This window comes from Dasypus novemcinctus, chromosome 11 (genome assembly GCF_030445035.2).
Source record: "Dasypus novemcinctus isolate mDasNov1 chromosome 11, mDasNov1.1.hap2, whole genome shotgun sequence".
NCBI classification, from domain to species: Eukaryota; Metazoa; Chordata; class Mammalia; order Cingulata; family Dasypodidae; genus Dasypus; species Dasypus novemcinctus.
The window spans coordinates 5,315,408-5,451,258 of NC_080683.1; the positions used below are offsets into that span (position 1 = coordinate 5,315,408).

The 135,851-nt window shown below is 63.2% G+C and overlaps 4 protein-coding genes and 2 long non-coding RNA genes across 12 annotated transcripts in view; 2 read left to right on the forward strand and 4 right to left on the reverse strand.

Moving 5' to 3' along the window:
• BAK1 (BCL2 antagonist/killer 1) overlaps window positions 1–2,670 on the reverse strand; it is a 4,966-nt gene extending 2,296 nt beyond the window's left edge. The window contains exons 1-4 of one of the 4 annotated variants that reach the window (XM_058306580.2): window positions 2,534–2,669; window positions 1,716–1,816; window positions 606–679; window positions 173–316 (exon numbers count right to left, since the gene is read on the reverse strand). In XM_058306580.2, the coding sequence (XP_058162563.1) occupies window positions 173–316; window positions 606–679; window positions 1,716–1,785 (288 nt within the window). In that variant the 5' untranslated portion in view covers window positions 1,786–1,816; window positions 2,534–2,669. Of the gene's footprint in view, window positions 1–172; window positions 317–605; window positions 742–1,715; window positions 1,817–2,307; window positions 2,395–2,533 lie in introns of those variants that run through there. The other 3 variants (XM_058306577.2, XM_058306579.2, XM_058306581.2) reach the window with 3 other exon arrangements.
• LOC111760979 (uncharacterized) lies at window positions 965–7,627 on the forward strand. Of its 4 annotated transcripts, XR_002794484.3 has the most exons (4): window positions 3,731–3,851; window positions 4,255–6,174; window positions 6,405–6,468; window positions 6,659–7,625. It is a non-coding gene; the product is annotated as an uncharacterized lncRNA (long non-coding RNA). The 4 variants fall into 4 exon arrangements; XR_009187855.2 differs by adding an exon at window positions 965–1,331 and having other exon boundaries at window positions 2,677–3,851; window positions 4,255–7,627; XR_011650036.1 differs by having other exon boundaries at window positions 4,255–6,805; window positions 6,900–7,625.
• Window positions 7,628–31,383: 23,756 nt separating this feature from the next.
• Window positions 31,384–96,568, forward strand: ITPR3 (inositol 1,4,5-trisphosphate receptor type 3). The gene is given in 59 exon segments (XM_058306576.2): window positions 31,384–31,534; window positions 44,102–44,172; window positions 54,939–55,060; window positions 59,481–59,567; window positions 60,770–60,928; window positions 61,026–61,124; window positions 61,453–61,536; window positions 63,951–64,097; window positions 64,308–64,403; window positions 64,913–64,963; window positions 65,087–65,229; window positions 66,099–66,198; window positions 66,279–66,439; window positions 67,004–67,145; window positions 67,990–68,151; window positions 68,924–69,096; window positions 69,502–69,621; window positions 69,902–70,084; window positions 70,991–71,242; window positions 71,331–71,475; window positions 72,430–72,571; window positions 73,160–73,353; window positions 74,298–74,427; window positions 75,647–75,705; window positions 76,478–76,513; window positions 76,515–76,643; window positions 78,224–78,388; window positions 78,459–78,533; window positions 78,859–78,984; window positions 79,672–79,794; window positions 79,871–80,071; window positions 80,994–81,245; window positions 81,335–81,460; window positions 81,545–81,670; window positions 82,807–82,927; window positions 83,424–83,611; window positions 84,068–84,216; window positions 84,380–84,488; window positions 84,582–84,672; window positions 84,759–84,928; window positions 85,771–85,945; window positions 86,138–86,316; window positions 86,392–86,592; window positions 86,680–86,790; window positions 87,121–87,216; window positions 87,317–87,418; window positions 87,499–87,585; window positions 88,083–88,193; window positions 88,287–88,479; window positions 88,675–88,800; window positions 89,618–89,790; window positions 90,372–90,536; window positions 91,148–91,340; window positions 91,785–91,889; window positions 91,966–92,093; window positions 92,805–92,970; window positions 93,480–93,640; window positions 95,002–95,163; window positions 95,794–96,568. Coding segments are annotated over 59 exon segments (8,001 nt in total). The 5' UTR covers window positions 31,384–31,445; the 3' UTR covers window positions 95,863–96,568.
• Window positions 80,307–83,429, reverse strand: LOC139439969 (uncharacterized). The gene is made up of 2 exons (XR_011650037.1): window positions 82,981–83,429; window positions 80,307–82,072 (listed from the first exon to the last, which is right to left on the reverse strand). It is a non-coding gene; the product is annotated as an uncharacterized lncRNA (long non-coding RNA).
• Window positions 96,569–97,462: 894 nt separating the features above from the next.
• UQCC2 (ubiquinol-cytochrome c reductase complex assembly factor 2) lies at window positions 97,463–111,343 on the reverse strand. The gene is made up of 4 exons (XM_004479783.4): window positions 111,155–111,343; window positions 101,029–101,103; window positions 100,180–100,249; window positions 97,463–97,644 (listed from the first exon to the last, which is right to left on the reverse strand). The coding sequence occupies exons 1-4, from the start codon at window positions 111,290–111,292 to the stop codon at window positions 97,517–97,519; spliced, it is 411 nt and encodes a 136-aa protein (XP_004479840.2). The 5' UTR covers window positions 111,293–111,343; the 3' UTR covers window positions 97,463–97,516.
• Window positions 111,344–118,709: 7,366 nt separating this feature from the next.
• Window positions 118,710–135,851, reverse strand: part of IP6K3 (inositol hexakisphosphate kinase 3) — a 20,246-nt gene continuing 3,104 nt past the window's right edge. Inside the window, exons 1-6 of the mRNA XM_058307686.2 lie at window positions 131,626–135,851; window positions 125,367–125,605; window positions 124,963–125,131; window positions 124,071–124,247; window positions 122,739–122,914; window positions 118,710–120,122 (exon numbers count right to left, since the gene is read on the reverse strand). The exon at window positions 131,626–135,851 is cut by the window's right edge and continues 3,104 nt beyond it. Of these exons, the coding sequence (XP_058163669.1) occupies window positions 119,673–120,122; window positions 122,739–122,914; window positions 124,071–124,247; window positions 124,963–125,131; window positions 125,367–125,605; window positions 131,626–132,175 (1,761 nt within the window). The 5' untranslated portion in view covers window positions 132,176–135,851 and the 3' untranslated portion in view covers window positions 118,710–119,672. The remainder of the gene's footprint in view (window positions 120,123–122,738; window positions 122,915–124,070; window positions 124,248–124,962; window positions 125,132–125,366; window positions 125,606–131,625) is intronic.

Sequence of the window (135,851 nt, forward strand, 5' to 3'; positions counted from 1 at the left end):
AGCTCATGCACAAAAGGTGGGGAGACCGCGCCCCAGAGAGAGGGGCCCCAGACCACCTGGACAGGAAGCAGAAGGCCGTGGGGCCCCGCGCCGGGGAGCCTGCCCCGGGGGGGGGCACGGAGGGCCGGTGCCAGCGCGCGGAGGCGGTGCCCGGGCGGGCAGGCGGCGGTACCTGCAGGCGATCTTGGTGAAGTACTCGTAGGCATTCCCCGGCGTGGGCTGCAGCGTCTGCAGCATGGCCTGGAACTCGGCGTCGAAGCGCTGGTTGATGTCGTCGCCGATGATGGCCAGCTGCCGCCCCACCTGCCCCATGGTGCTGCGGGAGCACGCGGCAGCGGTGAGCGGGCAGCCGCGCGGTGCCCTCAGGGCCCCCGGCCCCGAGCCCCTCTCCCTGCGGCCTCCCGTGCCGCGTTCTCAGCACGCGGGGGCTGGGCCCAGGGGCGAGGCGCCAGCACGGGCCAAAAGAGAACGCGGGTCCCCGATGGGAGTGGGGGTTCCCAAAGGAAAAAGGAAGCGCGGCGGGGGCGGGACGAGCTCCCCGGGGCCTCGCCAGCTCCCGGGACCTCCCTGCGGACGTCCCCGCCAGCCCCGGGGGCGCTGCTTACCTGCTGGGCTCGAGCGCCACAGCCGCCATCTCTGGGTCGGCGGGCGCAGCCGCCCCCTCGGCCTCCTGCTCCTGCTGATGGCGGTAAAAGGCGTAGCTGCAGAAAACCTCCTGTGTGTCCTGGGCCACCTGCTTCTCTGAGGAGCAGAGCTGGGGGTCAGGGGGCAGGGCTGGCCCCCAGGGACCTCAACCTTGGCGTGGCCCGCTCCTCCTCGGGGACACAGCCGTCCCCTCCCCCAGACAGAAGCAGCCCCCTCCCACCCCGCGCTAGCGCACCTCCCGCCTGCTCGGTGCCGTGTCCTGTGCCGGCACTTTTCATCTCATCCTCCCCAGGGCCTCGTGGCAGTGGGTGATCCCCATTGGACAGATGGGGCAACCGAGGCACAGAAAGTTTACGGAACTCGCCCAAAGTTCCACAGCTAAAATAAGAACAGGCACTTGGGTTCCCAAATCTATTACTATTTAGTCTGTATAAGGTACGCTTTCCTCGTGGCTTTGGGGAACGTGGGAAGCAGATTTGAAACCGTGGCTCCAGGCCTAGAAAAGTCACGTAGGGAAATAGCGACAGAACCGGGGCCTGAACCCAAAGTCCAGGACTTTGGACCGGGGCAGCGGGCCCTGGCGCCAGGCTTCCCCGGCCATCCCGTGGCAAGGGAAGGACAGACGAGGGACAGACAGACGAGGGAAGCGAGGGAAGGATGGACGGACGTCTTACTTCCTGCCCCAGGTACAACAATCGCTTTCCCAGTTTAGCTGACCCGACTTGGTGATAAGCCAGTTTACTTCCTTATTTCCCTGACTGCCGGGCTGCTTTCCTCCTGCCTTGACCCCCAGTCCCGCCCCTGGAGGGAGCTGAGTGCGGTCGAGGTGAGGCCCTGGGACGGCCCGTGCCCCCTTCCCAGGGCCCCCGCCCCCCGCCCCTCCGCCCCCTCCCCGGGCCCAGCCCCACGGCAGCCCAGCTCCCAAGCCCGACGGGCCGCCTGCTCCGGGCAGGGGGATACTTCTCTCCTTTATCTGAGTGGGGAAGCGGAGGCAGGACAGCCCGGCCGGCCCGCTGCTGCTCAGGCAGTCCCGGGAGCTGTGGGATGGTGAGGAGGCAGGAAGCCCTTACCAGAGGCGGAGGGCTCGGTGGGCTTTCCGCAGTCCTGCGGGGGCGGGCCCGGGCCTTGTTCCGACGCCATGTTTCAGGCCCCAGCGGAGGACAGCGTCAGCCTGCGGGGGTGGGTGAGAAGCAGCACAGGGGGTCACAGGCCCGGCGGCCCGCCACGGGGAGGGCTGCCCGAGGGGGAGACCCCAGGCCCCGCTCCGGCCGCCTCCTACGCCACCGGCGTGGGTCCCAGTGCGGTGTGCTGGCAGAATCGGAACTCAGCACTTCCCTGGCCACCCTGCAGGGGAGACTGCGGTGGGAAAGGCGAGGCCACAAGGGCGCGCGGAGGTCACAGCCAGGGTTCACGCCCAAGCCGCTGCACCCCACTCCCGGGCGGGGGGCCGGTCTCGGAGGCCCACGCGTGCCCCCTCCCAGCCCGCGACCCGAAAGGGCCGTTCAGACGGCCCCTCGGCCCGTCAGAGACACGTTTTCCCAGCTCAGGCACGTAAGCCAACAAGCATTTCCTGAGCACCGACGGTATACTCTACCACTTAGGCACTCCTGCTGGGTGTTGGGCCTTGAAAAACCCTGACCAGCCACGGAAGCACCATCATACCCATTTTATAGGTGGGACCGGCGAGGCTCGAGGCCACACAGCCGCTCAGGGAGACTCAGGCAGGGTCCCCGAATCTTCAGGAGTCCAGAAACTCAACACTCATTTAAGACGGGTTTTCCAGGGCGTGTGGCCTTCCGAGGACGTCCTTCCCGCAGCAACTTTCCTCCTCCCTTCACTTCCTGTCTGCCCCCCATCCTGCCGCGGGCTCGGGGCCCTCTCCACGTACCTGCTCTGCCCCCAGCCCCTGCTCTCCTGTCGGCCCAGGCCCGGCCGCTGCCCGCTCCAGCAGAGCTGCTCTGTGAACCCTCGAGAGAGGGAGTACTTCCTGGACAGGCGCTCTTTCGCTTTCTATTTGCACCCCCTTTATAGCAAAGCTACAAGCTCTTCCATCGCCAGAATAAGAAGAAATCTACTTTTCGGCCCCGAAGCTGCCTTAAGCACTCTGGCGAAAACCGGCCCCCCTCCTGTCCCTGGGGAGGGCGCAGCCCCACCCTGCCCCCAGCAGCCCCCTCCTCCTCTCCGGCCCCAGCCTGGTCTGGGAAGGAGGGGCGCCTGGACCACTCTGCGCTCCGCCCTTGTCCCCCCACCCCGGGCCTTGTTAAAACTGACCTTTGCCTGCACTCCGCCACCCCCGCCATCAGCCCCCCTGCCCTGGCACCCCTAGGACCCAGGGACGGAGGATGCGGAGTGTACCCCTGGCTCCCTCTGCGGCACCCCGGGGGCTGGCTCAGCCGGGGAGCAGGCAGGGCCTCAGGCGGCCCCGGCGGCCTGTCCCCACTTACCCCTGCCCCCCGTCCCAGGCAGCCCAGCTTCCTGGTAAGGGGGCTCCACGCCACCCACGCCCGCTCCCCTCGTTGGGCCAGCTGCCCCCGGCAGGACGTTCCCAGGGCAGCTGCCTGGTCTAGGGCGCCGGGGGCGGCAGGAAGCCCCTCCGGTCTCCCCCTTGCCCTTGGCCCCGGCCTGAGCCCATCCCCCCGACTGCCGCAGGACCGGGGGTCCCCACCGTGGCCGGCGCGGCCACAGGGAGCCCTGGCGCTGTCGGGCCCCGGCAGGGGTGCCCGGGCACGTCCTGCAGGCAGCGCCCCCCACCTGGCTCCCCCCGCCCTGCCTCGCCTGCGCTGGGTGGGGCAGCGCGGCAGGATGGGCAGGACCCCCTTACCTGCCCCCGTCCTGGCCTCGATGTGGAGCGGGGCTCCGCAGGGCCGAGGCCCCGGGTCCGGGGGGCTGCGCGGGTCCCGGGGACTGCGCGGGTCTGGGAGCTGCGCGGGTCCGGGAGCTGCGCGGGTCGGGGGCTGCGCGGGTCCCGGGAGCAGGGCGCCGAGCCGGCTTCCAGGACGGGCGCCCGTCACCGCCCTCCCGTAGCCACGACAGCCGGACCCGGTCCGGGCGCGAGCGGCGGGCAGATCATAGAGGCGCGGCTGCGCGGCCCCGCTCAGCTCCCTCTAGAGGAAGCTCTCTGCGGCCGCCGAGGCGGGGGCCGGGCTGGGCCAGGGAGCAGGAGGGATCCTGAGGTGAGGCCGCACCCCGAGGCCGAGGCCAGGCCGGTGAGCTGGAGGGACGCTGAGGCCAAGGCCCGACCTGGCTGGGGAGCGGGAGGGACCCCGAGGCGCGGGCCGCATCCCCAGGCTGAGGCCAGGCCGGGGAGCGGGAGGGACCCCGAGGCGGGGGCCGCACCCCCAGGCCGAGGCCTGGCCGGGAGCGGGAGGGACCCCGAGGTGGGGGCTGGCCCCCCAGGCTGAGGCCTGGCCGGGGAGCGGGAGGGACCCCGAGGCGGGGGCCGCACCCCCAGGCTGAGGCCGGGCCCGGGGAATGGGAGGGACCCCGAGGCGGGGGCCGCACCCCCAGGCCGAGGCCTGGCCGGGCCCCAGCGGAGCCCAGCAGGCGGCCCGCCTCCCATCCCGGGTCCCCAGGCCTCACCCTCGATCATTCCTCCTCTCCGTCCATCAGCATCATGGAGAGAGAGCCAAGGAGGCCAAGCTGCTCGGGCGGCCCCGCGAGCCCCGTCCTTTAACAGCCGCGTCCCGTGGAATCTCCTCCGCCGTCCCCGCGCAGTGCTGATGGCTGGGTCCACTCTACAGAGCACGCTGAGGCTCCGCTGGGCCGGGAGCGGGGCTTACCATCAGCCGGGTCCGTGGGTGCCGTGGGGAAGGAGAGGAAGTCGAGGTTCAGCCTGGGGTGGCATCTCAGGGGTCCTTGGAGCTAGGACACCCCGAAGGGGCTGGGAGGGGAAGGGCGACGGGGAGCTCGGCGACGGCTGACGGCAGAGCTGGGGGCCGGGGCGAGGCGGGGGGCACAGGCTGCCCGGCCACGGGGCACGGTCCTCGAGGCCAGGACACGCCGGCAAGGGCTGGCCAGGGGGTCGCAGCGCGTGCAGAGTCCTCAGGAGCCCCCTCCCCCATTCTGGGGGTCAGACCCCCGCCCGGCCTCCCCTGTCCATCCCCTGCCAGGCCTCCTGGGACCCTCACCAACTCCCCTTCCCCAAAGGCTTCACTCCCCGGCTGCCCGCCGACCACCCACTCCTGCCCTTGCCTCGTCACACCCCACCCTCCACGCCCTCCCCACTCCTTTCCACGCCCCCATGACCCCCTGCCCCCGCACCCCGACCTTTGCCTTCTTGAACTCCTGGAAGTTTCCGTCTGGAGGTTTTCATCTGAAAACTGTGCCTGTGCTCAATCAGTTGGTCCTGGGGAGGCCGCTATGGCCCCTCCCTCAGAGTCGGGGTCCCCCAGGATGGAGGCCCCAACTCCGACCCCCCAATCCCGAATTTTGGGCTGCTCCTCTGTGTTCTGCTTTTTCCGTAGCCTGGTGGGGAGCAAGAGAAGCCCGGGGAGCCCCTGCAAGGCCCCGGCAGGGGGCTGGGCCTGTCCCCCCCCAAAGCAGGTCGTCGTTCCCCGACGTGGACCGGCCGGCCCCGCTGCCCCCCGCCCTCTTGGGGGCCGTGCCCAGGGGCCCTCGGTGGCACGACCCCTCAGGGCTGGGGCTGGGGGGCAGGGGCCTCAGACCCCGCCTCCGAGGAGGTCCCTGGAGGCGCGAGGCACGGCGGGGAGGTGACATCAGTCTTGCGCAGAAGAGGCCGGAGGCACTGGGGCACCCGTCAGAGGAGGAGGGCGGGCAGCAGGGCAGGTGTGGGGCACAGGGGCCTCGGGGGGGGGGGGGTGGGCTGTGGGGGGGCCCTGGGGAGGAAGGGGCCTGGGCCAGAGGTGCTGGGAAGAAGCCGGGGCGTCTGGCAGGGAAGGCTCTGGCCTGAGATGGGGGCGGCTCCGGGAATGGGGGTCCTCGGACGGCTGGGGCGCGCCTGGCGGGGGGGAGGGCCAGGCATGGAAACACCAAGGGGAGGGAGGGGCCTGCAGATGGGGCTCCCCCCACAGAGGGTTGTGGATGGCCGCCAAAGAGCAAAGGGTGCGCCATCCTGCCCCCGCCCGCCTGCCGCTCCAGGCTGCTCTCCTCGGCCCCCACGTGGGCCACCGCTGCGAGGAAGGGGCCGCCCGCTCTGCCACCAGCGCCTCTTCACCTCAGCAGGCAGGCGCAGCTCCTCTACGGCCTGCGGGGGCCCGGGGCCACGCGGGGGGGCCCGCCCACCCCCCACCTGACTGTGCTTTGGGGTCGGGGAGCACTTTGCCAGGCCCTCGAGGTGGGGAGCGATGGGGGCGCTGGAGGTCACGCCCAAGGCCGTCACCGGGAGGTGGAGTGCCTGCTGGACGGTGAGGGTGGCGGCCCAGGCGTGGAAGGGATGCCAGAAGCGGGCCTCCTTCCCCTACAAGTCTTCAGGGCTGTGGGGCCTGGTGGGACTGCGGCCCAGTGTGAGGAGCCAGACGGCCCGGGTTCGAATCCCAGTTCACCCACGCCAAGCTGTGTGACAGTGGCAAGGTGCTCAACCTCTCTGTGTCTCCGAGTCCCGGTCTGTAAAATGGGATCTACTGCTTCCTTAGAGGGTGGTTGCAAGGATTAAATGAGGTGCTATTTTGTAAAGTCTAGAATGGTGCCGGACACATGGCAGGTGCTTGCTAAAGGAAGGAAACCCCGCCCCCAGCTCAGACTTCCGGGGAGGGCCTGGGTACCCCCACCAGCCCACAGTAGTGTCCCCCATTCCTGCTCAGACTCCGGACTGGCCTCCTCGAGGGCGCGGCAGCTCCCTGGAAGCGCCTCTTCAGCTTGGCCAAGGTCTGGGCAGCTGAGTGGGGGGCGGGGGAGCTCCCCATGGCTGGATCCCAGGGTGGGGGCTTCCACCAGGGCAGCAGGCCCCCTTCTTAGCCCTTTGGGGGCCGTTCCCTCCTGCTCCCTGTTCTGTCTGGGGACAAGGGGCGGCAGACGTGGGGCCCCCGGCCTCCTCACCTGCCGGGGCCTGCCTCAGTTTCCTTTCAAGTAAGGCTTGCCTGGCGAGGAGCAGAGAGCCGAGGGAGAGGAGAAGGAAGGCGAGGGCAACTCATTCAGCCTCCCTGCCCCAGGCACTGTCACCCTCCAGTCGCCACTGCACAAGACTTCTAGGTCCACAGGCACGGTGGGTAAAGCGGCGCCCTCTCCCCTGCGGCCCCCAGCCCCAGGGAGCCCCACTCCAGCTGCGCTCGGGGTGTGATACCAGTTCCCACCACCAGGTGGTACCAGAGGACCTAAGATGACCGCTGAGCTGAGGGCGGGGGGCCGGCGGCCAGGGGCGGCGCTGGAGTGGGGTGCTGCTGCTGAAACTGAGAGAGGGGCCGCCCCGCTTTGGGTTTGTGATTGGGGCTGGGGCTCGTCAAACACCAGCCTTTTCCCAGCCTCAGGCTTCTGACTCCTCGGTGGCCCCTTCCAGCCCTTGTTTTCCTATCACTCATTGCTGCGACAGCACCGAGGGGCCCCTCCCAGGGCAGCCCCCATGCCTTAGGGGCAATAACGTAATATGGGGAGGTGGGTTTGGCTCAACGGATAGAGCGTCCACCTACCACATGGAGGGTTCAGGGTTCAAACCCCGGGCCTCCTGACCCGTGTGGAGCTGGCCCATGCGCAGTGCTGATGTGCACAAGGAGTGCCCTGCCACGCAGGGGTGTCCCCCGTGTAGGGGAGCCCCACGCGCAAGGAGTGCGCCTGTAAGGAGAGCCGCCCAGCGCGAAAGAAAGTGCAGCCTGCCCAGGAATGGCACTGCACACACGGAGAGCTGACACAGCAAGATGACGCAACAAGAAACACAGATTCCCAGTGCTGCTGACAAGAATGCAAGTGGTCACAGAGGAACACACAGTGAATGGACACAGAGCAGACAACAGGGGGTCGGGGGGAAGGGGAGAGAAAAAAATTAAAAATTAAAAATTTTTTTAAAAACCATGATTTTTAAAAAAGTCATTGTTAACATTTACCTAGCTGTTACTAAGAATGCTTCGCTTAATGCCACATTACAATTCTAGACATTAGGTCCTGTTAGTAATCGCCACTTCCCTGTGAGGAACAGAAAGGTTAATCAACTTGTCCAAGGTCACACAGCTAGTAAGTGACAGAGCTGGGACTTGAGCCCAGCCAGTCTGGGTTCCAGCTCCATGCTCCTGAGCTGGTGGCAGGACGGGGCACAGACATGTGCCTTCCTCAAGAGACGCACAGATATTGCAGGTGGCAGCCCACGGCAAGTGGGCTTCCTGGGAGACAGGGTGGGGGGGAGACGCCTGCTGGTTCCAGGGCATGGAAGAACGGGTGATAGCTGGGAGCCAGCAGGGACGGTGCAGGGCGGAGTTTCCAAGAGCGGGAGCTGCCGCCTCTTCGGGCCCTGGCAGTTGGGCCACCCCACTCCCGCCTGTGCCGGGTCCTCTCCGGCTCTCGGGGTTCGTGGAGCCGGAGTTGAAGAAGCTTCTGGCAGTAGCCCGGGAGTCCCACCTCCGGAAGACATGCAGCCACGGCGTTCTGGAGCTGCTGACCCGGCCACAGAGCACGCCGGAGGAGGCGGGCGTGCTGCTCGGTCAGCGGCGCCGGACCACTGACCCCGGCTGCGGTGCTGGGCAAAGGGGGGCGCCTCCCGCCTCCACAGGGCCCTGAGCCCCGGCTGCAGCCCCGCTGCCTGGGTGCCCACGGTCCCTTCTTGGCGATCACGACCTCGGCCCCTGTGCTTGGACACACACATCTCCATCCAGCTGTCCACCTCTCATTTGACTCAGAGTCAGGCTGTCTTTTTTTATAATATAGCATCTCTCCCTACCTGAGATGGTGCCCTCATCTGTTTCCTCGTTGTCTTTGCTCCTTGTTTGTGCTCATTGTTTTTGCTTGATGTCTGCTCGTTGTTGGTTTTCTTTAGGAGGCACCAGGAACCGAACCCAGGACCTCCCATGTGGGAGGCGGGCACCCAACTGCTCAAGCCACACCCTTTCCCCAGGCTGTCCACTTTTTTTTTTAAGATTGAGCCATTTTAATAATTTAAAGACAAAACACAACGCATCACATTTCCTTTATCATCTATAATTCAGATATATCACAATAGTCTAAGATCAACAGATAACCCCTCGCCCATGAGCAAAGAATTTAACTGAGACACTGAAGGTGAATGCTGGAGACCGAAGTTCCCGCTGTAAGTCACAGGTCTCCCATTCAAACATTCTCCAGAGCTTTTGGTTTCAGTTTGTTAAAGTGTTTTACAGGAAGTTCTTTAAAATAGTTTCATGCCAGACACCAGGCTCCTATGATGATATATGGCTCCATGAAATGTGTGTTTCCTTCTGACTCATAGTACTAGAAAGTGAATTTTGTCTTTCTGTTGGCACAGAGAAGTAAAAGTATCAGTCAGATTCCTTTAGTAAGAAATGAGGGGAAAAAGAGGAAAAGAAAGATGTGGGCTGTGCTGGGCGCTAGTTTCTATTTGTCTTTTCAAGGATGTGGCTTCAGAAGAGTTCACATTCATGCCACTACAAGGATTAGAATTAGTAATCTCTTCTTTTCTTAGAAGATAAAAAGGAAAATACCCAATGGACATAAACATAGTCAAGTTCTTTTTGGTATGTATATATATTTTAACCGCAGGTCAATTATTTTCCCCAAATAAAAGATACAAAATGAACATATAATTGGGATGGTAACTCTGTTGGACATTCCAATTCATCCAGTCACTTGTCCCCCATAAAGGAAAGTGGGGGAAGCAGATTTGGCTCAACAGATAGAGCATCTGCCTACCACATGGGAGGTCCAGGGTTCAAACCCTGGGCCTCCTTGACCCGTGTGGAGCTGGCCCATGCGCAGTGCTGATGCACGCAAGGAGTGCCCTGCCACGCAGGGGTGTCCCCGCACAGGGGAGCCCCACACGCAAGGAGTGCGCCCTGTAAGGAGAGCCGCCCGGTGCAAAAGAAAGTGCAGCCTGCCCAGGAATGGCGCCGCACACATGGAGAAATGACACAACAAGATAATGCAGCAAAAAGAGACACAGATTCCCGTGCCGCTGACAACAACAGAAGCGGACAAAGACGATGCAGCAAATAGACACAGAGAACAGACAACCGGGGCAGGGGGGAGAAAGATAAATAAATAAATAAATCTTTAAAAAAAACAAAACTGGCCGTGCTCCATCGGAGTGGAAACCTCTCTCGCCGTGTTCTGTGTGCGGTGCTCTTTGTTGACATGCCATCTTTAGAAGACAGCCCTGCATCACGAACCTGGACGGGCAGGCCCCCAGATGTCCTTCCATCTGCCGCGAGTCCGGCACGCTTCGGTCTTCTTGAAATGCATGCGAGGCCAGGACGTGGGCGCAGCGCTGTGGGTGGCCTGGCGCAGACCTCGCCTTCCTTCCCACACTTGCCTTCGGTCGTGCGGATGTGTGGGTTTCCTCCCACATGCCCGGCACGGTGCGGGGAAGTCTGCGTCCTCCCCGTTCTGTCTGTTCCAGGTGTTGGGACCCGGACAGGTCGCCGTCCCGGGGGCGCCCGGAGGCCCGGGCTGTCCATTTTTAAGCCAAAACGTTGCCTCCGACGTGCTGCGCGGCCTTGGCAAGCCCCTTCTGCTCTCCGGGCCGGGGTCCTCGTCTGGACGATGAGAGGATTTGTCCGGACGGGCTGCGAGGCTCTCCTGGGCTTGGGAATTCACGGGATGTTGCCCTTTTTCCTTCTCCACGCACGCCCGCTCCCACTCCCGGGACACCCGCGGGCCCAGGGGAGCTTCCCCCGAGTCGGGCCGCCTCCCGCCTCTCCCAGCACCTGCGGGATCCACGGTGGGAAACGGTGCCCACGCGCCTTCTGAGGAGCGACCATGCCCCCCGCCGCGCGTTCTTTCCTTCCGTGAGCCTGCGCCCCGTGGGGGTCCGTGGCTCGGAAGGGAAAGAGCCCCCGGCGTGGAGCGCGTTTGGTCACTTTGGCCGACACGGCTGCGCCTCAGCCGCATCACGCGGGCTTGTCGGCTCCGGCAGGGCTTTCTGGGTTCGAGTCTCCTGTCCTCCCTCCTTCTCCCCTCCTTCCCTTCCAGAATGTTCCCTGTGCTCAGGGCCACAGCCCTGGGGGAGCCCTAGTGCCGTGGAGCCTAGTGAGCCTCTGGGAGGCGGCGAGCGAGGCCCGGCCTCGCCTCGGGCTCAGAGCTGCCTCCCGATGGCTGGTCGTGGGTGTGTCGAGGGGCTTGTCCTGTCCCCACCCCCACCTGCTCTCCTCTCTGCCCTCAGGGACCCCAGCTGAGGGGGAGGGAGCTGCCCCCCTCTCTTCAGGGAATGCTGGGCCTGGGGGAGGGGCGCCGAGGCAGCTGTCGCAGCAGCACCCGGGCGGGAGGGAAGGGCGCAAAGCCCCCGAGGCGGCGCGTCCAGCACACAGGGACGGAGGGGGCGGGGGTGGGGGGGGCCCGCCTGGCTCCTGGGGCTTCCAGGGACCCCTGCCCTCGGAGGGAGAAGGAGCCTTCCATAAAATGGCGGGGGAGAGGGCGGCTGGGGTGGGGGGGACTGAGCCAGCTGTGCGGATGTGGGAGGCGTGGGGACTTTTCAGGGTGCAGAGCAGGGAGGAGGGGAGCCCAAAGGCGCCGAGGCATCTTCCTCCACCCCCCCGTCTGCCCCCAGCACCTGTTCCTGGAGGAGACGCACGAGCTGGGAAACTGGCCTCCAGGAGGAAGCTGGGGCACCCTTGGGCCTGCCCTGCCTGTCTCTGGAATGGGGGTCTTCCCCTCTTCTCAGGGCACATCCGGGGAACCCCGAGACCCGGGCGGCTTGGGATGAACAGTGTCCTGTCTGCGGGGTGGGCCGTCCAGCAGGCTCGGCCCGCACTAATGGAAACGCGTTTCCCTTGGCCTGGCCTGCTGCCTGTCCCCCATCCCCTGCCCGGAGCAGGCCCGGTCTCCGCAGGGTCCCCGGTCTGGGCCACGCGGGGCTGCAGAGCCCTGGGCTCGGGCAGAGGCCCCGGGGCAGGGTCCGAGGGGGTGGACCGCAGCTTTGGGGGGCCTGACCTGGGCTGGGGCGGGGCCCACCGTGTGGGGTCCCGGGGAGCCCCCACACGCACAGGTCCTGCCCGCGAGGAGGCGCGCCCCCCGACTGCGCCCCCCGTCCCCGGGCCACGCTGGTGGCCTCACCGGGAGGATCCGGGAATTCTCCGGCAGGAAGTCCCTGCCCAGCCGGCCCAGGGACAAAGCCAGGAAAGCAGGCCTGGGGCCGGGGGGCCGCCTCCGCTCTTTAAGGCCCCCTGACTCAGCAGGGGGGCCGGGGCTGGGCCGGGAGGGCAGGGTCTCCGGGTCGGGGTGGGGCGGGGCCCTGCCTGCTGCGCTTTGGCGCCAGGCACCCCGGGGGGTCCTGGCAGAGGGCGGTCAGAGGGTGCTGCCTGGCCTCAGGCGGGCAGCTGGGGGGCTGGGGGTGTCAGGGGGGGCCGGCATCTGGAGGGCCCACCCCACTAATCCCAGAAGCAAGGGGGCCCGGGTGGGGGCGCCCGCGCAGGAGGGCTCACGCACGTGCCGGCTGTGGCCACCAGGAGGCGCTGTTTGCAGGAGGTCCTGCCGGCCTCCAGGGGCGCCCCCCTTCCTGCGCTCCAGCCAGGTCAGAAGAGCTCCGCCGCCCCCCACCCTGCCCCACCACTGCTGTTGATGGACGCTTACCCAGCACCCCCCGTGTCGCCCCTGGGGTCAGTCCCAGGCACGTCAGAACATGGTGGCCATCGTCTTCATCGCCAGATGGCCAATAACAGTTGTGTGTTGGGTGGCCCCAGGGCCCCTGCCCCAGCCGCTGGGGGCGGGGTGCGGTCAGACTCGGAGAGGCGGGTGGGTGGGGCGGGGGGATTGTCCCCGGCTTCCTGCTAGGGCTGGCGGAGCCCTTGACTCAGCTCTGCGCTGGGGGCCGGTGGAGGGCCATCTGGACTGCCCTGAGTCAGCCGGGGGTGGCCTCGTGGCCACATGACTCACCTGTGCTCCAGCTGCCCTGCTAGTCATTTCCTCCAGGGAGCGGGCAGGGGGTGGGCGGGGACGGCGGCCGTGGGCTCGCTGGCTGTCCCTGGGCCCTGACCTCCCCCCCCAGCTCCCTCTGCCCCACCCCATCACGGGCTCCGTGGGGAGGGGACCTCCCTCCTGGGGGGCCCCGGCGCCCCGTGCCGGCCGTGCCCAGGATCGGGGGCCAGGCCCAGGCTCGGAGCATTCAAGGACAGCCCTGGGAGCCCTCGCCATGCCCCGCTGCCCTCAGGGTGGGGCCGGCCCACCCTCCTGCGCTTGCCCCAGGGCAGGCCCGCACCGCAGGGCTGGGGCGTGGGGGCGAGGGCGGGATGGTGGGCTGGGCCACCAGCAGCTCCAGCTCCTCGGGGCCTCTGAGCCCAGTGGCCACCTCCGCTCCATCCCGGGGCCAGGAGCAGCTCATCCTCAGACCGCACGGGGTGGGGGCTGCTGGGGAGCAGGGGCAGGGGGACAGAGTCCTGCTCCAGTACCTGGGACCCTGGGCTGGCCCCAGGCCTCGGCCCCGTGTGGGGTCACTGGGGGACAAGCCTTGCCCATCCTGGGGCCAGGGAAGGCAAAACACACCTGTTCGTGTTTCCAGCTGGGAAGTGAGCTGGGGAGAGGGGAGTGGGGCGGACGTGGCTGGTGGACGCCAGCTCCAGCGCCCACGAGCTCAGGTGCCCCAGCAAGCCCCGAGCTCGCCTGAGCTCAGCTTCCGCATCTGGGAAACGGGCACCTCGCGGGCGGCAGAGGCGGGCGGCCTGGAGGGCTAGGCGGCTCCTAGAAGGTTCTCAGAGCCCCTGGGCACACACTGAGCACCTTCTACACCCCAGGCCTCCAGGCTTGGGCGAGGAGCGCAGTGAAAGCCCCGCTCGGCTGGAGCTTGTGTTATTACTGCTTGGTTATTATGTAACTGATACTCTATTACAAGCTCCTTCTATTATATGTATCGCATTATTACTACGCTCTTATTACTTACTACCTAGAGTGCAGGTAACAGCAGACGATAAGCGCGGGAGGGGCAAGTGCCCAGAAGACAAGTGGAGCGGGGCGGCGGGCGGGAGACCCGGGGCTGCTGCTTTGGGCAGAGGTGGGTCCCGGCTGGGAAGGGCTCCGGGGGCGGCTTGGGGGGGGAGGGGCTGGGGGAGGCGGGTTAGGGTGTGCTGGGGGGGAGGCGCTGGCGCCGCGCTGTTGTTACCGTGGAAGGGGCACTGGGGGCGTGAGGGCCCGGGCCATCAGGAGGCGCGCTCGGGCCACCCCGGTGTGGTGGTCAGCCAGACCCTCGCTGCCCCAGAGGGTGGACGGGGGCGACCCCCGGCGCGAGGGGGTGGGTGCCGCGGGCCATGCGTCCTGCCACCCCCGCCGCCCCCAGGCCCCGCACAGCTGGCAGGCGAGGGGCCGCTCCCTCCCGCCGCGCTCCGGGCTGCCTCTGCCGCTGCAGCTTGGCTTGCGGTCAGTAGACCCAAGAGGAGAGACAGCCCTGCCCTTACGAAGCTCGGGGTGGGAGCGGGGCTGGGGGTGGGGTGGGGGGCGGCGGGCGCAGCTGCATCCATGCCCCAGAAGATCAGAGGTCAAGAAGGGAGCGAGGACTAATTGCGGGAAGGAATCCGGAAGGCTTCCTGGAGGAGGCACCCTTTGTGATTAGGGCTTGTGACACAGGAGGGGAAAGGGCTGCTTGCGGGGGTGGGGGCTGGGAGTGGGGTGGGGAGGCACAGGAGCGAAGATGAAGTGCAGGATCTTGGGGACCGGTCTGAATGTGACCGGCTTTGCACCTGCCAGCCGGGCCAGAATGCCCTGCACGCCCCCTCGCCCTCTCCACCCCCCACACCCCACTCGCCCTCTCCCCCTCCCGACCTCCCCCCCCTGCACACCCCCTCGTCCTCTCCCCCCCTGCACGCCCCCCTCACCCTCTCCTCCCCTCCACCCCCCTCGCCCTCTCCCTCCCCGCACGCCCCCTCACCCTCTCCTCCCCTGCACACCCCGTCCTCTCCCCCCTGGACCCCCCTCGCCCCCTCCCCACACGCCCCCTCACCCCCTCGCCCCCTCCACCCTGCCTGTCTGCCTTTTGGCGGAGCTTCCTCGCTCCCTCCTCGCTCTCCGCGCCTTTGCTCAGGCTGCGATGCAGCCCCACTGCCCCAGCGCTCCCAGCCCTCTGCCCTCAGCCCCGGGCTGCCCCGGTCATCCTTGCTCACAGTTCAGCCGGGGCACCTCCTCCAGCTCCGCGACCTCACGGCGCCCCAGCCCCGGGCTAACGGGACCCCAAGGCATGTGCTTCCTTGCATTTTCCCACCCTGGTCGGAAACCCCATGAAAGCAGGCCCTGGGTGGACAGGAGGTGGGGGGCCGGGGGGCTCAAGGACAGAAGCCGATGAGCACTGGGAGGTGGCCAGGGGGCCAGGTTGTGTACGGCCCCTGTATCAACCCAAGCAGCTTGGCGTTTATCCTCAGGGCAGTGGGAGCCATAGAGGGTTGTAGAGCTGGGAGAGCGGCGGCTGTGATGGACAGGAAAGGACGGTGTGCAGGGGGCCAGGGACCGAGGAAAGCTGTCACAGCTTTTGCCCTTACGGGACATTTGGCAGTATCTGGAGGTGTTTTTGATGTCATGATGCTTCATCTGCAGTTCACAGGACAATAGGAAATTAGCCAAACCAAAACAACGCTAGTGCCTGCCTCGGGGGAGTCCTGCCCTGGGGGAAAAGGAAAAGGGCAGCCGCTGGTGGAGGGAGAGGGAGTGGCCCTCAGCCCAGGCTAGAGCCTGGAGCAGGGCTCGTCTGGACGGTAGCGGGTGTGTCTTGGGCTCATGCCTCAGCCTCTGGGGCATCACCTTCCTCGTCTTTAACGAAGGTTACTGGGGGATTAAAAGTGCCAGTACGCATCACACGCGGGGTCTAGAGGAGGGCCTGAGCCGCACAGGAGCACAAGCTGCTGCCATTTGAAAACACCGGTCGGGTCAGGGGCCCCTCGTCCAGCCCTGCACTGCCCTCTGCGGCTCGAGCGGGAGCCGCGTCCTCCCCAGGCCCCTTCTCCTGGAGCCTGTCTCCGGCCGCCCTCCTTGTCCCTGTGCTCCTAGGCCCGTCTGCTGCCCCCCAGCCCCCGCCCACCTCTGCCTCGGGCCTTTGCGGGGCTGGGCCGTGGCCTTGGGGTCCGCTGCTAGTGCCCGGGCCTCCCTCCCACCCTCCCTGAGGTCCTCTCTCGGCCTCGCTTCTCAGAGGGGTCTTCCCGGCCACTCCGTTTACAACAGAAGCGTGTTTCCCCCACACTGGCGCTCTCTGCGCCCACCCGGCTTCACGTTTCTCCAGAGCGCATTTCATCCGCCTCCGTATCACGTATTTATCTACACACGTGTTCGTTGTCTGGCTCTCTCAGCCGAGCACCAGCCTCAGGAGGGCAGGCGCTGGGGCTGCTCGCCGCTGCATGCCCTCCGCGCGGGGCTCACCTGGTGCCTGCTGGGTGTTCCTGAAATATTGCTTAAATGGGAGGGTTATTCACAGAGTGGGAGAAGAATTCCACCAGGAGAGGAGAGGTATGAAGGGACCAGAAGCAGGTGGAACTGTGGCAGGAAGGGCCTGAGAGGACGGGGGGCGCCGGGTCTGGCAGGGCTGGGGGCACACGGCCAGGTGCCCCCTGCTCTGCGCACCTGGCCCTGGCTGTGACGTTTGCCAGCGCTGGCAGGCGGCCAGCGGGCACGAGGTGCCCCTTCCCCTCCGATACGCTGCCGGCCTTCGGGACCCGCAGGCAGGTGTGCTCTGCGCCCGGGCAGGGCCGGGCGGGCCTCTGGGGCAGGCGCGCGGCCGCCGCTGGCCGTCTTGGCAGCCACCTCACCCTGATGCCAGGCAGAGGGGATGAGATCGAACCCAGGACCTTGCACCTGGGAAGCAGGCGCTCAACCACTGAGCCACACCCATTCCCTAGCCTGTGGCAGTTTTAAAAACAGGGCCCCTCCGGGAAGCGGTCGTGGCTCAAGCAATTGGGCTCCCGTCTACCGTATGTGGGGTCCCGGGTTCCGTTCCCGGGGCCTCCTGGTGAAGGCGAGCTGGCCCGCGCCGCGAGCTGACGCAGTAGGATGATGTAGCAACAACAACAAAAAGAGACACAGAGGAAAGACAGGGAGAGACACGACAACCCAGGGCGCTGAGGCGGCTCGGGCGACTGAGCGCCTCTCTCCCCGGTCAGAGCTCCCGGGAGCCTCCCAAAGGGAAGACAGAAGAGAAGCAGACACAGAAGAGCAGGCAGGGAAAGGACCCGGGGAGCGGACGGCGAGCGCAGGCGGCGGGGGAGGGAGGGAGTAAATAAACAACACATAAAAACGCATCTTTAAAAACCAAGACAACACGTGGCCCGCGCAGTCTCGACACTCCCTCCCTGGAGAGGTGGGGGGGCCTGTGGCTGCTCCCGTCAGCCAAGGCCGGGGGCGGGGAGCCGCGTGGCCTCAGGCTCGGCCCTGCGGTCTCCGCGTGCCTCTCCCGGGAGGCTCGCGCCTAGAAGAGCCCGTCCAGCCGGGTCGAGCCCCCCCGCTGGGGACAGCTGCCGTGATCACGTGACGGCCCCCAGCTGGAGCGGCCTGGCCAGCCTGCCCGGATTCCTGACCACAGGCTGTGCGCGGGGTACGGGGGTGGCTGTCTCACACCGCTAACTTGCGGGTAGTTTAGAGAGGAGACACTGGGGCTTCGCTTCGCGCCCTCCCGGGGGCTCCTTGCTGTCCTGACGCCCCCACACCTGTCCCCAGCGGCTCCCTGGAGAACGCAGGGTGGCGCTGGCGCCGGCCGCCCCTCCTTCCCCTGCTCCAAGGTGAGCGCTGAGCAGCCGGCAGCTGGCGGGTGAGCTGCTGGAGACCCCTGCACCCGGCTCCTCCTGTGGCCGGGCCCACGCGTCCCCGGCGCCCACCTCTGTGGCCACGTCGGGCCTCAGCCAGGCCCTGCGCTCGGCCCCGGGACCCCGCACCTCCGAGGCCGCACCTGCCGCCCCCCCCCCCGGTCAGTCAGCTGAGCAGGGCTGGAGCTCAATGAGGACAGGGGGGCCCATCGCCAGAACGCAGAGCTGTGGGCGGCCGGGTCCTGGGACGCGGCGGGGGGCTGGGGCACTGGCTGGTATGGGGAGGACGCACCTGAGACCGGGAATGGGGTGCCTTCCGGGGGGGCTGGGGGAGCTGGGGCAGAGAGAAACGTTTGTACCCTTTTGGACGTCACACCCGCGACTGCTGACTTGTTCCAGGATCCAGCACTGACTGGGAGCAGCCCTGACTGCCGTGGGCCCTGCCCGAGGGGCCTGTGTGCCCAGCAGTGGCCGTGATCGGGGAGGGCTGGGACTGCTGCGGCCTCGGGGTTCACCTCTGCGCCCCAAGGCCGGCTGCTGAGGTCTGGGCGGGGGGGCGGTGGTCGCACCCAGGGGCAGTGAGTCGAACCCCGGCCGGGCTGGCTCTGGGGTCCCTCCCGACCCTGCACCCGAGCCCCCCAGAGGGCCCGGCCCCGGCGGGCGCTCCCAGGTGGTCACTGTCAGACGCCGCGTCCGTTGCCGGCCTCTTCCCCCTCCCCGATGCCCAGGGGTGTCCTCTGTTAAAGGACGGGCCTGGAATCCTGGGCCCAGGGTGCGCGTCCTGCACACCCGCCCAGGACAGAGGCTGGCGGGCGTTCTCCACGAACTCGCCATGGGCCGGGGAGGCAAAGGCACGGAGGTGACGAGGGCCCCTCGCCTCCAGGGAGCCCCCCTGGGTGCCAGGGGGTGGCCAGAGGCTCCACGCCTGTCATCTCGCACTCGCCGCAGCCCACTAGGTTCACGACGCGATTCCCGCTTGACAGGTCAGGAACGGGAGGTGCAGGAAAGTCCCTGGTTCGAGGCCCAGGGCCAGGAGTGGCCGGCCTGCCCGGGGGGCCCTGCCCGGGACGGCGGGGGCGGGCAGCGGGGACAAGGCCTGCTGCGTCGGGTGCCCGGCTCGCCCTCTCGGGAAAGGGGGACGTTTGCGGCTGAAGGGTGCCCAGAGGCTGGGGAGCTGAGGAGGCCGGCCTCGGTTTCCCCCGTCTTCGAGGGGCGTAGTAACAGCCCCCCTCCTCGGGTTCTTGGAGGGTTACGCTAGCCGTGCTGACGCAGAGCGCTGTAACAAGGTCAGCAGCGGACGTTTGGGGGAGCTGGGGGGGGGGCGTTGCTGCCGGGTGGTCGTGCCCGGGGGTCTCGGGCGGCCTCTGGAGGTGGCCTCCCCCAGAACCTGGGTTTTACCCGGGCAGCCTGCAGTGCTCCTCCCTGAAGAGGACTTCATAACCTCTCTTACTCAATGCCCGCACCTCCTGAACCTGACAACCTGGAAGTCCTCCCTGCTGTCCGACCCCTTCTCCTCCTGCTGCGTATTTTGCCCAGTGGGACAAAGGGAAAACGAATGAATCAAGGTGGCTGGCAGGGCAGTGCTTCCGGGCAGAAGGAGCCTGCGTGAGGCCAGGGGCGGTGGGTCCCAGGGAGCAGCCGCCCCGAGCACACAGGCCCGCTCCCCCGGAGGGCAGGAGCCCGGGGGGCCACAGAGGAAGGCTCTGGCCGCAGCCGCGGGTGGGGGCGGGCCGGGGGGCTCCCCGTCCCAGGCATTTGGGGCAGGGTCTGTGGAGGCAAAGGCCCTCTGGGAGGCGCCCGGCCTCGCCTGGACAGAGCTTGTGAGTGGGCGGCCCCCGCCCAGGAGGCCCGGCTCCGCCCCTCCGGAGCAGGGAGGTCAACGAAGGCCTCAGGCCGCGTGATTTCCCAGCAGGACCTGCACCTCCCTGAGCTTTCCTTATCTGCCAGACGGGCCGACTTCCCGGGGGTACCACGTCCCCCGCCTGCTCACGGCTGAGCCTGTTCTGCGCCCGTCGAGTGGGAATGACCCATCGCAGGCAGGGCCATCAGCGCTGTGGGCCTCGGTTTCCTCATCTGCAAAATGGGCGTGCAGATAAGGTAAAACCGAGCGCGCTAGGTGGGCAAGATGGCTGGTGGTTCCTAGTCTCCCCTTTTCGGCCCCATCCTGGGTGCTTCACCCCGTAGCCCTCCCCCTCCCCAGCCCTGGATGAACGCAGGGGGCCGCGGAGGTGTCTGGGGCCACTCCTGGGCGTGGCTCCATCTGGGGAGAGGGGCCTGAATGAGGGTGGCAGTGCCAACCAAAGGAGATGCTGCTGAGCTTCAGCTCGGCCCAGCCCGGCGGTGCCCGGAGGCGCTGGGGGCCAGGGGTGGGGCCTCAGCCCTCCTCATGCTCAGGCCCCTGCTTTTCCTGGGGGGCAGTCAGCAAGGCTCCCCCCGTGTCCTCAGGGACTGGTTCATCCCGCCCCTCGGGCCGAGGGGGCCGCACGTGGTGGAGACCCACTTCTGTCCTTCCGAGCACACCCTTCTGTCTTGACCGCAGGGCCCCATATTCTCTGGGACCCCCTTCTGGGGACCCCAAGAGTCGATGCCTACAGCTTCCTGCAGCAAAGCGACAGGATTCAGAAGCGGATGCGAGAGGGCCTGGCGCGGGGCCGGCCGTGGGGGCCGCTGGGGTTTGTGGGATGAGTCGCTGAAGGAGGGCAGCTGGAGGACAGAGCCGGCCCTCGGGCGCTGGGCTGACCGGCCCTCCCTGGGCGCCTGCCTGGCCCTTCCTGCTGCTCCCCTGCCTTGGGCAGAGGGAATGCTGGGCCTGGGAGCTTCCAGGCGCGACTGGCCCCGGGGGCTGGGGGATTCGGAGGCCAGAGTCTCGACTCTGCTGCGTGACCTTGAGCAGGGGAAGTGGCAAGCATCGCTGAGCCTCGATTTCCCCACCGTCCAGGGTCTCCATGGCCCCTGCTCATGGCCAGGGAAGGGGCAGAGCAGGCTGCGTGCTGGAGCTTTCTCATGCACAGCTCTCCCTGGAGCCCCGCCCACCTCGGATGTTAGCCTGCGGCTCCCTCACGTCAACTAATCAACAGGACAGTGGGAAGCGGATGTGGCTCCAGCAGTTGGGCACCTGCCTACCACACGAGAGGTCCTGGGTTTGGTTCCCAGCACCTCCTAAAGAAGATAAGCAAGACAGTGAACTGATACAATGAAGAGACACAATGAGGAACCACAATGAGAGACTCAACAAGCAGGGAGCGGAGGTGGCTCAAGCAACGGGTGCTTCTCTCCCACATAGGAGGTCACAGGATCAGTTCCCAGTGCCTCCTAAAGAGAACAAGCAGACTCAAAGAGAGCAGACAGCAAGCACAAGGTGGGGGGGGGGGGGGAATAAATCTTTAAATAAACAGCAGGCCAGTGATGAGACCACCAGGATTCCAGGGGAGGCTGGGAGCCAGGAGGTCAGAGAGGAGTCTGGGGGAAGGGAAGTAGATGTGGGGAGAGGGGAAAGCACGTCCCCAGCTCCTGGTGGTCTGGTTCAGTCGCTCCTGCATCGTGACAAGGCCCGGCAGCTCTCTAAACCTGGGGGACCCTGAAGGTGGAAAAGTGACCCTCGGTGCCTCTGTGTCCCTCATCTCCTGTGTCCTGTCCTCTCCAAGGATGGCTGTTACTTACTTGACATCTCTTTTTTTTTTTCATTTCCCTCCCTTTCCCTGCCCACCGCCCTCCCCCCCAAGCTGTCTGCTCTCTGTGTCCACTCGCTGTGAGTTCTTCTGTGACCGTTTCTATCCGTATCAGCAGCACCGGGAATCTGTGTTTCTTTTTGTTGCATCATCTTGTTGTGTCAGCTCTCCGCGTGTGCGGCGCCATTCCTGGGCAGGCTGCACTTTCTTTCGCGCTGGGCGGCTCTCCTTACGGGGTGCACTCCTTGTGTGTGGGGCTCCCCTATGCGGGGGACACCCCTGCGTGGCAGGGCACTCCTTGCGCGCATCAGCACTGCACATGGACCAGCTCCACACGGGTCAAGGAGGCCCGGGGTTTGAACCGCGGACCTCCCATGTGGTAGACGGACGCCCTAACCACTGGGCCAAGTCCGCTTCCCTTGCTTGAGATCTCTTGACCCCCATCCACTCTCCTCCGTGCTGCCCCCTCGCCCCCGCCAGGCCCAGGCTGGCCTGTCTGCCCACCCGTGGCAGCCCCTCCGGGCAGTGCTCCACGAGGACACGGGGCTGAGCTGCCAAGCCCGGATCCCAGCCTGTGCATCCAGGTAAACGCCCTCAACGGCTTCCCGCTGCTTAAGACAAAGACGCAGTCCCTTCCTGTAGCCCAGCCCTGCTCGGCCTCTGCCTCCACTCTCCCAGTGGACCCCCCACTGCGCTCCAGTCCCCCGCTGGCTGCTTCCTGGCACCGCAGCGACCGGTCCCTCCTGCCATAGGGCTTTGCACACGGGAGTCCCGCTGCCTGGAGAGCTCTCCTCTTTTTTTTTGACTTGGGAGGGAGGCACTCGGTCCCTGAGCTCCCCGCTCCCCTCCCCTCTCCCGTCTTCCTAACGCTTTCCCTTCTTGCAGGTGTCAATTGCAGGGTCCCTTCCTCAGGAACGCCCTCCCAACCCCCATCACCCCATCATCACCCCCAGCCTCCCGGGGAGCTCCTGTCTGGCACAGCCGCACTGAGCACCTCCCCAGCGCACAGTGCGGCGGCAATATAATCTATATCCGGGGTTCAGACCCGCATCTGCACTTGAACTCCACGGGGGCAGGGCTGGCTTATTTGGGGTCACTTTTGTACCCCGGCACCTTGCACGGCTCAATAGATACTTCTTGCGTGGTTGAGTGCAGCCCTCCCTGGCAGGCTGCCTGCCCCAGCTTCTGAGAGGGGCTCCTTTCACCGCGGGCGGGCGAGCCCCTTCCCTGGAGAGCCTGCCCGGGGCGAATGCCCACAGCCCGAGGCTCAGCTGCCCCGGGGCCTCGGGAAGGCGGCGCCTCGCTCGGCACTTGGGGGCGCTTCTGGGGGTCTGGGGGCTGCCTCCGGAGGCCCGGCATCTGGTTGTGGGTGGGGGCTGTGCTCCCCGGGGGCCCCGGGAGGAGCCGGGGCAGGGGTGGGGGAGAGGCCGGGGCTGGGAGCCCCTCCTCGGCTTGCTGCTCTGCATCTGGCTAGCAGCCTCCCCCCGCTGCCCAGGACAAGGGCCCAGTGTCTGCTCCTCCCGGGCAAACAGCAGGCCTTTCTCTCCTCTGGCCTCTGGAGCGCTGGGCTGTGACCCTTCCCGCCCCCCTCGGAAGGGCCTGGCACGCCCCTCGCTGCGCGGCCTCTTCCTTCTGAATCATCCAGGGAGAGAGGCTGGTCAGCCTGGCACAGGGACGGCCTCCCTGGCGGATGAAGCCTGCGCTTCCGGCCTTCCCAGCGGCGGCCGGGCGGGCTCGCGGGCCCCACTCCTGCCGCGGGGGCAGTGGGGCGCGGCTGTGGACCAGGGCCCAGCGGAGGGACTTGGTGTCCCCTTCTTCGCCTCCTTACAGAGGATGCTGCGGCTGGCCCTGCCCCGGGGGGGCTTTCCCTGCCGTCCCCTTTCCCCAGGGCTGTGCCCAGGCCCCTGCCCGCTCCCCCGGCCCGTGCTGGCAGGCGAGGTGCCCGGCACCCCCGCGGGGCCCCCGGCCTTGCCCCCGGTGCAGGGCCTCCTCCTGAGCCTGGGGAGGGCGGGAGCGCCGGGGCCCCTCCCCGTGGGGGCTCCTGCGGGGTGCTGAGCGGGGCTTCGCGGGCTGTGGCCTCAGAGGACAACCTCCACCGCCCCCCAGGTCGGGCTCCGGTGGCGGGGACTTTGCCGTGCCCCGGGCCCCCACCCGCCTCCTGGCCTTTCTCTGTGGACCGCTCCATGAATGCTTCCGCCTCATCCGATGCAGCCGAACCCTTCCCCGGAGCCGCCGTTTTCTCAGCGCCAGGAGCACTTGCCTTTTCCGTGGACCCCTCAGGATGACGCAAAGAATCACCTCTGCAGAGCTGACTTCCGGAGGGAGCCCGGCACGCCACAGCGTGCTTCCTTGTTGTTCATTATTGTATTTCTTTGAAAATCCATAGATCACAAAAAATGTTACATTAAAAAATACAAGAGGTTCCCCTGTACCCCCACCCCACTCCCCTGCCATCAACAGCCTCTTTCATCGTTGTGGCACATTCATTGCATTTGGTGAACACATTTTGGAGCACTGTTCACCCCATGGATTGTAGCTTACATTGTAGTTCACACTCTCCTCAGTCCATTCAGTGAGTTACGGCAGGATATATAATGTCCAGCCTCTGTCCCTGCAATATCATTCAGGACAACTCCAAGTCTCAAAAATGCCCCCACATCACATCTCTTCTTCCCTCTCCCTGCCCTCGGCAACTCCCATGGCCACTGTCTCCAGATCAAAGCTACAGTTTCTTCCATCACTAGTCACGATAGTTCCATAGTAGAATAGCAGTAAGTCCACTCTAATCCACACTCTATTCCTCCATCCTGTGGACCCTGGCACGGTGATGTCCAAAAACATGGAGCGCTTCCCGAATTCGCCTGTTGGAACGATGCAGGGAGGACGCGCGTGGCCCCTGCGCGAGGACGGGCTTCTCTGCACTGCTGTGCTCCTGCTTCCCTCCGGCTCCTCCCAGCGCCCGTGCGGTTGGCGGGAAGGGGGCCCTCAGCGGCCTGACCCCTCTGCCCTCTGGATGTCCGTCGGGTTGAGCCAGGGGAGCCCGGGCCAGAGGCGGGAGGCGGGAGGAGAGCGCGGCCGGGCGTCCCTCCAGCCGCGGCCCCTGCCCGAGCGCAGGGGGCCGGGCTGCACTTGGTTCTCCCGAGGGCCGCCCTCCCAGCGCGGCCTTTCCGGGCCGGGTGGTGGCTGCTCCCTGCGGGGGCCAGCCCAGGACGCTGCCCTGTCCCTTCAGCGCCCGTGCCTGTGCCCACGCCTCATAGGGCTATCCGTCCACTAGACGCTCTGTGGGGGAAGCGGTGTTGCCACTTTCCTGGACAGGAGCTGACTGATACAGCGCTGTACTCCTATTTTAAATATGGGGAAACTGAGTCCAGGGAGGCTGGAGGCTGCTGTAGACAGCCAGTGAGTGATTGGGGCTGAGACTCCCCAGCTCGGCATCACCTACAGCCACCATCTAGGGGAGGGGGGGGCACCCGAGTGGGTGGCCTTGACACAGCAAGGCCTGGGGGAGAAGCCCCTGGTTTCGGGACCCCTGAACCAAGGGGGCTTCCGTCCCAAGGAGGTCAGAGTGGGAGGTGGAGGGCTGGGCCTGGGCCCGGGGGCTCCCAGCAGCAGCCTGCTTCAGTGTCCTCTTCACCCGCCCCGTGCTCCAGTGAGCCCGCTGCGCTCCCACAGCCTGTGTCCCCTCCGGTCCTCGCGTGTGGTAGGTGGTCAGCGAGTGTCTGAAATAAACCAATACGGCATCGGGAGCGGATGTGCCCGTTTCCACTTGGGAGGTCCTGGGTTCGGTTCCCGGTGCCTCCTTAAGAAACAAACAAAGGCGGTGGACTTGGCCCAGTGGTTAGGGCGTCCGTCTACCACATTGGAGGTCCGCGGTTCAAACCCCGGGCCTCCTTGACCCGTGTGCAGCTGGCCCATGCGCAGTGCTGATGCGTGCAAGGAGTGCCGTGCCACGCAGGGGTGTCCCCCACGTAGGGGAGCCCCACGTGCAAGGAGTGCGCCCCGTAAGGAGAGCCGCCCAGCGCGAAAGAAAGTGCAGCCTGCCCAGGAATGGCGCCGCACACACGGAGAGCTGACACAACAAGATGATGCAACAAAAAGGAACACAGATTCCCGTGCTGCTTATAACAACAGAAGCAGACAAAGAAGACGCAGCAAATAGACACAGAGAGCAGACAACTGGGAGGGAGGGGAGAGAGATAAATAAATAAATAAATAAATAAATAAATAAATAAAAACAAAAACAAAAAACAAGCAAACAAACAAAAAAGCCAACTCAGGAGAGCCGATGTGACTCAGGGGTGGAGTGCCGGCCACACACGAGGCCCCACGTTCCACCCCTGGGCCCGGAACCTCAAAAATAAAGAAATAAAAAAATAAAAAAACAAATAGCTCTGACTGCTGGCTGGAGGAGGAGGGTGGAAGGAAGGAAACCAGGGCGTCCTGTCTCCTTCCCAGGCTTCCGGGGGTGAGTGTGTGTGAGGGGGTGCGAGCGTGTGTGAGTCAGGTGAGCGCGCGGCACGGGGAGCGGGCGTGCGTGCGCGCTGGGGCAGGCAGCCCTGCCCTCTCCCTGGCTGGAGAGCGGCTCCCGTGGGCCGGGCCCGCCCGGGCGGCTTATGGCATGGGGAAGGAATGCTCTGGGAGCCCCGGCGGGCCAGGGCGGGCACCCCCGCGCGGCGGGCGGCCCGGCTGGGTGGCTGCGGCCCTGAGTCAGCCCTTCTGGCCCCGCTCTGCCCGCCCCTCCCGGCCCGGCTGCCCGAAGAGCGAGAGGGCCCGTGCGGCCTGGGAGCGCCGCCAGCCGCCCCACGCCGAGGCCGAGGGACAGCGCGGGCAGCTCGAGGGGCTCCGGGCCGCCGGACCCGGGGGCCAGAACCCCAGCCGGGGAGAAGCCCGGGAAGGCGTGCGCACCCCGCTGGCAAGGAGGGCCCGGCGCCGCGTGCGGGGTGGCATGGCCCGCGGGGAGCGAGTGTCCAGGAGGCGACGGGGCGGGAGGGCTGGTGGGGCAGCCGGGGCGCAGAGCCGGCTGCCTGTCCCCCTGCACCCCCCACCCCCGGCTCCCCTCCCTCCCCCTGTGCCCCCCCCCGCACTCTCCCCCCAGGGCTCTCCTCTCTCCCCCTGCGCCCTCCCCGGAATCCCCCCTCAGGGCTCCCCTCCGTCCCCCTGCGCCACCACCCCCCCCGGGCTCTGCACCCCAGGGCTGCCCTCTCTCCCCCTGCGCCCCCCCAGCTCTCCCCCCAGGCTCCCCTCCCTCCCCCTGCGCTCCTCCCCCCACACCTCCCCCCCCACTCCCCTTCCTGCCCCTGCGCCCCCCCAGGGCTCCGCCCCCCCTTGCCAGGCTCGGTGGGAGGGCGAGGGGCGGAGGTGGGCCTGGAGCTGGGGGGGGGGGGGATGCTTCGGTTGTCTTCGCTTTTTATCGACTTTTGGCTCTTGGTTCCACACCCGCAGAGTCCCAAACAAGGGTTCCAAGAAGAGACGTGGCGGAAAGCCCCCCACCTGCCCCAGCCCTGCCCTCGGGCCCCCACCCAGGGGCCCCTGCCCTCACCCGCTGCTTGGGAAGCTCCAGCCTTGGGGTTTCGGACCGGAGCCCCCAGCCCCGCTGCCCTCCAGCTGCGGCAGGCTCCCTTGGGACGTGGGGCTGTGGGTGCTGGGAGCCACCCCGCCCCGCGGTGGGACCTGGGCCAGGCAGACTGGTGGCCACGGGATGGCCTCCCTCTGCTGCCTGGACTTGGCCCCCGCCTAACAGCTGCCCACTCGAGCCGTGTGGGCCCTCTGCCCGGGAAGACGCCACGTCCCGCCCAAGGGCTCAGGCTCCTGACTCCCGGAGCTGGGGCTCCCACAGCCTCCGACCTCCAACGTAACTTACCTGCATCACCCACCCTCAGTCTCCTCGTCTGTTCACATTTACTGTGAGCCCGGCCTGGCCAGTGCACTGGGCACAGCCCCCTCCGTCCAGGAGCTCCCTGTCTCCAGGGGGAGGAAAAGGAGGCAGGTAATTCCAACCCAAGATGGCCCGTGGTGTATTCTCTGAGAGAAGGAGAATAAAGAAATGTGTGTTGAAAAGTCTCGCAGGGGGAAGCGGCTGTGGCTCAGTCACTTGGGCTCCTGCCTACCATTCGGGAGGCCCTGGGTTCGAGTCTTGGGGCCTTCTTGTGAAGGTAGGCTCGCCCACATGCGGAGCGCCACCTGGCCCGCAGACGCCGCAGAAAGCCGACTCAGCAAGGTGACGCGACAAAAAAAGGGAGATGAGCGAAAAAACACAGAGGAGTGTGCAGCAAATGGACACAGAGGGCAGACAGCAAGCACGCCACAAGGGGGGCAGGGGAAAAAAAAGAAAAAGCATGTCTCACAGGGAGTGGATGTGGCTCAAGCAGTTGGGCGCCCGCCTCCCACATGGGCGGTCCCAGGTTTGGTTCCTAGGGCCTCTTAAAGAAGACCAGTAGATAACGAGCAGACACAACGAGCAGACAGGTGAGGGGGTCATCTTGGGAGGGATTTAAAAAAAAATGAGTCTCAGCACCAAGCGTTGGTGAGGATGTAGTTCAATGGAACACTCACATGTAGCTGGTGAAAGGGGAAGTCAGAACAGCCCCTTTGGAGAGTAATTTGGCAATTCCTAGGAAGTTGACGATGTACCTTCCCTATGAACCAGAAATTCCACTTTCTAAATTTTCACTCTAGAGCAGGGTTTTTCAAACTTTTTACTGGATATCCTCAGTAAGAAACACATCTTGACCCAGAGACGCACCGCCACCCTCCCTAACACTTACCTGACGATGGGCAATGTATGTTCCGTTGCCATTTTCCAATCAATTTTGAGTTTTAAAAATGCTGAGGTTTACCCACTAAATGAACTTCATGCAAAAATATTGATTTCCTGACCCATTAATGGGTTTCCATCCAGGGTTTGAACAGCCCTGCCCTAGAGATCCTCCTGCATGTGCACAGAGACAGAAGGATGTTTTCTGCAACACTGTTGTAGTAGCGAACACCGAGAAAGGTCTTTAATGTTCAACAACAAAACAGATAATTCTGACGCGGTCAGGAAACTGGGCTGTCGCACCACCCTCTGCCCAATGTGTCCAAGGACACAGGGGAGGCGCCACCATTTAGACAAAGCGTAAACCCTGCAAAGCGAGAGCATACACTGTTTGGGCATAAAAACCTGCCTGAAATGATAGCCCTCCAAATCAGGATAGCGGTTATCTCTAGAGGGAAAAGAAGGGGAACGAAGGCTGGGAGGGTGTACAGAAGAGATTTCAAGTGATTTTTAAGGCGTACGTTTTTGTGTTTAAAAACCAAATTTGGCAACAAGTTACGATTTGACCATTCTGGAGAGAGGTCCAGGGGCTTCACCATATTTTTCTCTATTATTTCTTAAAATATTTCACGATCAGACTTTAAACATTGGCACTCTGGTACCGCAGGGAAAGAGATTTATTCTGACAGTGGGAAGTAGGAGAGGGGAAGCGGTGGAGGGAACCCCAGCTGGAGGACGAGGTGCTGGGGCAACAAAGGCCTGGGAGGCACTGGGCTTCCCCCGCACACGGCGCTACGATCACTGCGCAGAGGAGGAAACAGAGCTGAGGGCCCTGGGGCTCCCGCAGCCCCAGGGAGAGAGCCCCAGTGCTCTTGGGTTCTGTGCCCAAGGCCGAGCGCTGGGAAACGGCAGGGCTGGGAGCGAGCCGTGGCTTATCGGAGCCGGCCTGTGCCCTGGACTGGTCCGCAGCGCGACTCCACCTTGAGCAAACTCGGCGGTCCGCGGAGGGGCGCAGACAGAGGCAGGCGGGGCAGGGCTAGGGTGCAGGGCCGAGATGGGTAGACGGCGTTGTGCGGGTGCAGTCACGCAGGGTTGCAAAGTCATTGGAAGCTGTATCATGTTTCTCAAAGTTTTTTTTATTTTTTATTTTTACCGGCCGAACCTTTCCTTAAACACACTCTTTCTCAGAATCCTGATATGAAAAGAGCTTCGTGGAGGTGGCGTGGCCCAAGCAATGGACTGGAGCCCGGCGCCCGGGGGAGGCTCTCTGGGAATACAGCACGGGTGTCGCGTTCCAGAAAAACACCTAGAGGAGATGTGTGGCAGGAGACCGCGGTGGCACGCCTCTCCGGGCGCCTCGAGCCCCCCCACGGGGCTCCCCCGGGGGGCGGGGGGACGGTGTGGCTCAGGTTTGGGGCACGCCCAGGCCAGGGCCGGGAGGAGCAGGTGCCCCGGGCCCGCAGGCCTGACCCCCACGTCCTGGCTGGAGACCTGGGCTGACCTCTGGAACCTCTGCTCGAATCCCAGGGGAAGGACCTGGGCCCCTGGCCTCGGCCGGGCGAGGCGGGCACAAGTCCGGGGTGAGGCAGCGGGAGAGGGCGTTTCCGGCTCCTTCTTAGTCATCCTTGCTGCCTGGGAGAAAGGGGAAAGGGCCATGGGGCAGAGGCTGGCAGCTTGATGAGTGCCTACCGGAGGCCCGCCACCAACGCTTGGGGAGTGAGTCTTGTGTCCCTTCCAAGCCTGGGGAACACAGGAGAAGCCGGATTCCTGAGCAAGAGAAGCTGTTTCTGGGGCTAGTTCCTTCCCCCAGGGCCCTAGGGCCTGGCGCCTGCAACTCCAGTGCAGGGTGGAATAGGCAAGTCTAGTCACCAGGAACCGCTGTGTGACCTTGAGGTCTGAGGCGCCCTCTCTGAGCTTTTTGCGCCCTCCCTGGTTTTTTCTTTCTGGCAGAGCAGCCCCGATAAGAGATTTATTCTGACAGTGGGAAATGGGAGAGGGGAAGCGGTGTTTGCAACCCATTTGGTACATTTTTCAAAAGCAATTTAGCGGGGCCACAACCAGTGTTTTATATATATAAACTGCAATAGAATAGAAAACATCAGAGTGCAATGCAGGTCATAGGGTAAGTATTGTTTTGGAAAACAATTGTTTTGCTTATACACAGATGAAGGTGTGGCCTGGTCTGCTGAAAAACTTATTTCTTAGGTAGGTCCTGGAGAAAAAACAATGAACTCAGCGCCCCTGAAAGTGTTCTCTCCTTGCATATTGTAGGTGTCTTTTTCAAAAAGCCCCTCGCTCAGGGACTGTCCCCCTTCTCCTCGCTGCCTCCTCGCTCCTCGATGTCCCCGGGGGGTCCCTCTTCTAGCCGCAGTTTCCGAGCCCCTCCCCCTTTCTTCCTGGGAAAAGCCTCTCCCCCTTAAAGGAAGTTTTGACGGGGGTGGGGGAGTTCGGAAGGGGCTGAATGTGATGACGGGTGTGTGTTGGGGACAGAGGGGAAAGCAGGCGCGCTGGGGCCGTGGGTGTGAGGGTAGGACTTGGGGAGCGAGGGCCGCGGCGCGTTGGCGCTCCAGCGCGCAATTAACTGGCGACAGTAGCTCGCACACCACCCCTCCCCCCCACTATTTATTTACTTTTTTTTTTTTTAAAGGAAAGACAGAAGAAGCCAAGACTTCTGGAGCCAACTCCTGAAGAGGGAGCGGCTGAACTGATTCGGAAGTTGGATCCCTTTGTACACAGGAATGCGGAGAGAAAAAAACAAAACCCACCCATTGCTTCATTTCCCCTCCAACCCCGCGCGCTTTCTATTGTGCAATGAAAAGGCTTTTCACGCGGAGAAAAGTGCATCCCGATTGGCGCGGCGAAGGAATGGGCGCGCGCCCCGCGCGAGACGGCGCTCAGCTGGGCGCGGGGGCGGCGGGCAGGGCGCTCCCGGGCGGGTCCCCGCGCGCCCCGTCCCGCCGGCGCCGGCCCCGGCTCCCGACGACCCGAGGGCTGGGGCGCAGCCGGCCCGCGGCCCCCCGAGGGCGCAGAGCCCCCGTTGCGCCCGGGCCCGTCCAGAGATGGAAGTCGGGAGGGAGCCCCGCGTCCCGGGGGTGGCGGCCCCGCGACTCCGTCTGGGGACCCGCGGGAGCTCGAGACTCCGCCCCGGGGAGCCCGCGGGCCGGGCGCCTCCCGGAGCCCCCGGGACGCCCCCGAGGCGCGCAGGGCGCCGGGGGGGCGGAGAGCGCCGGCGGCCGGGAGGCCGGGCGCGCGGGCGCACGTGGGCGCGGGCGGGCGGGCCGCGGCGGGGGGCGGGCGGCCGGCGGGGTGGGGCGTCCCCGCCTCCCGGGCGGGATTTGCATGTGTGTGCGGCGGCCCCAGACTTCCTGCTCCGTCTGCGCGGCAGGTACGCGCGGGCCGGGCGGGCGGCGGGCGCGCCACGACGCGGGCACCTCCTCCCCGGCCGCCGCCGCCGGCTCCCGCCGCCTCCAGCGCGCCCCGGCCGCGCCGAGCGCCCGGCCCCGAGCGGGGGCGCGCTCCTGCCCGCCGGCCTGCGCCCCGGCCCGGCCCCGCTCCCCGCGCCGCCGGCCCCGCAGGGCCGCACCCATGAGCGACATGTCCAGCTTCCTCCACGTCGGGGACATCGTCTCCCTGTACGCCGAGGGCTCCGTCAACGGCTTCATCAGCACCCTGGGGTGAGTGAGCCGGGCCCCAGGGGGGCGCGGGGGGGGGCCCGCCGCCGCCCCCCGCCAGACGCCGCCGCTGTGCCCGGCCCCCGAGGGCGGGGGGCCGCTCGCCCCTTTTTGGAGCGAGGAAGCGGGGTGTTTGCTCGGGTAGGGACGGCGCCCTGCCGAGCTGGCGGAAGGCGCCCCTCTCCGCGGAATTTCCACCCGCCCGCCTCTTCTCTCTCCACGCGGGCGGAGGGGCCGGGCCGAGGGCCGCGCTTCCTGCGCAGGTGGCCCCGGCGCGGGCAGGTGGGCGGCTGCGGCCCGAGCCGGGGGAGCGCGGGCGGCCCGGGCTCGGGGGTGGGGCGGCGCCCTGGAGACGCGCGGAGGCTCAGCCCCGGGCCCCGAGTCCTCTGGGGCCGGTCCCGCGGCGCCGCGCGGGGTCACACTTTCTCCCCGTCCCGCCCCCTCCGGGAGGCGCGCCTCCGCAGCCGCCCCCCCTCCCCCGTCAATTTCCTGCGCCGCTCACCTGGCGCCCCGGGGTCCACCGTCCCAGGGGCTCTCGAGCGCTTTGCAAACATTAATCACTTCTGGACGCCACCCCCCCAGGTACTCGGCGGGACCAACGGGGACTCCTGTCCCTGGAGCTGGCCAAGCCTGAAGCAGGGATGAGGCTGGAGAAGGACTAGGCGGAGAGAAGGGGCTGGGCTTCTGAGGGGCCGCTGGTGGTCCCCTCCCTCAGCCCCCGCCCCAGGGCTGGGCCCCCCTCCCTCGCCCCATCCCCAGCCTGGGGGCTTATGTGACGATATCGCCCTCCCCGCCCCTCCCCGCCCCTGAGCTGCCTTAGGTAGACTGTGTCCTCTGCCCACCCGCTGGGCTGGACAGCTGCCCTTGGCTCCTCTGGACCTTGGGAGGACAGCCCTCGCATCCTGGCCCAGGGCGGCTGGCCTGAGCCCTGGAGGTCAGGGCCACCCGCTCCCTCAGGCTCTCCAGGGGTGTTGGGAGTCCAGCTTTAGCGCCTCTGGCTGGGTTACGGCTGGGTGGTGCTGGGAAAGTCCAGCACCCAGGCCCTCCCGCCTCAGCACCCTCAGGGCCTCCCCATTCACATCCCCCGCTCCTGAGCAGTGGAATCCCCAGACCCCTCCCCAACCTGACTTCTGCTCTTTCAGTTCCCCAAAGGATAGTGGTGGAGCCACAGCGGGGGCTGCATTTGTACAGGCCGCCCCCAGAAAGCCCTGACCAGCTGGGCCTGCGCGCAGTAGGTGTGGAGAAAGCACCTCTGACACCGTGGAGGGCGGAGGGGGGCGTGAGGCGGGGGGCATAGGAAGCCCCCTGGCAGGAGCAGCACTGGGGATTTTTGGGGAATGATCAGCCTCCTCTGCTGCTTAGTGCTTGGTTAGGCCGAGCACACAGTGGGTGCTTTTTTGAACACCACGGGGTTGAGCAGAAGACACTTGTTACGTCCCGCTGACTTCCCTCATGCAGGCCTCACCCCCTCACCAGGGGTCCCCTCTCTTGCTGCGGAACCCAACTCTCTGCTGTGGGTCCCAGGAAGCTGCTTCCTCCAGCCCCCTTCGATCCTGGGGCTGGACCTGGTGCCCTCCGAGCCCTCCCACCTAGAGTGCCCCTTCCGTGCACACTTGCAGTGGCCTCTGACATTCCACGGGTGGCTGCCGGCTTCCCAGCCTGGCGTCCTAGCACCAGCATGTGCAGGCTGCAAGCACATTTTCTGGATTTTTCTCACCTCCGCCCCCTTCTGCCTGCAGCTCTAGCTGCCCCAGGCTTCTTCTCTCCTGGGGCCTGGAGCCTCTCCCAGGAGCCGTTTACCTTTGCTCCTGTGCTGCCCGCGCCCTTCAGCTGGGCAGATCCATCGCGCCCTCCAACACCTAGTGCAGTGCGTCCTCCTTGGGGACATTCCACCTCCCCTCGCCCCCCACCCTCCTATGCGGGGGTGGGCACACCTTTTTCCTCTGTGCTTTCTTTGCACTGCTTTTTCTACCAACTCCATTCGGGTGGGTGCTAATCGCATTGTTTTACAATTAGCCGGAGGTCTCTCTGTTGGCCCACCTAACCCTGGGCGCTTGGCCAGGATTAACTAATTAATTACACCACCCATCCACTCAGTACACAGTCAGGTCCTGTACTGGGCGCCCGGGGACTGGGTGGCGCAGGGGAGCTCTGCTTCCCGCCTGCTTAGAGCCAGGGAAGGAAAGATTTCTAAGTGCTGGAAGTCCCTGCTTCTCGCAGTTTTGGTCCTCAGCCGGTGGCATGGGCATCACCTAGGAGGAGCTTATTAGACATGTGGAATCTCAGAGACCCTTCTCTGCATTTTAACAAGATTCCCAGGGTGGGGGCGTCATTGCGTAAGTGACTCTCTCCTTGCCCCATCTTCCTTTAGAATCTGCCTCCGGTTCCAACTTTGGTCCCCTCTACCTTCCCATGGCTGTGGGTGCCCACGTCTGGGAGCCCTGGAGGCTGATCGACTGAGTTCCCAGGCTAGCCCAGTGCCCGGTGCCAGGAAGTGCCCAGATGGGGCTGGATGAAATGCACTTACTGGGCCGGCTGGGGAGGGGGGCAGGAGGGCGTTGGTGAGGGGAGGGGGCTGGGGCAGCCTTCTGCTTCCCGCCAGGCCTTGGCAGGCGAAGTGGAGGAGACCAGTGAGAGCCGCCCGGGTGGCTGGGGAGCCCGGTGAAGATGGCACATTGACTCGGGGTTGGGGGCGGGAGGGCTCTGGGGAGCGCACCCTGGTGCCGGCCAGTCCGCTGGGTGGTGGGGAAAGCCGGCCCATGCCCGCTCTTGGCTGGAGAGCCTGGCCGGTGCCTTGCCCCTCACCCCGGGGGGGAGGCAGCAGAGGCCTGGGCTGGCGGGGCCGGTCAGGGCCAGAGCCAGCGCGAGGGGGGAGGGTTTACTGTGGCCCCCGGGCCATGGCTGCGAGGAACTGGCCTTGAGCGCTTGGGGCAGGCCCTTTGGGGGTCTCACGTGCAGTCCTTGAAGCTGTGTCTTCAGTGGACAGAGGAACACAGGGACCCACGGGGAGGAAGTCGGGGGGGGGGGGTGCGTGGGTGAGCCCGGTCTTGAAGGTGATCTGCCATTGCGCGTCAGACTGCCCCCACCGTGGCCGGCTCTGGAGCACCACCTGGGGTCCCTGGAGCACCACTGGGGGGCCCTGTCCCGGAGGCTCTGGATCATCAGCCCCCGGGGGCTCTGGAGCACTACCCGGGGGCCCTGGAGCACCACCTGGGGGGCCCTGGAGCATCAACTGGGGAACTCTAGAGCACCACCGGTGACTCTGGAGCACCACCCAGGGGCTCTGGAGCACCGCCTGGGGGCTCTGGAGCACCACACGGGGGCCTTGGAGCATCACCCGGGGGCCCTGGAGCATCACTCGGGGGACTCTGGAGCATTAGCAGAGGGTATCTGGAGCACCACCTGGGGGCTCTGGAGCACTCTCTGGGGGCCCTGGAGTATCAGCTGGGGGACTCTAGAGCACCAGCCAGGGGGCCTGTCCCCGAGGCTCTGGAGCACTACCTGGGGGCTCTGGAGCACTACCTGGGACTACCCGGGGGCTCTGGAGCACTCCCTGGGGGGCCCTGGAGCATCAGCTGGGGAACTCTAGAGCACCACCTGTGACTCTGGAGCACCGCCCGGGGGCTCTGGAGCATCTCCCGGGGCTCTGGCGCTCACAGCACAGGGCTGGGCGATCATGGGAGAGCACTGTGCGGGAGGGTGGGCCTGCAGGTCAGGACCCGGAGTTGGGGTAAACGTGGGGCAGTCCCTGGTCCCAAGAAGGACGTTTCCCTGAGTCCCTCCTGCCCTGGCAGCCCCTTGCTGGGTACTTTTGGCTCCTCTGAGCATGCTTCTGTCACCTGGTGCCCTCGCAGGTGCTCTGGCTGCACCTGAGACTCTCCTGGGGAACTTTCAAGGACTTTTCAGGCCCAAGTTTCACCCCAGGCCGCTGTCTCAGCATCTCCAGGGTGAGATCTGGAGGTTGGGTTTTTATTTCTCTTTTTAAAAAAATTTTAAAATAAAAAAAATACCTTATTATTTTTACGGGGGCTGGGTGTTTGAAAAGCTCCCCAGGAGATGTGCACGCGGAGCAGGGGCTGGGTGGCAGGAGGCCGCCTGCCCTCCGCCCGCAGCCCATCTCCGCCCGCAGCCCATCTCCGCCCGCGGCCGATGTCCTGAAGTCACGCAGCACCCAGGGGTGCACAGCTGTGTGCCAGAGCCTGTCTAGGTCGTGGGGAGCCCGCAGTTACCGAGACGGAGTTGCAGCCTGTTCCAGCCTGCACGGCGGGCAGCTGGGAGAGAAGGTTGGAAGGACCCTTTGAGCCTCGGTCTCCGAACATGTAATTCCAGGGGGCGGGACTGCCCCTCCCCAGCCACCGCATTCCCCAGCCTTTCAGACCTGCCCTTGGCTCTCGTTTCTTTGTGATTTCACTGGAATGAGATGTTACACTCCAAAGCAGTCTTGGCTCCGGTCAGCCCAATCCACAGAATCATTTATTTAAAATGTTCCACGGGGGAGCGGATGTGGCTCCAACAGTTGTTCTGGTGGCTCCTAAAAACAAAAACAAAAACAAACAAGTGAAACAAACCATAAACCTACTCAGGGAAGCCCGAGCCCAGTGGTTGAGCTCCGGCTTCCCACACGTGAGGTCCCAGGTTCAATCCCTGGGCCCTGATACCTCAAAAAACCAAAAAAATTTCATGAAGAAAACCTGAAAAACTAAAAAAAAATTTTTTGTGATACCACTGCTGACCTAGACCTTCTAGCCTTTGATAGACACAAATAAATATTTACAGAACAATGTCCAGCTGCAGGTATGGTTTTGTAGGGTGTCCTTTTACAGGTGCAGTAAGCTGTGTCTTCCCATCACCAGTGCTGATGCCGTGCCATTCCGCACTGTAATTTATTTAACCGCCCCACCTGGCTGGCATTTAGGCAGCTTCTAAACTTTCATGGCTCTGCACAGTTTGCACTGAGCATCCGTGTCCACACATGCCTGAGCGCTTGTCCAGGTGCCCTCTCAGGATAAACTCCAGAAGAGGAACTCTGAGATCAAAGGGAAGGCAGTGCTTCTGCTCGCAGGTTCCCTCCAGTTCTGCCTTGTCCTCTGGCGGAGGTGGGGGCACTGGGAGCGGGGAGCCCGGGCCACGGGGGTCTGGCCCACTGCCAGTCACACATCTGAGTGTGGTATTAGGGCGTGTGGGGAGTAAGACCGGCCTCTGCCCTCGAGGTTGGGTGGGCTGGCGGTCCCAGGGAGTGCAGGATGGAGCGGAGAGGGGGGTGGGCTGGGTCTGGGGTCTCCCGCCTTCACCTGCGGCAGGTGCACTCACGTCTGCCCTGCCTGACCCCACGGCGCCCCCCAGCTTGGCCCAGGGGAGCTGCGCGCGTGCTGGAGGCCCGGGTTGGGGTTGGGCTTTGGGGGGGCTGTGCCAGCGTTCAGCTTGGGGGGACTTTCTGGGTTTCACTTACCCTACACACTGCATCTCCTTCCGGCCCTGCTGCCTAGAACCCCCCCTTCCCCCGCCCCAGGTGGAGCCCCTCCCTGGGGGTGGGCGCTGCGTGAGATGAGGGGAGGTGGCCTGGGGGGGGAGGATAGCAGAGCCCCACTCTCCAGCGAGCTCCCCCACAGCCTCTGAATCTGAGCGCCGAGACCCCCCGAGGATGGCACCCGTTGTGGGCGAGTGGCAGCGGCGCCCAGCATTTGGGCCCCCATTCACGGTTCCCTGCATAGGGTCGGGGGCTTAGGGAGGTAAATGACTTGCCTGGGGTCTCGCCGCAGGAATCCAGAGAGAGGAGGCTGCTGGGCCTTTCAGACCAGGGGACTGTGGGAGAGGAAGTGGGGGTAAAAATGAGGCCAGGCGTTCACAACCCAGAGAGCCTGGAGAGGGGACTGGGGAGTGGGCGACCAGGGGTGGGGCCAGGCTGCTGAGGGGGGTTGGATGTGGGGAGATAGGAGTTTGCCGCTGCAGGGGCCACAGTGGTGTGCAAAGGCACCTATCGTTTGTGGCTGGTGGGCGGGCGGGCAGAGCCAGAGGAGCAGCGGGCACAAATCTCAGTCCCGGGCAGCTGCAGGTGCCTGCACATTTGATTAACAAATCCCTCTTCCATCCCTCAGTCCACCAGCCAGCACCCCACGCCTCCAGGCTGCAGGAGAGCCGTGCTCCGCGGGGTCTGAGTCTAGAAAGCGGTGCCAGGGGTGATAGAAGTCGGGAGAGAGAACTGAGCTTGTGCCTCGGTGGTGATGGTAATGGCAGTGGGTGCTGCCGAGATGTACGTGCACAGCTCTACCTTTACCTCCGCTGTCGCTTTTGAGCCCTGACTGCCAGCCTGCAGGGCAAATCCAACTCAGGAAACTAGGGAACACCCATATGCCCCACCACCTAGACTTAAAAATATTGTCCACGTTTTGCTGTATTTGCTGCATCTGTCTTTTGTATTTCTTTTGTATTTACAGACAGCTTTTTTACTTCTAAATACTTCGTTACGTGTCTCTGAGAAATGTTGGTATGTATGTTCCTGTGTGACCAGACTACTATCCTCACACCGATGAACATTTCCTGAAAGCATCTAACACCCAGTCCTCAGGCCATGTGCCGTGTGGTACTCAAGTCTGTCCTTGACAGTTGACAACTGTTTTTTTTCCCACTCTCCAAGATGGCTTCCTTATGTTTGCTTGTTTTTTGCTTGTATTTGCTCATTGCTTGTTTTTTTCTGCTCTTTTTTCCCCCCTTGTTGTCTGTTTCTTCTTTCTTTTTTTTTAGGAGGCACTGGGAACTGAACCTGGGACCTCCCACGCGAGAGGCAGGTGCTCAACTGCTCAAGCCACATCCACTCCCTGCTCGTTTGTTTTTACTTGTTGCCTGCTCGTTGTTTTTGCCTGATGTCTGCTTGTTTGCCAATACAGGAGACAAGGCGGGCCCGAGTTGCCCCTCTCGCCCTCCTCTCGCTCTCCCTCCTGTTTCTCCTGCTCCCTCTCTGTCTTCTCCTTGACCTCAAAAGTCCATCTTCCCGTGCTCCCAGGACTTGCCAGGGCCTGCCCAGTCCCGAGAGCCAGGGAGCCTGACGTGTAGGCAGGCGCAGGTGCCCCGGGGGCTCGGGCGCTAGCTGTCAGTTTTCCTGCAGAGACCTCGGGGTTTGTACCGTTCTTTCTGGACTTTAGGCCCTCACAGGCACGAGTCTTGCTCTTCCTTAAATTCCACGCTCGACCCTGCGGTGGCACAGGGGATGTAGAGGTAAAGCAAGGGGTGTTTTTGCAGGCGCGTGAGTCTGGATTCCTGTTCTCTGATGAGCCAGGGGCCCCAGCCAGCGAATCTGGGTTCCTTTCCCACCGTTCCTACCCCCACCCTGCGCAGCAGGTATGACTTTGGGTATCTGAGAAGGAGGCGCCAGGGTCCCCCATCCACTGCCAGCGCAGCCCAGTGCTCAGATGGAGCCTGCGGTGGGAGTGGCCTTCCTTGGGTCTGGCCTAGGTGCGTGGGGGTGCTGGCCAGTGCCCAGGCCGGGCGGCAGGACATCTGGGGTCTGGAACTGGGCTGCCCGGGTTCCCGCTCCACACCTCAGTTTCCACAGTTGGACGGTGTTGGACTGGATGGGGGACGGGGGTGTTGGGGTCTCCCGGGCCTTTTCCTGCTATGCGATGCCCCCTCCCATGGCTGCTGGGATGGCGGCCAAGTTGGTAGGTGCAGCTTTTGATTCGGGCCCCTTTGGCGTTCCCCTGCCCAGTTTCTAGCTCCTTCCTTCCTCCTCCTTATCTAATCTTTCCCAACTGCGCTGACCCGCCCCACCGCCTTTTCCCTGGCCCCCACCTGGATGTCAAAGTCCACCTTGGGGAATGGGGCCACCCGGGGCCTGTCCCTCAGGGCTGGTGCCCTTCTGCTCATCCTCCTAGAGCCAGGCTGGCCGCCAGCCTCTCCAGGCTCACCACTCCCCCATTTCCTCTGTCCCGCGTCCCCTCTCTCTGTGGGTGCCCCTGAGCTCCACACTGGGCTGGTGTGTGGGGGGGTGTCGCACAGCGCAGCCGGGTGGGCACAGCGGCCTGAGGGGGGCCACAGCCCACACCTGCTAGGCCCGCAGAGGGGGTTTGTGAACGGCTGAGGACCTGTTGCGTACGTGCCTCGACTGACCAGCCGTGGCCGCTGGTCCTTTCCACTCTGGGCCCCATGACCCCACGCAGGATGGTGGTGAGAATGGGAGGAGATAACGGATGTGAAAATGGTTTATGCGGGATCAGTTGTGCTGTACGTGCCCGCCAAGGCGGCCCTGGCCCTTAGCTAAGGGGCGCTGCCTGCGATTGGGAACCGCTGGAGGCCGAGGGCGGCCTTGAAGGCGGCAGGACCTGGGCGGGCTTCGGGCAGTGCAGAGGCGGGGGCGGCGCGGGGCGGTGTGGGAGGAGAGCGAGGGTGGGAGGAGGCGGGCCCTGGGGTGCAGCGCGGTGGCCCCTTCCCCCGGGGAGCCGGGATCTGGCGACAGCGCCAGGTGGCCCCCAGCCGGGCACCTGTGCGGGGCTGGGCGGGTAAACACAGACGCCCCCGAGCGCCGGGGAGGACGTGGGCGCGCCCGGGTGCAGGGGGCCTTCCAGGCCGGCCAAGCCGGGCAGGGCGCGGGGCGCGGGGCGCAGGTGGCACGCCGGCGGAGGTCCCGCGTCTGGCGCTGGCTGTCGCGGCGCAGGCTGGGCGACGCTGCGCGGGGGGTCGGGAGCTCCGCGGGGCGGGGCTGGGCCTCGTTTCGTCTCGGGAAGGTCTGGGGAGCCGTGGAGTTCCAGGGGTGGGCGGGAGGGGCACCGGGCGGCCACCAGACACCCCTTCCGTGAAGACTTACCTGTCCAGTGTCCCGGGCCCCCCTCGGGCCCTCAAGTCACGCCGCAGCCCGTCCACCCAGGGCTTCCTGCTAATCTGCTCATGCCCCCCCCCCACCTTCCTGGGATGCCCCAGTCCTGATGGCTATGAGCAGGGGAATGGAGGGAGGTCTGGGGGGCCCGTTGGGACCCTGCGAATCTGGTCTGTGGTTGCCCTCCTTGCCTGTGCTCGGGGTGGGAGGCTGTGCTGAGCAGTGGGTGGGGGTAGAAGGTGAGGCGGCCCCTGCGGAGCCTCATCTCCGGGGAGGGGTAGAGGGCGCAGCCCAGCGCTGCTCGGGTTCCTGCGTCCTTGGATATCACCTGGGGGTCTTGTTCGAAAGCAGATGGGGGGATGGGATCCTGCAAGACCCAGCCATGCGTGGGTGGGGGGCCTCACCTGGAGGGGAGGCGGGGAGTGTTGGAGCCTGGAGGCAGCTCTGAGGCCCTCACCCTTAGGCAGTGCTCACTGCCCACCTTGTTCTGACACCCGCGCCCCCCCCCCCCCGACTCCCCCCTGCTCCTCTGCCCTGGGCCCGCGTGCCCATCGCTCCTGTCCCCTGAGCAGCGGGTTGGGGATGGGTTCCTTCCCCACTCAGATTCCTTTGGAGCGCAGGCTCCTCTCTTGACCAGTCCCTCTCCTTTAGGGGGCTTCAGTCTGCACCCCCAAAATGAGCCCACCTGCTCCACCTGACCAGTATTTGAGGGGCCCTGCGGGGTTTCTGGCCTGCTGGGTACTGGAGGTGGGGAGGGCTGAGATGGAGACCTCGGGGCCTTGGGACCGTGCAGAGTGGGTGGGGACCGATGCACAGCCAGGTGAGGACTGGGCACGTTAGCGCTGGGGCTGGGGTGGGGGAAGCACGGGGGGCATCGCCTGCCCGGCATTCCTGCCGCAGGACCAGACCAGAGGCTCCCCGGGAGGTAAGGGGCCATGGGGCCGTGGAGGGTGACTCCGCGGACAGAGGGCCTCTGAGTTGGGGACGCGGCCCTCTTCACGCCCCCTCCACAAGGCCGTGTGCACTGGCCGGGGCGGGGCTGGTGTGCTTCGCCAGCCTCGGCAGTCGCGCCTACTTGCCCTGTAAGCAGGTGTCTGCCCCCCTGCAGGGCCAGGCCCCAGGCCGTCATGCACGACCCCTCCCCACCAAACAGCCCCTCCCCACCAAACAGCCGCCCTGTGTGCCTTTGCTAAGAGCCAACAGCTGATCTAACCCACTCATGTCTGTAGGAGAGCCCATGAGTTATTCAAGGCTTTGCACTGCTTTTTTTTTTTTAAGATTTATTTTTTGTTTATTTCTCCCATCCCAGTTGTCTGCTCCCTGTGTCCATTCGCTGTGTGTTCTTCTGTGTCTGCTTGCATTCTTGTCAGTGGTACCAGGAATCTGTGTTTCTTTTTGTTGCGTCATCTTGTTGTGTCAGCTCTCTGTGTGTGTAGCACCATTCCTGGGCAGGCTGCACTTTCTTTCGCGCTGGGCGGCTCTCCTTACGGGGCGCACTCCTTGCGCGTGGGGCTCCCCTATGCGGGGGACACCCCTGCGTGGCAGGGCACTCCTTGTGCGCATCAGCACTGCGCATGGGCCAGCTGCACACGGGTCATGGAGGCCCGGGGTTTGAACCGCGGACCTCCCATGTGGTAGACGGATGCCCTAACCACTGGGCTAAGTCCGCTTCCCTGCTCCCACCTCTTATTTCACACCTTCTCTGCTTGACCAAGCCTCTGACTCTCCCTTCCCTGAACTCGGGCAAAACCCACAGCTGGTACCACCAGTTGGCGCCGCTGCACGGGCCTCATGTTATTAATTCTTGGCGTGTGACTGATCTTCCCAGTGACACTTCAAACTCCGGGAGGCAGGTGCTTTATCTTTTACCTCTCTGTGCTTCCCACAGCAGTAGTGGAGTGAATTCACTCATTCATTGCATATGTATTTCACGTGGGGCAGCCCGGCGCCAGGCAGCAGTCTAGGTGCTGGGGATAGAGCAGCAAACAACAGATGCATCTCTGTCCTCAGGGAACTTGATCCACGGGGTGGGGGTGGGGATGGTAAACAAAATAAAGACAAAAGCCATAGAACAGGTCAGGTGCTGTCAGTGCTGGGCGAACAAGAGAGTGGGGGTGAGGCTGTGGGGGGGAAGCAGCGGTTTACAATTCTCAAAAGGATGGGAGGGGAAGCAGATGTGGCTCGGTGATTGAGCCCCTGCCTACCACACGGGAGGTCCTGGGTCTGGTTCCCTGTGCCTCCTGGGGAAGGATGGGCAGGATGGCGAGCTGATGTGATGGGCTGGTGTGGCAAGCTGACACAATGAGATGACACAGCAGAGAGACACAAGGAGGAAAACACAGTGAGAGACCCAGCAAAGCAGGGAGTGGAGGTGGCTCAAGCAATTGGATGCCTCCGTCCCACATGGGAGGTCCTGGGTTTGGTTCCGATGCCTCCAAAAAGAGGACAAGCACACAACGAACAGACATAGCAAGTGCAGACAGTGGGGGAGGGGGGGACGGGGGAGGAGGGTCTTCATGGCATGGTCATCTGCAGAGACCTGAAGGCGGTGGGAGGGAGGGGGAGGGAGCCAGGCAGGTGTCTGGAGCGGAGGGTTCCGGGGGGGAGGAAGGAGCAAGTTAGAGCCAAGTCTGGAATTAGGGGAGGAGGACCTGGGGGAGATGAATTTGGGGTCTTCTGTGTGCCAGAGACGAGCACGGCGGGAGAGCAGGTAGGGGAGGAAGGGGCTGAGGACGAGCAAGGCTAGGGGCCAGGGGCCGGGGAGAGGGAAGGAGCCCGAGCCGCCTGGCCGAGCAGCCGCCCTCCCTGTCGGTCACCGGGGGGCCTGCAGAGCCCCCGCTCGGTGGCCGTGGGCCTGGGGCAGCGCCGGCTTGGGGGCTTGCTGGCAGGGTGCCCTTCACCCCATTGCTGCCTGCAAAGGGGAAAAATGATAGTTCACTGAATTTAGGAAGCTAAGGAACATACATAAGGCGTGAGAAACAAAGTTGTGCTTATTAGTGGGATGATGATGACCGGGCCACACGCTGTGCCAAGTGCCAGGGATTCCCAAGGGGGAAAAACCTCGGGGGTCCCGTCCTCAGGGAGCTCACGGTGTCGACACTGGGTCATCGCAGTAGAGACGTGGCTGCAGGAGAGGCCCGCCCAGAGGCCGTGGGAACGTGGGGCGGGGGCCCGAGGGAGGGCGCTGGCCGAGGAAGGCTTCACAGAGTGGGCGAGGGGCTGAGGGTGGGAGAATGAGAGGAGGCCTGCTAGGCCTGCTAGGCCTGCGGGGACTGTGTGTGTGTGAGTGTGTGAGCGAAGGGCCTTGCAGGTCGCGGGGACCTTTTCCTTAGAGCGTGAGGGCTCGAGGGACCTTGGGGTCAACTCTGGGTACAGCATAGCTGGGATGAGGGTGCTGAGAGGCTGGGGAGTGGGTAGCGGTTAGATCACAAAAGGCCTTGATAGCTGCCCCAGGGAGGGGAGGTGCAGAAGGAGCACTGGCTTTGGGATCGGCCCTGTGACGTGCCAGCTCCTCCCTGGGGGCCGTGGGCTGGTGTCTGGGCTCTTCCGGGGATGTCGGGTGCACGTGTCCCCCACCCGCACCAGGGGACCGTGCCGGTGCACAGTGACGCCTGGAAGGAGCCGTGTAGCCAGGGAGAGGGCTTGCTGGAGGGCTCCGCCGAGACGGGGAAAGGGGCTCCCAGCGCCTGGGACGCCGCCCTGGGGAGGAGGGCGCTGGGCAGCCGGGTGCCTCCCTCCTGCTGACGGCGCTGCCTTGTCCGCAGGCTGGTGGATGACCGCTGTGTGGTGGAGCCCGCGGCCGGCGACCTGGACAACCCCCCGAAGAAGTTCCGAGGTAAGGCTCCCGGTCCCCCAGCCAGCCGCACTCCCCGCTCGCCGGGAACGGGCCCTTCCCTGCAGCCCCCACACGGCAGGGTGTGTGCCCCTCGGCTTGCACGGCCGCCATCCTGGCACCGCGTGGCCGCCGTCCTGGCACCGCGTGGCCGCCGTCTTGGCACCGCGTGGCTCTCCCTCGGTTTTCTGGGGGCCGCCATCCCTTCACTCCCTGCCAGCCACGGGGCTTTCTCTGTGACTGGGCGTTTTCTGAGGAAACTGGAGGAGAAGAGGGTTGCCTCGGGGCGAGGCCGTTGTCTGGGCCTCAGTCTCTGCATTCGTGTGGTGAGGGGATGGGACCCGAGGGCTCCAGGCCCCTTGGCCTGACCTGAGCTGTGTCCCCCGCCTCGCAGCGTGGCTGGCCCTGGTCTAGGGGAGCTTGTGGAGCCCGGATCTTGCTCTGCTGGGCCACCTGGGGCCCGCGCCCTCCCCGGGGCCCGCCTCCTCCCCGGGGCCCGCGTCCTCCCCGGGGCCCTGCGTCCTCCCCGGGGCCCTGTGTCCTCCCCGGGGCCCGCGCCCTCCCCGGGGCCCTGCGTCCTCCCCGGGGCCCTGCGTCCTCCCCGGGGCCCGCGCCCTCCCCGGGGCCCTGCGTCCTCCCCGGGGCCCTGCGTCCTCCCCGGGGCCCGCGCCCTCCCCGGGGCCCTGCGTCCTCCCCGGGGCCCACACCCTCCCGGGCAGAAGGCTCCTCAGCCCTGCCCAGCCGGCCCGGGACTGCCGTCAGGGTGACACGTGTCCCGGCGGTCAGAGTGACAGGGCGACGCGTGTCCCGGCCGTCAGGGTGACGGGGCAACGTGTGTCCCGGCCGTCAGGGTGACAGGGCGACGCATGTCCCGGCGGTCAGGGTGACAGGGCGACGCGTGTCCCGGCCGTCAGGGTGATGCATGTCCTCCCGTCAGGGCGACGTGTGTCCTGGCGGTCAGGTGCCAGAGGAAGGAGTTAGGTGCTTACCCGTGGGGGCTGAGGACACAGGCAGCCGGACGGCCCGGAGCCAGCAGGAGCTCGCGCCCCCTGCGAGTGCCCGCGGCCGCCCCGCGAGTGCCCGCGGCCGCCCCTGCGAGTGCCCGCGGCCGCCCCTGCGACGGGTGGCTGGTCCCGCGGGGAGGCGGGGTGTGAGGCAGCCTGCGGCTCCTCCCAGGCTGGGGAGGGACCCGGAGCTCCTGTTCCGCTCCCACCATGGGCCTCGGGGGGGTGTACGTGGGGGTCTGAGGGGGGCCTGCTTGGGTTTGTGGAGTTGCCCTGGCCTTGGCCCCCCGTGCGGCCCTCTCTGCCCTCTCGACCCGGCACCGTGCTCATCACCGCCAGCCCGCGGCCCCCTCATTCCCTTCCAGCTGCGGCACCTCCCTGCTGTTCCTTGCACTCTCAGCCACACCCCTCGTACACGCCCACCCCAAGTATCTGCCCCCTCGCCGGCTGGGGGAGGGGGGGTGGACCAGGGGTTGTACCCCCTTCCTGGCCCGCCCCAGGCCTTGGTGAGGGCCGGGTCCCCTTTAGGCTCCCTCTGCGCCTGATTGGACCTGAGGGGAGCCCTTGGCGTGGATCACCATCCGACATCGTCCATCTGTCTTAATTATTTGTTTGTCATTTGTCTCCCTGCTGGAGTATCAGAGTGTCAGTTCTCCTAGGGCAGGGATTTCCATCTTTTTTCTTTTGAGGTACCAGGACTGGGGATTGAACCCAGGACCTTGTACTGGGAGGCTGGCACTCAACCACTAAGCCACACTGACTCCCCTGTGTTGGCTCCCTTGTCTCCTTGCTCGTCGTTTGCTTGTTTTCTTCAGGAGGCATCGGGAACCAAACCCAGAACCTCCCATGTGGGAGGCGGGTGATCAACTGCTCGAGCCACTGCACTTCCTTTGTCTGTCTTTCCACCCTTGTGCCTTCACCCAGAGGAATGAAAGTGCGTGTGAGGGCCCTGCTGGGTCCTCCTGCCCTCCCAGACCGGGGCTGCCCCATCTCGGTGACGAGACCCACCCAGAGCCCCCCCCGCCCCGTTTGCTGAAGGTTGGGGCCCCGTGGGGGCTGGGCCCTTTGGAGCTGGTGTCTTGGGAAGCGCGTAGTGAAATGGAGGGTGGAGGGTGGCGTGGCCGGCGGTGGGCCTCGGCCACAGGCTGGGAAGGGCAGGTGCGTGGGGCGTGGTCAGCCTCCAGGTGCCCGCTGGTGACAGGGAGGGGTGTGCGGGGAGGGTTTGCCCTGGGCCTCCAGGGACGGCCTTTGAAGCCAATTTTGAAGGACAAAAATGTCACTTAGGAAAATGTCACTGAGCAGAACAAGCGCGCCTTTGACTCGCCGGCCTCCTCCCCGGGCCCTCGGCCGCCCCCCCTCCTCTTCCTCTCCATTTTCCCAGAGCCTGTGAGCTGGGCCCGCCCCGGGGTCCTGGGCCTCGGTGGGGTCCCCACGGCCTCGCAGGGCCCAGCCGGCTGGGGGAGGTGGGCCAGGGGCTGCACCCCCTTCCCTGCCCGCCCCGGGCCTTGGCGAGGGGCCAGGGGCCCCTCTAGGCTCCCTCTGCGCCTGATTGGACCTGCGCGGAGCCACTTACCCAGCAGAGGCCCTCCCTGACCACCAGGTGTACAACTGCACCCTTCCCGTGCCCTCCCTGCTTTATTTTACCCGTTGGCATGGATCATCGTCTGATATAGTCCATCTATCTTAATTATTTGTCATTTGTTTCCCTGCTGGAATGTCAGAATGTCAGTTCTCCTCGGGCAGGAATTTCTGTCTGTTTTTTTTCTTTGAGGTACAGCACTGGGGATTGAGTCTGGGATCCCGTGTGTGGGAGGCCGGTGCTCAACCACCGAGCCCTGTCGGCTCCCTCGTCTGTTTGCCTCGTCCCCGCCATGTTCTGTGGCATCTGCTCCAGCTCCTGGGCTGGAGCATCCTGGGCTGACGTGGCCACCAGGTCCCGTGGCCCCCGGCAGGCCCTTGGGCGGGTGGAAGCCCCATGCCTGTGTCTCCAGGGCTCCCTGCCCCCTCCCCGGCCAGGGCATGTTTATTTAGCGCCGGCGCCTGGGGCAGAACCGGGCCTCCGCGCAGCGCCAGGGCGGGTGGGGAGGTCTCAGGGCACTAGAACTTGGAATGAGCGACGCGGGCCCTTCGGCGCCCAGAGCTGGGCAAGGGGAGCTGGGCGTCCGAGCCCGGGCTCCTTTTGTTCGGCCTCTCACCTGCACACACCTGGCCCTGGCCGGGAGTTCCCGGGCAGGGCGTGGAGGCCGCGGCGGGCACTGGGGAGGCCGGCGGGGGTCTCCAGAGCCACCTGGCCCTGAGGCCCGCAGAGGAGCGGCCTTGCCGCCCTGGGCCCAGCCACTGCTGGGGCTGTGGTCCCTCTGTCTCGCCCCACGTCCCCCTGCCCTGCTCCTGGCCTGCCCGCCCCGAGGAGCCCCGCCTGCCCCCACCAGCCGGGCGCCTCGTCGGAGGCCTCAGCTCCAGCCTCTCTCCAGGGCCTGTCCAAGCCCCGGTGTGTTCAGGAAAGTCTTCCAGGGGTCAGCAGGACCCTGGGGCGCCCACACCAGCCTGGCCTCCCCTCCCCCAGCCTCCCCGGCTTCGCTCTGCTGAAGGGGTCCCCCCCCCCGCCCCGAGGGAGGGTCCTGCCACGCCTGGAAGCCCCTTTCTGTCCCCTCATCCACACTGGGGAGGGCAGCCCCACCTCCAGGCCTGCCTCGGGCAGCTCAGGCTCAGCCCCGGCTGGGAAACGCCAGGGCACGCACGGGGTGGGCTCTGCTGCTAAGGCCGATTCCGTGAAATGGGGTGGCTTAAACAGTGGGAATTATCAGCTTACAGCTGCAGGCCGAGGAAACGTGCAAATCGGGCGTCACCAGGGCACCCGTTCTTCCCGAGACGGGCTGCTGGCGTCCTCGGCTGCTCTGCCGCCCGGCAAGGCCCGTGGCGGCGCCTGGGCTCCCGCCTGCTCTTCCAGCCTTCGCTGACTCAGCCTCTTGCCCCCTTGGTAGAGGACTCCAGTGAGAGGACAGAGCCCCGTCCTGGCGGAACTGGGCCAGGCCCCGGCTGCAGCAGCCTCTTCAGAAGACCTCACGCAGGGTCCACACCGCAGGAGTGGATTAACGTGCTTTTTTGGGGGACATACAGCTTCAAACCACTGCCGAGGCCGTGGGGGCCACACGCTGGCCTGGACTCAGGCACGGCCGGCCTGGGGAGGCTGTCGCAGGGGACTCCGTCTGCTGCCCACGTGCCCGCCCAGTGCCCGCCTGCTCGGCCGAGCCCACGTGCTTGTCTCTTACTGTCGGGAAGATATAGTCCAACTCGACACAGGAGAGAGAAATAAACCCTGTGTACCCGCCACTGCGCCCCGTCAGATCCTTTTTGCTGTTTTGTTGCATTCAGATCTTTTTATTTTCAAAGAAATGAAACCTTAGAGCTGGGATGGAAGCCCCCGCCTCTTCCTCATCCCCTTTCCCTTCCCCATGCTCGAGAGGTAAAATATTCTGCAGAAGTTGGCACGTGCCCTCAGGGGCCTGTTTTAATGCCCTTACTGATAACTCAGGAAGATACCCGTGAGCTCTAGAGAGTGCTGCTTCCCAGCACTTTTTTTTTTTAAAGACTTATTTATTTCTCACTCCCCCCTTGTAGCTTGCTTGCTGCTGCTCTCTGTGTCCATTTACTGCGTGCTCTGCGTCTGCTTGTCTCCCTTTGTTTCATCATCTGGCTGTGCCAGCTCTGTGGGCACAGGCCAGCTTTGCCTTCACAAGGAGGCCCCGGGATGTGAACCCAGGGCCTCCCATGTGGTAGACAGGAGCCCAGTCGGTTGAGCCACAGCTGCTTCCCTGTTTTCCAGTTCTTTTAAACCTGTGTTTTAGAGGAATCTTCTGCACGTTTTTCCGTGCACTGAGTCTCCACGCCGATGCACGTGGCTCTGGCTCCTCCGCTCTAATTGCCCTGTAATGTCCCGTCGGGCGAGCACGCCGCTGTCCACTGGTCGGTTCTCTGGTTGTAGACGGCCAGCTCGTGTCCAGTTTTCGGCAATTGCCAACAGCGCCGCAGCGAGCTTTCCGCGAGGCGTCTCTCTGGGCTCGCGACAAGGGTTTCTCTGGTGTGTTCCGGGGAGGGGGCGGCTCTTCTTATGAGAAGTGACCCCGTTGCCTCCCCAGGGCCGTGCCCAAGTATGGCCCGCCCAGGGCACCGGGCTGCCCTTGCTGACCCACATCCTGGCCACACTTGGTTTTGTCGCATTTGAAAGTGTTCCCACCTGCGGGGTGGGAAATGGCATCTGACTGTGGTTTAATTTGCGTTTCTCTGTCAGTGCGCTTGAGCTTCTCATCATGTGTTTATTGGCCACTGAATATTTCCTTCTTTTTTTTTTTTTTTTTGAAATGAAAGTACTACAAATACACGTTCTAGGGTTGGGGTGAAGTAGGGGGCCTCCGCCCCAGCCTCACCCATCTGCTTGTCTCCTCTCCAGAGGCACCTGTATCAGAAAGTCAGTCTAGAGAAGCGGACTTGGCCCAGTGGTGAGGGCGTCCGTCTACCACATGGGAGGTCTGCGGTTCAAACCCCGGGCCTCCCTGACCCGTGTGGAGCTGGCCCATGTGCAGTGCTGATGCACGCAAGGAGTGCCATGCCACGCAGGGGTGTCCCCCGCGTAGGGGAGCCCCACGCGCAAGGAGTGCACCCGTGAGGAGAGCCGCCCAGCGCGAAAGAAAGTGCAGCCTGCCCAGGAATGGCGCCGCCCACACTTCCCGTGCCGCTGACGACAACAGAAGCGGACAAAGAAACAAGACGCAGCAAATAGACACAGAGAACAGACAACCGGGGGAAGGGGGGGAATTAAATAAATAAATCTTTAAAAAAAAAAAAAGTCAGTCTAGGTAACTCGTTCCTACGGTTAAAAATATAAGACACAGAAATAGACCCCAGGGGGCCCACTCGAGCCCTGTCCACCCGCTCCTCTCCCCCGCTGCTGTCCCACCGAAAAAACCCCTTTCTTTGGTCTCCATTGCCTCATCATGCAGCTCGTGGGTTCCTCCTTTCCTTAATTTCAGGTAGCATTCTAGCCACACTGCTCTGTTCTTTGCTCTTTTTAGTTACACATTCTATGGTGGACAGAGGGTACCGGAATCTTTCCTTATCGGTATGGAGAAAGCGCCCCTCTGTGCATCCCAGCTTGTGGCCGCGTCGTGTTTCCTGGTGTGGTGCTGTCATCATTTATTTAACCCGTCCCCTGTCCCCTCCGGACAGGCACCTGGCTTGTTTCCAGTCTCCCCCTGTCCCCTCCAGTGCTGAGCGAAGCCCCGTGCCCATTGTCCTGCGCAGGCGCGGGCGCGCACTGAGACGGCTGGGTCAGAGGGCGTGCGCACCTGTGCTTCTGGTCGCCACGGCCCCTTGCTCCCCGCTGGGGCATTTCGTGTCCCCGTGGCAACATACAGCGTGGAGCAGTTGCTGCTTCTGCGAGTTACTCCCGGGTCTCCAAATACTAGGCAGATTCTGCTGCGTCTTGATTCACCAATTTTAGATCGTGGGTACTCGTGTCCTCCCCACTCCTCACTTTCTCTCCCGCGTCCTCCCGGTTGCATTCTGTCACTTCTGTAGGCTCTCTGCTGGCTCCTACGCACACCTGAGCATCCACGTGACACCTTTAGTTTCCTTCTGCGTCCCCCCCGCCCCCTTGCCTGTCTCAGCCGCTGTCGGGCATATCTCTATTTTTACATCATCGAGGCCGAATAACCTTTACGTTCTGTTCTGTAACCACAATGATGCTTTTCGTGTTTTGTTTATAGGGCGAGTCGAGATGTTGGGAAAAGCCCCCGGTTTTATTTTGCGCGTTGTTCGTTCCTCTCTCATGCTAGTGCACTGCCGTGCTGCGTAGCTGCATTCGCGTCCTCCGCGCTGCTGCTGTTCAGCCTTGGGAGAGCGGCCGGACCACCGGGGGCGGGAAGGGGTGTCTCCAGTACACGATCCGAGGCTTCCTTCTGCGTCTGCCGGGACTCCAGGGGGCCCTGGAGTTTGTATTTTCTAAAGCTCCCCACGCCCAGGCGATCCCCGGCCGTGCAGAGTCCCTCGGTCTGCGCCCCGCAGCCTCTGCCCCTCACAGCCCACGTGCCCAGCGCAGGCACACTGTCCCCTGTGGGAGACCGCCCGGACCTGGCACGTCGCTCTTGGTGTGCTGCCCCCGCACGCCCTGGTCTCCTGGCTCCCTTCCCTCCTCCTGCCCCCTGCCCTGCCCTCAGCGAGGCTTCTGGACCCTTCCGGAGCTGACAGGGCTGCCTTTGAGCCACGGCAGGTTGCTGTGCATGGGAGGGGACCAAATCACTTTTTTCCTTAACAAATCAATTTTATTGATACATATTAATAAAGCATAAGTCCATCCAGCACGTACAGTCAGCGGTATTTGGTACAATCGCATAGTTGTGATTCTTAGAGCATTTCCATTATTCCAATAATAATGAACAAGAAAAACAAACAAGCAAAACTCCTCTGTTTTCAGTCTCTCTGTGCTTCCCCTGCTGTATATAGCTGCTTTTCTGTTTTCTTCTTGCTAGTGTATCTGTATTTATATTTTGTAAAAAGTCTTATACATGCAATATTGCCCGTATTTGTGTTTTACGTGAAGTTTTTTTTACTGCCTTATGCAGTTCCATGTTACAACTTTTAGCTCTCCTTCTAGTAAGGTACATGACCTTAGACTTCCCTTTCAACTACTGTCATACCCGTACAGTAGCTCTGCTAGTTACGAGCGCCGTGATGTGCTTTCACCATTTCTACTCATTTCCAAAGATTTACAAACAGCCTTTTTACCAGTTCTGCACAGATTAACCCTCAGCTTTCCGTTCTCTACCCTCCTTCTATTTGCTGGTTAGCCATATTCTAATTATTAACTCCATGAGTTTACAAAATATGCTTAGTTCATAATAGCACAATCATGCAGTATTTGTCCTTTTGGGTCTGCTTTTCTTCACTCAGAATAATGTCCTCCAGGCTCATCCATGCTGTCGTATGCTTCGTGACTTCATTTCTTCTTGCAGCTGCACAATATTCCATTGTGTGTACACACCACAAATTGCTTATCCCTTCATTGTTTGGTGGGCACCTGGGTGGTTTCTGACTTGTGGCAATCGTGAATAATGCCGCAGCGAACGTCAGTGTGCAGATGTCTGTTTGTATCTCTGATTTTAGTTCTTCTGGGAATATACCTAGTACTGGGCACCAAATCATTTTATTCCTTCATTTATTTATTCAGCAAGCATCTTCTTTTTTGTTTTTTTTAAAGATTTTTAATTTTTAAATTTATTTCTGTCCCCTTCCCTCCTGCCCTCTCGCCCCCCCCCCCCCGCCCCCCCCTGGGTGTCTGTTCTCTGTGTCTATTTGCTGCGTCTTGTTTCTTTTGTCCGCTTCTGTTGTTGTCAGCGGCACGGGAATCTGTGTCTCTTTTTGTTGCGTCATCTTGCTGTGTCAGCTCTCCGTGTGTGCGGCGCCATTCCTGGGCAGGCTGCGCTTTCTTTCGCACTGGGCGGCTCTCCTTACAGGGTGCACTCCTTGCACGTGGGGCTCCCCTACTCGGGGGACACCCCTGCGTGGCAGGGCACTCCTTGCGCGCATCAGCACTGCGCATGGGCCAGCTCCACACGGGTCAAGGAGGCCCGGGGTTTGAACCGCGGACCTCCCATGTGGTAGACGGATGCCCTAACCATTGGGCCAAGTCCGTTTCCCAGTAAGCATTTTCTGAGATGTACTGTAGGCAAGGCTCTGAGGGAGGCCCAGGTGAGAGAAAAAGACAAATATGACAAGTTCCAGGTAGTACATTTCCAAGGAAGGTACAGGGAAGGGGGGAGCAGGGGGTATCCCTTCCGGCTTCCCTCCTCTGTGGGGATGCCTCAGGGCAGTGCTTCCCAAACAGGTTCTCACCGGAAAGGCACTTCAGTGGGTTTCAGCCGTCCTTTAAAGGATAGGGTAGAACAGCATTAGCATGCAGCACAGGTGGTTGTTATTGTTTCATTGATTCTTCTTCAGCTGTATTTTTTCTCATTAAATGTGTCCAATGGGTTTCTTGTTTTCTTTTTTCTTTTTGAGGTCCCAGGGCCAAGGATTGAACCCTAGACCTCATGTATGGGAAGCTGGCGCTCAGCCACTGAGCCACATCAGCTGAGTTTTTATTCATTTGTGTGCTTCTTGTTTTTTTTTTTTTGTTTGTTTTTAGGAGGCACTGGGAACCAAACCCAGACCTCCCGTGTGGGAAGCAGGCGCTCAGCTGCTAGAGCCACGTCTGCTCCCAATGCGTTTTAGATTTTGGTTAGTGAAACTTTCATTTCTAGGAATTCCACTTGGTTCTTTCTCAGTCTTTGGGTCACTTTTCACAGTCTCCTGTTCTCTGTAGGGAACTTCAAGCTTTTCTTCTGTTGTTTTAAACAGAGAAAGCCCATTTGTTTTATAGTTGACGTCTCTATCTGCAGGACTGCTTCTGGGGTCTGTTCTGTGAGCTTGTTCTCCCTCATGGTGTCTAGTTCCCACGTGTTCCTGGTTATCTTTGTCTACTGCGTGACTGTTTGAAAAATTCTGTGTGAAAGACTGGGCTAGCTCCTCCAGAGAGCCCTGCCCATCCTTCTGCCTGACTTTTTTTTTTTTTTTTTTACATACCCCCCCCATTGTCTGCTCTCTGTGTCCATTCCCTGTGTGTTCTTCTGTGTCTGCTCGTCTTCTCTTTAGGCGGCACTTGGGAACCAAACCTGGGAGCTCCCATGTGGGAGAGAGTCTCTCAATCACCTGAGCCAGGTCAGCTCCCTGTTGTTGTGTCTCTCATTGCTGTTCCTCTTGTCTTTCTCTCTTTTTTAAAAGATTTATTTATTTCTCCTTCATACCGCCCCATTGTCTGCTCTCTGTGTCCATTTGCTGTGTGTTCTTCTGTGTCTCCTTGTCCTCTCTTTAGGCGCCACTGGGAATTGATCCTGGGACCTTCTGGAGTGGAGAGAGGCGCTCAGTCTCTCGCGCCACCTCAGCTCCCTGGTCTGCTGAGTTTCATATTGTCTCTCCTCTGTGTCTCTTTTTGTCACCTCATCTTGCTGCGCCAGCTCTCTGCTCAGGCCAGTGTGTCGCGTGGGCCAGCATTCTGCTTGGGCCAGCTCGCCATGTGGGCCAGCTCGCCTTCACCAGGAGGCCCTGGGAATCGAACCCTGGACCTGCTCTATGGTAGACGGGATCTCATTTGCTTGAGCCACATCTGCTTCTCCTGCCAGAATTCTGGTAGCACTGTAGATCCAGGCCACCTTAAACCAAGCTCAGCTTTCAGGCTTCCTCCAGCCGGCTCTAGTTCCCTGTGGGAGCTGTTCTTTTTGGGGGGTTGGCCTTACCTGGGAGTATAGCCTTTTGGGGCCCCAGTTTATTGAGGATGGAAGGGAGGGTCTCCTGTTAGCCTCCCACCTGCCGTGGACCTGGCATGGATTTCTGGACTGTCACATGGCCAGGTGTCAGAATAAAGAGTTCATTTTCTAGCATCAGCAAATAGCCTCAGGGCAAAAGTAGCTGGGGTGTTTATCACCCTTAGTTCCTGTTTGAACGTCTGTTTCGGCTGGTTAGTTCCTCACTGCCTTGTCAGTTCTTTAAAGAAGTTTTTAAATCTAGTTGTTTTCGTTGTTTTCTGCAGGTGAGTTGGCCTGAACAGATGATAACCTTGGTTCTTCCCCTTCTGCCGTTTTACATGAAGTGGGGGAGGCTGGGGAGGGGTTGGGGGGCAGAGGTGGGCTGAGCCCCGGCTGAGCCCTCCCCTCCCCTCGCCGCCCCCACCTGCAGACTGCCTCTTCAAGGTGTGCCCCATGAACCGCTACTCGGCCCAGAAGCAGTACTGGAAGGCCAAGCAGACCAAGCAGGACAAGGAGAAGATCGCCGACGTGGTGCTGCTGCAGAAGCTGCAGGTACCCGCCGGGCACGCGCTCGCGGAAGTGCCTCGGCAACACGCGCCGCCTCTCGCAGCCAGCAGGGCTCTGCTCTGTGGCTGGGGCCGTCGGTCTTTTTAAAAAAATTTTTATTCTGGCAAGATTTCCCATTTTAACCGCTTTCAAGCATACAATTCAGAATTCATTGTATGCGTTTTTTTTTTAATATTGCCATTTGACTGTTTAGGTATTTTTTGATGGTTGTGGGATGACTAATACCTATTTCCATTCCTGTGAATATTTTCTAGACAAGGGATTTGGCGACATAATTTTTAGGACTCAGTACCAAATGAAAATGAGGGACCCCTTGTTCCTTTGCTCCGCGGCCCGGTGGGCTGGGCCCCTGGGGTCCGCCACAGCCTGGAGGGGCCCTGACGTGTGGTATTTCTGGTGATGCTCTGTGAGTACCGCCCGCTTTCCACAGCGCGGGGGTCCTGCCTGCTCCGTCGTGACCACCGGCCACGTACCGGGACGGTTCGGTGGGGATGTTCCAGTAATTCCGAGAAATTCAGAAGAGATCCAGCGTAGCAAATGAGAAACACACACACGCACACTATAAAGATAAAACAACAACGAAAAGCAAGTGAGACTAGTCCAGAGTCCTTTTGGCTCTGTCTTCAGCGTCAGTCACAAGTTAGTGGCTATTTTTCAAGGATTTTCACTTATTTTATCAAGGGTGTCAGCAATTCACATTCCTGATAAAACTCACAGACTTTCTTGCAGATTAGCCTATCAATATTTACTCCTGGCTGAAGGTCAGTTTTATGATCCGAAGCAACTTTATATGTCTGCAAATAATAGTTCCACTCCCTCAAGCAATTCTCCAGAAGAAAAAAAACACAGAAGGAAGTTTGATGGAAGCAGCTGGACTAGCTGAAAGTGAAGTGGAGCCCCCGCCCGAAGGAGACGAGCAAGGACGGTGCTGTTTGCCAGAACGGGCCGGTGACCTGGGGGCCCTGCTGTGTCGCCCTGTGCTTGCGTGAGGGCGGTGTGAAGAGTTCTCAGCAGCACTCAATGTGCAGGCAGTTTGTTCAGGAATCTTTTGCAGTTTGTATTCAAAAAGAGCAAGATAAAGGAAGTGGAAAAATAAAAAAATAAAAGAGAATGGATGTGGCTCAAGCAATTGAGGGACCACTTCCCACGGGAGGTCCTGGGTTCAGTTTCTGTGCCTCTAAAAGAAAAAACAAGCAGACACCAAGCAAAACCAACAAGCAAACAATGAGTAAAAGCAAGGAGAAAAAAAACAACAAGAGATAATGAGCAGAAAGCCAAGCAGGGAGTGGATGTGCCTCAAGCAGTTGGGCATCTGCCTCCCACATGGGAGGTCCCAGGTTTGGTTCCTGGTGCCTCCTAAAGAAAAAACAAAAACAGACAACGAGCAAAAAACAAAAATGGACAACGAGCACAAACAACAAGCAAAAACAGATGAAGGAGCCAAGTGGGGGTGGGGTGGGGCAGGGAAGCGTGCAAGGTAAAGACAAACCGAAAACTGAGGATTTGTTAGAATTGGAGAGTACACTTTCCCCTGAAGATGCAGAAATTTGTGTTCTTGGAATTAATCATAACATGGGATCTACAGTATTAGCCTTCAGTGAAAATTATATTCTAACTTCATATCTGTACAGTACATGGGTGACAAAAATTAATCATTCCCTCCTGCTCAGTGTGGTAAATACTGGGATACCATCTGTGTTAATCATAAAAATCAGTTTGACTCTTGAAGAAATAATGACTAAGAATTTCAAGATCATGACAAATAGAACATTAAACACAAGGCCCTTCTTTTTTGTTTTCTTTCGTTAGAGAACTTGTAGGTTTACAGAACAATCATGCATGAAATACAGGGTTCCCACGCACTGCCCTCTTACACCTTGCATTGGGGTGGAACCTCTGTTAGAATTGATGAGAGCACATTTTAATAATTGCTCTATTAACTACAGTCCTTGATTTAACTTAGGGTTTGCTGTTTGTGTAGTGCAGGCCCGTGAATTTGTTTTTAAATTTTTACTCTAGTAACAGATACACAACCTAAAATTCCCCCCTTCAGCACATTCGAGTCCTAACTCAGTGCTGTTAACCGCGTGCACGGCGCTGTGCTCCCGTCATCACCGTGCACCATGCAAGCTTTCCTGTCATCTCAGATAGAAACTCTGTGCGTTAACTCCCGTTCCCTCCCCCCACCCCGTCCTGGTAACATGCCGTTGTTTTTTGTTGTTGTTCTTGTTGGTTTTTAAATAGTTTAATTCACACACCATATAGCCTACCCAAAATGCACCATCGGTGGTTGTCAGTACAGAGTTGCCATTGTTTTTGACACCCTAGGAAGCAGGAGGTGGGTGGGCGTTGCTGTGAGTGAGGTGAGGCAGGGGGCTTGGAGCCCCTCCCGTGACCCACTAGTTCCCATGGCATCTTTGTGCCCGCCTCCAGGCTGGCAGAGCCCTGTGCCCTGGCAGCAAATGGACCGTGCATTGGATTTCAGCGGCATCAGACAGCGTGGTGCAGTGAGCAACCTGTGCAGCTGTCCGTGGGGCCACCAGCAGCTCCTGCAGAGTGTGGTCCAGGGAACCCAGTTTGTGAACCCTGGGTCTACCCTCTCCCTCCTTTCCAGACATGGTGCCTGGGGCCCCGAGAGGGGAGGGGGCTGCCCGTACTCGTCTTTAGAGTTTGTAGCTGACCTGCGAGGCCCCAAGGTCTGTGCTCGCCTTGGGTTCTTTGGACACGTGGATGGTAGCATGTGCTAAAGCCTGCTGTGGCTCACAGGGCCTTGCAGGCACTGGCTCAGTTCACATCCTGGACAGTCCCCTGTGGACAGAGCTACGGGCCCTAACCCCAGTCTCAGTGAAAAAGAGAGTGGGAGGAGAAGCGGATGTGGCTCACAGTTGGGCACCTGCCTATAACATGGGAAGTCTCAGGTTAGGTTCCCAGTGCATCCTAAAGAAGATGAGCGAGACAGGGAGCTGACACAACAAGGAGATGCAATGAAGAGACACAACGAGGAAACACAATGACAGACACAACAAGCGGGAGCGGAGGTGGCTCAAGTGATTGGGTGCCTCCCTCACACATGGGAGGTCCTGGGGTCTGTCCCCCGTGCCTCTGAAAAAGAAGATGAGCAGAAAACAACCGGACACAGAGAACCGACAGCAAGCACAAACAATGGCAGGAGGTGGGGGTAGAAATAAATAAATGAATAACAAACTCTAAAAAAAAAAAGAGGGGGTAGTGGGAGACCCTGGCCGTGGCCGGCCATTCGGTGGCCTGCTTCTGAGACCCCCCCTCGGCCTGGTGCCCACCATGTCATACAGACTTGCTTCTCTGTGTCCCCCTCCCCTAAGCCCCATGCCTGAGGAGGTAGGTGTACACGAGGGGAGGGAGGAAAGGGCAGTAACTGGCCCCCGCCTGTGACCTGGGCTGGAGAGCGGCTGCCCGAAGCTCTGTCCCCTGGGGACCGTCGAGGCCGCCTGCCCGCTGCCGACTCGGCTGAGGCTCCGTTGGGGACACGTGTGCAGACAAACCAGTCGCACACAAGTCTGCACATGGCCGAGCTCCCCAGCAGCCGGCCGCACCCCTGCCTCAGGTTCCAGGCCAGGGTCATGGCTGCAGGGGAGAAGAAGGCAGAGGGTGGACCCCCAGTCTGATGGAGGAGACAGCCTGTCCACAGGGAGCCTCCAGTCTAACAGCAGGGAAGGGCCTGAAAATATGCCCTTCATAGAGTGCAAACCAGGTCCTCCAGGCAGAGTTGGACTGGAGGTGGGCGAGGCCAATCAGGGAGGGCTTCCTGGAGGCTGTGGCCTGGGAGCCCTGACTCGGGCATGGAGGGTCACAGAGAGGCAGGGGTGGAGGAGGGAGCCTAACGGGGATCCGCCCCAGGGCTTGGGCTGGGGCAGGAGTCCCGTGCTGGCAGCGTGTTGGCAGCGCCAGGAGTGCGGTGGGGGGGGGGGCACCACTCTAGGTTGTCTGCTGGACTTGTATTTTTTCATGTTTTCAAAATTGCTATTAGGTATCACCAAATAAATACCTCTTAAATGAGAGTGCAAGGTGAAGACAGCTTACTGATTTAAAGGTGCAAAAGCAAGAAAACACAATGCAAACTCATCTACATTTTAAATAGTTGCGTGGTTTTAGAGTCATTTTCGGAAGAAAATTGATTTATAAATCCATTGACGATGAAAAAAGTCCAGTCCAGAGGAAAGGGATTCGGTGCTCTGGGGTTTGCCGAGACCTCGGGCTGCGCTCTGCCCCGCAGCCTTAGTTCCCTCATCCACGGGAGAGGGGTGGGTGGTCCCTGGGGCCCGGGTGCGGTGCGGGGGGGGGGGCCGGAGGCAGGGGTGCGGGTGCGCTGCCTGTGCGTGTGGGGTGGGGCCGGCGCTCACCTGCCCTCCCCCGCGTGTCTGCCCAGCACGCGGCCCAGATGGAGCAGAAGCAGAACGACACGGAGAACAAGAAGGTGCACGGGGACGTGGTCAAGTACGGCAGCGTGGTGCAGGTGGGCAGGGCCCCGTGTGTGCGGGGGGGTGGGGGGCCGTGTGTGCAGCGGGTGGGGGGGGGCGGGCCGTGTGCGCGGCGGGAGCTCCCGCCTGTCTCTGACCCCGCGTGGTTCTGTGTGAGGTCCCGCGGTGTGCTGGAAGTGGGAGGCTGTGAACACCGAAGCCGGGGCCTGGGGCCTGCGTTCAGACGGGCTCTGCCACAACCGGACTGCGTGGCCTCGGGCAGTTTGTCTGACTTCCTGGTGCCTCAGTTTACCCATCTGTACAGTCAGGCCTGTCGCCATGTGTGTTAGTCAGCCACAGGGCGCTGAGGCAAAGTGCCAGAAAGCAGTTGGTTTTTATAAAGGGTATTTATTTGGGGTAGGGGCTTACAATCACAGGGCCATAAAGCATGAGTTACTTCCCTCCGCAAAACCTGTTGGGAACAGGCTGCTGCCCCCCTGCCAGGCCCGGGCCTCCTCTCCAGGCTCCGGGGCCATGGCTTCCCCTGGTCTCGCCGCAGGCTGGGACTAGTCTCGTTTCTTCCCGGGGCTTGACTCTCTGGGCTCAGCTCTGCTCTCCCCACAAGGTCAGCTTGGACCCTCAGGCTCGTTCTCTTCCTGGGACCCCTGCCCTGTCTGTGGAGCCTTTTCTCCTTCCTCACGTAGCTGCTGCTCTGTGTGTTTACTTCCCGGGCTGCAGCATCAAAACTCCAACTCTGTCCTCTGCCGTGTCGTTTCCTCTGAGTCCCCCCCACTAAGGGGCACACTCAGCATCCTGCCGACGGCCCAATCAAAGCCTTGATGGCTGTTTAATCAAGTAAGGGTGGAACCTCTGAATTTAGCACCCTGCAATGTACCCGGAGGCACGGAGCAGCCCACAGGCACAGCTCACGGTCTCTGGAATTCGTGTACCTTGCCAGGCTGCTCCGTCAGCCTTCCCCGTCGGGGGCTGCTGTGAGGTCACCTGAGCCGGTTGGGGGCCGTGAGGTCACCTGAGCCGGTCGGGGGCCGTGAGGTCACCTGAGCCGGTCGGGGGCCGTGAGGTCACCTGGGCTGGTCGGCGGCATCCCGGGGGCCCGGGCCTGGCTGGGCGAGCACACGTGCGTGACGGCGGCGCGGCGGCGGGTCTGGCCTGCGGGCCTCGAGGCGGTGGCGGGGGCTGGTGGCCCCACGTGGCCCGCCCTGGCGCGCAGGCCCCCCTCACCGCCGCTGGCCCCCAGCTCCTGCACATGAAGAGCAACAAGTACCTGACGGTGAACAAGCGGCTGCCGGCCCTGCTGGAGAAGAACGCCATGCGGGTGACGCTGGACGCCACGGGCAACGAGGGCTCCTGGCTCTTCATCCAGCCCTTCTGGAAGCTGCGGAGCAACGGGGACAGCGTGAGGCGCGGCCTCTGCGGGGCGGGGGGCGCCCGGAGGCCCGGGGCGGGCCCCTGCCCCTGCCCTCGCGGCCTCACCCGCCCGCCCGCCCCCATAGGTGGTCGTGGGGGACAAGGTGATCCTGAACCCCGTCAACGCCGGGCAGCCCCTGCACGCCAGCAGCTACGAGCTCAGCGACAACGCCGGCTGCAAGGAGGTGAGCGGGCTCGGGGCGGGGGCTCGGGGCGGGCAACGGCACCCCGCGCAGCTCCAGAGCCCCCGGCCGGGGAGGGGGCTCAGCCGCGAGCGGTGTGACCAAGGGGAGGCCCGGGCCTGGGTGGAGGTACCCCCGCCCCCCTCCTTGCCAGGGTGCTGCCCCCCGCCCTGCCCTCCCCTCCCAGGGTTGGCCCCATTCTCCACCCACAGGCCGGGGGGCCGGGCTGGGGTCCAGGCCCCTCCTTGTGCTCCACAGGGGGCTAGGCTGGTCCCCCCCCCGGCAGTGGCTGGGGGCCTGCCTGGAATCACGGGTGCCCCCCCTTGCCCAGGTCAACTCTGTGAACTGCAACACCAGCTGGAAGATCAACCTGTTCATGCAGTTTCGGGATCACCTGGAGGAGGTGCTGAAAGGGGTAAGGACTGGGAGACGCCCCCCGACCGCCCTGCCCGCTGGCGCGCACATCGCCCCCGGGTCCCTCCTCCTGCCTTCTCCCACCCACCGTGCCCCCCGCTCCGCCCCCTGCCTGGCCTCCCCTCCGTCCCCTCTCCCCCCACCCCGGCTCTGTGCCCCCAGCCTGCCTCCACCCCCACAGGAACCCCCCCGCCGGGCTGCCCCTTCTCTGGGACCTCAGGACCCCCACTCCGTCCCCTTCGAATGCTGGCTGGCCTGAGCTCTTTCTTGCTAAGGGGGTATCAGTGGGATTGGGGGTCCCCAGTTTCCGCCTGGGGTGGACCCAGATCCTTTGAGTGCCCGGCCCCCGACCCTTGGTCCTGAGCCTGCTTTGGCCGGGCGCCCTGCCTGTCCCTGCCCGCTGAGGCCTGGGTTCCAGACACGTGGCGTGAGCAGGAGGAGAGGGGGGTGGCCCGCCCAGGAGGGGAGCAGCCTGCTGGAGGCAGGGTGGGCTGGGAAACGCTGTGGTGCAGGCTTTTCAGAGGACAGAGGGGCTGCCGGGGGCGGCTGGAGAGGACACAGAAAACCCTAGAAGCCAGGCCTGGCGGGGAGAGGAGAGAAGGGCTGTTTCTGGGGTGGACCCAGGCCGTGGGGTGCAGGTGGCCCTGTGTGGGGCAGACGTGGGGGGTGGCAGAGGGTGGGGCTTCTCAGCTAGGGGAGAGGCAGGCATGCCTGGCCGTGCAGGAGCCCCGTGCCTACGCCCCCCACCCCTGCTCAGAGGCCCGCTGCAGCTCCCTTTGCCCTCCTCCCCCGTCAGGCTGCTCTGCCAGACTTTCCTGTCCCCCCAGCCCAGCCCTCTGCCCAGCCTCACTCTGCCCCACTCCCCTAGTCCCCCCATCTCTGGGCTCTTCCCTGCCCCCCGAGGTCTGTCCAGATCCTTCTCCCACTCTTAACCCTGTCCCTCATCCACACAACAGTCAAGGTCCAGCCCGGGCGTCATCTCCTGGAGGCCCTCCCTGAGTTGTGCAGCACTTAGAGAATGAAACGTCACCTGTCCAAATCCCACGGTGCTGCCGGGGTGGCTTCCGGTGAAGCTGCCCGAGGTCCACCGTTAGAGCCAGGCAATCGGGAGAGAGACTTGTGCATGCAAAGTCCACCTCCTCCTTGCTTTCACTCGGTACTGGGCACAAAAGTAGCTAGGCTCTCTGTCTTAGTGCCTGACCCAGTGTGTGTATATTCATCCATCCATCTGTCCATCCACCCATCCCTCCATTCTCTCATCCACTCATCCATCCATCTGTCCATTCATTGACTCATCCATTCCTTCATTCACTCATCCATCCATCCACTCATCCATTCATTTATTCATCTATCCACTTATCCATCCATCCATCCACTCATCCATTCATTCATCTACTTATCCATCCATCCATCCATCCATCCATTTATTCATCCAGCCAGCCAGCCACTCATCCATCCATTTGTTCGTTTACTCATGCACCAGTTCTGCAGATGCTGACTGGCACTTGGTGTGAGGCGCCGTGCGTGGTTTACAGGGAAGATGTAATGCCGTCGGCGGTGCCCGAGCGGTGGCTGCCGTGTGCCGGGCCGCTGGCAGCAGGCTGGCTGCGGGAGGAAGGGCGCTGCAGAGATTAGGGTGTGGGCCAGAGCCGCTGCCCAGAGCCCCCTCCCACTTTGCCACCGCTATGTGAGCCTGGGCACATTACCTTCTCTGCTAGAGTCTCTCCACCAGAAGACGGGGCAAATGTGTGTACCCCAGAGGGCCGGGGTGAGGACCAGGTGAGGAAGGCCGTGGGCAGCGCCCCGCACGCCGGTTGGCTTGTGGGCAGTGGGCAGTCTGACTGCTCTGGACATATTGCCACCATCCTCAGAATTTCTGCAAGGGAGCTCCTGGTGCTCCCACTTCTCAGAAAAGGAAACAGGCTCAGAGACGTTCAGGGACTTTGCCAAGGTCACGTAGCCCGCGAGTGCAGAGCCAGGAGCCACAGAGGCGCGCGGGCCACAGCCCTGTCCCCAGCGGCTCCAGGCTGGTGGGAAAGCAGTGATGTTCAGAGCAGGAGGGACCCTAGGGGAGGTCCTGGGGACCCCGAGGAGGGGAGCGCTGCAGCCTGCATGGACTGGCGGCTCGAGATGGGCCTTCGGGGGCCAGGCGGAACTTCTCGAGGCGCCCCCATTTCTCGAGGTGCCCCCATTGAACGTGGGGCCGCCTGGAGGGCCTGGATTTCGGGCCTGGGACGAGGGCCGTGGGCAGAGTGCCCGGCCAAGGGGCTGGCCCCGGCGTGGCCGCCCTCCGGGAGGCCCGGCTCGCGGCTCACCCTCCGCTGGTGGGTTCTGGCAGGGGCACGCGGGGGCCGGCCTGGGGCTGGGAGGGGCCTGGGGGGGCCGCGTGGGCCCTGAGCACACCCCCGCCGGCAGGGAGACGTGGTGCGGCTGTTCCACGCGGAGCAGGAGAAGTTCCTGACGTGCGACGAGTACAAGGGCAAGCTGCAGGTGTTCCTGCGCACCACGCTGCGCCAGTCCGCCACCTCGGCCACCAGCTCCAACGCCCTCTGGGAGGTGGAGGTCAGAGCCCTGGGCCCTTCTCCCCCGCCCCACCCCTCCTTTCCCCGTCCACCTCCTCCGTGAGCCCCGTTGGGGGCCAAGGCACCAGGGAGGGGCCGGGCCCTCACCCAGCCCGGCCTCCGGGCCTCCTGGAGGGGTGTCTCCCGGGGACAGCCCCCCCCCACCCGCCAGCCCGTCTCCTTCCTGCCTCACCCCTGCACCCCACCCCAGGTCGTGCACCACGACCCCTGCCGTGGGGGAGCGGGCCACTGGAACGGCCTGTACCGCTTCAAGCACCTGGCCACCGGCAACTACCTGGCCGCCGAGGTGAGCGGGAGGTGGACGGCGCGTGGGAGCTCGGGCCCTGCGTGTGCACGTGTGGGGTGCAACCTGTGGGCGTGCATGCGCCCACGCCGCTGCACGCACAGGCGCCGGTACCCCGGCCGGTGTGCACTCGTGCGTTTGTTTAACGAATATTACCAAATAAGCGTGCTGGCGCAAGTAAGCCTGCACATCGTTCCTGTGCACCCACTATGTGCCAGGCACGCCTCTGGGCTCTGGGGATCCAGCGGTGAACGAAGTCCCCGGCCCTGTGGGACTTCAGTTCACATGGGTGTCTGTCACGGGCGTGTGCGTGTTGGGACAGGCGTGTGTGTTGGTGTATTTGTGTGTTCATTTGTGGGTCTACCCGTAGGGGCTGTGAAAGGGGGGTCCCACTGGTGGCTCCCCAAGAGTGATGAGGGCCTTGGGGTGGGCAGCAGGGGGCCTAGGAGGGCCTCATTGGAGGTGGGTGGCCCAGTGTCTCGCCCCCCCTCCCCCCTCGTGTCTCTGTCCAGGAGAACCCCAGCTACAAGGGTGACGCCGCGGACCCCAAGGCGGCCGGATCGGTGAGGAGCAAAGCAGGGGACCGGGGCCCCCCACGGAACCCTGGGCCCTTTGGTGGGATCCCGGGTGGTTTCAGGGGGGCTGGGAGGAGGGGCGCTCCCGCCTGACCTGGGGTCTCACCCCAGGGGGCGCCGGGCCGCGCGGGCCGCAGGAACGCTGGGGAGAAGATCAAGTACCGCCTGGTGGCTGTGCCCCACGGCAGCGACATCGCGTCCCTCTTCGAGCTGGACCCCACCACGCTGCAGAAGACCGACTCCTTCGTGCCCAGGTGGGTGTGCGCGGGGGGCCGGGCCGCCGACACCCCGTCCCCGGCCTCCCCGCCCACCCCCCCCAGCCCCTCTACCGGGCGCCGCCTCTCCGGCAGTACTGGTGGGCGGTGGTCCCCGTCGCTCTGCGCGCTCGAGCGCAGGCCGCCGGTCCAGGGCCTGGCGGCACGGGCAGGCCACACGGGGGGAGGAGGCGAGTCCCCGACCTTCAGGGTCCCAGGAGATTCTAGAAGCCGACCGCAAGAAAGCTCCTGGGTGTGGCCCAGGCGTCAGCGTGCACGAGCCACGTGGCTCAGGCAGGTCACTGCGCCACTCTGTCTTGGTTTCCCCCCTGTAAAGGGGGAGTAGCGAGTTTACCATCAGCAGGGACGCAGGGAGAGTGGCTTGAGTCATTTAGGGCCCGAAGCCCTCACCTCAATTCTTGGGGCCAGATGCATTTTGGAATTTAGACTGTGTTTCGTTTTAAAGAGGTAACCTATTTCATAAAGGCGTGTGTATTTCTGCTGTGAACGTATATATCTTGGTGCTAAAAGCAATAAGTGGTCTGAAAAAAAGCCTAATGTGCCCGAAGGGCTTTGGTCCCTTGTCTGCAAACACGCTTTGGTTTTTGGAGTGTTTTGGGTTCCCGAATAAGGCGGGCGGTTCCAGTGGTGGCTGGGGGAGGTCTGGGGGCCCTTCTCGGGCTTGGGCTCCTCCCCCTGAAGGGGTCTGGGGGGCCTGAGGGCGTTCAGTCCGGTGGAAGAGGTGAGGCTGTGAGGAAGGGCAGGCGGGAGGCAGTGAGGACGCGCTGCGGGGAAGGGCAGGCGGTGAGGACGCTGCGGGGAAAGGCGGGTGGGGAGGGCGGGCGGTGAGGACGCACTGCGCCCCGCAGGAACTCCTACGTGCGGCTGCGGCACCTGTGCACCAACACGTGGATCCAGAGCACCAACGTGCCCATCGACGTGGAGGAGGAGCGGCCCATCCGGCTCATGGTGCGGGCGTGGTGGACGCGGCGGGCGGGGCGGGGGGGCCCCGGGGCCCTGCTGACCCCTGCTGACCGCTGTCCCCGCAGCTGGGCACCTGCCCCACCAAGGAGGACAAGGAGGCCTTCGCCATCGTGTCAGTGCCCGTGTCTGAGATCCGGGACCTGGACTTCGCCAACGACGCCAGCTCCCTGCTGGCCAGCGCCGTGGAGAAGCTCAACGAGGGCTTCATCAGCCAGAACGACCGCAGGTGGGCGCGGGGGCCTTGCCCGCCTGGCACTGCCTTTCCCGAATGAGGGGGTCGCGGGGCAGAGGCCGGGGCAGCCCGGGGCTGGGGGGGGGCGGTGGAGGTGACCAGGCCTCTAGAATGGGGAGCCCGCCTCACTGCTCACGTCCTCCCGGAACCAGTCCAGTGGCCGAGCCTCGTTACCCTCCTCTCATGATGATGGGACGGCGGCTCAGAGAGGTTAAGGGGCTTGCCCAGAGTCACACAGCTAGTCAGTGGCCAAGTCGGGACGTGCAGGCCCCTCCCTTCACACCAAACACCCTGTGTGTGCTGAGGAGCTCTTTTCCACAGCTTGCAGTACTTGGAGATTCTTTGCCTTGGGGGCACTTTGGAGGCCAGGCTGGGTGGGACGTGGGGTGTGCTCCACGGGAGGGAGGCTGAGGCACGGCGCTGGACGTGTGCTTTGGGCGACTCCGTTGGGGCTGTGCCTTGGGAGGGGCTGTTGCCCCCAGGGCCACGTGCGGGGCGGGTCCCGGGGCGTCCGGGCTGGGGCCTCCCGCTCATCATCCCTGCCGTCCCCTCGCCCAGGTTTGTCATCCAGCTGCTGGAGGACCTGGTGTTCTTTGTCAGCGACGTCCCCAACAACGGGCAGAACGTGCTGGACGTCACGGTCACCAAGCCGAACCGCGAGCGGCAGAAGCTGATGAGGGAGCAGAGCATCCTCAAGCAGGTGTGCGCGGGCCGGGGCCGCGGGGGGTGGCAGAAGCTGATGAGGGAGCAGAGCATCCTCAAGCAGGTGCGCGCGGGCCGGGGCCGCGGGGGGTGGCAGAAGCTGATGAGGGAGCAGAGCATCCTCAAGCAGGTGCGCGCGGGCCGGGGCCGCAGGGGCGGGCACGTGGGCCCGGGGGCCGTGGGGGGCGGGCGTGTGGGCCCTACCGTGGGTGGCGCGGGGGGCGGGCGCGTGGGCCCTGCCGTGGGTGGTGTGGGGTGTGGGCGCGCGGGCCCTGCCGTGGGCAGGCGTGTGGGCCAGGGGCAGGCGCGCGGGGAGCGGGCGCGTTGGCCGGGGCTGGATGCCCGGGTGTGGAACTGGTGACTTAAATGCTGTTTTCAATGCTTTCTGCCCCAGTTTTATCGTGTCCCTCTCTCATTCTGTTCAGCTGTCATGTCTCTTTGGTCTTGGTTCTGGAACGGTTTTTGTGCTCAGCCCCTCTCGGCCTGTTGAGGTTTTTTTTGGCTACATACACCTTGTTTTTCTGCGAGGCGGGGTTGTGGCTCGTGTCCTGAGCCCTGGCCACACCGGCCCTGCCTTTTCTTAGTATCAGGCCACGAGTCGTCGTGAGGCTGTGCTCTCGCCCTGGCGCCCAAGCGCGGCCCAGGACCTGAGCTGGGATGAGCGCCGTCATTGGGAGGGGTGGGCGGGGGTCGGCACTGGGATCCAGCCGGGAGTCGGGGCTAGGGCTGGGGCGGGAGCCCAGGGCTCTGGGCAGAGCCAGTGGGGCTCGGGGGCCCTGGGTACTTAGGGCTATGGGCAGGCAGGAGTGGGGGACCCCTCCTCACTCTCCCTGCTCCCCCAGATCTTCGGCATCCTGAAGGCCCCGTTCCGTGACAAGGGCGGCGAGGGCCCCCTGGTGCGGCTGGAGGAGCTGTCGGACCAGAAGAACGCCCCCTACCAGCACATGTTCCGCCTCTGCTACCGGGTGCTGCGGCACTCCCAGGACGACTACCGCAAGAACCAGGTGTGGGGGGGTGCTCACACAGTCGAGCTCCCGCCTACCACACAGGAAGGCTGGGTTCAGTTCCCGGTGCCTCCTAAAAGGAAGATGGCCCCACAACAGACGGGCACAGCAAATGCAAACAACAAGGGGGTGGGGAGAAGTAAAGAAATAAATTAAAAAAAAAACAAAAACAAAACGGCGGGCCCGGGCGCCCCACCCCCTCGCCTGCTCCTGAACCCTCTCATTCATTCATTCAGCAGCTTTTTAGCAAGGCCTGCACGCTGTGTGCCAGGCACTGGTTTAGGCATTGGGGGTGTAGGGAGGGGCCCAGACAGCGGGGTGAGTCAGTAGGGCTTCTGCTTGGTTTAATGCTCTGCCGTCACCATCCTGAAATCACAGTCAGTTTTAAACAAGGGTCCCACTATTTTTTTTTTTTTTAAGGAGGTACTGGGGATTGAACCCGGGACCTCGTACGTGGGAAGCAGCTGCTGAACCCCTGAGCTACATCTGCTCCCCCCACTGTTCATTTTGCTCCGAATCCCCCAAATTGCGTAGCCAGTCCTGCCAGACAGAAACAGTCGAGGTCCCTGCCGTGTGGAAGTTTCACTCTTAGGGCAGGCAGATCAGGAGTGAAATAATCCTGTGATGTAAACCCACTCTTCCTCTCCCAGACCTCCCCGTTTCCAGGGCGGGGTTCCCTGCCCCAGCCGGGCCCCCGTCTTGGGGCTCAGGGGCGGTGCTCTGAGGGGCGCCCTCCTGGGGCTCCCCGTGACCCCCGGCCGCCCGCCCCCAGGAGCACATCGCCAAGCAGTTCGGGATGATGCAGTCGCAGATCGGCTACGACATCCTGGCGGAGGACACCATTACGGCGCTGCTGCACAACAACCGCAAGCTCCTGGAGAAGCACATCACCAAGACGGAGGTGGAGACCTTCGTCAGCCTCGTGCGCAAGAACCGGGAGCCCAGGTGGGGCCTCCCCCCCCCCCCGCCCAGGGGCCCGGCCTGCTGCTGCGGGCTGTCTAATGCGGCCACTTCCCGGAGCGCTTTCCAGACTCGGCCCCAGCCAGGGCGGGTGTGCCCGGAGACCCCGAGGCCCTCCTCCGGGGCCACGGCCAGGGCCTGACCGAACCCAGCGTTAAGAATGGATTTCACTCCTGCCCTTCGCTCTGACCCGGGCCTCGTCCAGCCTCCCCCCTGCCCTGGGGGATGGCCCGGGGCCCACCCCTCGCTGGCAGCCCCTCTCACCCCGGGAAGGGGCCGCAGGCTGGTGGCCGGGAGGCTGGGGCCGCCGGCGGGGCGCGGGGCGGCGGGTCTCGTCACCTGCGCCGCCGGCCCCTGAGCCTCCTGCGCGCCCCGCGCTCCCCACCACAGGTTCCTGGACTACCTGTCCGACCTGTGCGTGTCCAACCACATCGCCATCCCCGTCACCCAGGAGCTCATCTGCAAGTGCGTGCTGGACCCCAAGAACAGCGACATCCTCATCCGCACCGAGTGAGCCCCCGCGCCGCCGCCTCCTGCCGCGCTGGGGCCCGCCTGGGGTGCGGGCGGCCGGGGGCGGCCCTGCTCCCTGCACGTGGGAACCCAGCGCTTGCCGAGTGCCCGGCCTGGCACTCTGGGGGTGGGGGTGGGAGAGGGCGTGGAGCAGAAGGGGCCGAGGACCCTGCCCTTGAAGAGATGGGTGCTCCCCGGAGGGTAGCAGCGGCACCCCAGGGAGGCGAGGTTGGGGGGTGGGCCCGGCCTCTGGCTCCGTGTGATGGGCGCCGGCCTGCAGGCTCCGGCCCGTGAAGGAGATGGCCCAGTCCCACGAGTACCTGAGCATCGAGTACTCGGAGGAGGAAGTGTGGCTCACCTGGACCGACAAGAATAACGAGCACCACGAGAAGAGCGTGCGGCAGCTGGCCCAGGAGGCGCGCGCGGGCAATGCCCATGACGAGAACGTGCTCAGCTACTACAGGTGCCACTCCCCGCCCCCTTCCCGGCCCTCCTGGGCTCTCCCACCGAGCCCGCCTTCACTCCCCGCCACGCAGCCTTGGCCCAGCGGGGGACAGGTGGGGGCCGACTGGCCACCCCAGAGGGCACCGGGCGCCCTTGGAGCCAGGCTCGCCGGGCATCCGGGCTTGAGGGAATCCAAACCAGCCTCCATGCGCGTGCTTTTAAAACAGCCCCGGGGGCGTCTGTTCAGTGCCTGGCCTGTGCGGGCGCTGCTCCCAGCACCCCACCCACCCGAGGGGGTGGGGACCCACATGTCCTCACTGCACAACACGGGAAGGTGAGGGACCTGCCCGAGGTGACGCCGCCAGGAAGGGCGGAGCCGCCGCTGACACTGGGCCTGTGGCAGGCAGGCGCCGGGCCTGGGGGGAGGCCAAGGGCAGGCACCGCGGGCGCAAAGCAGTTTCCCACATCCTCCCTTTACAGCTCTCCCCAAAGCCTCACCCCTGGCACCCCCGGCTGGACCTCCGGCCCCTTCCCTGTCTTGCCCCCACCTGGGGCTAGTCCTCACCTCCTCACCTTTCTGCTCTGGTCTCAACAGCCTTCACTCAGGTGCCCCTTGCCTCTGCCGCCCCTGGCCCCGGGCCCCAGCCACCCCTTGTCTCTCACCCCTGCCACCCCTTGCCCCTCTTCCCGGCTTCCTTCATAAAGACCTGCCCTGCCGGGGCCAGCACAGCGTCCTTGCGGCTCCTCAGCCACACGGCCTGTTCTCCTTTGGCCTCTGGCGCAGAGTGGTGCCCCTTGCGCCTCAGCGGCTGGGGTGGGACTGGGCCTACTCCCTCTGCCACCTTATCCAGTCCTCAACAGACCCAGCCCTGAGCCCTCGCAGCCCCAGCCCCGCCCGCCCACCCTCACGCCCGCCCGCCCGCAGGTACCAGCTGAAGCTCTTTGCCCGCATGTGCCTGGACCGGCAGTACCTGGCCATCGACGAGATCTCCCAGCAGCTGGGCGTGGACCTGATCTTCCTGTGCATGGCGGACGAGATGCTGCCCTTCGACCTGCGCGCCTCCTTCTGCCACCTCATGCTGCACGTGCACGTGGACCGCGACCCCCAGGAGCTGGTCACGCCCGTCAAGTTCGCCCGCCTCTGGACCGAGATCCCCACAGCCATCACCATCAAGGAGTGAGACGGGCAGGGGACGGGGGGGCACAGCTGGGGTAGGCGCCGCGGCCGGGGCGCGGGACCCTCATGCCTGCCCGCCCCGCCCCAGCTACGATTCCAACCTCAACGCCTCCCGGGACGACAAGAAGAACAAGTTTGCCAGCACCATGGAGTTCGTGGAGGACTACCTCAACAACGTGGTCAGCGAGGCCGTGCCCTTCGCCAACGAGGAGAAGAACAAGCTCACCTTCGAGGTGGGCCGCGGGCGCGCTCGGCTGCCCGCACCCAGACTCCGCCCGCCCCGGGGCTGCGCCGTGGGGTCTCCACGCCCTCGGGGCCCCCAGTCACGCAGACCCTGTTCTGACCCCCGGGAGGGGGCTGCCTCCCTCACACCCGCTCACCCCATCAGCTGAGATCTGGGGCACAGGACCCTGGCAGGTGCCCTCTCTGAGTAACCCACGTGGGTGAGCAGCCCTGGGGCCTGTGTCCACGTGGCCCCGCCCCAGGCCCCACCCGCATTCGGCCCCGCCCCTGGGCCCTGCCCCATTTGGCCCCGCCCTCCTGAGTCCATCCTCCCCCACACCACCCTCCTGGGTCCTGCCCCCTGGGGCCCACCCTCCCCAGGCCCCTGCCCTCCCTGGCCCCACCCCTGGGCCCCGCCCTCATCTGGCACCGCCCTCCCTGAGCCCCACCCTGGCCCCGCCCTTCCAGGCCCCACCCACCTCTGGGCCCTGCCCTCATTTGGCACCGCCCTCCCTGAGCCCCATCCTGGCCCCGCCCTTCCAGGCCCCACCCGCCTCTGGGCCCTGCCCTCATTTGGCACTGCCCTCCCTGAGCCCCATCCTGGCCCCGCCCTTCCAGGCCCCACCCACCTCTGGGCCCTGCCCTCGTTTGGCACCGCCTTCCCTGAGCCCCGCCCTGGCCCCGCCCTTCCAGGCCCCACCCACCTCTGGGCCCTGCCCTCATTTGGCACTGCTCTCCCTGAGTCCCTTCCTGGCCCCACCCCTTTCCCCGCCCTCCCAGGCCCCGCCCTCATTCAGCACTGCCCTCCCTAGCTCCACCAGACCCCGCCCTCATCCGGCCCCACCTCTGGGCCCCACCCTCATTCAGCACTGCCCTCCCTGAGTCCCACCCTGGCCCCACCCTCCTAGGCCCCGCCCTCATTCGGCCCGGGCCCCACCCTCACCTGGCCCCGCCCCCTCCCGCAGGTGGTCAGCCTGGCGCACAACCTCATCTACTTCGGCTTCTACAGCTTCAGCGAGCTGCTGCGGCTCACGCGCACACTGCTCGGCATCATCGACTGCGTGCAAGGTCCCCCGGCCCTGCTGCAGGCCTACGAGGACTCGAGCGGTGAGGCGGGTGTGGGGCCCCCAGCCCCTCCGTGGGGCATGTCCCCGCGAGCAGCCATCTGTGCACCCCGCCTCCTGGCTCGGCTGCGGGAGGGCAGCTCAGGAGGGGGGAGAGGGCGGACCCTGCGTGGGGCGTGGAGACCCTGGGTCCCAGGGAGCTTTCTTCCAGGACTGCTGGCCCCTGGGGGAGATAATGAGGGAGGAGGGAGAGGGGACCTCCCCAGTCAGATGGAGGGGACGGCCCTGCTGTCGCGGTCCTACAGTCTGAGAGGAGAGACAGAGCCAGGTTATCAGGGAGGACGGGGCAATAGCCCGTGGGGGCGGCCCAAAGCCCTCTAAACAAGAGGCACCTAGAGACTGGCCCTGGGATTCAGTGCCCCCGGCGTGCCCCCACCCCTCCATGCTCCGAGCCACCAAGGATTTCCCTGATGCCCCGTATAAATACCCTTGGTCCTCCAGCCTCTCCCCAGATGTGGCTTCAAGCCCCCCGGCCCTCTCTCAGCGCGGCTCTGCCTGCAGCCGACAGGCAGGGGGTGCGTGCTCTGCCTGCCCGGGACCCCCGCGACCCCCTCCTGCCCCCGCCCCGCAGGCAAGAACGTGCGCAGGTCCATCCAGGGCGTGGGCCACATGATGTCCACCATGGTGCTGAGCCGCAAGCAGTCCGTCTTCAGCGCGCCCAGCCTGCCCGCCGCCTCCGCCGAGCCGCTGGACCGCAGCAAGTTCGGGGAGAACGAGGACATCGTGGTGATGGAGACCAAGCTGAAGATCCTGGAGATCCTGCAGGTGGCTGGGCCACGCGGTGGGCGGCGGGGGACCCGGGCAGGGCGAACCCTGGCACATCATGGCGGGCGGCGGGGGACCCGGGCAGGGCGAACCCTGGCACATCATGGCGAGTGGTGGGGGACCCGGGCAGGGTGAACCCCAGTGCGTCATGGCAGGGGGTGGCGGGGCACCCGGGCAGGGGGAACCCCAGCATGTCGCGGCGGGGGACCCGGGCAGGGTGATCCCCAGTGCATCACGGCGGGCGGCGCGGGACCTGGGCAGGGCGAACCATGGCACATCGCAGCGGGGGACCCGGGCAGGGCAAACCCTGGCACATCGCGGCGGGGATTCCGGGCAGGGCGAACCATGGCACATCGCGGCGGGGAACCCGGGCAGGGCGAACCATGGCACATCGCAGCGGGGGACCCGGGCAGGGCAAACCCTGGCACATCGCGGTGGGGGTCCCGGGCAGGGCGAACCATGGCACATCGCGGCGGGGAGCCCGGGCAGGGCGAACCCTGGCGCGTCGCGGTGGGCGGCGGGGGAGCCGGGCAGGGCGAACCCCGGCGCGTCGCGGCTGCTGGTGCTGGAAGGCTCCGCGGTGGCCGGCTGTCTCGCCCTGGGGTGAGCCAGAGGCCCCGAGCCCCCCAGGGGCATCTGCACGCCCTGTGTGCGCACCCCCCAGCGGCCCCTCCCGCTCCACTCACAGGTCTCAGTGTCCCCTCCCCCCGTGCGGCAGGGCTGGCGGGAGGGCGAGTCGGCCTCTGCCCCTGGGAGCCTCATGTCCTCTGCCGTCGGCCACGCCTGGGTTAGGGGCCGGGCCGGTGCGGGGCGCCACCTCGTCCCCACGTACCACTCCCGGTCCCAGGGCCGGGGGCGGGTCTCCAGCGCGTGGCTGGGACCTCGCGGCATCCTGGGGCAGGAGGGGCGCCCGGCCTCCGCGCCTCACCCGCCCTCGCCCCCAGTTCATCCTCAGCGTCCGCCTGGACTACCGCCTGTCCTACCTGCTGTCGGTCTTCAAGAAGGAGTTCGTGGAGGTGTTCCCCATGCAGGACAGCGGCGCAGACGGCACGGCGCCCGCCTTCGACTCCACCAGTGAGCCCCGCCCTCCCCTGCTCGCCGCGGAGGAGGAGGCTCAGAGGGGCTGTGTGACTGGCCCAGGGACACACAGCAGTGGGTGGGGGCTGGGGGGCACCCTGGGGTCGGAGTTTTCCAGTCTGCAGAGATTTCCCCTCCACTGTTTCGCTGAACCGCCACAGTGAGGGGTTAAGGCAGGGAGCGTTCCCTCCATTTTCTTAGGGGGGGAACAGGCCTGCAGAGGGGCCGGGACTTGCCCAAGGTCACGCGGTCGGTCAGAGCTACCTGACTCGCAGCCCGGGGTGTTGTGTCCTGGAAACCCCCTAGGGAGGGCGAGGCAGGGGTGGGATGGGGAGGCAGGCGGGGGTGGGATGGGGAGTGCAGGCGGGGGTGGGATGGGGGCAGGCGGGGGTGAGATGGGGAGGCAGGCGGGGGGATGGAGTGCAGCGGTGGATGGGGAGAGCAGGCGGGGGGTGGGATGGGGAGTACAGGCGGGGGGTGGGATGGGAGTGGCAGGCGGGGGTGGGATGGGGGAGGCAGTCGGGGGTGGGATGGGAGTGCAGACGGGGGTGGGATGGGGAGTGCAGGCGGGGGTGGGATGGGGAGGCAGGCGGGGGTGGGATGGGGAGGCAGGGGCGGGTGGGAGGCAGGCGGGGGTGGGATGGAGTGCAGGCGGGGGTGGGATGGAGGAGGCAGCGGATGGGGTGCAGGCGGGGGTGGGATGGGAGTGCAGGCGGGGGTGGGATGGAGGCAGGCAGGGATGGGAGGCAGGCAGGGGTGGGATGGGAGTGCAGGCGGGTGGAGGGATGGGGAGGCAGGCGGGGGTGGGATGGGAGTGCAGGCGGGGGGTGGGATGGGAGGCAGGCAGGGATGGGAGGCAGGCAGGGGTGGGATGGGAGTGCAGGCGGGGTGGGATGGGGAGGCAGGCGGGGGTGGATGGGGCAGGCGGGGGTGGGATGGGAGTGCAGGCGGGGGTGGGATGGGGAGGCAGGCGGGGGTGGGATGGGGAGGCAGGCGGGGATGGGGTGGGAGTGCAGGGGGGAGGGGTGGGATGGGAGTGCAGGCGGGGGCGGATGGGGAGGCAGGCGGAGGATGGGAGGCAGGCGGGGGCGGGAATGGGGAGGCAGGCGGGGGCGGGATGGGAGGCGGAGCGGCCGCCCCGGGCCAGTGCAGGGAGGGTGGTCTGGGCCACGCTGCTGCCCCTCTTCCCGCCCCCACCGTCCCCCTCTGCCCGCAGCTGCCAACATGAACCTGGACCGCATCGGCGAGCAGGCGGAGGCCATGTTTGGAGTGGGGGTGAGCAGGTTGGGGGTGCTGGGAGAGTGGGGGTGCCCACCCCGCAGGGACCCCTCTTGGGACGGCATGGGTTTCCCCAGGCTGGGGCCGGCCCCATGGTGTAGGGGCCACCCGGCCGTGCCCTGCCGCCCTGCCCCGGGCCTCTGCCGCAGGACCTGGGTCAAGTGGCTGGGAGAACACCCCCGTCCCACCACGGCGGGGAGGTGACGGGGGCCCGGCGCGGACCCCGGGGCTGATGCCAGAGTGCTGAGCAAGCGGGGCAGGGTACCCAGTAGGCCGGCTGTGCCATGCCTTGGGCGCCGGGTAAAGCCTTGGAATCCCGTCATAAAATTCACAAGAGAGAGCACAGGAGGTTAGAGAGGAGGCCGAGGGCGTCGAGATACAGCCGTGAAACCCTTAGGGGGAGCACCAGATTTGAAGGGACAGGTTCGTGCCCATGACCGACCGCCGCCAGTGCCCCCAGTCCTGCCCCTTCCGCACACGTGGGAGCGTAAGTGCTCCTGCGCGGTTTCTGCGACATCTGGGATCTCCAGGGGTGACGGAGTCATCCCCGCGGCGCTCGCGCCCCCTCCCTATCGAGGAAGTGGGGTATCTGGGTCAGAGATTCAAGGCGTGGTTTGCCCCACCTCTGCTTGCGGTCCGACGCCCATCCTGGACGCCCCCTCTGAGGACCCCACGTCCCAGGGCCCCTGCGGGGGTTTGTCTGTGCCGGGAGCTCCGTGGGGACGTGGGTCCCTCGGGGCTCAGGGAGCGGCTCTCGGCGCCCGCAGAGAAGACGAGCAGCATGCTGGAGGTGGACGACGAGGGCAGGCCGCACCTTCCTGCGCGTGCTCATCCACCTCACCATGCACGACTACGCGCCGCTGGTCTCGGGCGCCCTGCAGCTGCTCTTCAAGCACTTCAGCCAGCGCCAGGAGGCCATGCACACCTTCAAGCAGGTGCCCCCCCAGCCCGTCCCTGCTCCCAGGAGGCCATGCACACCTTCAAGCAGGTGCCCCCCCAGCCCGTCCCTGCTCCCAGGAGGCCATGCACACCTTCAAGCAGGTGCCCCCCCCCAGCCCGTCCCTGCTCCCAGGAGGCCATGCACACCTTCAAGCATGTGCCCCTGGCCCCCGGGAGGCGGGGAGGCCCGGGGCCCCGTCCCTGCTCCCAGGAGGCCATGCTTCAAGCAGGTGCCCCCGGGCCCCGGGAGGCGGGGAGGCCCAGGGCCCCGTCCCTGCTCCCAGGAGGCCATGCTTCAAGCAGGTGCCCCCGGCCCCCGGGAGGTGGGGAGGCCCGGGGCCCCGTCCCTGTTCCCAGGAGGCCATGCTTCAAGCAGGTGCCGCTGGCCCCCGGGAGGCGGGAGGCCTGGGCCTCGTCCCTGCTCCCAGAAGGCCATCCTTCAAGCAGGTGCTACCCCGCCTGGCCCGCGGGAGGCGGGGAGGCCCGGGGCCCCGTCCCTGCTCCGAGCAGACAAGGCCGCCAGGCCACGCAGGGCCAGTGCTGCGGGTGCGCCCGGCTCCGGGAGGGGCGAGGTTTCTCAGCCTCGGTGAGCGCCTTCAAGGCGAGGACCGCGTCTTGGACGCCTTCGTCTCCTCTCAGCTACGTCAGTGCCTGGCGCGGCCTAGACTGAGTTCTGGTGGGGACTGCGCTTTACAGTTTGCAAGCTCCACGCAGTGCGCCGGCCTTAAGGCTCCAAATCCCACCTGGCGTGTGGGCAGCCCTCACTAAGGGCAACTGGGGTTTTTTGTTTTGTTTTTTTTTAGGTACCCAGGCTGGGGATTGAACCTGGGACCTCGTGTGGGAAGCCGGCTCAACCACTGAGCCACGTCTGCTTCCCTGAATTGGGGTTTTTGTTTTTACGGGGCACCGGGGACCGAACCCGGGCCCTCCCGTGTGGGCAGCAGGTGCCCAACTGCCTGAGCCGCATCCGTTCCCCTGCTGGGCTTTGTTGCCGCAGGGTCCGTTTCTCTCGGGACTGGTGTTTAGTGAGTGCCTGTTGCATCCTGGGCACCGAGCACTGTACTCAGACTACCCTACGGGATCCTCTTGGAGCCCTGACAACGCGGTTACTGCTCTCATTCCCATTTGCCAGAGGGGGCACGTCAAGGTGCAGGGGGCCTCAGCCCCTGCCCACAGACCCAGAGTAAGGTGGGAGTGAGACTTGGGTGGGGCCTCAGGGCGCAGGTCCCTTTGGCAGCCGCGTTCAGGGATGCCCCAGTGCTTGGCCCTGCCTGTTTGGAGACTGGTGAGTGGTAGGCGACGGCAGCACGTGGCATGCGTCAGTGAGTCACAGAGCCTGGTAACGTGGCAGCTCGGGCGGGTGGGGAGTGCAGGGTGGCCTGTGGCCCTCAGGGAAGGCTTCCTGGAGGAGGTGGCCTTGTGGCAGGGCCGTCAGTAGGATTTGGCTTTGGGGAGAGGAACAGGGTGGAGGTGGGGCGACTCCAGGAGTGGAGGCCCCGGGACGGACGGCGCTTGGAGCTGTCAGAGGCGGCGGCCCTGGGGGTGCTCACCAGGCAGCCCCGACCATGTCCTGCAGGTGCAGCTGCTGATCTCGGCCCAGGATGTGGAGAACTACAAGGTGATCAAGTCAGAGCTGGACCGGCTGCGGACCATGGTGGAGAAGTCGGAGCTGTGGGTGGACAAGAAGGGCAGCGGCAAGGGCGAGGAGGGCGAGGCGGGGGCCGCCAAGGACAAGAAGGAGGTGAGTGCGGCCGCGGGGGGGCGGGGCGGGGCGCCCGGGGGGGCCCGCTGACCCCGGCCTCTGCCCCCAGCGGCCCACGGATGAGGACGGCTTTCTGCAGCCCCCTGGGGAGAAGAGCAGCGAGAACTACCAGATCGTCAAGGGCGTGAGTGGGCGCCGTGCGCGGGGGGCGGGGTCAGCCGGCCGCCTCCACCTCCCCTTCTTCCGGCTTTTCCTGCGCCCTAAAAACAGGCCCGCCGGGGTCCAGCTGGGGTTATTGTAAAGCAGAAGGAATTTAGCAAGTGCCCCTTCACAGCTCGTTGTGCCTGTTTCTATGGGTGGAGTTGGGGTGTGTGGGGCTCCCCGTCTTGTTCTGATGACCTGATTCAGCAGCCTTTCCCCCTTCCTGTCCCCCATGTCCGCTGGGACCCGGCTCTGGTGGGCTCGGGGGGGAGGGAAGGGGTCCCGGGCTCACCCCTCTGCCCCCCTAGATCCTGGAGCGGCTCAACAAGATGTGCGGCATCGGGGAGCAGATGAGGAAGAAGCAGCAGCGGCTGCTCAAGAACATGGACGCCCACAAGGTCATGCTGGACCTGCTGCAGATCCCCTACGACAAGGTGCCGCTGCCGCCGGCCCGGCCCTGACCCCTGACCCCTGACCTCTGACCCAAGGCCGGCCTCACCCTGACGTGACCCAAGCCGATCTCCAGCCCCTCTGCCGATGAACCCAGCCTCACCCTGACCTTTAACCTCGACCTGTCCCCAGACACCCCTGAGTCCAGGCTGGGTGTCGTCTCCACCTTTGACCCTCGGCCCCTTGTCTTGATCCACTTCAACCTTGACCTGATCCCAGCCTCACCCTGACCTTGATCTGACCCCAGCATCTGTTCCACACACGCCAGCCTGACTGCGATCGTCTCCGCCCGTCGCAGTCTTTGCCCCCGAGCCCCCTTCCTAGGGACTCCCATGACCCCATCTGCCCTTAGCCCCTCCTTGACTGCACGCCAGTTCAGCTCCGGTCTCACCCCGCCCTGAGCCCTGATTTCCATCCCTGACCCTAGGCCAGCCCTCACCGCGCCTTCCCGCCCGCCGCCACACTGGCCCCTGGCGCCGTCCTCTGCTTCCTCTCACCTTGATAGGCCCGAGATGCTGACCTTGACCCTTGCTTGCCGCCTCTCAGCCCGGGGTCCCCCCTCGGCCTCGGGCCTGTGAGCCCCCTTGCGTCTCTGCCTCCTGACCTGGGGGCCGCCCCACCCTGCCTGCCTCCGGTGTCACCCAGCACCCTCTGCCCTCCTCTGTACCCAGGGCGATGCCAAGATGATTGAGATCCTGCGCTACACGCACCAGTTCCTGCAGAAGTTCTGTGCGGGGAACGCGGGCAACCAGGCCCTGCTGCACAAGCACCTGCACCTCTTCCTCACGCCCGGGGTGCGCGAGGGCGGGGGCACCCGGGAAGGCAGGGGCGGGGCCCGGGTCCCCCCTCTGATGCCGCCCCCCCCACCAGCTCCTGGAGGCGGAGACCATGCAGCACATCTTCCTGAACAACTACCAGCTGTGCTCCGAGATCAGCGAGCCCGTGCTGCAGCACTTCGTGCACCTGCTGGCCACCCACGGGCGCCACGTGCAGTACCTGGACTTCCTGCACACCGTCATCAAGGCCGAGGGCAAGTACGTCAAGAAGTGCCAGGACATGATCATGACCGAGGTGAGGGCCTGGGGGTCCCCGGGAGCCCTGTGCTGGGCCTGGCGGGGGGACGGGAGGGCACAGGAGGAGGAACTTGGGTGGTGGGTCCTGGGGCACCCGAGAGGGAGAACTCAGGCTGCGGGTCCGGGAGAACTCAGGCTGCGGGCGAACAGAACTCAAATGGGGGCCCAGTAGAACTTGGGCAGGGGGGCCTGGAATCAGACCCCAGGCCTGGGAGAACCCCAGCACTCGGTCCTTCACTTATGACTCGTCGTCGTTTATTTAAAAGTCTCGAAGCATCCACAACATGCCGAGGGCGGTTAGGCCTGGGGGGCTCAGCTGGGTGGCTGGAGCCCCAGCGTCGGGCGCATAGTAGTTCCTCAATGAACTCTTGCCTCTTGAAGGCATGAAGGCTGAGGCTGGGTCTCCCCTTGAGCATCTTGCGGTGTAGAGGGGAAAGGAGCAAATGCTGGAAGGAGATTAGGGACGTAAGCAACGAGACGCCACGTCCTGGAGTGTCGAGGAACGCCAACCTTCAGATCATTAGCCAGAGAACCTGCTCTAGTAACCGACTGTAGAAATGAGCCGTGGAAGTACAGTCTTATCAGTTCGTCATTCACTGGTGCGATCCTTCTGCTACGACTAATGCCGTCGCAGCGTGCGTGCCGCGAGGGTTTGAGTTACAGGCTGTAGGAGCACAGGGGAGGGAAGGGGTGAGCCGGGCAGGGTGGGACCAGAGAGGGCTTCCTGGAGGAGGCCACCCTGAGACAGCCCAAGCGGTTCCCTTGCCGTAGGGGAGAAGGGGGGACTTCCCGGTCGAGGGGCCGGCATCCCCGGGGGCGGAGGGCCGGGGAGCCCCAGAAATGCAGGCAGGAGCGAGCGCCGGGCGGCTGGCGTGCGCGGGAGGAGGGCGCGAGGGGCCTCACGCGCGCGCCACCCGCAGCTGACCAACGCGGGCGACGACGTGGTGGTGTTCTACAACGACAAGGCCTCGCTGGCGCACCTGCTGGCCATGATGAAGGCCGCCCGCGACGGCGTGGAGGACCACAGCCCCCTCATGTACCACATCTCCCTGGTGGACCTGCTGGCCGCCTGTGCCGAGGGCAAGAACGTCTACACCGAGATCAAGTGCACCTCCCTGCTGCCCCTGGAGGACGTGGTGTCCGTGGTGACGCACGAGGACTGCATCACGGAGGTGCGTGCCGGGCGGGTCCCCGGGCGGGCAGGGGCGCGGGCGGCCGGGGGCGCGGAGCGGGAGCCCGAGCGCGTGTGCTGGCTGCCCAGGTGAAAATGGCCTACGTGAACTTCGTGAACCACTGCTACGTGGACACGGAGGTGGAGATGAAGGAGATCTACACCAGCAACCACATCTGGACGCTCTTCGAGAGCTTCACCCTGGACATGGCTCAGGTCTGGCCCTGCGGGGGCGGACGCGGGGCCGCAGGGGCGCCACCCCGGCGTCAGGTCACCAGGCATCTCCCTCTCCGGCCCCAGGTCTGCAGTAAGCGTGAGAAGCGCCTGGCGGACCCCACGCTGGAGAAGTACGTGCTGACCGTCGTGCTGGACACCATCAGCGCCTTCTTCAGCTCGCCGTTCTCGGAGAACAGCACCTCCCTGCAGGTGAGTGCTGCTGCTCGCCAGCCCGGGAGGCTGACGTGTGTAGGGAAGGGGCAAGATCAGAACGTGTATTCGTATTCGCTTGTATTGCGTAAAGAAGCAGCAGAAGGATACACGAGCATGTTAGTTATCAAAGCTGTGTAACAAATACACCTTCCTCCAATGTATTGTCCCACGGTTTCTGTGGGTCAGGAATTAACGTGGGCACTGTGCCATCAGATAGGATTTCCTAAATTCAGTGGGTGCGATGGATCTTGGGATGGCGGGGGACAGGTGGCAGCACTTAATTGCCCCAGGCAAAGCGGGCGTAATTTCCATCATGGGCAGCAGGCCCAAAGCGGTAGTCGGAATGGCCGGCTGGCGGAGGCCTCTGCGTTGGCTGGTTGATCACAGGCCCTACTTGATCTGCGTGAGAGCAAGAGCTCTGGTCTAACTCGAATCCCTGCGAGACCACGGCCTTCAGTCCACTCCCAGATTCCCAGGCTTGCCGCTGCGCAGGCCCGGAGCCCCCCCTTGAACGCGGTGGAGGGGGCTTCCCTCGAGGAAGGACCCCGCGTCCCTGCCCAGATCAGAAAGGAACACCGGAAGGACAGACACGAAACCCAGGTGGAGGAGCCGGGAGGGGTGGGGATAGCGCCTCCGAGAGCGCGAGGAAGACGTTGGCGCCCATCCTCCCGGCAAGGGTGGACTTCTTTTGTCACCCGTGTTCGCCCTGCCCCGCCAGGCCCCTCTGGGAACACGGGACTCAGCTTTCCCCACCTCCCGTCAGCCCCTGGTGGGGTGTGGGGGATGGGGACGATGGGGATGCGGTGGGGGCAAGGCTTCCCAAAGCCCACCTTTCGGTTCTTGCACCGGGTAAACCCATCCCCTGCTCACAACACTGAATCAGCTTGAGCTTTTTTAAAGGGCAGCAGCAGGGCTGTGCGCCTTGGGCGTGGGGTCCCTCCCAGGGCTGCCGTGCGCAGCTGGGCAGGTGGCGCACTGCTGAGAGGAAAGGGGCCAGCTCTTTCCAACCGGCCCTAAGGCCCGGTGGGGGCCCTGACCCTCTGCCCAGGTCTGCTCTCAGCGAGCCGCAGTCACGGCCCCGGGGCTGCCCGGGGAGGGCTGGGCTGCATCCGCGGGTCATGTGCCTCTTGCAGACGCACCACGCGCTCGTGGTCCAGCTGCTGCAGTGCACCGCCCGGCTGCTCGAGTGCCCGTGGCTGCAGCAGCAGCACAGGAGCTCCGTGGAAGCCTGCATCCGCACCCTCGCCATGGTGGGTGAGTGCGCCAGGGCCGCGGCCCCCTCCCCGTGCCCCGAGACCCACCAGCACCTGCTCCTCGCTGGTTCTCCGGAAGTCCTTCTGTGCAGCCCACTGGCATCTGAGATGGAGGGAAGTGGTTTTCTCCTGCATCACTTTTCCAGAGGGGGGAGCTTGTGGCGCTCTCTAACCAGGGTTCTGTTTTTTTGTACTTGTACATGGTTTCCAGGCAGCGGGGAGACCTGTGGCTGGTTAGGGAGAGCTGGGGAAGGGGAGAGGGCAGGGGTCAGAGTGGAGCGAGGATGGAACCCAGAGGCAGGGACCACTTCGTTTTACCCAAAAAGGAGAAACAGGCCCCTGAGCACCTCCAGTGGAGGCCGGGGTGGGGGTCCTCGCGCCCCGTCCCTCGTCGGGCTCAGCCGGCCCCAGTGCCAGCCCTGAGCCGGCCCCTCTGGCTGGCTGAGCCCCCGGCTGCAGGCAGCCCCCAGCAGCCTCGGCCTCTCCCCCCACCCCAGCCAAGGGCCGGGCCATCCTGCTGCCCCTGGACTTGGACGCCCACCTCAACTCGCTGCTGAGCAGCGGGGCCAGCGGCGTGGGCGCCCAGCGCAGCGCCTCCAGCTACAAGGCCGCCCCGCGGGCCTTCCCCCGCGTCACCCCCACCGCCAACCAGTGGGACTACAAGAACATCATCGAGAAGCTGCAGGTGGGTGGCCCCTGCGGGGGTGTCCCTGCCTGGGCTGCCCCGTCTTCCCAGGACGGGGCTGGTCAGCACCTCCCCTCTGCCTGGGGCCGGGGATCGAGAGGGTCACTGCGGGGGGAGCCAGGGCCAGCTAGGGGGGCAGGGGTCGGACCACCCCTCGCTCCTGATTTAGGCACCCCCTTGCTGTTGGCGGTGGAGAGGCGCTGTCAGGAGAGCAGAAGTCCCACGGAGGGCTGGGGGGCTGGAGGGAGGCGGGGCGTCCCCCCAGGGGCTCGGAGCGGACCGCGTGCCACGTGGGGGGCAGTCCTGTGCATCCGGGGCGCCTCGGCAGCACGCCAGGGCCCCCTCCCCGGCCTCAGCCCTGCCCCCTCCCTGGCCTGGGCTCTGGGCAGCCTGTGCCGGGCGCTTGAAGGGAGCACGCAGCCCAGCCCCCGCTGCCCCCCGGGCCGCCCACCGCAGGACATCATCACGGCCCTGGAGGAGCGGCTGAAGCCCCTGGTGCAGGCCGAGCTGTCGGTGCTGGTGGATGTCCTGCACTGGCCCGAGCTGCTCTTCTTGGAGGGCAGCGAGGCCTTCCTGCGCTGCGAGAGCGGGGGCTTCCTGTCCAAGTGAGCGCCGTGCCCACCCGGGGGGAGGGCAGGGGGCGGGCCGGGGGGGCGTGCTGGGCCTGGAGGGCCTGGGGGTGTTCCTGCCCGTGGAGGGGCGGCGGCTGGGCCCCAGAGCAGCAGCGGCGGGGGGCTGCCCTGAGTGCGCCCCCTGCCCGCGCCCCAGGCTGATCCAGCACACCAAGGACCTCATGGAGTCGGAGGAGAAGCTGTGCATCAAGGTGCTGCAGACGCTGCAGCAGATGCTGCTCAAGAAGGCCAAGTACGGGGACCGGGTGAGTGCCCGGGCAGCCGGAGCCGGGGGTGGTGGGGGCGCCGTGCGGGGTCGGGACGCGTCCACCCAGGGCCTCACATGCGTCTCCCCCCAGGGCAACCAGCTGCGCAAGATGCTGCTACAAAACTACCTCCAAAGCCGCAAGTCCAGCTCGCGGGGGGACCTCCCGGACCCCACAGGTGCTGGTCAGTGCCGCCCCCCTCCCCCCACCGCGGCCTCTCGGCCCGGGCCCCCCGCCCCCGCCCCCTGCCAGCGCGTGCTCCCCCCACAGGCGCGGACCAGGACTGGTCGGCCATCATGGCCACCCAGTGCCGGCTGGACAAGGAGGGCGCCACCCGGCTGGTGTGCGAGCTCATCACGAGCACGAAGCACGAGAAGATCTTCCAGGAGAGCATCGGCCTGGCCATCTGCCTGCTGGATGGCGGCAACACCGAGATCCAGGTGGGCGCCCGCCCTCGGCCGCCGCGTCCCCGCCGGCCTGTGCCCCGCTCGGCTGCCCACTCTCAGCCCGTCTCAGGCCCCCGTCCTTCCTCTTCGCGTCCTCCGCAGCCTTGGTGCCCCCTTCTTCCTCTCTGGTTGCTTTCTCATCCATTCGTTCCTCATTCGTTCGTTCGATGCCCGGCCCCATTCCGGGCACCGGGGGGTCTGCAGTGAAGAGCGCGCTGTGTCCCCGGGGTCTTTCGCCCCAGTGGGGCCGGCGGCTGTTAAAGATAATTCCCGTGAGACAGGGTGCATGGCGGATGTGATCCGGCAGGCGAGGGCTTCGGGTGTGCTGGGGACGGGGCTGTCCCTAAGGGCGTAATCGGGGCGACCTGAAAGGACATCGTTTGAACGGGCCCCCGGAGGAAGGGAGCCACGTGGATGCGTCGGGGGAGAGCATGTGGGGCAGAGGAGGCAGCCGGGGCAGGGGGCGGGGGTGATGGGGCCAGGGAGGGAGCCGGTGGGACGCGGGGCCAGGGAGGCAGCCGGCCACCGCGAGGCTCTCCTGGGGGTGAGATGGTGGCCCTGCAGGTGCTCGAGCAGGGGAGGGATGGAGACTTGAGAGGGAGCCGCGGCCGGGGCGCGGGAGCCGGCGCGGGGCAGGCGCAGGGCTGGCGAGGAGGCCTGTCAGCGCCCACGTCACGGTGACAGCCCCGCCTGCCCTCGCCGCAGGGCACGGGGGCCTCCGTCCCTCCCAGCCTCAGTCTGGTTTGGGTGTGTGTCGGGGCCCGTCTCTGCCCTGTCCTTGTCCCCGCCGCACAGGGAGCTGGGCCCCGTGCTAAGGCTGCCTCCTCCGCCTCTAGAAATCCTTCTACAACCTGATGACCAGCGACAAGAAGTCAGAGCGCTTCTTCAAGGTGCTGCACGACCGCATGAAGCGGGCCCAGCAGGAGACCAAGTCCACGGTCACCGTCAACATGAGTGACCTGGGCAGCCAGCCCCGGGAGGACCGCGAGCCGGCGGGCCCTGCGGCCAAAGGTCAGAGAGCGCGGTGGTGGGCGGTTGCGGAGGGCGAGGGGCGGGGCTCACGGGGCACCGGGGGCTACGGCGGGGGGTCGAGCGGAGGAGGAGGGACGTGATGACTTCAGCGGGGTCCCCGGGGGCGGGGGGGGTGCCGAGGGCAGGGGAGGGCCGCTCCCAGCCGCCGCAGCTCCGCCCGCCTCCCCGCAGATCGCCTGGCCTCCTTCTCCACGCCTGGCTCTCTGTCCCGCTGCTCGCTGGGCCCCCGGCGGGGGCGCGAGGTGGGCGAGCGGGCGCAGAGCAACGAGATGGGCACGGCCGTGCTCATCATGCAGCCCATCCTGCGCTTCCTGCAGCTGCTCTGCGAGAACCACAACCGGGACCTGCAGGTGGGCGACCCCCCCTCCCCCCGCGGGATCGCGGGCCCCGGGCGGCCCCGGCGTCACCCCTTCCGTGCCCCGCAGAACTTCCTGCGCTGCCAGAACAACAAGACCAACTACAACCTGGTGTGTGAGACGCTGCAGTTCCTGGACATCATGTGTGGCAGCACCACGGGGGGCCTGGGGCTGCTGGGGCTCTACATCAACGAGGACAACGTGGGCCTCGTCATCCAGACGCTGGAGACCCTCACCGAGTACTGCCAGGGCCCCTGCCACGAGAACCAGGTGAGCGGGCGCGGCGGCGGGGGGCGGGGAGGGGCGGCGGGGGCTGGGGCGAGCCTGAGGCCCCGCGGCGCCCGCCGCCTTCGCCAGAGCTGCATCGTGACGCACGAGTCCAACGGCATAGACATCATCACCGCGCTCATCCTCAACGACATTAGCCCCCTGTGCAAGTACCGCATGGACCTGGTGCTGCAGCTCAAGGTGGGGCCCGGGGCGGGCACGGGTGTGCGGGTGCCGGGCGGCAGGCGCGCGCGCCGGGTGGGGAGCGTGCGAGGTCTGCGTCGTGTGTGTGCGCGGGCGCAGGCCGTGGGGAAGCGGGCCTCCCACATGCGTGCAACGCGTGCACGTTGGCGGGTGCACACGGGTGTGCGAGCCTGCTGGGCGCTCAGGAGTGGAGCTAGCTGGGGTGATCTGCTGTCCCCGGAGCTGGGTGGGGTGGGGGAGTGGGCCTGGGGGCGCAGGCCGGGGGGGGGGGCGTGCCTGGGGAGGGCCGGGGGCTGGGGCCTCAGCTGGGCCTGCTGCCCGCCCCAGGACAACGCGTCCAAGCTGCTCCTGGCGCTGATGGAGAGCCGGCACGACAGCGAGAACACGGAGCGCATCCTCATCAGCCTGCGGCCCCAGGAGCTGGTGAGGCGGGGGGCGGTGCGCTGGGCTGCGCGGGTCGGGGGGGCGGCCCCCCATCCCCCTGCCCCCTGGGGCGGCCGTTGAGCAGGCGCTGCCCCTCCAGGTGGACGTCATCAAGAAGGCCTACCTGCAGGAGGAGGAGTGCGAGAACGCGGAGGTGAGCCCACGGGAAGTGGGCCACAACATCTACATCCTGGCGCTGCAGGTACCGGCCCCCCTCGCGGCCCCCGGGCCCGGGTCGCGCCCCCAGCGGCCCCCCGGGGTAACCGCGCCGCCCTGGCTCAGCTCTCCAGGCACAACAAGCAGCTGCAGCACCTGCTGAAGCCGGTGAAGCGCATCCAGGAAGAGGAGGCGGAGGGCATCTCTTCCATGGTGGGTGCCCCGGGGCAGGGCGTCTACCAGGGGCGGGGCTTCAGCCAGGGGCGGGGCTTCAGCCAGGGGCGGGGCTCTGGCCCTGGCAGAATCCAAGATGAGACCAGGGGCGGAGCCAGCTCAGGGAGCAGCTGCGGCTGGGGGCGTGGCCTGGGGTGGAGGGGGGAGCTTGGGGCTGGGAGCTGGTCTGGAAGGGGGCTGGGGTTCAGGACCAGAGCCCGCCTGGGGGGCCGGGAGTGGAAGTGGGAGCCGGGCCGAGTCTGGAAGCCTGAGTAGGGCCGACTTCCCCTGGCAGGACTGAGTGGGGGGCAGGCTGCCCTGGGGGGTTCTCTGGATAGGGCTCCCCCTCCCCCTCCCTTTGGCAGCAGACCCTAGCTGGGTCCTGGCTGGGGGGGTGGGCATCCTGGGGTGTCGTTCAGAGCTGGCTCAGCGGGCTCAGAAAGCCGGGCTGGGCTGCGGGGGGCTGTGGGCCCCATCTCATCGCCCCCCACCTGCAGCTCAGCCTCAACAACAAGCAGCTGTCGCAGATGCTCAAGTCGTCTGCGCCTGCACAGGAGGAGGAAGAGGACCCGCTGGCCTACTACAAGAACCACACCTCGCAGATCGAGGTGCCGGGGCGGCGGGCGGGCGGGGCACTGCCTGGGGGGCGTGCTGCCCGGGGCAGGGCTGCCCGGGGCGGGGCTGACGCGCTGCGCCCCCAGATCGTGCGGCAGGACCGCAGCATGGAGCAGATCGTGTTCCCGGTGCCCGGCATCTGCGAGTTCCTGACGGAGGAGACCAAGCACCGGCTCTTCACCACCACCGAGCAGGACGAGCAGGGCAGCAAAGTGAGCGACTTCTTCGACCAGTCCTCCTTCCTGCACAACGAGATGGAGTGGCAGCGCAAGCTCCGCAGTGAGGACCCCGGGGGGGCGCCGGGCGGGCTCTGCCGCTTACCCCCCGATGCCCCCAGGTGCCCCCACCCGCTGGCGGGAACCCCCCGCACCCCACCCCCAAGGACGGGCTCTCGCGTCGCGTTTCCCCCGAGGGCAGGCGGGGCTGGGGTGGACGGAGGGCGTAAAGCAGCTGGCCCTGACGCCCGCCCCCCAGGCATGCCGCTGATCTACTGGTTCTCCCGCCGCATGACCCTGTGGGGCAGCATCTCTTTCAACCTGGCCGTTTTCATCAACATCATCATTGCCTTCTTCTACCCTTACGTGGAGGGCGCGTCCACGGGTGAGCGGGGCTGGGGGCAGGCACCCCGGGGCCCGCGATGGTGCCCCGGGGCAGCAGAGCCTTGGGGCGGGCTGGCCCTGGGGACCAGATGGGGAGCAGGGAGGGGAGCTCCACCGTGCCCTCTGGGCTCTGCGCTGATGGGGGAGACAGGCGTTGGCCGCTGGGACACATGGAGTCCTTTTTTTTTTTTTGTCCGCTTCTGTTGTTGTCAGCGGCATGGGAATCTGTGTTTCTTTTTGTTGCATAATCTTGTTGTGTCAGCTCTCCGTGTGGGCGGCGCCATTCCTGGGCAGGCTGCACTTTCTTTCGCGCTGGGCGGCTCTCCTTACGGGGCGCACTCCTTGCGCGTGGGGCTCCCCTACGCGGGGGACACCCCTGCGTGGCAGGGCACTCCTTGCGCGCATCAGCACTGCGCATGGGCCAGCTGCACACGGGTCAAGGAGGCCCGGGGTTTGAACCGCGGACCTCCCATGTGGTAGACGGACGCCCTAGCCACTGGGCCAAGTCCGCTTCTCACACATGGGGTCCTTGACCACTGGGCTAGGTTGGGAGACCGCCCGCATGTCTGTAGCACACACAGGGGTGCCTGGGCCAGGAGCGAGGCGTGGATGATGTAAACAAGTGTTTCTGTAGCAATAGCTGGTCGGGGCCTCCCCGCTCAGGCCTGGAGGTGCAGGTCTGATGGGGGAGGCTTAAGGCCCAGTGACCAGAACTTGGTGGGGGGTGCTCCCGGCAGGGGTGGCGTCCTGGGGTCGCACGCGCTGGGCTGGGCCTGGCCTGCGCAGGCCTCGCTCAGCCCCTGCGCCCTGGGCCCCAGGTGTGCTGGGCTCTCCGCTCATCTCGCTGCTGTTCTGGATCCTCATCTGCTTCTCCATCGCCGCGCTGTTCACCAAGCGCTACAGCATCCGCCCGCTCATCGTGGCGCTCATCCTGCGCTCCATCTTCTACCTGGGCATCGGGCCCACGCTCAACATCCTGGGCACCCTCAACGTGAGCACGGAGGGAGCCCCTCCCCACACCCCCCTCGCGCATCGTGCAGTGGGGCCTGAGGCTGGCCTGCTCCTTCCCAGCGGCCGCTGCCTGCCCATCTCCGCCCCCTCTGCGCCGGGATCCCAGGTTCATTACACACCAGCAGTCGGGACCCTCTGTGCCTCCTCTCCCTCCCTCGACAGCTGGGGACAGCTGGCACTCGCAGACAGACTGCCAGGGTCGCTCTGGAACACCAGCTTCAGGGCTGTGTGCGGTAGTGCAGGTTGTGCACTGCCCAAAGGCACTGTTTGCACTGTAGACGTCGTAGATTTGTATATTGCAGCAATGTCTTTACAGATAGAAATTAAAGTGCTTTGCTCCCTGACTCAGCCAATTGCACCATCAAGGCCACGGGGTCTGCTTGGTCCTCATCCTCCTTTACCTGTACTGCAGTTCCCGGGAGCTGGGGGACCCAAGAGGCTTCTGAGTTCCAGGAGCTCATGTGTATTTCTGGAAGCGTTTTCCTTAAGGCCGCCCTGCTGGGCTGCGCAGGACAGCGCGCCTTCACCCTGCCTACCCCCGCTCTCTGCATTCGCCCCCAGCTGACCAACAAGATCGTGTTTGTGGTGAGCTTCGTGGGCAACCGTGGCACCTTCATCCGTGGCTACAAGGCCATGGTCATGGACATGGAGTTCCTCTACCACGTGGGCTACATCCTCACCAGCGTCCTGGGCCTCTTCGCCCACGAGCTCTTCTACAGCATTCTGGTGAGGCCTGCGGGGGGCGCTGGGCAGCACGGGCTCCTGGCGAGCTGCTCGCGGTTTCCCGCCCCAGCCTCTCCGCCTAGCCCTTGTGCTCCTGGGCTGTGGGGAATGGACTTCCAGAGCCCTCCACCTGGCCCATGCCTGCAGCACAGCGGGGCCTCAAGCCCGGGTTCTGGAGCCAGACCCCCTGGGCTGGAGCCCTGGCCTGGCCACTCCCAGCTGTGGGGCTCGGGGCAACTTTCCCGTTGGTAAAATGGGAGTAAGCACAGCACGCGCCTTCTAGAATAACTGTGACGATTAAAGGAGCTAATGCACCAAGAGCACGTAGACCGTTTCCTGGCACTTAGGAAGCGCCCTGCAGGGGCTGGCCCCCCTTTCCCGTGGTTGCTGGTGTCTGCCCACCTGCTGCAGCCCTTACACCTTCCCCTAAGGAGGCTCCTTTGGTGGCCTTGGCACTCTGTGTCCCCCCGAGAAGCCCCTGTTGCCAGGCGGACCCCAGTGGAGGAACCTGGGGCAAGCCGCCGGGAGCCCGAGCGGCCCTCGGCGGGTCCAGCGGTGGCCCTGGAGGGGCTGACCCGGGCCGGCCCCTCCCGGTCCCATCCCTGCCCCTGCAGCTCTTTGACCTCATCTACCGCGAGGAGACGCTGTTCAACGTCATCAAAAGCGTGACCCGCAACGGCCGCTCCATCCTGCTGACCGCCCTGCTGGCCCTCATCCTGGTCTACCTCTTCTCCATCGTCGGTTTCCTCTTCCTCAAAGACGACTTCATCCTCGAAGTCGACCGGCTGCCCGACAACCATTCCAAAGGTCTCAGCGGCTTCGTCTCCTGGCGCGCGCGGGGGTCACGTGAAATCTCGCTGGCTGAACGGCTGCAGTCAGGACCGGGACCTGGTGGCACTCGTCCCACAGGCTCTCTGCCTCAGTTTCTCCTCTTGGGGTGGCTCGTGCCAATCTGCCTCTCTCCTTCCTGGGACAGGCAGAGGGCGTGAGAGAGTCTTGGGTCTTCAACTCCCTAAAAACCACTTGCTCGAGAGGTGGAGCCCCTGGCAGACCCTGCCATGCACGTGAAACTCAGTGTTTTCAGGGGCTGCCCGTGTGCCGGGCTCGGGGAGATGGAGACCCCTCCCAGCCTTGGGCGTGCAGCCCAGCGGGGGCAGGACGTCAGCAGCCTTCACTTGTCCCCTTCGCGTTGGGCCCGAGAGCGACAGGGCAGCCTCTGGCCCTCCTGGTGACCTGTGCTTGTCCCTCCAGCCAGCCCACTGGGGATGCCGCACGGCGCCGCCGCCTTCATGGGCACGTGCAGCGGGGATGGCATCGACTGTGCCGCGGGCATCTCGGTCGCTGGGGCCCTGGAAGGTGAGGGCGCGCCTGCGGGAGCCAGGAGGGGGGGCGGTCGGCCCGGCGGGGGTCTGACCACACGCGCCGCCCACAGAGGACCAGGAGCCGGACGCCGCGGAGCGCGCCTGTGACACTCTGCTGATGTGCATTGTCACCGTCATGAACCACGGGCTGCGCAACGGCGGCGGTGTGGGCGACATTCTGCGCAAGCCCTCCAAAGATGTGAGCCCCGTGTCCCCGCCCCGTCCCTCCCGCCTCGAGGCCGCAGGCCCGGCGGGTCAGCGCCCGGGAGCGCCTTGCCCTTGGTCACAGCCCGCCGGGGCTCTTGGGTGTGGCTGAACCCCTGGGAAGGCCCTGCCCGCCTTCCCCACGCCCGGGCCGGGCGCCCTCCCCGAGCCTGGCACCGCGCGCTGTCGACCTGAGAGGAAAGGCCGCGTGGCCGTGCCCCGGGGCTGGGGAAGGCGTGAGTCAGCGAGTGGCCCAGCTCTGCTCGGCGCCCGGGCCTCCTCCAGGGCCCCAGCCCTCGGCCGCGGAGGGCAGGGTGGGGAAGCTGAGTCAGCGCCGCCGGGAGGCCTGGGAACTTGGCGCGGGGGCCTGGCGTGCGCAGCGTGGCAGGCTGCTCGTGGCAGGGGAGTGAGCAGCCGCCTCCCGCCGGGCAGAGGGGGCCCTCGGGGGCGGGCCGGGTCTGCGGGTGGGCACGGGGCTCACGGCTGACTGCCCCGCGTCGGAAATCTGTCCTCGCGCCCCACCTCCAGACATGCCCCCGGGCCTGGCGTCCTGTGAGCAGCTTCCTGATCCCGGCTCCGGCTTCCGGGCGCAGTTCCCTCTCCGCGGGGCGCCCTCGTCCCTTCTGCTGGGCTGGGCCCGGCGTCCCCCGTGGTCCCGTCTGGGTGGCCTTGCGGGCGGCGGGCCAGCCTGCCTGTGCCCCCGCAGGAGTCCCTCTTCCCGGCCCGCGTGGTCTACGACCTCCTGTTCTTCTTCATCGTCATCATCATCGTGCTGAACCTCATCTTCGGGGTGATCATCGACACCTTCGCCGACCTGCGCAGCGAGAAGCAGAAGAAGGAGGAGATCCTCAAGACCACGTGCTTCATCTGCGGTGAGGGCTGCGGCGCCCGCTCAGCCCCTGCCCGGCCCGCGGCCTCGGGGAGCCCTGGCCGGGCCGGCACTGCCTCTGCCGGCTGCTCCCGAGCTGGCAGAGAATGTGGCCGCCTGGATTTGGCACGGCGGAAGCTCTGCCTTTAAGCTCTCTCTGTTGCCACGTGACGCCCAGTCCGGGGCTTCCCCCTGCCCGGCCAGGGATCCCTGTACCCTCCGCAGCCACCCCAGCTGAGGACAGGTGCCGTCCCTGCTCCCCGGGCGTCGGGGAGGCCTGTGGCTGCTGCCCTCCCCTGGGCTGCCACTGCAGGAGGGCTGCGGGTGTGACAGGACAGGAGCCGGCGGCCAAGTGGCTGGTGCTCCAGCAGGGAAGTCATTCCACAGCCCGGGTGCCCGCGTGTGTGGCGTGAGAGCAGGTGCCCCACGCCCTCGAGAGGCGGCCCCGCCCCCGGGGACCCCGCGGCGGCTGTCGGAGGCCAGGTGGCCTCACGCTCGCCCTCTCGTCTTCAGGTCTGGAGAGGGACAAGTTTGACAACAAGACGGTGTCGTTTGAGGAGCACATCAAGTTCGAGCACAACATGTGGAACTACCTGTACTTCATCGTGCTGGTCCGCGTGAAAAACAAGACAGACTACACCGGCCCCGAGAGCTACGTGGCCCAGATGATCAAGGTGGGAGCGGGTGCCGTGCGCCCCCAGCGCCTTGCTCGGGAGGCCAAGCCGCGCGTTTCTGGAGTCAGGATTGCTGCTGTGCCGAGGCCCTGCGGCCGAGGTTGCTGGCGCCCCCAGGGCCCTGTCCGCGCTGACCTGGCCGGGCGAGGGGTGCGGGCAGCCGCAGACACGCGTGGAGAGGCCGGCGGGCGGCGGGAGCAGCTGGAGCCCTCCCCGCGGGCCCTGCCGGCCGCCCGCTGCCCCCCACGCGGGCGCTGGCTTCAGGAGAAAGTCCACGGCAAGCCCTCGGCCTGACAGGACACGTGGTGACCCTGCCCGTGGCCGCTGCTCTGGGGACCCCCCAGGGGAGCCTCTGCTAGCTCGAGAGGAGGGAGGACAGCTGTGCCCCAAAGTCTGGATGGTCCCAGGCTAGGAGGAGCCTGGAGGACCTTTGTAAAGTACAGACTTGGGAAGGAATAAAGAGATCTTCTCAATCTCTGCAGTAACGGGGGGAGCGGAGGCGGGAGTAATGCTTCAGTACGGGAGCCCCGTTTGCCTTCCAGGTCGCTGTGTTGACCTGGTCCTGCAGGGCAGGGCTGGGAGCCCACGGCCCGCTGCGAGGAGCCAGACGCTGCTTGGTGCTCCCCTCCCCGCGCCCCTCCCCACCCTGGGGTGCCGGCCCTCCTCGGCAGGGCCTCCCTCAGGCCCAGCTGCCATCCGACACCTGTCTTTTGGGTGGGGGGTGGTGGAGACTCAGGGCCTGGGCCCCACCTCTGGTGGGTGTTTAGAGAGTAAACAGATGGTGCCCGTGCCAGCCTTGAGTTCAGCAGCCCGGGCGTTTGGCGGAAGTCAGCCTGTCACAGGGCCGCTGCCCTGAACCGCAGAGGCCCCCACCAGCGGTCCGCGGGGACCCAGGCCAGCGCCATTTTCCCAGGACATGGCCCTGGCCGCGCTTGGGACAAGGCCGTGGCGGAAGACCTCCCATGCGATGTTGCTCCATGCGGCCGCCCAGGCTGGGCCGCCTGCTCACCCCTCACCCCTCCAGCCGCCCACTCACCCTCCTGCCGCCCGCTCACCCTCCGGCCGCCCGCTCACCCTCCTGCCGCCCGCTCACCCTCCGGCCGCCCGCTCACCCTCCGGCCGCCCGCTCACCCTCCTGCCGCCCGCTCACCTCTCTGGCCGCCCGCTCACCCTCTGGCCGCCCGCTCACCCTCCTGCCGCCCGCTCACCCTCCTGCCGCCCGCTCACCCCTCCGGCCGCCCGCTCACCCCTCCGGCCGCCCGCTCACCCCTCCGGCCGCCCGCTCACCCCTCCGGCCGCCCGCTCACCCTCTGGCCGCCTGCTCACCCCCGGCCACCCGCTCACCCGGCCTTCTTTTTCAGAACAGGAACCTGGACTGGTTCCCGCGGATGAGGGCCATGTCCCTCGTGAGCAGCGAGGGGGAGGGGGAGCAGAACGAGGTCCGCCTCCTGCAGGACAAGCTCACCTCCACCATGAAGCTGGTGTCGCACCTCGCCGGCCAGCTCAACGAGCTCAAGGAGCAGGTGCGCGCCGCCCCTGGCCCACCCCGGGGGCCCCCGCCGGGCAGCCTCCGACCCGAGGTCACAGGGCCGGGGGCCCCCACTGGGCAGCCTCCGACCCGAGGTCACAGGGCCGGGGACGCAGCGCTGCGCCTGCGTGCTCCCCCTGCCCCGGCCCCGCCCGTCCTCCCTGCTGGCCTCTGTTCCGGGGTCTGGGATGTGAGGGCAGGTCCCAGACAGATGCCCCCATGGACGGCTGGGGCTCGTACCCCTGCCCCGTGACCCTGAAGGAGGGCCAAGGGGACCCTGGCCGGCTATGTGGGCCCCTCTCGCTTGGCCCCGTGCTCCTCGCACTGCTGGCCAGTCCCTCCAAGGGCCGAGGAGGGGTTGAGGGCAGCCCTCTGCGTCTCAAGACCCCCCTTGCCCAGGCCGTGCCTCGCGGAAGGCAGGCGGCCCCTCTTGCAGGCGGCGTGGCTTCCCCGCTGCACCACGTCAGGGGGCCGTGACAGGCCGATGGGGGTCCTGGGGGGGGGACGACGTCCTCTCGGCACCCTGCGGGGCCGTGGCCTGCCGCCGCGCAGAACCGCAGCTGCGTCCCTGGGGGCAGGCTGGGCGCCGGCGGCCTGACCTGACCTGGCTCCCGTTCAACCCCAGATGACGGAGCAGCGGAAACGCAGGCAGCGCCTGGGCTTCGTGGACGTCCAGAACTGCATGAGCCGCTGAGAGCCGCGAGGACCCGTTGGACGCGGCGGCGCCCCTGCTCGGGCCGGGCGGCCCAGTGCCCCCTGCGGCCTGTCCAGGCTGCGTGTTCTTCCAGCCGCGGCGCCCGCTGTCAGGGCCCCCCAAACCCATGAGGCTCTGACCAGCGCTGGGGGGGCTCGGAGCAGACGGCGCTGCCTGGAGCCCTCGACAGGCTCAGAGACCCACGGGGACTTGGCTTACCTTCGTGCCTTGCAGGGACGCGCATCCTGGAGACCCGCCCCTAGAGCAATAACTGCCTGCCTGCACGCCCTGTGGGTGGTGAGGCGCGGGCCCCCCTCTATCTCCAAGCACTACATTTGGTTGCCGCCTGCCTCTGGGCTGGGTGGCAGTAATACTGTTACTAGTGATTTTAGGGCTGTTATTTAACTTATTTCAAGGGTGCCGCTCCCAGCCCTGCCCACCCACCCATCACCCTCCGTGCCTCAGATCTGCGGACCTCCCTGTCTGGGCCCAGCCCCCGCTCCCGGCGCAGCCCCAGCGGGATGCAATGGGCTGGAGCCCTGCTCCGGGGCCGGGCTCTCCCGGGCTGCCTGGGCTGTACGGGGCTGCGGTGTTAGAGGGGCTGGATTCTGACTGCTTGTTTTTTCTCCTTTTGGCGTAATGTTTTACGTATCTTTGGCCTGACAGCTAATGTGTTAATTGCCTTAAATAAATTAATAGAAATGGAGTCCACTGAAAAGGGATGGTGTTTCCTGCACTCCCCCGGGGCAGTGGGGAGGATGTGGCACTCTGGCGGAGGACGTGCGGTGCCCCGGTCCAGGCCTCGGGATGCTCCAGTGGCGTCCCTGCAGGGATTCCTAACGCGGCGGAAAAAGGCATGTTTTATTTTAGGCACTGACAAACCTCCTGAGGAGTGTAGGACTAAGGTCAGGAGCCTGCCTTCTCCCGTTCTGACCACTGAGGGTGCTGTCGGCCCCTGCCCTGCCCTTCTCTCAGCTGTTCTGGACAGAAGCAAGCTCAAGTAGGGCACGTGCACGTTTATGGTGACAGCAAAGGGTCATGGAGTAGTAAGGGGACCCTGTGTGTCCCCAGGCAGCAGGGCCTCTGTCCTGTGGCCTCCCGTACAACACTGAAGCCAACTGTAATCCCAGGAGTCAGCTGGGCCAGGCCTGTTGAGCGTCCCTCTGTCCCTATGCCAGCTTGGGGCAGTGGACCGAGCGCCAGCCTTCTCTGAGTCAGTGGGAACGAGCGTGTGCTCTGCTTTACCACCTCCCCGCTGCTTTCTGTTTGCAACAGGATGCCTTTTTCAATATTTACCGCTATGTTTGGCTCCGTCCCAAGACTTCCTACAACAAAAGGGAGCCCGAGACTCTTGCCAGGAGACGGCCAGACCCTGTTAGCGAGGTGGGGGCTCCTGTGACCCTGCAGGAAGCACCTTGTCCCAAGGCCCCGTGACCCTCCCTGCTGGCCAGGAGAGACGAGGCTTCCTCTCCCAGGAGCCTTCCCTGCCCTTGACCGATGGCCGTGGCCGACAGCGTGACACCCCTTCTCAGGCGAATCTTTCAAGAGCAGCAAGAATTTCCTTCTAGTGAAGGCCATACGAGATTCCCTAACCAGGAAGTCAAGGGAAATCAGGGCGGTTTTATTTATGACGGTGACCACCAAGACTCTACACTTAGGTCTGGGGGCGAGACAAGGACCGAGCCCAGACCTTCTGCTTCTCTTCAGATCTCTTGGGGGTAAACTTCTCCTGCAGTTTCTTCCACATGCCTTTATTCATTTCCTTAAACCCTTCCAAGGTGTCTGCAAAAAAGAAAAGCAAATAAAGAAATAAGAGACTGAAGGCTAAAACTTTATTCCATAGATTGGCCCCACAGTGCTTTCCCAATACAAGCTCGCCCTGATTTATGCATAGTGTGTTCAGGACACGGGGAGGTTTAAGTCGAGCATTTGAAAGGCAAATCAAATAGGGTGATATGAAAATAGCTGCCAACATTTACTGAGCATCTGTGCACAGAGCACCGTGCTAAGCACACACCGACTTTACCGTCAGGTGTGGAAGCTTGAGGCAAGGGAGAGTTAATGGCTTGCTCAGTTTCACAGCTAGGCAGTGGGATTTGAACCCAGGCACTGGGGGTCACATGCTGAGAGCTGAGCAGGTGTCCGGATGGGAGAAGGACCTGGGCTTGAGTCCTTGGTCTGTCATTTCCCTGCAGTGTCATCCTGAAAAAGTCACTTAACCCGCTGCGCCTCAGGTTGCTTATCTGCAAAGTGGGGATAAAAACAGCTATCTCAGAAGTTGTGAGGGTTAAAGGAAATGATGGTGCCAGTGTACCGGCACCGGTTAGCCCTCGAGGAACAGGAGCCGCTGGCGAGAGCTGGTGAGGCCTTTCATGTAAAACACCCCCTCGGCGCTGAAGCAGGGTTTCTCAGCCTTGGAGTGCCGTCACTCTTGGCCGGATGACTGTTGTGGGGCTGCGCGGTGCTCTGCAGGTATTCAGCAGCACCCCTCCCCCAACTGTGACAACCAAAACCGTCTAGCCCTTTTTTTGTTCCATGGACCCTTTACCAGTCAGGTGAAAACCACAGACCCCTTCTTAGAATGGAGCGGCAGGTAGTTTTATGACACTCAACATCGGAGGTCAGAGAAACTAAAGATAGTAAGTTGATTTTTTTCAGTTCAAGCTCACGGACCTCCTGAAACCTTTGCATGGACCCCTTGGGGGTCCTATGGACCCCTGGTTAAGAACCCCTGCTCTGGACGCTGTCACATGTCCCGGGGGGGGGGGAGGGGGCCACTGATTAAAGTCTTCTCTAGGGTATCTAATTCCATGATTTCTTCAGATTTTCATATAACTTTCATAGCCTGAATTCTCATAAGAGAACTTCTGGAGAAAAAGAAATTTTTCTGAACAGAAAAGGTAACTTAGCTTGTTCACTAACAATGCAATACCTAAATCAGGACGCGTGCTGCGCCTTAGCCGTACCCCAGCATTCCACCCCGTACCCCAGCATTCCACCCCGGCTCTTCTGAGTCCCTCGGGGGGCAGGAGACATCCCTGTCCCCCTAGAGGCCACGAGGCCTCCATGAGTCTCCCATGACCCTGAGCCCAGGGCGGATGCCCTCGTGGCCCAGGCCACGGGCCACGTTTCCGACAAGCCGGGCCACAAACCCTCCACTGCCAGGGGCTGCAGGTCTTTCCTTGCCCTGTCAGAGGAAATGTTCAGTAAGCTGATTTCCAAGTAGTCGCAGCAAAAACAGAAGGCTTGCTGTGAAAACAAAGTAATAGCAGATTTCCTGGAGCTGAACTCCCAGCCCAAACAAGCTGCAGCCTGGGTGGGGCGCCTTCCATCCCCTGAGGGGTAACACCGACAGGTGGGTGGCTGGGCCTGCGGAGCTCATCTCAAGTTCAAACTTGGCTCAAACTTTCTGGGACCCTCACAACACACCTTACAGCAATGCTGGCAAGTACATGGGCCGAGGGACATGGGAGTCAGTACGTACATTTTTAAAAAGCATTGCCGGTAATTATGCCTGGCCAAAATACCCTCACCCCCAGTTTTTCAGAGTACTATGATAAACGAGGGTCAGGATCGACACACAATAGCAGGAGACGCCACCAGGATTTGAGAGTTTTCTGGGAGGCTAAATCCCCAGAACTGGGCTGCTGCAGATTGCCAGAGGAATAGGAAAGAGAAATTTCTAGAGCACCACAAGGTGAACTGTGCCCTCCCAGAAAAGGTTAGCTCATTTTTGTATACAATATTCTTGGCAATAAAAATAGTAATTTTCCAGAACCTGCCTACTGGGCCTCCCCTGTTGGTGACAATGGGGATGTGTGTGGGGGGGCTCGGCAGGGCATGCCAAGATGCGAAGCACTCCCAGTCACACCCACACCCGGCCCAACAGACCTCGCCCCCTGGGCCGGATAACTAAGGCGGATATCCCCCTACACGCTTACTGAATGGCTTTTTTTGTTTTAATTAAAACTCTTATTGTTTATAAGACCCCTTAGGACCATAAAAATAAAATTATTTTCCTTCCATCCTGATTTCAACTACTTCCATTTGGCAAACACAGTATTCCCCTGTTCCCTGCTGCCCAGCCTCAAATTTAAAAGCACTAGAGATGGAGTTTCTTTTTTAAATAATGCCTTTGACCTTCTCCACATTCTATGGCCAAAAGACATGAGCCCTGTAGCTTCAGAAATTCCTCTGGGCTATTCCACAAGACTTTCCATCAACGCAAAGGTGTCTTATTAGACAATTCCCCGTGGCCACTCCACCTCAAAGCCCCGCCTGCACACCGACCAGGAAGGACAGCTGTGCTCGCAGTACCTGTGGCCAGGACGAGCTTGTACTCTTCCACGGAGAGGCCGCTGAAGCTGGTGTCTCGGGGGCGAGGGTACTGGTCACCGGAGACGACAGGAAGAGAGGAGGGAGGGAGAGAGGATTAACGGTTCTGCAGCACCACCCTGAGGCCTGATGACCCCTGGGGGAGAGGGCTGGCGAGAGCAGCCCCGTGGTCGTGGACGTCAGCCGGCCCCACAGGAGCGCCACTGGCTGGGTGCTGGCTGGGTGCTGCCTGGGGCAGGCGGCCCTGACTTGAATGTGCGCTCTGGCCATGCTGGGAGGACGCCGGCGCCGAGTCAGGAGTTCTGGCGGTGCTGGGTGATGCCCAGGGGCCGCCCGGCTGCACTCTGAGCAGTGAGGATTTGGAACAATCCCGTTGCCCGGGGCCAGGCTTCTTTTTCTGGTCTATCTGTGGACTTGTGGAGCACATTTTTCAAGCCTGGGAAAACCCACATAAAATAGGAATTTGACAGTAGTCACGCCAGGGCCTGAGCTTTGTCTGATGGGACTTTCCCAGTCACCCCATCTTTCTTGCCAGCGTGTGGGGAAATGCCAGTTCTCTCAGACTGGATGGAATAAAGCTTAAACGTATGAGGCCTAAGAGCTGTCCGATACTTCCAGGAACACAAGCTGGCATATAAAACGTGCCTTTTCTTCAGGTGACCACAAAGCCTCCACCAGGCACCTTTGTTGGCTTGGATGAAATTACTGGTTACATTTAGAAAATAACAAAACCCCAGTTCTTTACAAAACATCGTATCATCAAATTTTCCCTCATTCTTAGGTCGTTCCCAGTCAGGAGGGCGGGGGACACAAAAGGCCGGGCCCACTCACCTTGTGTTTGTAGTAGTTGGAATGGAGTCGTGCTAAGCTCTCATACATCTGATCGCAGGCCTCGGGCTCTGCAATCTGAAAAACAAAGACCCCCAGGAAGTGAGCAGCTGGGCCCTGCCCCCGCCGGCGCCTTGCCAGGGGCCCTAACCTGAATTGGACATGGGCCTGGAGCCGGCACTCCGGCTCGCTGTGCCGCGCTCTGCGGGGAGCGAAGCTGGCCCACGGCTCCCGCTACTCGCAATCACCAATTTGGAGCAATAACTCCACCCCACGACCCTCCAGGCTGCCAAGACCGCCGTCAACCAGCCTGCGAGCACACGCTTGTGGAGCACCCGTGCCTCGCACAGCGCCACGCACAATAAAAACAGCTAGAGAGGCGGGGCCGGGCGACGAGAACTCGGAGGGGAGGCCCCATGCCGGAGCGGTCTGTGTGAGGATGAGCGGGGCTGAGCGGGGCCCTGCGAGGTGCGCAGGACCTGGGGGAACAGCGCGGGGGCAGGGAGAGGGCCTGCCAGGGCAGAGAGGGCAGGACCGCACCGGGGCTTCCGCCCAGGCTGGTCCTGAGGGCCTGGACACAGAGCAGCCTGTGCCAGGGAAAAAATACTCAGGATGAAATGTATTAAAGATTCTTTTATGAAAGGAAAAAAAAAATCACCTGTGGTTAGCAGAAGCTGCTGTGATTTTATGGGGAGGAAAGAATCATGACGTGCTTTAAGATGAGCTGGGTGGCCTGAAGTGAGCCAGGACGGGGAGCTCAGTTAGGGGGTGCTCAAAGGGACCCGACCTCGGAGGTGGAGGTCACACGAGCGGAGGCGGGGAGGAGAAGCTGGAAAGCAGAGGGGGCAGGCTGGGGCAGGCTGGGGCAGCGGGCCCTCTCCCCTCTGCCTCTGCTCCTTGCAGGTGGAGCTCTGACCTCAGGCTGCCCAGAACTCGGAGGCCTCCCCGGGACAAAACTTTCTCTTTTAGGCTTTTGCCCCCCAGAAACGCAAATGATAGATTTCTCCAACTTAAATCCTTTCTCCAAGAAGGCAGAGTGTAAATAAATCAGTAGCTAAGGCTTCTGACAAGGCAGCTCCACTCCTGCTTTTGTGTGCGTTGTCAAACGAGGCCCCGCTTGAAAGCAAGCGGAAGAGACGAGCCTGCCCCTCAGTTCTACCTGATCCACGCCCAGGTCCAGGCCAAGCATCAGGAGCAAGCCCAGGTCCCCATGTCACAAGAGAGAAAAGTCCAGCCGATGAGGTCGCCAGTGTGCCCTGAATAAGAGTGCGCTGAGGGGCCTGGGGCTAAGGGCTGGAGAGGAGGAGCGGAAAAAGGTGAGGCTGGCCGCCGGGCTCCCACACCGGGTGTCAGTCCCTCCAGGTGAGTCCGGTGGGCGGGAGTGCTGCAGGTGGAGGCAAGCACTCTGGGCATCACTTCTCCAGCAGGCATGCACACCCAAGAGCTAACAGCCAAAGACAGAAGGGAAGGTATAAGGCACAAAAGGAAAAGGAGAATAATGCCGGCGCAGGGTTTTAAACCATATTATTTAGATTATCCAAAGAGAACTGTGGGGAAGCGGCTGTGGCCCAATCACTCGGGCTCCCGTCTACCACATGGGAGGCCCCGGGTTCGCGTCCGGGGGCCTCCTTGTGAAGGCAGGCTGGCCTGCGCCCACGGAGAGCTGCCAGCCTGCAAGCACCACAGAGAGCTGGCGCAGCAGGATGATGCAACAAAGGGAGACAAGCAGGCACAGAAGAACATGTGGCGAATAGACACAGCAGACAGCAAGCAAGTGGCAAGCGGGGGGGGACGGTGGATAAATGAATTAAAAAAACCCAATGAATCAATCTTAAACATCAATCTTAAAAAAAGAGAGAACTGTGTTGGGGGTAGATGTGGCACAAGTGGTCCCACGTGGGAGGTCCTGGGTTCAGTTCCTGGTGCCTCCTGAATAAACAAAAACAAACAACAAGCAAAACAAATGGAAAAACCAACTCAGGGGATCCGGCGTGGCTCAGTGGTTGATCATCAGCTTCCCACATATGAGGTCCCAGGTTCAATTCCTGGCCCCTGGGACCTCAAAAAAAAAAAAAAAGGTAATTGTACACTTCATCTTTTGCATGCTCTCTTCATGTGTGTGCAGGTTTGTTCACTTACAAATCTACAAGACAGTCTCTGAGAACCCACAGTGTGCCTGGCCCTGGGCAGGGGCCAGGGACTGCTGAGGAGGGCGGGCACCTCCACAGCAGGGGGCAGCACACAGCCAAGCTGCGGGCTCGAGCCCCGGCACCGCGGCCACTAGCTACAGGATGCTGGGCAAGCCCCTCGCTCGCGCCCACTTGATAAAAAAAACCCAAACGAACATTTCATCACATGTGCTTCATCATTCTCTATAGACACACCTTTTTCCTTCAGATCCATTTAAAAGTAAGAGCCCGACGAATGCACTCCCCCCATTTCAGTATTTCCTAATAGCAAGGACACTCTCTTACATAACCACGGGTCAACGATGAAACACAGGACATTTACCATTGACACAATACTGTTATCTAATCCCCCGTTCACGGTCTGATTCTGTCAACCGTCTCAGTAGCAATCTCTACAGAAGAGCAGTAACTGCAGTCCAGGCTCACCCGTGGCATTTAACTGTCGCGTGTCGCTAGTCTCCTCTAACCTGGGGCAGTTCTCAGCCGCTGCCTTGCGTGCAGGGACATTTTTGAAGCGTCCTGGCCAACCTGACCTTTAGCACAAGGGCAGGTAGCAGCGCTGACTTCCCGGGGCGGGCTGAGGCTAAGGAGGTGACGCCCCGGACAGCACCCATCCGTGAGGGGTGGCTCCTGTTGATCCTCTAGCAGCAGCAGCTGGAGGAGGTGACAGAGGCCGGGCCTTCACCACATAAATGAAAAAGGGCAAGACAGGAGACCACCTCCCGGCAGTCCTGGGGACAGTGGGACAGAGGAGGGGTGCGCAGGGTGCTGCGGGCGCAAGGGGGCCGGGGAAGACCCACTGGAGTCGCGGGCCCGAGAGGGAGCTGCCCGGAAGGAAGCGGGGGCAGCCGGCTTAAGCGTGCGGCAGGCAACGCATGAGGACTCCAGCGGAGCAGGGCCACAGCACGGGCGGCCAGGTGCGCCCGGGGACGCAGGGACCCTCTGCCTGACCGGACCTCCAGCGTGGCCGTCGCCGGGTGCCTGGGCTCAGGTGGGCGCGGCTCACCCACGGACCCTGGCCTCGGTACCCGCTCTACACCCGCCAGCAGACCCCCGGGGCCTCCCCGCCCCACCCCGTCCTGCCTGCCTTCCTCCCGGGCGCCGCTGCCCGGGGCCCCCCTGCTGCGGGACCGCCGTGGCACCGTGAGGGCTGCCTTCAGGGGCCCCGTCCTGATCGAGGCCGGCACGGGGCCAAGCAGGGCCGCCCTCCTGCTCCTCCCTGCGCTCTTGGTGACCTGGCCAGACATCTGCTCGGCTGGTCCCTCACCCAGCCCCGAGTGGGGGAGGGGTGTGGTTCTTCCATCCCGCTTTCCCGTCCCCGAGGGCAGCTGCACACAGAGGAGGGACATGGGAGGTGGCTGCTGGTGCACGGTGTTGACGCAGGGCCCAAGGACATAAAACCAAAGTGACCCTTTGTGCTCCCTCTCTCAAAATTCCCTCAGTGTTGGATGTGGCTCAAGCAGCTGGGCACCCGCCTCCCACACGGGAGGTCCAGGGTTCAGTTTGTGGTGCCTCCTAAAGATGACAAGGAGAGGCAACGAGCTGGCGAATGAGCAGACACAATGAGCAGGGAGTGGATATGGTTCAAGCGACTGGGCACCCGCCTCCCACATGAGAGGTACTGGGTGTGGTTGCTGGTGCCTCCTAAGAAAGACGACCAGACACAATGAGCAGACAGGTGAGGGAGACATCTCGGGGGGCGGGGGGAACCCCTCAGTGTCAAAAAAACCGTCTCCTGAGTATTTTACATTATGACTGGGCTCAATTAACAATCTGAGAAGGAACCAATCACCTACAAGCCCCCAAAATGGACTTTCCACCCAATTTCCATTTGAGAGTGGGGAGGCATCCCCATGAAGCTGTAAACACGGCTCAGCGAGGGCGGCGGGGTCTGAGCTTTGCCAGCTTCCCGGCCAGGTTCTAACTGCCCGGGGAGAGAGGGAGCCGCGGCCAGCTCTGGGCTCCTCGCCACCCGGCCCACGCTCAGCAGGTGAGAGGGTCTTGCTCCCCACTTCAAAGGACGTCCACAGACACACGCATCTCATTCCAGAAGCCTCGCCGCACACCTACACCCCATGCTTGATTCACAGGCTCCAGCACAAACACGTTCCTGTATCTCAAAATACAGTTTTTCTGATGAAATATTCTGATATACAAGCTTTAAATGACCTGATTCTGCATTCACTAATGAGATTCCAGTGATTGTGGGGCCAACAGTAGAGCTGGGCTGGAAAAAGGCAGCAGGAGGGACCTTATGAAAAATTCAGCACTGCTCCCTAAATGTGAATAAAATAGATGTCAACGACAGTGTCCTTTATAGCTCTATTTTTGCTCCTTTTGCATTTCCCCTGTTCAGCTGTCAGTAAATTTCTCTTTACCATATTAAACTTTTATACATACAAATCTACAGCAGTGCCGCAGGCACTGATTTCGATTTTCAAAATTGAATTTTGGGTGGTGACAGCAATTGGTACAGCTGCCCCTATTCTAGTCACACAAAGGGAGGCATAAGCACTTTTGGGAAAGGGTGCTGCGATCTGCTTTGCTAATTAAAGCAGAGCTGGATTCCGGCCAGGAGGATCTAGGAAAAAGGGTTTTCATGATTTGGTAATGAACTTCTGAAATGAGTTCACTCTGTTACGGGAGCCTATTCCCTTCAATTCAGTTGAAAATACATTTCTGAGCACCTACTACGGAAAGTGTGCTCTGCTAGGGGGCTCTGAAGGGACATAAAGAGGGCCCAGCCGCGGTCCTGGAGAATTGGCAATCCAGCTGAGGCGACAAGACGGGCACACATTAAAAATTAAACGGGCCACGGGCGGTGTGTGATGAAGCGCCAGGGTCCCGAGCGCCGGGCCGCGGCGGGCAGACGGCGGGCGGGACTGGCTGCCGGGCCGGGCCGGCAGGGCAGGGCGGCGGGCAGGCTGACTTGGGCGCCACTGTCCTTGGGCAGCAGAGACTTCCGAGCGGGACCCTGGGACTGCTGGGACCACAGGAGTGACTGGACAAACGAGGCATGGAAAAGGCACCGGCCGGAGAAGATGCTCCAGGCAGGCGAGTTTCTGAAGCTGGGCCCAGGGATGGCGTCGAGCGCCTGGGAGGCCGCCCAGTCCTCGGCAAGCTCTGCGTGGGCTCTGGGTGGGGCAGTGGGAGTCCATGGCCTGCACCGGCTCCTCGAAGGTTAAGGGCCGCTAGTGTCACGGCCGACGTGGAGGCGAGGAGAAGACACCCTCACCGAGGCAGGGCTCGGGCTGGGTGTGGTGATCCAGGGAAAGGGTCAGCAGCTGTCCCGCTAGGGGGGGCACCTACAGCTTTAACCACGCACAGTTAAATGCCACCCCTTGCTCTAAACGCTACCTTTTTTAATTAAAAAAAAAAAAGATACTTAGATTACATAAATGTTACATAAAAAATATAGGGGGTTCCCATATGCCCTGCTCCCTCCTCCTCCCATGTTTTCCCACATTAACGACATCCTTCATTATTGGGGTACACTTGTTATAATGGATGTACACACCCTGGAGCATTGCCAAGAAGCATGGACTCTAGTTTATGTTATAAACTGTCTCCTGCACAATTCTGTAAGTTATGACAAGATATATAATGGCCTGAATCTGTCACTGCAACATCATTTAGGACAATTCCAAGGTTCCAAAAATGCCCGTGTTACACCTATTTTTTCCTTCTCCCTCCCCCTCAGAACCTCCAGTGGCCACTGTCTCCACGTCAATGTTAACAATTCTTCCATTGCTAGAACAAGTCTATAGTAGAATGACAGTAAGTCCACTCTAGTCCATCGTTCACTCCCCAATCCTGAGGATTCTGGGATGGTGATGCCCACTCCTCCTCTAATTGAGAGGGGGCTTAGATCCCATGGGGCAGCTGGATGGGACCTAAACCCTATCTTAACTCACTCTAGCTCCATCTGGAAAAGGGAGAGAGAGAGGAAAAAGCTGATGTTTGCATTTTTCCTACAGATGATTCTCCTCACAACTCCCGTTGTGCGGCGAGTTTAATATTTTAACTAAAAATAGCATAAAGTGCTTAGGCCACTGCTCCAAAGCTGGACGTCAGGGAGGGGGGTCGTGCGGAGATGGCCTCCCCACTGCCACATCGAGGAAGGCCGAAGCCGGCCTCGACTGGGGGACAGAGAGAGCGAAATTCTATAAAACCTCCGAATCCCCTCTGAGAGCTGAGGGGAAGCTGCAGATATCACTTACATTACTGTAAAACCGAAAGAAAGCGGAACTCCTTTCCATCCGGGCCAACATTAAGCCTGGACACAAGACGATGTGCCGAGAAGAGGCTGGCGGCGAGGCCGGTCCAGGCCCACTCACGAGCCGGCGCGCCCTGCGCTGGACGGGGGGGTGCTGGGAGCTGTTGGGGTGGTCGAGGGAGCTGCCTGTGTGCCGGACGAACTTGCTAGCAGGATCTGCTCCTTTCCCTGGAGCTCAGTCAACAGCTAGCTGCGTGCCACCCTCCCCGTGCCGAGTCCCTTTCATTAGGCTCTGGTGCTGCAGGAACACGTGTCCTCCTAAGGAAACTCACACCACAGCTGACGGGCTGTAAGATCAGCACGCGGGGTGTCAGGGGGGTCAGAGGCGGGGCCTGTGCTCCTGCCTCCCGCCCTCCCTTCCCTCTGGGAAGGGGCCCCCCCTAGAAGGCACGCTGTGCCTGGTTTTGACTCTGCACGCCTTACTTGCTTTGGCGGGACCCTGGCTTCTCTAGATGTCTCCCACCCGAAGGCCATCTTTCCTCCACCCACCCCGGGTGGGGGGACACACGCTGGGGCCCAGGGAAACAGGTGGAGTAAACACAGGGGCAGGTTTTAATCTCTTTGCCAAAGTCGGCCACGGTCCCAAAAGATCTGGGCAGGGAATGGAGGGGAAGGGAGGGCCTTGGTGCCTGTGGAAGGAGAGACGCTTCTCACACGAAAGAAGCCAGAGAACAGCGGCCGAGGAAAGGCGAGGCGCAGGGAGGCGACGCCAGACCGGGGACGGCATGGCTGCCCTGGCCCCTTACCCCTGTGGGGCCCCCGGAAGCCGCTTTATTTTCCTGACTTTGTTTCCTGGTCTGTAAAACGGGAATAGTAACAGCTACCTCCTGGGCTGCTCTGAGGATCACATTAAACGAGATCCTGCATGCGAAAGCATCCAGGGCTGCTGCTAGGAGGCCGGAAGCCCGGAGGTCAGAGGGAACTGTCTGCCGCTCTCCTCAAGGAGCAGAGGCGGTGCGAGCAGAGCCGCCCTCCCCTCCAGCTCTGTCTTTCTGACGACTGGCATAACCGAGGGGTAGCGCCACACCCATCTCCCCCGCCCCAGGTCGAATCCCGTCGCCTGCTGCCAGCTTAATGCAGAGCCCACCAGAACCACCTTTCTTTTTCAAAGTTTGTCTAACTGCCCCAGGGGTGCCAGTGGAGCCCTTCCCCATTCCGGCAAGGGACTGCTCCCTCCAAAAACGATCACGAAGACCAAGCCCAGGCGTGTTCCAACATGCCATCGGGATGGGGACCCACGGCCGTGGCCTGAGTAGTGCACCTGCTGCCATTACGGGCACCGGTTCACCCCGCCGGGGAGGGCTCATCGGCGCCGTGGAACCACCGCCCGAACCACGACCTGTGCCTGCCGCCCTGACTCCAACCCGTGGGCCTTCCGCTGCTAACGGACTCCTTCCCTAGGCGATGGCAAAGAACAACTCCAAAAAAGAATGCGCGCTCCTCTCCTGGCTCCTCTCCACTAACATTCAAGGGAGCGGAGGCCACGTCAGGCAGCGCGCTTGCAGACAGGGACCGAGCTCTGCTGTCTCTTCTGCCAGCTGGTTCCCCCACCTGAATTTCAGAATAAACGATTGTCTGCCCAACTGTAAGCTCCTTGGTAAGGGTCAGGTTGTGCATCTTTTCTGCTGTTCCTGCAGTTCCCCAAACAGAGTAAGCGCTCAAACTAATCCTCACCACTCAGGACACAGCAGTCCTCTTTCCACTCTGCACCACTTCTCTCCATCTAGTCCTGCGTAATCTGCAACTATTTTCAAACCATTCATGTCATGAGCCCTCACCGATCATTCATCTGTTCTGTCAGTGTCATTCACTTACTCACTGTTACACATACGCCAAGAACCACGCTAGAAACTGAGAAGAGAAAGAGGAAAATGGCATCACCTCCATTCTCCAGGATTTGTAAGGCGCACAGCCCCCAAAAATCTCTGGGGTTTGCAGAGTTGGGACTGGATATGACACTTGCCCTCAAGATTTTATACTTTGGGCCACTGAAGTACACGGGAAAGGCGGAAAAGCCGCCAAGTACATAGAGTGTGATGCCCACATACAGGAGCCTGGGCCCAGCAGTCCATCCCCACCCGCCACCCAATCAGCCACCCATTCCAATGCCCCTCTTAGGTGGCCTGGTCTGGGCTCTTTGGTACTCCTGCTTTGAAAGGTCTCGGCCAAGATTTGCAAAAGTCCTTTCTTCAGGGTACGTGTGTATACAGCTCAGCTCATGTTTCTAACATGTTGCCTGAGCCCCAGGCTCAACTTGCCATCGAGTCCACTGCCTACCGGACCTTTCCATTTAGAAGTTTAACACATCTAATGCCGAGCTTAAGATGTTCCTTCCACACGCCCCGTGTTCCTCATCTAGCCTTTCCCATCTCAGTAAATGGCCCACTGTCTATCCAGGTGCTCAGGTCAAAGAAATCTGTGTATTCACCTCAGTGCCTCTTTCCCTTTGCCCCACATCCAATCCGTCAGCAAGGCCTATTGCTGCACAACAGCCACGGCCATCTCCTGCGCTGTGCACCCAAGCCACACCACCTCTTACCTGAATACCACAGAAGCCTTCTCGGCACCCTTGCTTCTATTCCTGCCCCCTATAATTCACTCACCATGTGCAACCACCAGGGTGATTTTTAATAAAAAGTAAACTAGGTCACAAGAGTCCCCTGGCTAACCCTCCCCAAGGGCTTCCCATGCCCTGAGGATAAACCCCCCCTCCTAACCATGGCCCATAAAACGCTACCCTTCCAGCTCCTGCCCCTCTGGGACCTCGATTCTTAGCAGACTGCCACCTCATTCATACCCGCCAGCCACTGCACAGCTGCTTCCTGCCGTGGGCCCTTTCTTTCTGAAGAGGAATGCTCTTCCTGCCAAGTGTGCAGGGCTGGCTCATCCTCCTCAGAAAGGCCTTTCAGATGACCTTAACTGCTAACCCTTTATCCTGCCGCAGTTTTCTATCTATCGTAACACTTATCTGCACTGTCTACTGGCTTATTGCATCCTGAACAAGAATAAATGCCATCTTCTACCTAATTCACTGCTGCCTCCCCAGCACATAGTAGGTGCTCAGTATGAGATTCACACAAATGGATGAACCCCCGAGCTGCAGCACCAACACGGAGGAGAGCAAGAACCAGGCTTACCACTCATCCACAGGGCATGAGTTGAGGGCCCAAACCTGCAGCGCAACTTACAGGGGTCCCCAAAGAATGCAAAGCCTTTGCAGGTGCTGCCGACCCGTTGGGGATCGGCTCGGTCAATGCACAGCGCTGTGAGGGAACCTGGGACCCGGTCAGGGAGCAGTACGCCTGTGACAGCTGCCACCCTGCAACTGGTGGCGTAGGTCTCAAACCTGGCTGCACCTTGAATCACCTGGGGATCTTTTTAAAAACAAGGCCAAGGTAGAATCTTCAGAGATTCTGATTCAATAAGGCTGGGGAGGGTCCCGGTGATTCCATAAAGAACCTGGTGTGAAGACTGGACAGACGGTCGCACTCTCAGCAGCTCCCGGGGGGCCACGAGGGTCCGCGAGCACGTGCGGCCTGGGAAGGAAGGCGCGCATGCGCGGGCCCAGCGCCCCGCCCGCTCGCCGGCCCCGCCCCTGCCTCGTCCTTTCCGCCCCTCTCCCCAAACGCCGCTCCGCCTCAGGCGGAACCCACAGTCCGGTCACCTGGGTGTTCTCTCCCTCCCGAAAGGCCTGTGCTACCCGCTGCCGCAGGTAAACGCCCAAGTCCCGGCCCCGTTTGGTCTCGTCCACTGGCCATTCCTCACAGAGCTTAAGAAAACGCCGATAGCGGCTGGCCGCCATTTTGGGCCCGCTTGTCCCCGCCCCCGGGGGTGGAGTCGGCGGGGGCAGACGGCGCTTGCGCACGAGGATCCGCAAGCCTTCGCAACGTAGTGGGGCGGCAGGGACGAGTGAGCATGCGCGAGTTGGCGGGCGCCCGGCCTCTCGCCAGCGGGGGGCGCTGCTCGCCCGTCTCTGCAAGCCGAGCTACTTCGGTCTTTGTCCTGGAACGGGCCCATCTCCCGGGGACAAGGCAGACGTAGAGTACCCCTGGGACAGCTTTGCTTCTTTTTTTTCAATGACTGCACGAGCTCAAGACTGAAAAACCCTCCTCTGAGACTCTGCTGATTTGCATAAGCGAATATATTTGCATGTAAATACAGATTGTTATTCGATGAAGATGTGTTTGAACTTAATCGCGGAGCCTGATGCATGCATGGTTCTCCTCCCCACCCCACTCATTCTCTCTCTTCACAGCCGCTCTTTGGTACTTGGCCACAATTCCTTCTTCAGTGCTGCCCAGCTCCCGTCCCTCTCCCCCCATCCATTCTTTTGCCCCTCCTTAGTATCCCTTCCATGCCTCTAATGCACCTAGCGAGGCACTTTTCCCATCCTTTCCTAGTGTGAGTAATGTCAGCTGGGTTGACTCAGCCTGGAAAAACTTGTTTTACCAAACCTTCATCATGCCGTGAATGTCTTGAATTTTCTTTTCAAACGATTTCTTCACCTTACAAATTTTCCTCAAGAAAGGCTCAGCTCCCTCTGTGTTGTCACCGTCCTGCTCTCAGTACCATCCTCTCCTGCACAGGACACTTTTGCTTCTGCTCTCCCCCTTCCTTCTCGCCACAATTACTTTGTGAAGGTAAGTCCCAGGAGATGTCTGCCTTCAAGGAGTTGACCATCAGAGTTTGGGGAATGAATACATAATCAGAATTCAAAGATAAATGTCACAAGGGCTTAACTGAAGTATTAGGGAATGAGAGGGAGTTGGAGAAAGAAATAGCACTCTTAGCGGTTTAGAGGGAGAAAAATCAGAGATGGCTTCATGGAGGAGGTGGCATTTGGGCAGGGCCTTGAAGCATAGTTAAACTTTATAATGAGCAAGAATACAGGGATGGAGAGCAGCAAGGGCTAGGCCTGGGACAAGGAATGAGAAATGAGGGGAGAGGGGGGAGTTTAATCTGAGGAAGGATCAATGGGTGGTTTTAACTGGGTGTAGCAACAAATGCTATGAAAGCTTTAAAAATACTTTTTGAAAAACAAAACACAAATCAAAACACCCTGTTCCCAGCCCAACAATACTTCCCTGCTGGAGCCTCTCCAGCAACTGTATTTATAGCCACTCAGTTTCAGTGGCTGCTCTGAGGTCCGAAGGGCAAGGTTGTGTCTGTTTCCTGCCCAGCTCCGGGCCGAGGGCTGTGGCAGGGCTAGGTGACCTGGAGCAGTCCTGGGAAACGGGGATCGAGGTCCCTGTGGCTTGGGCAAGAGGAAGAGCCTATTGGGTGGCAGCAAATGGTTCTCACCCCACTTGAGACACGAGTGTGGCGGGAAGTTGAGAGGCACAACCGGGTGCCAGGGAAACCCTCCTACAAACGCTTCTTCCGGGTCAGGCCGTGGCGGTCCCCGGCTCCCACTGCCGTAGCCACTGCTGTCCGCGCTGGACGCTTGCCTGGCACGGTGGGGCGGTACGGAGGCCTCGCAGTTGAGCAGATTGGAATCCGGGCTCGCTCATCCAGGACCATCTGCGGAATTTGCGGGCAGGCCTGGTGCAAAATGGAAACCTGAGGCCCCTTATTCAAAAGTTTTTCCGATATTCCAGAGGCAACAGCAGAGTTTCAAACCAAGCGTGGGGCCCGGCGTGGCTGCACAGGCCACATGCCCCTGAGGCCAGCCCCGAGCCCTGCGTGGGGGACATCTACCCTAGCAGCTGGTGAGAGTGGGGAGCAAGCCGGACGAGGGCCCCGCTTCTGTGGACTTTACATTTAAGTGGGGGCCAGACAGACAAAGACCAAGCAAACGTACAATGGTAATAATAGTTACTGCTCTTGTTTGTTGAGTGCTTGCTCTGTCGAGGGGCTGCTGATATGTATGAACTCGTAATAAAGGAACAGGATAACTGCAGAGGTGAGGAGATCCCGGCAGGGTGCTGGCCCACGGGGTCTGGGCTGGGGTGGGGTCTGGGTGGTCTGGGAGGCCGTAGCTCAAGCTCTGGGGTCTGATAGAAGTCTGAGTCACCGAGGTGGGCAGGGAGGCTTCCAGCAGAGGACTGGGAGTGGCCAGCCTTGGGCACTGTCCTCTGGGGACTTGTTTGTCTGAAGCTCAGAACTTCCCAAACCATCAATTGCTGGTTCAGTTTTCAGCTCTCTCTCTCTTCTCACATTTTTGCTAAAAACTGCCAGGAAAAGCCAGGCCGCCTTGTCCACAATTAGTTTGGAAACTTCCTCAGCTAATGTCCCAGCTCGTTGCTTTCAAGTTCTGCCGTCCATCCAATACCAGAAGTCACTTTTGCCCAAGTTCCCTGCACATTTAGAGCAAGGAGCCCCTTCCTCCCAGCCGTCACTTCCGTCTCAGCCCTCACCAGAAGTACCTTTAGGCTCCTTGTTTCCACCAACAGCCTCTTCCAGGCAATCCAGGTCTTTTCTGTGAAGCGTCTCACGGTTCCTCCCAAATCTCTCCCTTACTCATTTATAAAGCTGTTCCAACATTTCTGGATAATTGCAAGCAGCAGCCCCCACGCCCGTGCCAATTTCTGTCTTCGTTTGCCACAGGGCTGCTGATGCCAAGTACCAGAAATGAGTTGGCTTTTATAATGGGAATTTTATTTGGGGTAAAAGCTTGCAGTTGCAAGGCCGTGAACCTTGGGTGGGTTATTTAACTGCTCTGAGCTTTCATATCTTCATCTTAAGATGGGAATTGTACTCACCAGTTGACACGCACTGAGCGTTTACCCTGTGCCGGGCACTGCTCTAAGGGCCTCTTACATGTCGATTCATTTAACCCAGACATCGGCTCTCACGGGTATGCACTGCTATCACCCTCATCTTATAGAGATGGCAGCTGAGGTACCAGAGGTTAGGGACTTGCCCAAGGTCACCAGCTAGTAAGTGACAGAGCTGGGACTCAGTCCCCTGCTGATGCCTCTAGAGCTGTGCTCTTACCCACCCGTCAAGATGTCTCTTCAGGCCATGTGGTGCTCATGTAAATATGCTGTATTTTTATATTGGCTTTACAGTGCTTGGCCAGGGCCGGCACACAGTAGGCCTCCTTATTCAGGGCTCCTGAGAGGCTCCGGGCCGTCGCAGGCCTTCTTTCCCCTGGGCCCCCCTTCCTCTCCCTGTCCTGTGGGTGGTCTGAGCCAGCGTCTGAGCTTGTCAATCACCCAGCGTCACTCTGGGCACATTAATAGGCACTGCCTGGAGTGGGCTCGGTGGTGCCAGCCCCTCGGAGGGTTGATGACCATTTTAACACCCACCTGCGCCTGCCACTCACTCTGCCCTGAATGCCGCCCCACCCCCACCTGCTGAGCCATTGAACGGGGATTCGGGCCCTGTGGAGCCCTGCTCGCTCCTTATAGAAACGAGGCAGCGGGGGTGGGGGGGCAGGGAGGGAATCTTCAGCTTTGCAAGTTGTAACAATCCCAGTCATCGAGGCCCCCGGATTGCGCGTTTAAATCGCCTAAAAGTGAAAATACCGTTTTGTAATGCTGGTGTTAATAACGTAAACATTCAAAAGGAATTAGATCTACTTAGCTGTACCATGGGGAACGACTGCCGATTATTCTCTTCTCGACTTATTCACCTGGAGGAAATGATTGGCTGTAGTGCCAGGACATGTTACCCCAAAAAGCGGGTGTGGGCTTGCATCAGAAGAGTCACATGTGCTGGGAGGTGGGAAGCCACTTAAAGGTGGCCCAAAGGCTCGCGCTGGCAGTAGATTGCTGCCTTATTCAGGAGGGGAGCCTTTTTTTCTCTTTTTTTTCAGGACAAGTGTTTGGGAATGCTGGGTTAGGCCCGGTGGGGCCCTGACATGCAGCCCTGTGTATCCAGAGCTCCTCAGCTCGTTGGGACAGCGGGTCATCCGCCCAGGGGCTCCCTTCCCTTCGCTCTGCTCTCCAGTCCCATGTCCCTTCAGAGAGGACTTTCTCCCCCCAAAAGCAGCAGCCCCTTCCTCTCTACCCCCCCTTGCCTCAAAGCACCAGTCCCTGACGACAGGCCCGGTGCACAGAAGTCTCTCGATCAGTATTTGTCAGGTAAATGAATCCGAAGAGAAACCGCATGAACGTAGGAACCCAGTTCCCCCAGCCCTCCTCTGCCCAGCCCTGCCCCCTGCGCCTGTAAGACACTGTCTCTCGAGAAAGGTGAAGGGCAAGTCAGGAGCAGGTGCATTTCCCGTTTTGTTCTTGGATTAACTCTCAAACTTCCCGTCCCACTTCTGGGCAGCTGAGAAACAGAACGGGGAGGCGCTGAGAAATGCCTGCTGGAAAGGACCCGAACCCGGCCTGAGGCAGCCGACCGGCGCCCAGGCAGCGCGCTGTTGTCCCACCGCTGCTTCCTGCCCGCCCTCCCTGTCCTCTGATTCTCGGCACCCACGCTTTCATTTTAGTTTTTTCCCTCATCTTCTGTTTTTATGTTTTTGGCCACAGAGGATGCAGATTTAAATCAAGAGTCAGAAGTTTAGATCATTCCGAAGAGCGGCTGATGAGTGGTCTCGCCTCGCCATTTGTTTTATTAGCCTGCTCCCTGCCCCTTCCAGCCTGGTCTAAAGAGCTGCGTGCACCTGGGAAGAGTGATGGGCCTGCCAGGCTGCTGCCCAGCGGCCCAGGGCTTCCTGATGACACTGCATTATGGAAAAGCTGCAATAACACCCCGCTCTTTAGCCTCCTCTTTAATCACGCGGGGACGCCAGCGGGACAGGGGCGGGCGGGCGACTGCCTGCGCTCCTGGAGGGGAGGGTGGGGCGGGTGCTCCACTGGCTTGGTGGGAGCCACGGCCGCTCTTCCACACCGCCTGCCTCGAGGACCGAGTTACGTATCCCCCAGGACAGATGTGGAAACAAAGTGGAGGTCAGCCCCCCGTGGTCAATCAGGCCACTCGCTATTCTGCGAACAGAATGCTTGGTTTCCCGGTCCCACACTCGTCCAGCCTTTCCTGAATGCCTGGCCCCTTCTTTGCCACCTTTTGGGCTTAACTCTCTTTCAAGGACCAGCTCTGTGATCACCCCGTGAGCCCTCTGCGCTCCTGGGGAGCCCTGTCCAGAGCGCTTTGTCACCTAGCGAAGCACCCTCTCATGTCTTCACACGGGGATCTCAGCTCTCTTGTTCAATTACAAGGTTCTTAGGGGTAACGTCAGGTTCTCACCCATCCGTGTTTCCCCTACAGGCCCTAGCACTGTGCTGTGTCTGTCAGGTACTCAGAAATACTAGTTGGTTGGATGGATGGAAAGAAGGAAGGAAAGAGGGAAGGACGGAAGAATAGATGAATGAAGGAATCACAGTGAATTAACTACTCGGTCAGATTTGGAAGGGTCTCCACCACCTGGCCTCGCTCTTTCTGTAGTTTTCATCCCCACTTCTCCCGACCACGAAACCCACAGACCCTTGAGCATGCTGGACTTTTCCCCCCCTCCCCCCACCCCTGCCCTCTTCAGGGCCCGGATGGGGTCCGACCTCCTCCGGCAGTTTCCGGGATGACTGCTCTCAGGGCAGGCACTTCTTCAGCTTGAAATGATAGGATTGATCGTCTGCACCACACAGTTTAATCCTCTATATCATTAAGTCCTATTTTGTACGTTTTTCTTGCCTCTCCAACTCTGATCTAAACTCCCCGAGAGCTGGCTCATCCACAGCACTTAGCAAAGAGATAAGCATGGAATAGCTGCTCAGTATACACTCGGCTGATTGCAGGATTATCTCAGGCAGCCTCGCTCCTTTTAAAACTTGTGAGTAAAGTTTGGAGACCAACTCCATCCACCCCACATCATCTTCCCTTCTGTCCCTACCTCCTTCTCCTTCGTCCCAGATTCTCCTCAATAGGTGGGCTCGTGCAGCTCACACAGCTGAGGGTCCGAATTGGCCAAGCTGTGCATGAGATCCTGGACCTCAGGGACCCCTTTGGATCCAGCAGTCTGGTGCTGATCGTCTAGGGAAGCAGATGTGGCTCAAGCAGCTGGGCTCCCATGGTTCAGTTCCCGGTGCCTCCTAAAGAAGACAGCAAGATGGCATGACGGGCAGGTGCAGCGAGCTGACACAAGAGACCAAGAAGAAAAGCCTGATGAGACATATAACAAAGCAGGGAGCTTTAGAGGTTCCTGGTGCCTCCTAAAGAGGGCAGGCAGGCACGACGAGCTGATGTGACAAGATGACACAACAAGAGACACAAATGGGAAAACATAATGAGAGACACAGCAAGGCAGGGAACGGAGGTGGCTTGAGTGATTAGGTGCCTCCCTCCCACATCAGGGGTACCGGGTTCAGTTTCTGGTGTCTCCTAAAGAAACAAAGAAGATGAACAGACACAGCAAGTGCAAAGAATGAGGGGTGGGGAAAGATAGATAAAATAAATCTTAAAGGTCTAAAACCAGCAGCCAGCATCATTTCTTTCTTTATAACCAACCATACTTTTGTCAGGGACATCTTCAGAAGGAGGCGGGGCCTTGGGCCAGGCTTTGGAGGGTGCAGCAGAGAGGACCCAGATGAAGGAGAGCAGTTGCAGCAGAGTGAGTGACATGGCAACGGTCAGCCCTAAAAGACCGAGATTCCAGCTGATCACCCCACAAGGCCAGGGCTGAGAAGTGGTGGAGGAATCAGAAGTCAAGCCAGGGAACTTTGGACTTGACTGATGAGGTACCAGGTTCTCAAGCAAGGAAGTGGCCCAGGAAAAGCTGCATTTAGGGCTCCACGGTCATTAATAAACACTTCATTTTAAGCTGACCCCCTTTTGCCACACTGCATGCTCTGACTTACCCCCCCCCGCCCCCAATCCAGCAAAGAGCATGCAAATAAATTAATTGCATCATTGCTCAGGCCAAACATAATGAGGAAGGTTAACCTGCTTTGAAATCTGCATAACACATGCCAAAATAAACACAAGTTTATTATTCTTATCCTTATTGTCCAGGTCCCTCTTTCCTTCTATTATATGGGTTCTGGAAAGTTGATGGTAATTATTCATGAGAATCCAAACACTATTATTTAATTTTGCATTATACTAGGTTCAAATGAAGAGACCACTTGTCAGGCCTGGTGCCTGCCTTGCAGATACATGCAAAGATTTTATTAGCTCCCGTTTCCCACCCAGTTCCCCAAAGGATTGCAGGAAATTGGTAAACCGTTCTTGCTATGTACTTGAGCCACCCACAAATTGGAACCAATGTACAGTGTGATGATCAGAATAAACAGAAAGGGTAATCAGGCACACCAAATAATCACAGGTGACCTCAGCAATTTTATTAACAAATTTATTTCCCTAATTGGGTAACAGATTTCAGTGCTTGACTCAAGGGCATTGTAATAGGTTTCCACACTGCAGAGGAAGGAATTAATGACAGTCGTGCGCTCTTCCTTCTGTATTTACACTTGTCCACCAGTCGTAAACATTGCCCCGGTTTCCTCCGTCCTTCAGGCCTCCTCTACTCTCCCCCTAACCCAGCCCCCAAATAAATAAGTTGAAAGCGGAGAGTGGAGTTGAACTTGAGCACTCGTCCTCAGTGGAAGCTACCTTCCGGGGCCACCGCCTCCCCGCGGTGAGAATCCGGCAGAACCACTGCCTCCGATAGGCACTCCGGAGTCTGGAAAGGGACGCCCCTCTCCACGGGGGAAAATGGAGAAACTGGGGTCTTGGTGGACCCCCTCTCATGTCTGGGATTGTCCTGGTCTGCTCAGAGGCGGGGTGTGAAGCAAGGTGAGAGGGGCGGATTCGTCCCACTTCATCTTGCCCACCTAAAACGCCTCTTAGGAAGTACGAGGTATTCATTAGATCCGGCTGCCTTGGAGCCAGAGCAGAGAAACCGCGAGCTCACTCTTGAAGTCTCCTTCAAGTGAGGTTTTCTCCTCCCAGCTTGCGGGGACTGCAGCGTGACAACAAAGCGTGTTTAGAGGCAGCCCTGCAGAAGCTCCCCGTCACGCTGGTCTACCTCGTGCCACGGCCCTCCGCTGTCCTCCAGCGTGGCGCCAGCCTGGACTCACTGTCCTTTCTGTAAGGGCCAGCATTACAGCACCACGCCAGAGGACGCGGGATTGCCGCCAGGGCCGGGTACTTCAGCAGCCAGCACACGCCGCCGCCCACAGGAGGGCTCTTGCAGGGAGGCGGGCTGCTTACCCAGCCGACGGGCCCCGGGGCCGCCTGGCTACCAACCAGTCCCTTTTGAGACTTGTACCCCAGCACAGTCCAGGGGGGCCCAACAACTCTCAGTCTCCCTCTTGGATATCCTGCAGGATCTGGATGAGGTTTTCCAGGCCGAAGATGAAGCCGGGGTCTGGTCCGTCGTAGGTGGCGTGGGCATCCCAGGAGCTCTTGCAGGTCGTGTGAGCAAAGTCGATCATTCGGACGTCGACCTCGGCGGGGCCCCCGGGAGAACGGCCGGGGGCTGTCCGCAGAGCCCCCCGGGGTCTCTCCAGCGGCTCCTGCCCGTCGTAGATGATGAGGAGAGAGCTCGAGTAGAACCGGTAGGAGCTCTGGCACCTGATGACCGAGAGGAGGGCCCGGAGCTGGCGGAGGGCGGGCTCCAGGAGCTCTGCTCGGAAGCGGGTCCCATCGTGCAGGAACTGCGAGAGGGCTTGTCTGAAGCCCTCGGCGGAGAGTTTTCTCCCATAGTACTTGTCTTTGCAGAGAAAGTGCTTCTTATCCGTTTGATAAACCTTATGTTAAAAAGAAGAAAAAAGAGACAATGTGGGGAAGTGGACGTGGCTCAACTGATAGGGCATCCGTCTACCACATGGGAGGTCCAGGGTTCAAACCCAGAGCCTTCTGACCTGTGTGGAGCTGGCCCATGCGCAGTGCTGATGCGCGCAAGGAGTGCCCTGCCATGCAGGGGTGTCCCCCCATGGAGGGAAGCCCCACGTGTAAGGAGTGCACCCTGCAAGGAGAGCCGCCCCACCCAAAAAAAGCTCAGCCTGCCCAGGAGTGGCGCCACACACACGGAGAGCTGATGCAGCAAGATGACGCAAGAAAAAGAGATACAGATTCCCGGTGCCACCAGATAATGCAAGCAAACGAAGAAGAACACACAGAGAATGGACACAGAGAGCAGATGACATGGGGGAGTGGGGGAAGGGGAGAGAAATTATGAAAATAATAAATCTTTAAAAGAAAAAAGAGACAAAGTGAAGGAATAATGCAAACTTAAAAAAAAAATGGCACCAGCTACGGTTGCAGCATCAGAGGCTAACATCATGTATAAACAGGTCTCCAGGAGGCGCAGGGGCAAGGATGGCTGAAGGGAAGGGAAAGGCGACCTTCCGTCACACGCCAGGGCAGCTTCCGCGTTTTAATATGCCTTCTCCGCTGGCCTTTAATAGTAATTCAAGGTCTAAAGAGCCTTCGTCCTGCAGCAGTGACCCTCCACCCATGAGGACAAGGTCTGGATCTCCTTTCTTGTGAATTTCCAACGTCAACCTCCAAATCATGATTTAAGCCTTGGCTGCTAGCCCTCTTCAGTTCAAAGAGGAGCAAACCCAAGCTAGAAAGCTTTAGTCGGAATCTGAAACCACAGCCAATGGCCTTGGAGAGCCAACTAGATTAAATTTTCCCCAGCAAAGTCTGTAAAGTCTTTTTCTCTGCAGATTCTAAGGAAACAGTAATGGCTCTTGGGATAGCGCGGGGTGAATTGTTTGAAGATGAAAAGACCGGCTACATCAGCTGAGGATGGAGCATTCGGGCAGCCACACACGGCAGAGGGGAGCCTGGCGGAAGGCGCGAGGCGCGCCGTGGCTCCCTCCCCGCCACGGTCTCCCCTCCGCCCCTGTCATGTCTTGGCCACCAGAAGGCAGCAGATGGGAGAGAGATGCTGGTGGGGGCACAGCGGCAGCTGCCCCCGTGGCATTCGATGACTCGAGCAGCAGCAGAGGCTGAACCAAGGCCAGCGGCTGCAGGGCTGGCGCAGCCCGAGGGCGGCTCGGCTCACCTCTGCCTGGCACGCCTGGGAAGAGCTGCCTGCACCTGGCCAAGACAGCCTCTTAGGTCTTCCTCACCTCCAGATTCCATGATATAGCTACAGAAAACCAATGCTGGAAAAAAATCTGGGAGACACGATAGCCTCGGCATTGTCTTTGGAGGACTGGAGATCGGCTGCTAAATTAGCCGCCATAAATACATGACAGGCGTCCCTTTCTAAATAAATCAGATCCGTTTCAGAGGATGGAGGTCCAGCAAGAGACTCCATTCACCCCACAAATCATCACACTCCCTTCTCTTGAGGACCGCGCTCCCAGCCTTTCAAGGGACATCTGTGCCACAAATTGATAGACTCAACTTCCAGCTTCAAGGGGTGGCAGTTTCAATTAAGGAAAGCTATAATGTTTACCGTCAAACCGGTGTCTGGTTTTGCGTTGAGTAGACAGACCATAAGAGTGACTGAGTGGAGAAAGATGATTTCCTCCCGCAGCCCCTGCTATCAGCCACATCAGAGCAGCAAAAAATGAAGCATGGAGTCTGGGCAATAAAAACATTAACCATTCCTTTGCCTGGATGTAGCAGGTTACAAGTTTCTCACTTTGCTAAATAGAACAGGAAGCAAAAAGAAACAGAGAAGGTAGATGAAGAAGAGGGACTGGCTCATAAGAATTCAAGGAGCAGAATGCCTGACAGCCTCTGAGAGGGAGCAGATTCAGCTTCATCATTCAAGAGAATGAGAAATCAGGCAGGCATGGAGGGCACAGAGAAGCGATCGCTTAGTTCTTTTCCCAGCCTCGGCTCTCATGCTGTCATCAAAGGTCTGCTCTCCACACGGGCAGGACCCACGTGGCCACTGTGGAAAGTTGCAGCTGCCAAAGACCAGGAGACCAAATTCAAAAAATGGTGTGGGCGGGGGTGGCTCAAGCACTCGAGTGCCCACCTCCCACACGGGAGGCCCTGGCTTTGGCTCCTGGTGCCTCCTAAGGAAGACAAACAAGTGCGTAGACAATGAGCAAAATCAACAAGCAAGACAACGAGCAAAAACAAATGAGCAGACCATGAGCGAAAAAACCAACAACGAGCAGACAACGAAGGCAAGCAACGAGCGCACAGACAAGGGAGCCATCTGGGGGAGGAGGGACGGTGGGTTTTCCACGCCCCTGGGGGACGGGTGCTCTTAAAATACAGAGCATGTGGTAGACCAGGATCTGCATTTCCTTGTTGAAAGAACCGTGCCGGGCACCCTGTAATGCTGCTGCCCGGAAGTGAAGGGCTCCGTGGGGGGCCGGTGGAGTCCGGATGGCCGCCATCTTGCCCCGGGCGAGTGGGGACGCGGGCCCTGCAAGACCCCGGCCACCTACCTGCATGCCACAGAGGCGCAGCCCCAGGCTCGCCGACGTGCTCTGCTCACACTTGCGCATGTGGCGGGCCGCCTTCTCCTCGGAGGCGTCGTCCCCGTGCTGCCGCGTCCCCATCTTCAGGTCCAGGACGCAGGGGTGCTTGTACGGCGACACGAGGTTTTCCAGCAGCAGGAAGCCTAGTGGTGCTGAGTTAAGGAACATTCCCAGAACGCAAAGCCGCTGTGCCCGGGAGGCAGGCGGCAGGCCCCCGAGGCCAGCTGGGAAGCCCCCTCCGAGCACCAGCCCTTCACGCCCACCTTTTCCCCTGGGGGACAAGCCCCTCACCGCTGCTCAGAATTCAAGGCATTAGCTTGCAGCCTGCTTTTCTAAGTCCATTTATTTGGGAGGCAGCTTATGAGTATGTGACTTTTTTTTCCTTTTGCTTTTCTGCTCTGATGTGGAAATTTAAATGCAGGCATGAAATCCCTGGCAGAGGATGCCCAGTTTACATTTTGTGGCAGAAAATCGTAAGGGCTAAACCCTCGAGTCACTGAACGGGCCAGTACCTTTTGGGAGAGGTAGAGTGATGTTAGCCTGGGAGATGAGTTGCAGGAATATTAATTTCGGCGGAGTAATTATCCTGCAGAGCTCCTTGGGGATTAGGGTTGCAGATGTGGCTCGGTAAATACTGTGCACCCAGCCGCCCGCCCGCGCAAGGAGCCCGGGGGTGGCAAGGGGGCATTTCGAGCCTGTGGTCGTTGATCAGCGGCAGCCTCTGGGGGAGTGGGGTCTGCCTAACGGAGGACCCTCACTCTCTCGGGCCCACGGGAAATGCCTGCAGGGAGAATTTGGGAGAAGGGAGGCTGGGTGGGAGCGATGCACCCAGGGCTCTCAGGTCCCTGCTGCCCCACAGGTCACTGTCTGTCCAAGGGACCCCTAGTCCAGCCCGTCTTTTTTTTTTTTTTTAAGGTACTGGGACTGAAGCTTGAACCCAGACCTCATATATGGGAAGCTGGAGCTCAACCACCAAGCCACATCGGCCCCCCTGCGTTGGTTTTCTCGTTCATCTGCCTGTTCTTTGTTCTTTGTTTTGTTGTTGTTGTTTTTAGGGGGCCCTGGGGGCCAAACCTGGGGCCTTCTATGTGGGAGGCGGGAGCTCAACCTCTTGAGCCACATCTGTTCACTCAGCCCACCTTTACGGCTGAGGTGTTGAGTTTAATTTCCATTCTGACTTCCCCGCACCCTCGGATCTTCCTTCTGGAAGGCTCTGAGCTCCCCAGGGCCAGGTGTGAGGCTGGCGCCCCTCCAGCGCCCCCGGCCCGGCTGGTGCAGAGGGGAGGCGGGCAAGGATACGCTGCGGCCTGTTCTCCGGCGCCTGCGCGCGCAGGCGGCGCAGGTGGGCCTGGTGGCAGCGCAGGCCCCACGGGTTGGCGCCCCTCCTCTCGGCCCAGGGGGACGCCCCGGCGCGCAGGGGGCCCTCGGAGCCCGGGAGCGCGGCGCCGGCGCTGCGGCTGAGGAAGGCCGTGCGTCAGGGCGCTCCGCTCCCAGCCTGGCCTCCGCCGGGGCGACGCCGGCACGGGCTGCCTGGGGGGTGCCCGAGGGCCCGGGGGCACCCCGGTGTCCTCCCTGCCCGGCTCGGGTCCCCGCACCAGGTCATGCCGTGTTGCAGCCCAGAACCACGCATCAGAGAGTGTCGCCTCCTCCTGCTGAGGCTGCCCGAGTAGTTCACTGTTTGGTTTGCTCTTGTTGTGGTTTTTAAGGAGGTCCGGGGGATTGAACCCAGGACCTCGCCCGTGGGAAGCAGGCGCTACATCCGCCCCCGGTCCCTTTTACCTAGGGTGTTACTGAGCCTCGCTGTGGGGGTGCCGCTCACTGGGAGTCAGCAGGCAGGGGGGTTAGGCCGCCACCCTGGCATGGGGTCCCCGCCCCTGCTCCTCAGCGCCCTCATCCGTGAAACGGAGTAACAAGGTCTGCTCTGCTGTCCCCTCTCCCTGCGGGTGGATGCGTGGGCCAAGGAGTCAGAGGGTGCGAAAGCCGCCCTGAGACCTCAAAACGCCCCGGCGGCGAGGCAGGTGGGGGCCGGGGGGCCTGCGGGGCGAGGCGGGTGGGGGCCGGGGGCCTGCGGGGCGAGGCGGGTGGGGGCCGAGGGGCTGCGGGGCACGCCGCCCCCCTCTGGCCCACGTGGGGCCTCCCCTCTGCGGGACGGGGATAGCGGAGCTTCCCGACTTGGAGCCAAGAGGCTTACTTGGCTCCCGCGCGCGCCTTCGGGAAGGGAGGCCTTGGCATCCTATTAGCTCCCTTTTGCTCCCATAAATGTCAGAAGCCCCAGGGAGCCTCCCGGTCTGAGCAGGGTCAGCCACGTTTTCAGAGGCTTTGGACCCGGCGGCCAGGGCGGCCGCCACGTTAACCTCGTCCTGTCCAGACCCGGTTGCCCAGGAGAGGGCGTTTCTGATCAAAAGCGGTCACACTTTTTCCTTTATATAAACTATACTAGAGTTTCTGCTCTGCCCTTTTGTCTTTCACCCAGGAACACTTTGCGGTTCCGGGGAACCAGGTATTTAATTAAACAAATATGCACCGGATACCTGCCCGCCCATCAACTCCCGAGATCAAGGGCATCGTCATCCCTTAGGAGGCGCAGGGACGAGCCGCCCCCGCTCCGGCCACCTGCCCAGCGGCCCTCACCTCTCCTGGAGCGAGTGTGCCGGCCGTGCGTGCCGCCACCGGGCGAGGGGGTGGGCGTCGTCGCCGCCCCTCCGCAGCGTCCGCCGTGTCGCCTCCGCCGGCTCGGGGGGGGACCCCGCGGGGCCCCCGGCTCTCCCTCGGCGGGCTGGCGACCAGGCTGGGGTGGCCCCCGCCGTCTCTCCAGAGCTGCACCGTGACGCTGCCTGCGGGACACACGGGAGGGAGGGCGGGGGTCAGGCGGGCTTCACCTCTAAGTGCCGCCTGCCGGGGGACATCACTGTGAACTGGAGGAGGGCGGCCCTGGCCCCGAGCCGCGGGGTTCGCAGGCGTAGCCTGCACCTGACCCTGCTCCACGGCAAGCCCGAGCTCCTCGGAGCCTGCGAGAAGCCGACCGCCACACGGCCTCGGCTTCCCCCTTCTCGGCCCCTTCCTGCTTTAAACAACGCCAGCTCTCTGCACAGCACACCGTCCCGGTCACGCCACAGCCCACCCAGCAGGTCCTCGGCGACAAGGGCGCCCCTCAGCCCTAGCTGACGAGGGCCAGGGTGGGGCACGGGGCTTGTCTGCAGACCCACGGTGGGGCCAGCCCGTGCCCACCCTCCCCAGCCCCGCGCCTCCCTCCTCACCCTTCCTTTCCCTCCACGTCTCTTCGGTCACCTCCTCCAGGAAGCCCTCCTCCCTCAGCTCCTGGGCCAGGTCTCGCAGCCCCTCTTCACCGTGCCATCCCCGGCCCTGCACGGAACACCGACACCCGGCCCTTTCCTCTAGATGCAGCAGCAGCCGCAGACTCTTGGCGAGGGCTGGGAGGCCCCCGCCCCTGTTACCGCCTAGCCGTCGGCAGGCGTGAGTGAGGCGCTGGCGTTCCACGCGCGCCGCTGCGTGCGCCAGCGACAAGTGTGCCACCGGGCTTCTCCCTGGGCTGGGCCGGGTGGGCTCCTCCGCCCCCGGGCCCTCCCTTTAGCCCCGGCTCCTCCGGGGGCGCGGCGTCCAGCGGGTGCCCAGGCTCACCAGGGTTCTGGCCGGGCCGGGGCGACTCTCTGGGCGGCGGCCCGGGAGGCAGCCACGCCAAGCCCCCGTGACAGCCGCGGCCCCCGAATCCTTCCGCAAGTGGCCTCCGCCTGCCCCCACCCTGCCCCCCCTCCACCCCTCTCCACCCCGCTGAGCGGGGCTGCGGGGGCTGGGCCTGCCCCTCCCCGGCTCTGCCTGTGCCCGCGGCCTTGACTCTCGGGGGGCGCCGGGTCACCAGCGCTCGCTGTGGGTGCTGACAGCTTCCCCAGGCGCCTCGCCTGTCCTCGTCGCTCCCTCATGCTGTGGGTCTGAGGGCACACTCCCCTCCCTCACCTCTCCAGGTGTGTCTCTGCGAGAACCACCTGCTTCCCGGGGGCGACCCCAATCGAGAGGGGCTGGGCCGTGGGCCGCCGTGTCCAGCCTCACGGGACGCCTTGACGCCCTGCCCCCTTCTCGGAGCAGGACAGGGCTCCCGCCGGCCCGGCAGCAAGGGCGGCCGCTCTCCCCGCGGGGTCCCCGCTGCGTCGCGGGGCCGGCAGGGTGGTCGCTGCTCTCCGGGCTGCTCTGTACCTCGGCCGGGGCCTGGCCCGGCGCCCCCTCTCCCCTCTCGCCCCCGGGGCCCTGGTACCCGGTCTCGGCGCCGTCCCGCCCTCTCCAGCTCCTTGACAACCTCCGCTGTTCTCACCCCAGCCGGTGAGGTGACAGCGACAGCGATCACAGCGCAGGCGAGCCTGGCGTTCTGCAGGTACCTGGGCGCCTGCGTCCTTCCTGGGCTGGCCCCCCATGGTCGCTCTGCTCCGAGAGCCAGGGGCTGCCGGCGGGCGCGGGAAACCGCCGAGGGAGCGAGAAGGACTAGCGCGGCCCCCACGCCTCCCGCGCGCCGGGCGCTTTGGGTCGTAAGGAGCCCGTGGCGTGGTGGACGGGGCCACGCTGGCTCACTTGGCCAAGGCCGCCCAGCTGGAAAGGGGGCAGCGCTGCGAAGGCCACAGATATGCGAGAAGGAGCGGAACGTCTGGTGAGGCGCTCTCCTGCCGTGTCCCCGGGCCCATTGTTCTGGGTCTTTCTGTCCCGTGGGGGAGAACAGACAAACCACATTCCACCACTCCAAGACCGGGGTCGTCGGCACAGAGGGCTGGGGGCCGGGAAGCTCAAAGGCACGGAGCTCATTCCACCCCCGTGTCCTCAGGGTGGGAGGCTGCCCGCTGGCTCCAGGAGGTCCAGGACCTCCACCCCCCCAGGCCCCGCTCACCCCTCCCAGCTCACCCCCCCAGGCCCCCGCTCACCCCCCCAGGCCCCGGCTCACCCCTCCAGGCCCCGGCTCACCCCTCCAGGCCCCAGCTCACCCCCCCAGGCCCCGGCTCACCACTCCAGGCCCTGGCTCACACCTCCCAGCTCACCCCCCCAGGCCCTGGCTCACCCCCCCCAGGCCCCGGCTCACCCCTCCAGGCCCCGGCTCACCCCTCCCAGCTCACGCCTCCAGGTCCCAGCTCACCCCTCCCAGCTCACCCCCCCCCCGGCCCCGGCTCACCCCCCCAGGCCCCGGCTCACCACTCCAGGCCCTGGCTCACCCCTCCCAGCTCACCCCCCCAAGCCCCGGCTCACCCCTCCAGGCCCCGGCTCACCCCCCCATGCCCCGGCTCACCACTCCAGGCCCTGGCTCACACCTCCCAGCTCACCCCCCCAGGCCCCGGCTCACCCCCCCCAGGCCCCGGCTCACCCCTCCAGGCCCCGGCTCACCCCTCCCAGCTCACGCCTCCAGGTCCCAGCTCACCCCTCCCAGCTCACCACCCCAGGCCCCGGCTCACCCCCCCAGGCCCCGGCTCACCACTCCAGGCCCTGGCTCACCCCTCCCAGCTCACCCCCCCAAGCCCCGGCTCACCCCTCCAGGCCCCGGCTCACTCCTCCGAGGGCAGGAAGACCTACCGGCCCCCATGCTCGTCCCTGGGGAGCTTGGAGGCCTCTGGCCGCTGGGAGGGCCCGACAGGAGCGCAGGCCAGGGCCAGGGTCCTTCCGGGTCTTTAAAGCTCAAGCCGCTGCCCCAAGGCCTCTGGCCCCTTCCACTCGTGCCCCCGCGGGCCGTGGAGACGGGCCCACCGGAAACCACCGCCTCGGGGCCTGCAGACCCTGGAGGCCTCTCTGGAGGGACGTGACCTTGGCCTGCCTCTTCGGACATCAGTTCTGAGTGTCTGCATACGTGGAGGAGAGCGGAGGAGCAAAGACCCAAACTCAAAAGCTCAAAGACCCAAACTCAAAGCTCAAAGCCGTTGCTCCTTCTCCTGTTGTCGGGGTGCACAGCCAGCCCCTGCGGCCCTGACCTCTCTGGGTGTCCCGCCTTTCCGTGTGTCTGGCTCCGTCTCTTCTGTCTTTCCCCTCTCTTTCTCACACCCCTCCATGGGTCAGCCCTTCTCTGCCAAGCCTAGGACTCCCTGGGGGGAACTGGGATGACAGCCCCCCTGCAATGACCTCCAGCCGCCCGCCGGCAGCAGGCTCGGTGTACCAGCGGGCCCCAGGCCGCTCGGTGCTGGCTCGGATCATTCTTTTTTTAATTTTTTATTTAACATTATGGGACTTTTTATCTTTTCCCAGACAGGCAAAATGTCTACGATGATTTTTGTTATTATGATGCATATTTTCCTAATCATTAAACATGGAAGCTTTATAAAGGGTGGCATTTTACAAATTGAAATGTCATTGGTGATAGATAAAAGACATTGTCAACTCTGTCTATTTAATCTTTGAGAACAATTGCCAAAATGTGTTATTATTTTGGATTTTGATCATGTATTTTTTTTTTAATGTTACATTTAAAAAATATGGGGTTCCCATGTAGCCCCCACCCCCCTCACCCCCTGGATTACTCTTTTTAATCAAGAGCCACGTCAGTGGCAGCCAGGCTTCCAGCTGGTTCCGCGTGTCCCAGAGGCTGAGGGGATTAGGCTCAGGGGCCCAGGGCCCTGCTGGACCAGGAGATGGCGGGACCGGGCTGATCCCTGCCTGCCCCTGCACCAGCTCTCCCCGCAAACCTCGGCTTTGGGCAGCGCCGGCCGGGCAGGCAAGAGTGCCCGCTGCCGCGCTCGACGTGCCGAGCATCCCGGCAATTTGGGTTGGGCCCAGCTCCTTCCGAGCCTCTGTGCCTATTCTGTCATGCATTTATTTTTAAGCGTATGAGAGCATTTACTGGCCACCGTCTGTAATATGTGTCTGGCCCCAGGAGTATGTCCTCGTTTGCCCAAAGCGCCGGGCGGCCCGGAGGCAGAGCTGCCCAAGACATCGCCTGCCAGGCGAGCCCAGCACAGGGCCGCGGGCAGCTCCTGGCACAAGCAGATGGCCCCTGGGGTGACGCCTCTGCCCAGGGCTCTCCCTGCCACCCCAGCGGCGCAGGGCAGCGAGGGGGGCGAGGTGGTCACTTCAGAAAGCGCCCCTCTCTCCGGGGGGCTGTGTCTGTTGGGGAGAAAAAGGGAGACCCCCATGGCAGCCTTGTGGGCATTTGAGTCCCCCTGACGTGAGGTCCCTGGCCTGGTGGGTCAGAGCCCGTGGAGCCAGATGGCGGGGCTTGGGATCCCGGCGGCCCCTCTCCCTGGCTGTGTGACCTCAGGCAAGTCAAGGAACCTCTCTGTGCCTCAGTCTCCTCATCTATGAAATGGGGATGGGGACTCGCTGCCGCGAGGATTACACAAATTAGTACACAGGAACTACTCACGGTCACGCCTGATACGGCAGGCAGCACGAGGGGTGAGCAGATGTCGTTACGTTCCCATCAGGCAGAACAAGGAGCCCGCGGAGCCCGGGCCCTCCTGGGGACCCCTCCTGCTGACCTCAGCGAAACCCCCTCCTGCCTCCCCAGGCATCCGAGAACACGAGGGCCCCCGTTTGGGGCCCTCTGGGGACTCCTTAGACGTGCCTGCCGGTGGTGCCTCAACTGCGGCTGCGGCCCGGCCGCGTCACCAGAACCTCAGGTCTGGGGGTCGCCCAGGCAGGGGCGGCAGCCGGCCGCGGCTGAGGGGTGTCCTGGGGTCCCTGGCCCAGTACTCTCCCTGACCAGCTCAAAACCCCTTTTCCTGGGTGGCGCCCCGGGGGCTGGTGCCCTAGCATCGCCTGCAGCGTGTAGCTGGCACCCCTGGGCTCAAAGTGGCTAGCAGAGCCCCCAGGCGGCCCCGGCCACAGGGGTTAGCGGGCCAGAGCCGGGCAGCCCCCGGATGCCCGCCCCCCCCCCCCAGGGGCATGGCCCGTGCAGTGGGGAGGGGGCCTGGGGGCTGCAAGGCTGGGTGGGCCAAGCAGGAAGCGCTGCTGGCAGGAGGACGCCCCGCTAGCTCCTGCCCCGTCTGGGTTGCGTCCCGTTGGCACAGGACGGACACTCATCCCGGCAGGCGCTCTGGTGAGATGGGCAGTGACCCCCGACCAGCGGGGTGAGCACAGGCCCAGCGCTCGAGGCCTTAGGCTGCCCCCGAGCTCCTGCCCTGGCTCGCGGCCGGGCACGAGCTGAGTGAGAGCCACAGGCCCCCCCCCCCGAGGACTCGGAGTCTGGGATGGGGCCTGGGAACGAGCATGTTCACACCCAGGCCCGCCAGGTCCAGCTGGTCGGCCCCTGCTGACGCTTTGAAAATGCACGCAGGCCCAGGCTCCCGGTCACCTCCACCGCTGACACCCAGGAGGGTTTGGGCTGTCGTGTTTGGATATCAGTGTCCACCGCCACCGTGATGACGGGGAGGTGGCCGGTGCCCCAGAGCCGCCCTGCAGCCCCGGCCGGCGCACCAGCCCTCCCCACCCAGCGTGCCACCCCAGGGCCCATCCTGGGACCAGAGCTGCCCTGCTGGCCGAAGTGTGCCCAGCTGTACCCGGAGGGCAGCCCGGCCCCCCGGCCGTGCCCCTTGCTGGCTGAGGGTGGGGGTTCTGTTTTCCTAGACAAGCCCGTCTCGTCCCCTTGGCCTGAGGCCTGGGGCTCCCGCCCTGGCCTCCAGAGGGAGAGAAGAAGCCCCCAGCCGGCCCCGTGTGTGCCAGCTCTGCCACCCCCAGGTACCACCAGAAAAGCCCCAGTGGGGCAGGGGGAGGGGCCGGGGTATCGTTTTATTTCCTTCTCGAGCCCTCAGAGCCGACTTTGCAGGGAAGCAGGATGGCTCTCAGCTGCAGACCTGAGGCTTGCGGGCTTCCCGAGGACGAGGACAGGGGCAGGTCCCGTGCCCCCCCACCCCGCCGGCCCCGGCCCCCCCGCACTCACCCTTATACTGGGGGGTGAAGCGCCTCAGGGCCAGCGGCAGGGACTCGTAGAAGCGCTGCTCCCGCGGGACGAGGGGCTTGCACACGGTGCGCTCGTCGTACTGCATCACGCTCAGGTGCCCCCCGACCTGGTGCGGGAAGGGCTCCAGCCGCACGCCCGCCCTGGGGGCGCCGGCGCCCGCGCCCTCCTGCACGACCATGGCGCGGCAGGGGGGGGCGCCTGGCGGGGGCTGCTGGCAGAGCGCGGGGTGGGCGGAGGCTCCCGGCCCAGGGCAGGTGCTTGCTGGGTGGGGGCGCCTGGCGCGGTCACACCACACCTTCCCGGCGCCGGCTCCCTGGAAAGCAGAGGAGGGGGTGGAAATTACACGAGGGAGACGGCGGCGCTGAGAGCCCACGCGGCGCCTGCCCAGCCCACGGCGGGTCCCTCGCCGGTAGTTCCATGAGGTTGTAAAGGTGCTTCCATGACTTCTGGAACAATCTGTTACAAGGAACGTGGAACTGTGTTTGCATGCAGGCAGCAGGTGAGAGAGAGGCTTTCCACCGCGTGCCATTTAGGGTACCTTTTGGATTTAAGTCTTAAACGGTTTAAAACAAAGCAACACGGAAGACGACCCTAAACTCCTTGAGGGCAGACCGTGTTCTAGCGTCCCTCGAGGGAAGTGAACTTGGCCCAGTGGTTAGGGCGTCCGTCTACCACATGGGAGGTCCACGGTTCAAACCCCCGGCCTCCTTGACCCGTGTGGAGCTGGCCCATGCGCAGTGCTGATGCGCGCAAGGAGTGCCCTGCCACATAGGGGAGTCCCACACCAAGGAGTGCATCCCGTAAGGAGAGCCGCCCAGCGTGAAAGAAAGTGCAGCCTGCCCAGGAATGGTGCCGCACACACGGAGAGCTGACACAGCAAGATGATCCAAGAAAAAGAAACACAGATTCCCGTGCCGTTGACAACAGAAGCGGACAAAGAAGACGCAGCAAATAGACACAGAGAACAGACAACCGGGGTGGGGGGGGGGAGGGGAGAGAAATAAATAAAATAAATCTTTTAAAAAGTAAAAAAATAAAAATAACGTCCCCTGACCTGCTGCCTTCCTTCCTTGGGGGGCATCGATCCCAGGCCCTACAAGAGGAAAGCAGCATTTCGCCACAGGGACATTCACCTTTTCAGGGGACTGGGGAGAGGGGCGAGGGCAAACGCTTTATTTTCATATAGCACAGCTGTGCATCATTGGTTGGCTCAGGGCTCCCCTGCATGGTTGCTGTGTGACCTTGGGCAAGTTACTCAACCTCTCTGGGCCTCGGCTTCCCCATCTGTAAACAGGATAATAATGATACCTACCTCATGGTGTTGGAAACCTGTCAAGAGGGTAGCCCGGTGCCCAGAACAGAGTGCCGGCAGATGTGATTTGTCTTTGCGGGTTCTAGCACTACTGCCGGGCCGTGGCCTCCCCGGGGCCATGGGGGAAAGGCGGGCTCTGTCACCACCACGCTGCAGAGGAGAACACGGAGGCCGGAGACGGCTTGCCCAGGGCCCGGGCCGGCCGGGAGCAGAGCTGGAAGTAAAGCGGGCCCCTCCCGCCCCCCCCGCTGGCCCTCGCCGTCCACCCCGCTCCTCCCGGGCTCTCCCTAAGGGTGGGCTCTGCTGGAGGCAAACCCTGGGACTCCAGGCTGGCGACACAGCCCCGAGGACGTCCTGACCGCCTCGGCTGGCGCCACGGGGACACCGCAGAGGGAGCTCTTCTGCCCCCCATGCCCTCGTCCGAGAGGCCGTCCCTGCAGCGGGCTCGTCGCCACCGAGTTCCTAAGCCTCTGCCCCTCTGCCCGACTCCGGTCAAGGGCGCGGCCAGGCCGGGCGGTGCTGGGCTCAGCCAGCTCTCGACCTGGTCGGCCACTCGGCCCACGCTCAGCGCTGCCCGGCTGGTTGTCCCTGGCACTGAAAGCCCGGCCGGGGCTGCTGGCTCCCCGGCGCGCGGGGACGTCGGCCACCGGGCTACGGCGCCTCCCGTGGGGAGGGGAGGGCGTGGGTGCTGCCAGGCGCCTGCGCTTCTGCTTTGCGGGGTGCACAGGGGCTGGGCCGTGGCCGGGGTGCTTGGGCCTGCTGGGGCCGGGTGTCGAGGCGAGGGGGACCGGGCCTCAACTGTCCCTCAGCCCTGCTGGCGGCAGCGCGGACGGAGCCCCTCCTGGGGTCTGCCCCAGGAGCCGAGGACGGGGGTGGGGGAGGTCGGCCCACGGAGAAGCGGACGCTGCAGTCCCCTTGGCCAGCCGGCAAGGCACCGCGCTTGCTGGCAAATGCCATCCTTTTGCGAATTTGGGGAAGGCGAGGGGGGAGGGAGAAGGGAGCCACGGAGGCGGTCTTAGTCTCCTGGCTGCTATGGCAGATACCACGCAGCGGGTGCCTTAAATGATAGGAATTCATCGTCTCTCGGGTTAGGGGCCACGGGTCCAAAATCAAGGTATCCCCAAGCCCAGCGTGCCCCCAGCGTCTGGGGCGTTCTGGGGCTGGCCCGAGGCCCCTCAGGGCCCCTCGCCTGCGGGTGCGTCTCGGCCTCGTGGCGCCCTCCTAACTAAAGGTGCTGCGCTCAGGAGGACTCGGGCGCGGGGCAGGCAGGCCCCCCTTCAGCCCGCGCAGGCGAACAGCGCCTTCAAGCGTCCTCTCGACACGTGGGCTCACGTCATCACCTACCAGCTCCTGGGACGGGCACCCAGGTCTTGCTGCCCCCAGGCCTTGCCCCCCGAGGCCCCCTCGGCTTGCCCGGCACCCCCCATCCTGTCCCGGCGGGGGCGGGCTGGAGCGGGGAGCACACCCGTCGGCAGGAACCGCCCGCCGCCGTCAGGAGGGGCCCGGGAGCCGGGGCGGTGTCACTGGGGCTGTCGGCAGGACCTGTGCGGCCCTGCTGCTCCCGGCACCCTCTCGGCTCCGGCCGCGCCGTGTGACGTCCTCCCTGCCTCCGGCGTCAGGCTGTCGGAGGGCGGGGGAGTCAGGGAGACCCCGGGCCTCCAGGACAGCCCCCGGCACGGCAGCGCAAGCCCCCCTGCCCTAGACTTTGTGTGGGGTGGCAGAAATTGGGTTTCCGCTGGGCAGCCGGCCTGGGCCATTTCCAAATCTGGACTTGAGAGCCGGGAAAACTGAGGCCCTTTCTCTCAAGGGGCACCTTAGGGGGTGGGCAGGGGGACCTCTAAGCGTCCTGCCCTCCTGAGCTGCATGGTCTATGGATTGGACGAGGCTGGGTGGAGGGAGGAGGGGGAGGGGGCCGTGAGCCCCCGGCACACAGGCCTGAGCTGGGCTGGGCTGCTCCTCGGCAGTGACCTTGAGCTCCCTAGGAAGCCCGAGGTTTTCTCTCTACTGCGGCCTCCCGCGCTCTGGGGTTGAGCTCAGGAGGGCCTCTGCTTTTCCCTCCCCTCCTGCAAACGTCCCCAAGAAATAATCCAAGTCGACGGCGGTGCTCCCAGCCCAGGCCTTCCTTCCGCCATCCGCGGGCAGTTCCGGTACTGCACGGCCTTGGCCGCTGAGCAGTGCCCCTGTGCCCCGCCGTTCCTGAGAGCCCTGGACACGCAGCCCGGCACCGCGGGCCTGGGGAGGCCTTCCCGCCGCCGCGGGGGCTCCTGGCATGGCGGGGTGAGGGTGCCGAGGACGCCTTCCCGCCCGCCGTCGCGGCTTGCCCCGCGCTCGGAGCGAGACCCGCACGGCTCCTCGGTGGGCCGCGTCTCCAGGCGTGTCCAGCGCTCGGGGGGTCATCCCTGTGCTGTCCTCAGGGCCGGCTCCCGGGAGTCAGCCGGGTGCCGGGAAGGCGGGTGGGGCCCTTGCGGGAGCTGGGCCTCAGCCCTGATCCCGACGCCCTGCTACCATACCCTGGGCTCCCCCAGGTGCTCTGAAGCAAGGCGAATGTCCCCAGCCCACGTCTCCTCCCCCAGACCCGCAGCCAGGCCCCTGGCCCGCAGACTTCCCGGGCGCTCCCCGGGGAGGTGTAAGAGAACGAGCAGGATGTCCCGGCCAGGGGAGCTCGGCCTCCAGGGCCCCCTCCCCCCCTCCTCTGGGACGAGGACAGATGGCCCCGGGTCCCTGTGCCCTCCTGTCCTCCGGCCAGGTGCTGGTGAAATAACCCGACCCCTCTCCAGGAGCCTCGGGCTCCCTGCTGCCGGGGAGCTGCCTGTTCGGGGAGGCCCTGGGCTCTGTGGCAGCATGAGTCCTGCCCGCAGCCCAGGGGACTCAGCCACAGCCAGCCTGCCTCTGC

Coding starts and splice junctions, on each gene's coding strand:
- UQCC2 (XM_004479783.4), bottom strand. CDS start 111,292: ATGGCGGCCAGCCGCTATCGGCGTTTTCTTAAGCTCTGTGAGGAATGG. Junction 101,104..111,154: donor GGGAGGGAGAGAACACCCAG/GTGACCGGACTG, acceptor TTTGTTTTTCAG/ATTGCAGAGCCCGAGGCCTG. Junction 100,250..101,028: donor CCAACTACTACAAACACAAG/GTGAGTGGGCCC, acceptor TCCGGTGACCAG/TACCCTCGCCCCCGAGACAC.